This window comes from Oncorhynchus kisutch, linkage group LG18 (assembly GCF_002021735.2).
Source record: "Oncorhynchus kisutch isolate 150728-3 linkage group LG18, Okis_V2, whole genome shotgun sequence".
NCBI classification, from domain to species: Eukaryota; Metazoa; Chordata; class Actinopteri; order Salmoniformes; family Salmonidae; genus Oncorhynchus; species Oncorhynchus kisutch.
Window position 1 is genome coordinate 20,969,218 of NC_034191.2, and position 144,179 is coordinate 21,113,396.

Consider the following 144,179-nt stretch of genomic DNA (forward strand, 5'->3'; position numbering starts at 1 on the left):
GACAAATTTGTTTTGTGTGACTGTCATTTTGACGTGTAATACTATTAGTAAGAGTATATAATCACAACATGTAGGCTATGAAATATTGAACGATTTTTGGGGGGCGTATGCATAGATAGCATATAGGCTAGCCTACTGAATGTCCTTTTCAAAGCCCTTGCGATATATGAAGAGACGTAATGAGTTATTGGTTACATCCCATGTCTATCACTGTGCGTAAAAGAGGACGTCCTTGTTGAGAGGATAATGATTGGGTCGCGCTCCTCACGTAATCTCTATTAGCAACTGGAGCTCGTGTTCTCCATTCGGGTTCAACTGTTCCATTCATATTTCACTGCACCTACAAGTCTAGATCTCCACAATGGCGATAGTTTCTAGTGTCACAGGCTTTGACTTTTGTGGTAATTCCTCGGTTGCTATCTGGATTCAACTGATTGGCTGAACAACATAAAGAACGTCAGACTCTTCTTTTGATTGGACATCCTTCCATCACTGACTGGTCGGGGACTCTGGCTGTGCTTGCTTCTTCTTAGGTCCGGGCAGCACCATCCGGCTTAAGGGAGTCAAAACTGGCAGCTTGTTTTCTAAATACAAGGGACTTTTTGATATTTTTATTCATATTTTCCTTTAATGGATGTATGTGTGTGCTGCGTAAGGAGATAGTGTGCGGAACAAACTGAACACACTGGATCCAATGGGGAAAATAAGTTGACTGTGCTGTCGGAATAATTGTTTTTTCTCGTTCCAGGAAAAAAAGAGCTAATTTTACCAACGTGATTTAGATTTCTGGAGTCTGGGGTAACGGGAAATGTGACATCTGAGGGAGGACAACGGTCCATATCCCATTTCTACAAGACGGCGTAAACGGCAACATTGTATAACACCTCTCGTTCGCGTTCTCGCTTTGATTGGGTATATTTGTTCTCGCAGTCTACTGCTCCATAATATGGGAATTGTTGTTATATGCGGAACGTTTGAAGTATACCATACTGTTCTTGCAACGCCGAATACAAGTGGCTATCAAGCTAGCAACTGTAGCGTGACCTAAAAGCCGAATAACTTCTGCAAATTGCATGCAGCAAAGGCTGTGGAACATCAGCGGTGGTGGACCAGACAATATGGAAAACTTGAGTACATTTGAAAGATGAATGCTGTGCTATTTCCCATGTGATACATATCGGGTTCTCTTTTCATATCAATTAGGGGAAATTGACTTGAGTTTCGTCAGTGGAGAGGGTGCCGCCACTTCCAACATGAGGGAGATCTAGGGCCGCGGATAATTTATTTATTGTGGGGGGTGCGGGTTATTTTCTGTCGCATTTTTATTTGACATTTTTGACAAGGTGCACTGCATTTACATATTAATTATTGTTACAGTTTGGTAGCCTATCTGCTGTCAGTGCATGCGGAAATAAATTATATTACAATAAGTAGGTCAGATCCGTGTAATGATGAGGCTGTTAGGTAGAGTGAGGCTGCTCTCAGAATTATAGCTGACATGATTATTTAATTCAAACCGTTTCAAGAGTTTTTGATTTTATGCATCGGGTCACAACCAAATTATCAGTTAAACACCATCTGCCCAATCCCATAGCATATCTCCACCTGGGATATTTTCGCGTAAAATAAACGGCCAATTTTCACCCATATTTCCCTCCTTTTCCTTTCTTTTTGATTTGTTATTGAGTGAATGGCTCTGTGCGGAACAACGGCAGCCAATGCCGCAAAAATGATGGCTGCATACAACGGTGGCGCCTCGGCAGTTTCTGCCCATCACCCGCACCATCACCACCAACTACCACATCTCCCACCTCCCCATCTCCACCACCATCACCACCCGGGCCAGCATCACTTGCAACACCCTGGCTCTGCCGCCGCTGTTCACCCTGTACAACAGCACGCTTCTACAGCAGCAGCGGCTGCCGCGGTAATGTTGAACCCGAACCAGCAGCAACCATACTTTCCCTCGCCAGCTCCTGGACAAGCCCCCGGTCCGGCAGCGGCTGCCGCACCTGCCCAAGTTCAAGCTGCGGCTGTCAAAGCTCACCATCACCATCAACACTCACACCACTTACAGCCGCAGCTGGACATAGAGCCCGACAGACCCATCGGCTATGGAGCTTTTGGGGTGGTCTGGTAAGTGTTACAAATATGTTTACCTCCCTGCTGGATTAGTCTAAGAATGTGTGATGCCGTGTGCACGTGTACTGACCTTGTTTAGTAGGCTACAAAGTTAGATATGAATCAATATGTAGGCCTATGTTGTGATTATGTCAGTAACAGTTAGTTATTCAACATTTTGGTTTCCCATGAGGTGGAAGCACAGGCCAAACATCTTCAGAAGTGAGACCTAACTCACCTCCCCTATCTCTGGCAATCCTCAAAACTGAGTTATCTTCATTTACTGTTTAGGAGTTCATGAAGCCTATTTATTTTCTAAGGTTGAGGTGCAACATGTGAGTGTAAAGGGGGCAGGGGGGGGGGGGGTAAATGGATTTTGATACACTGCTCTCCAGGGATCTGTCCTGGGGGTAACATCCACAGATTTAACGGATCAACTGTTTTTAAGATTTGGGATTATGCTTTCATCTGTTTCTGGGCTCTCATCAAGGGGCCAGGGCTCTCAACCTGGCCATGTTCAAGGGCCTTAGTTTTGGAAATAGATTAGTTGGCCTATATTACCACATTGCACTCTTCACTTCTTTGAAGTACATAGCACGTGTGAATTCTGGTGAGCCTTGAAGTTGCTACCTGTGCAAAACATTGTTATTACTACTACAGTATTACAGTAGCACTGTTATCACTCAGCAAATGTCCTGTGTGTCTCCGAACATGTCAGTGGTCAGTCATCTCTCACCTCAGTCAAACTCTACCTGCCTTTTTCTTTTGTCCCCTCTAAAATCAACCCAAACACTTCCTTAAGCTACCCTTTCTGTATTTGCCCATCTCAAGGGGCCATATAGGGTGACTCCATGCCAGTGGGAGTGGAAAATCATTTTGGGATCCCAGATTGTTCTGGCAATTCTCACATAAAAATGTTTGACATGCTTTTAACGTTTGAATAATGATGAAAGTGTCCATTTTAGGCCCTTTTTTAAACCTATACGTGCCTCCTGTAAGACCTTATGACCTGTGAATCATACACGATACAGACAACGTCTAGTGTCATTATACTCCTTATAGTGTGCTTTAACATATGGATCATGTCTAGATTCTGAAATACACATTTTCACAAATGTATTAAACATTACAAATATTAATATAAATATCTCAAAACAGCCATTTTTGATTTGGTTCATTTTAAAACCTATTGTTTGGAACAGTATACTCTACAAGTACATCAAATTTCCAGAGTGGGCTCTGCTAATTCTGATCAATGAGTACCACCAACACAGTGAATGGTAAATGTATTTAAATGGCACTCTCTCTTCTGGTGATTTGCTGAATGTGCAATCCTAAGGGATGGTTGTGATTGGTTAATGATCTATAATATCAATTTATATCTATAAAATGGGTCATATAATTAAAAGTACCAGAGAACCCACTCTGGAAATTGTATGCGTTTTGAAGAGTATATTGTCCAAATAATATGTCTAAAAAATAAGCAAAATCAAAAAGGGGAGTTTTCAGATACTCATAAATAGTTTTAATGTTGAATAATTGAATGTAAATGTGTATTTCAGAATCTAGACATAATCCATATGTTAGAGCACACTATAATCATACCAAGATGTTGTCTGTATCATGTATGGTTCACACATCATAAGTTCTTACAGGAGGCATGTACACTGAGTGTACAAAACACCTTCCTAATATTTAATTGCACCCTGTTTTGCCCTCACAACAGCCTCGATTTGTTGGGTCACGGACTCTACAAGGTGTCAAGTGTTCCACAGGGATGCTGGCCCATGTTGACTCCATTGCTTCCCACAGTTGTGTCAAGTTGGCTGGATGTCCTTTGGGTGGTGGACCATTCTTGATACATTCTTGAAACTGTTGAGCTTGAAAAACCCAGAAGCATTGTAGTGCTTGAGACACTCAAACCGGTACACCTGGCTCCTACTACCATACCCTGTTCAAAGGCAGTTAAATATTTTAGCTTGCCCACTCACCCTCTGAATGGCACACATACTCAATCTCAAGGCTTTAAAATCCTTCTTTAACTTGTCTCATCTACACTGATTGAAGTGGATTTAACTAGAGACATCAGTAAGGGATCATAGCTTTTACCTGGTCAGTCTATGTCATGGAAAGAACAGGCGTTCCTCATTTTTTGTACACTCAGTGTATATGTCTAAAAAGGGCCACTCATCATGATTTTAAAAATAAAATGTGTTGTACAAATGTAAACAGCATTTCAAACATCCTTCCTCCCAATTAAGTTTCTATGTGAGAATTGCCTGAATAATTGGAGATTCCGAAAATATTTTCTTCTGGCATGGAATCGTTCTATAGGTATTTAAGCAATATGTTGTTGGCCACCTAGTCATCCAATGGACCTAGAGAACCTTTCACCCTATTGCTTACTCTCCTCTGATCTGAAAACAATCAAGTGACAAAGGGACTGGGCATATACAGGATCTCTGGCTGGGTTTATGTTTGGAGTCGCAGGGTGAGGAGGTCTGCTTGTTGTATTCTTTTTGCAGCGCACACCATTGGTCAGGGTCACCATCTTCCTCCTTCTTTTCCTGCTCCTCCTCTTCAGTGCATCCCCAGCAACACCAGACCCACCCCGCTACGACAGCCTCTGTAATCTTAGCCTGACCTTTCCTCAAAATCACTTCCTGTTGCTCGTTGTCTGATTTTTAATCTGCACCGCTGCTGCCCGCCTGGATATTTATAGCTCGGCACTCACTGAAGGCACAGAGGTTTTCAGGAGCTCGCCACTCCCTCCCAGAGACCCATCCAGCTGAGCTCTCTAGGCCTCTCATTTGAAAAACAAACTTCCACTCTGACTCAGTCCATTGTGGTTTCAGCACTAAATATGAATCTTGAAAATACAGCTTCAGAATGAGGAGGGTGTTTTCAAAGCTTGGTGTGAGGTTTAGTTTGAACTGGCAAACGTCAGCAATTTAATGGTTTTCTATTGGTTAAATTCCAATTATTAATGAATCATTGCACTATGTCAGTTTTCCAGCAAGGTGTTCAAGGAATGGTAGTGTTTATTTAAGTTATATTTGTCCTAAACATCTATAGAAACTGACTATATAGGCTGCATGTGAGCAGACCAACACCAGTGCTGGTCTGGCAGTCACATGATCAGGGATATCCCGAAGCAGTGGTGGCTCCCTTCAACACCATGTTAGAAGTCTGGTTAAAGGCATAAGTAACTGCATGGCTATCCATTCCAGACCAGTGCCAAAATACGGGTCAGGAAACCTGCAAAGGGGGGCTATTAGTTATCAGTGGACCATCTCTCTCGGAGTGCCCTCCAGTGCAGTAAGTGCTCAGCGATGCGTGCAGCTGTGAAACGTGGAGTAAATTGGCTTTGCCCTGGCATAGAGAGCTTGTGTCATGTGCTCAACTGCATATAGTCCAGATGGAATTTGGCTTCTCAGGTTAAATTTTAATTCCTTTGGCTATCTCTCATTAACTGTACGCTTAAGCCAAGGGCTCTAAAACTAACAGCACATGGCGGTGTTGCTAATCCCTTCCTACGGGCAAGGAGAGTATTTTGTCTTGCATTGAGTGTTTATCCATTAGTTAGGTTATTCATGTCATGACTCATGCATGTTGCAAACTTCATCAAGACTTTTGGCCAAACATGTTCATTACATTCATGAATTCTAAAGTCATGAAAGTACTTATAGATGGTTTATAAATGTCATGGAAACATCAGTAATGAAAAACAATGATTCATATGGGCAGATGCAGAAATTAATTTAGAAAAACAACAAAGGTCATCAGCAACACATGATTGAGAGTCAAATCTCTTTTCCAATAGTTGTCCTGTAGATTTGGAAGCAAAGAATCTTAGTTACATAATGGTTGGGAATTACTTTTTGTGGTGGGAGAGGTTGTTATTGTAAAGTGGGGCCGGGCTGACTTCACGAAGATGATCAGTAAAATCTTTATTAAGAAATTAATTTCAAACTCATTCACTGCCTGTGTTCTTTTAACTCTAGAAAAGGGAAACTATTTTATTTGAAGAAAAAAAACATGTATTCATCCCTTTGGAAATCAAAATCCCAGTAGTTATCAACCACCTTTCTTTCACCCATCCTGTGTTTTCAGATCAGTGTACAAAAGGAGATTAGGATAGCAGCCTATAAAACAACACCTGTTGAGAAGCTGGCTCCACTCTGATTCTGCCTGCTTGCTTGCTTCCTTGCTTGCTCCAGGAGTGTACTGGACCCAGCTGATCTCTCTCTACTTCTCAACCAAACTTTACTCTAAAGTCCTACGGGTATTTGTTGTTATCAAAGCAATTACAAAACCATACAATTTGCTTCTGTGAATAACACAGTTGTAAGTAGCATTAGATATTGGTAACCCGTAACATTTAGAATAAAATCATGTTTTTGTGACTGTCAACAAAGGACAGTAGAGCTTTTAGAACATGTCTGTCTTCATATTTTGTGCAGGAGGTGCTGTTTGTTAGGAATGTCCTTTGTCGTTTCATTACTTATTAATGCAAGAGACTGTTGCTCTCTAACCACTAGGCTACCTACCTCCTCTACACTCTAACCACTAGGCTACCTACCTCCTCTACACTCTAACCACTAGGCTACCTACCTCCTCTACACTCTAACCACTAGGCTACCTACCTCCTCTACACTCTAACCACTAGGCTACCTACCTCCTCTACACTCTAACTACCAGGCTACCTTCTGCCCCATGGGCCTTCCTGTGCTCTTTCAGAAAGTTGCAGGGAAATATCTAACCACTGATACATTGTGTTCATGTCTTATGATTAACTTGGGCAAATTTTATGAATTTTCGAGTAAGTTCAATACATTTAGTTGATTTCCTATTAAGTTTAATACCTTTTTGAATATTGTTGAATTCCATTTTATTGTCTGGATTCCGTGAATCAGTCCTCCACAATGCAGATTTCATAGGGCCCGATGTTTCCAAATGCATTTTGTGGCACACAACCTTATTTAGAATTGAGCATTTGTGGCACAAATCCCATTCAGGTTATGGGACCGATATTAGCATTTTTCGTGCATCATGTTCAAATCATGGGAGTTGTGCCTCAAATGCTAAAACTTTAGCATTTGGAACAGTGCCATGGAAATGAAACCAAAGCATGGATTGCTGTCATACCTTGTCCATAGACTGCTTAGAAGGTAAGGAAACCAACATGTAATTTGGGTGAACTATCCCTTTAAGTAGTATGGAAACTGTGGTTTGATCCTTGTGTGGGATGTGTTTGTGTGGTCACAGAGAGACGAGTGGGGTTTGAGGTGTCCGCCTAATAGCCCTCTCACACACATACATGCATACCAATAAACCAGAAGGATTATATATATATCTATCCTCCTGGTTTATTGGTTGAAAAGAGGCTGGTTGTTCTCGGTTGCCCTCTACATGTTTGTGACCTGATCTTATTTGTTCCAGTAGTTTTTTAAAGGGTCTAGAAGTGAGGAAAAGTTCAGGTGTGTGTTACTGTGTGTGTGTGCGTTACTGTGTGTGTGTTACTGTGTGTTTTTCTCTTGCCTTACCCCGTGTCAGACACATTGGCCTCTGTGACCTGCATTGAGATGTTGATCAAAAACTGGTCAGATCACTCTCCCAGAAGTCTTTGCAGGGCAGATGATATAGGTTTAACCTACCAACGCTGTTGAATGAGTTTAAGAGAAGCATTAGGAGGTGAATGACAATCAATGAAGGATTAAGGATGACATCAGTTAATTTAACTGTTTAATTGTTAACCTTCAGGTACAATACCTGGGTAAATAAGAGACTAAGTGTATCAAAATATTAGAACACTCAAACGAATACATTGTTGAAAAACTTCTATCAACCTTTAAGAGAAAGCTAGTCTTGCCTGCAGTTAGTTATTTCATAGTAAAGCTACCTTATTCAGGACACACTGTGTAGCTCGTCTCTGACTGGGCTTCTGGTAATCCACACGTTATCCAACGGCACTGATTCCAGGGCTGACATGAAGGGAGTGCTGCGTTTACAGTGACCTTTGACCTTCTGTTACTCACAATGACCCTTGCACAGCACACCACCATACCTGCAGCTCAATATCAACTTTAAAGTTCACCAACACAGCATCATCATTTTAAAGGTTGTGTGTATCGTGTTGTGTCCTTGTCAAAAACAAAACACCCCTTACCCCTTACAGATGACCTACGTTAGCCATTGACTTGCCAGCCTCATTCACTGTAATGTCTTTGTTTTTTGGCATAATTATGACGCCGTTAGACTGGCTGCCTGAGGCTTGTAGTACCTTGAGCATGAAACGCTCTCAGACAGCCTGTTCTCTCTACAGTAGCAGCAGCCGTGGCAGTCAGAAGCAGCTCTTATGAGGCCTGCGTTTGGCAGATGCACAGACTGAGAACAGCGGCGAGCGCAGGGCTTACCTTTTTGAAGTACTGCTGGGGTGGATGGAGGGAAATACTGTTATGGATGTATGCTTGTTTAACCTTAGTCACCTGCGACTGGCAGCTTATCCCAGGCTTCGTTGACCCTGTCCACAGCTCCACACTTCATAACAGCAATCAACATCTGTTTCAGAATGTACCTAGTAGGGCAGAGGGGGTCCAGATTGTGGTGGTCATGTAACTAGGGGGTTTGGCTTCTGTAAACAACATGCCGCTCAAATCAAATTTAAAAACAACTCTCCATGTTTGTTTGCTTAGTTTAGCCGATCTTGGCTGAGAAACGGACAAAGAGAAAGAAGCCTCACAACCAAGAGAACACACTGTCTGTTAGTTGTCGTGTGTGAATGTTTTGTAATTGGAGCAATTGGTCGGCCCTAGATTGTATTTAAAAAAAAATGTAATTGTTGAGGATGAAGCAGAACTCAAATGAATGTTAAAATACTAAATCAGAGAGTCTCTAGCTATGCTAAAGCAGGGATGACAAATACTTGACACAATGTCCCTCTCATCCTGGGAAAATTTACGTGTTAATTAAAAATGCACTGCCAAAGACGACATCTTGATTTAAAGGCCTGGCACTTAACACATTCCTCATGTTTATTTTTAGCTTCTCTAGTTGTCGCTGCATTTGGTTGTGAGCACATTTCCCATCGGCCTCCTCGGGACTCCTATGCTGAGAATAGGGATCTAGGGATTCATATTTACCTGCAAATCAACTGTTCTTACTGGTTTGTTACAGACAGAGGGTCCTCCGTGCCCCATATGTCCCTCTTGTGGTCACTCTAGACTCTTCCACACACAAACCTGTCTTCACATTAGAGGTCGACCGACTATGATTTTTCAACGCCGATACAGATTATTGAAAGTCCAAAAAAGCCAATTTTTATTTTAAAATTGTATTTATTTAAAAAATATATATATATTATTTAATTTATTTGTAATAATGACAATTACAACAATACTGAATTAACACTTTTATTTTAACTTAATATAATGCATCAATCAAATCAATTTAGCCTTAAATAAATAATGAAACATGTTCAATTTGGTTGAATAAATAATGCAAAAACACAGTGTTGGAGAAGAAAGTAAAAGTGCAATATGTGCCATGTATTAAAAAAAAAGCTAACGTTTAAGTTCCTTGCTCAGAACATGAGAACATATGAAAGCTGGTGGTTCCTTTTAACATGAGTCTTCAATATTCCCAGGTAAGAAGTTTTAGGTTGAGGTTATTATAGGAATTATAGGACTATTTCTCTCTATACCATTTGTATTTCATATAACTTTGACTATTGGATGTTCTTATAGGCACTTTAGTAACAGTATAGCTTCCGTCCATCTCCTCGCCCCTACCTGGACTCGAACCAGGAACACATCGACAACAACCACCCTCGAAGCATCGTTACCCATCGCTCCACAAAATCCATGTTACCCATCGCTCCTTGCAGAGCAAGGGGAACAGCTACTCCAAGTCTCAGAGCGGGTGACGTTTGAAACGCTATTAGCGCGCACCCCACTAATTAGCTAGCCATTTCACATCAGTTACACCAGCCTAATCTCGGGAGTTGATAGGCTTGAAGTCATAAACAGCGCAATGCTTGAAGTATTGCGAAGAGCTGCTGGCAAACGCACAAAAGTGCTGTTTGAATGAATGCTTACGAGCCTGCTGCTGCCTACCACCACTCAGTCAACTGTTGCATATACCCTGATTCTGCGTGCATTGAACGCAAGAGAAGTGACACAATTTCCCTAGTTTAATATTGTCTGCTAACATTAATTTCTTAACTAAATTTGCAGGTTTAAAAATATATGCTTCTGTGTATTGATTTTAAGAAAGGCATTGATGTTTATGGTTAGGTACATTCGTGCAACGATTATGCTTTTTTCGCACATGCGCTTTTGTTAAATCATCCCGTTTGGCGAAGTTGGCTGTCTTTGTTAGGAAGAAATAGTCTTCACAGTTTGCAACGAGCCAGGCGGCCCAAACTGCTGCATATACCCTGATTCTGTTGCACAGAACTCAAGAGAAGTGACACAATTTCCCTAAGTGGTTAGAGCGTTGGACTAGTAACCGGAAGGTTGCAAGTTCAAATCCCAGAGCTGACAAGGTACAAATCTGTCGTAACTGCCTGTTCGGCAGTTAAACCCATTGTTTCTAGGCCGTCATTAAAAATAAGAATTTGTTCTTAACTGACTTGCCTAGTAAAAAAAAAGCTAAAATAAATAGTTAAAAGAATTCATGTTAGCAGGCAATATGAACTAAATATGCAGGTTTAAAGATATATACTTTATGCAACGACAGTGCTTTTTTCGCGAATGCGCTTGTTAACTCACCCAGGCACCGCATCGATTATATGCAACACAGGACAAGCTAGATAACTACACATGGTTGTTGATATTACTAGTTTAACTAGTGATTATGTTAAGATTGTTTTTTATAAGATATGTTTAATGCTAGCTAGCACCTTACCTTGCTGCATTTGCATAACAGGTAGTCAGCCTGCCACTCAGTCTCCTCGTGGAGTGCAATGTAATCGGCCATGATCGGTGTCCAAAAATGCAGATTACCGATTGTTATGACAACTTGAAATTGGCCCTAATTAATCGGCCATTCCGATTAATCGGTCTACCTCTACTACACATACAGCAAGACGTACCGTACCACCTGTGGTCACCTCTGGTGACCAGCTGGCGTGACTCAGTGTTTGGTTGTCACTTGTGGAATTTCCATGGAGGAGGGCTGGGAATGCCCATGACTAACGTGCCAGCTTAGCCCAGTGTGCTCTGTGAATCCATGCATGCTAGAGCTAAAGTAATACTTATATCCCTGGACATTGGCCCACTGGACAGAGGGAGAGAGAGAGAGGGAGAGGTAGAGACTTTGCTGATTACATCATCCCGAGGAAATGTGGGAGATGGGCAGATAAGGCCATCAATTTAGAAGGCTATGAGGAACAGGAAGAGAGAAAAGGGGAGGGAGAGGGGAGCCGAGCGTCTAAGGGTGTTTTCACATATAGTCCTCTTTTAAAATAACTAATCTCAGTCCTCTTTAAAGTGAAAAAATTTGGGGTGAAATAAATGAGTTATCTTTGTATTCACACTGCCCTTGCCTTTGAATGAGGACTCCTCTCTTTTGCCAGATCACTATTCACATTACTATGTTTACATCATTCAGGACAAGTCATACCATTTAGTAGATTGATTCTAGTAGATTGCATTTAGTTAACACGATAATACATAATTATAATCCAAATATAATATTGACATGTAAATATTACTTGTAACAGGAGAAATAGCTGAAGAAAAACTGCAGATTGAATAATGCTATAATTGACAAGTACACTCAATGTAGGCTATTGCAGCTTTAAGAGCTTTCATTGATGTTGTACCCCTATGATGTGGTTCTCACCAAATATGTTGTCGTTTTTCTCACATTATTTAAACCACGCAATCAAATAAATAGCTGATGAAGCTCCTTCGTAGCTATAGATCACATGTCGCGAACAAATAATCTAAACATTGTGTCAGTACAAACCTTTTTTGGAATATCTGTGCATCCTTGATGGTCGCTACTCAATGTCTAAAAACAGCACGTTTTTATGCCAACCTGCCTGCACATCTTCTCTCGTTTGTGGCACCAATGCTAAGGGTTATGGCAAGGAAACAGTGTTGCAGTAGGCTAGTGTGTGGTGCTGGAATAATGGCAAGCAATCCTGGAGAGCTTTGTGTTCACGTAGCACTAAAAAACGTAATCGGACTGCGGACATCAAGCAAATCAAACTCAGACCACCTCATAGGGAGGGTTCGGTTCGCTTCAGGGGCTCTTTTGAGGGGTCTGACTGCCTTTTGGAGTGTTCACACTGCAATTAAGCGAACCTCACGAAGTTCACAGAAATTGTCTGAAAGCATCTTAAATTACCAAAACTTTCTAACCTCCTTTTCCATAAACACACACACTGCACATGTTTTTTCCCCCTGTCCTCTCAGAGCAGAGAGGGGAGGTGTCTATGAAGAAAAATATGTTTGCAGGCATTCTCAGTAGAACCTCCCCCTAGACTCCTGCGTGACAGCGTTTGATTGCCTCTCTGACATGTGTTGTCGTCCTCCCATTACTCTTCCCGCTTCTACCACTACAGTCCTTCCCGGGGTGGCACGGATACATTTTTTAAAGCATTATCTGGCTCCATAAGTGGCTCAATACAGGAAACGGTGCAAATAGTCATTCATTTTAAGTGTTTTTTTTTAAAAGAATAATTATTGAATCTGAATGAAGCTCTAAACAATTATGCTCAATTCTCTGTAGCAATAGGCCACATTAGCTAGTGTTTGTCAATTGAGACCAACTGGCAGTTAATAATGTCCACTGTGCTACTAGTAAAGTTATATTATACTTAAAATGCCAGTTGGGCAATACTTCTTGCATATGAGTTGTATGCTCATTGAACTTTGTTGCTTTTATGGATTTTGTCTTGTTGTTTTTTGTTCTATGTTGCTCTGTCTGTATGCTACGTCTTGCTTGTCCTATGTTGCTCTGTCTGTATGCTACGTCTTGCTTGTCCTATGTTGCTCTGTCTGTATGCTACGTCTTGCTTGTCCTATGTTGCTCTGTCTGTATGCTACGTTTTGCTTGTCCTATGTTGCTCTGTCTGTATGCTACGTCTTGCTTGTCCTATGTTGCTCTGTCTGTATGCTACGTCTTGCTTGTCCTATGTTGCTCTGTCTGTATGCTACGTCTTGCTTGTCCTATGTTGCTCTGTCTGTATGCTACGTCTTGCTTGTCCTATGTTGCTCTGTCTGTATGCTACGTCTTGCTTGTCCTATGTTGCTCTGTCTGTATGCTACGTCTTGCTTGTCCTATGTTGCTCTGTCTGTATGCTACGTCTTGCTTGTCCTATGTTGCTCTGTCTGTATGCTACGTCTTGCTTGTCCTATGTTGCTCTGTCTGTATGCTACGTCTTGCTTGTCCTATGTTGCTCTGTCTGTATGCTACGTCTTGCTTGTCCTATGTTGCTCTGTCTGTATGCTACGTCTTGCTTGTCCTATGTTGCTCTGTCTGTATGCTACGTCTTGCTTGTCCTATGTTGCTCTGTCTGTATGCTACGTCTTGCTTGTCCTATGTTGCTCTGTCTGTATGCTACGTTTTGCTTGTCCTATGTTGCTCTGTCTGTATGCTACGTTTTGCTTGTCCTATGTTGCTCTGTCTGTATGCTACGTCTTGCTTGTCCTATGTTGCTCTGTGTGTGCTCACTGCTCAATGATTGTCTATATTGTAATTGTTTTTAATAACCTGCCCAGGGACTGCGGTTGAAAATTAGCCGGCTGGCTAAAACCGGCACTTTTACCGAAACGTTGATTAATGTGCACTGTCCCTGTAAAAATAAAATAAACTCCAACTCAATAATAGCTTTTTAGTGACGCATTGAAAGAAGAATGGGTAACACTTGGGCTTGAAATTGTTATTATAACTATGCACTAACATTGTAGTATTAACATATTGTTATACAGTACTTTAGTAATTGCATTTGTTACAACAGGAACAGTGACTGCTGCTTATACCATTTGCATAACTAAAATTACGGTAGCTTATATTGCGATGAAAGTAAAAAAATCAGTAGCATAACCTTTGCTAATAATATGGTACTTTTAAAATGCATTTATTAACTGGTGTTTCCAATCATTTGCGTGACAAATTCTATCCTCTATGTTAAGTTGTCAAAGTAAATTAATTCAAATTGTATTGCTTTATGTGATTTAAAGTTGAATTCTCCTACTTTAAATTGCCTCTTGAAACTAATGGTGATGCAGTAAAGTGCATGTGGATATTTCAGAGGAAGGCCACACTTCCCACAAATCAAGGAGGGGGGAGTTTCACCTAGCCTGAATGGCCTAGACCAATCAGAACTGCGGATATCAGAGAATCAGGTGTCCTTTGAGAATCTATTCAACTGTTGAATGTGTTTTGGCAGGACGGTCCCAAAACCAGGGGACCATGTTCAAAACAAGTGAATTTGACTTTAACATGTTATCCCCAGCATAGTACTCAGTGCATCTTCTCCCCCCCCCCCCCCCCCCCCCCCCAGACTGTAATCCTGAACCCTTTCCTCTACTGTTGATAAACCATGACGAACCATACAATGGTTTGATGTAGTTTCTTTTTACCTAATCTGCAAGGTAGTGTCATCAACAGCCAGAGGTTTTGACACAGATGCAGCAGTTGGCTAGCATTTACTGTGACTTGTTTTCCGTAGAGTGGGAAAGCTTTTTTTCTGGGTGGCTAGCCTGAGATGTAACGGGTGGCTTGGCTTGTGGGTTGGTAAGGGGGACCTTGGGTGTGTCTGCTGCTGTAGGCCGTGCTATCTGTGTGTAACACCTTCCGCTTGGCACAGTCCAGGCTGCCACTCACCACTACCTGCTGACGTCAAGTAAAGGGCTGCCCTGGAGAGATCACACAGTGAACTGCATGGACCGGTATCTCGCTCAATTAGCCCGGCTAACTTTCAGTTAGAGTGTGTTCCCGCCACAGCTTCTTCACCCAGGTTGTTGCTGACTCGGGGTCTCTGCAACTAACACAATAATCAATCATGTCCTTCAGAGCAGCAGCTGCACTGGATGTAATTGTTCCTTTGCTGCCATTAATGTTGATTTTGTTTTCCTTGTAGTGGGAATAGTTTTTCTTGTGGCTGCTACCTAGTTTCCTTCAGCATTACTGACAAGACTATGTCCTTCCTAGCCAGCCAGCCAGCCAAGCACATCCCTCTCCCAATGATCCTCCTTTGTTAGGCGGCAACCATATGGTTGGCTCCCTGATCCTATTTGAAAGGGTTTACCATGGGGGGTAGTGTGTGTGTGTGTAGCTGGCTGAGAGGGCTTCTCTCTGCTAATGACCCAGGATTGCCCTTCTGCCCCTGGCTGTACTGAGCCTCTGCTACAGCAGCCTCTTCACCTTATAGAGCCTAGGCTGGTTGAGCCCCAGTGGCCCTTGCTAGCTAGAGAGCAGGACTGAAACCAGGGGCACATACATATTTTTTTACTCTGTAACCCCACCATAATACCATGCAATACAGTTAATGGGGCCTCTTATTCCTACATTACCAAGAGCTTCTTCTATGTCAGAGAGCAGGTAAAGAAGGCAGGAGAAGCCAGGCTGAATGTACTGTGCTGGGTGTGTAAGCAGTACACTAACAGAACAGAGGGAAGAGGCAGGTGCTCAAACCTCTGTGTCTACAGGGAACTTCACAAGTGTCTGCTGTGTTTTCTTCCTCTATTGTACTTTGAAGAGAGATGAAATAAAATATTTGATTTCTGTTGGAAGAGAAAAGAAGCGGTTATAGAGAATCATCCACTTTACAGACACACACTTTGCAGCATACAGGCAGGCTGGCACTCCACTGTGTGCCTGTGTTTTTGACTGTGAGCCAGGAGGGACACGAGTTGTGCTATAAACCATTATCTGCCATCTTTCCCCTGGGCCTCCATTGTCTATGGCAGATTGATCCTGACATAGCTGCTGCGGTGCACTGTGTGTGTGTTAAAATGTGTGTGCACTGGAATCCGCATTTATTATTCTGTGATTATTTGTGCGTCAGTGTGTGAATATATAAGAGTGTGTTGTTGTGTTCAATATTCTGTCTGTGTGGACGTGTGTGTGGATGTGTTTAACTATTCTTCTAGGGACCAGAAGTCCCCACAAGAATAGTGAACAAACAAACATTTGACCTACTGGGGACATTTTGTTAGTCCCCAGAAGGTCAAATTGTATTTTTAGGGGGTTTAGGGTTAGAATTAGGGTTAGGGGCTAGGGTTAAGTTAAGAGTACAGGTTAGGTTTAGAGGTTAGGGAAATTAGGATTTTGAATGGGACTGAATTGTGTGTTCCCACAAGGTTAGCTATACAAAACTGTGTGTGTATAGCTCCTGTTCTTTCGTGTTTCGTGCCTGGAGGGATTTGCTAATATTAGCCTGTACGATCATTAACATTTCTAATTAACACAATTCCATTATTTTTGGGATGATGTCACAGGCAGTTGATGTATTAGAAGATGAGTGAGGCAACTGTGGGAGAATGGCAACAAAAACATGAGAGAGTTTACCTCAGTCCTCTCACTTGAACATCTAATCCAATTACATAACAAAATGCCCTCAGTCCATTTCAAGCCTCTCAAATTCAAGTGGCTTCTTTGGGACTGTGATAGCATGAACACATCAATTTGTCAACGGAAATGAACTGACCTTGTTTAACACCCAGCAAATGGGAATCCAATGTGGCATAAGATGGCTGCCATACGCATTGTATGGCGCTTTAAATCAATCGTCATCTAATCAACCTGGATCCTATCATTGAAAAGAGCCAGGGACCCAATCAACTGGTCAAAAGATGAAACCGAGCTAACATTTAACCTTCCGCTTGTCCAAGGGAAAAGAAATACCTTGACTGGTGTACAAACATGTTTGATGGGTCACAGTTGAGGTGAGGGGAAGTCCAGTAACAAGCAGTGAGACACTGTAGATGTTGATCGAGCTATCCATCAGAACAACTGTCAGTATAGTTGTCCCAGCTTCGGGAAAACACGACATCCAGTCAGACATTTTCTGTTTTGAAACAGCAGTTGGTGTCACCCCTTAGCAATGTAAAGAAAGTGTCAAAGCAGATTTCAGGTCTTGTGAGTGGGTACTTTATTTTACGAGCATTCTGTGCGACTTTCAGCGCGCATTATTAACTGTGAATACTGAGGCTGTACTCCCTTTGTTACCGTTTCAGACAGTGGTCAATAGGCTATTGTGGCTATTTAAGCATAATGTATTTAAGCATAATGTAGGCCTATCAACAAAACCAATTAAACAAATTCCGTAACATTTCCACATGGATACAGTGCATTTGGAAAGTATTCAGACCCTTGACTTTATCCAAAAATTTTTAACGTTACAACGTTATTCTAAAATTGATTAAAATGTATTTTTTTTTTCTTTATCAATCTACACAAAATATCCCACATTACTCCTCATTACAATACCTTTTAACAGATGTCACAACACACTGTGTGCCCTCGGGCCCCTACTCCACTACCACATACAACAAAATCCATGTGTACGTGTGTGTATAGTGCATATGTTATCGTGTGTGTGCATGTGTCTGCGCCTATGTTTGTTGCTTCAGTCCTCGCTGTTCCATAAAGTGTATTTTTGTTTTTTAAATCTGATTCTACTGCTTGCATCAGTTACCTGATGTGGAATAGAGTTCCATGTAGTCATAGCTCTATGTAGGACTGTGCGCCTCCCATAGTCTGTTCTGGACTTGGGGACTGTGAAGAGATCTCTGGTGGCATGTCTTGTGGGGTATGCATGGGTGTCTGAGCTGTGTGCTAGTAGCTTAAAAAAAGATAAAATGTCAATACTTCTCACAAGTACAAGTAGTGATGAAGTCAATCTCTCCTCCACTTTGAGCCAGGAGAGATTGACATGCATGTTTTTAATGTTTGCTCTCTCTGTACATCCATGCTGTCCTGTTCTGAGCCAATTGCAATTTTCCTAAGTCCCTCTTTGTGGCACCTGGCCACATGACTGAACAGTAATCCAGGTGCGACAAAACCGAAGCCTGCAGGACCTGCCTTGTTGATAGTGTTGTTAAGAAGTTAGAGGAGCGCTTTATTATGGACAGACTTCTCCCTTTTTTAGCCACGGTTGTAACAATATGTTTTGACCATGACAGTTTGTTTTATTTTTTAAATATTTTTTTTACCTTTATTTAACTAGGCAAGTCAGTTAAGAACAGATTCTTATTTTCAATGACAGCCTAGGAACAGTGGGTTAACTGCCTGTTCAGGGGCAGAACAACAGATTTGTACCTTGTCAGCTCGAGGATTTGAACTTGCAACCTTTCAGTTACTAGTCCAACGCTCTAACCACTAGGCTACCCTACTCCAAGCAGTAAGCAGTTGTCACCTCAACTTGCTCAGTTTCCATATTATTTATTACGATATTTACTAGAGATTTAGGGTTTAGTGAATGATTTGTCCCAAATACAATGCTTTTAGTTTTTGAAATATTTAGGACTAAGTTATTCCTTCCCACCCATTCTGAAACTAACTGCAGCTCTTTAAGTGTTGCAGTCATTTCAGTCACTGTAGTAGCTGACGTGTATAGTGTTGAGTCATCCTCATACATAGACACATTAGCTTTACTCAAAGCCAGTGGCATGTCGTTAGTAAAGATTAAATAAAGTAAGGGGCCTAGACAGCTGCTCTGGGAATTCCTGATTCTACCTGGAGTATGTTGGAGAGGCTTCCATTAAACAACACCCTCTGTGTTCTGCTAGACAAGTAACTCTTTCTCCACAATATAGCAGGTGGTGTAAAGCCATAACACATACATTTTTCCAACAGCAGACTATGATCGATAATGTCAAAAGCTGCACTGAAGTCTAACGACAGCCTCCCCAATCTTTTTATCATCAATTTCTCTCAGCCAATCACGTGTAAGTGCTGTGCTTGTTGAATGTCCTTCCCAATACGCGTGCTGAAAGTCTGTGAATTTGTTTACTGTAAAATAGCATTGTATCCGGTTAAACGCCATTTTTTTCTACAAAACTTTACTACGGGTTGGTAACAGTCTGACTGGTCAGCTACTTGAAGGGGCTTTACTGTTTTTAGGTAGCGGAATGACTTGCTTCCCTCAACCTGAGGGCACACACTAGTAGGCTTAAATTATGGAAAATAGGAGTGGCAATATTGTCAACTGTTATCCTCTGCAATTTTCCATCGAAGTTGTCAGACTTGGGTGCTTGTCATTGTTGATAGACAACAATCATTTTTTCACCTCTTTCACACTAACTTTACGGAATTCAAAATTACAATTCTTGTCTTTCATAATTTAGTGAAATTTACTTGGATGTGTAGTGTCAGCGTTTGCAGGCATATCATGCCTAAATGTGCTAATCTTGCAAATGAAAAAAATCATTAAAGTAGTTGGCAATATCAGACTGTTTTGTAATGAATGAGCAATATGATTCAATGAATGATGGAGCTGAGTTTGCCTTTTTCCCCTAAATTTAATTGAAGGTGCTCCAAAGCTTTTTACTATCATTCTTTATATCATGTATCTTTGTTTCATAGTTTAGTTTCTTCTTTTTATTCAGTTTAGTCACATGATTTCTCAATTTGCAGTATGTTTGCCAATCGGTTGTACAGCCAGACTTATTTGCCATTTCTTTTGCCTCGTCACTCTCAACCATGCAATTGTTCAATTCCTTATCAATCCATGGGGATTTAACAGTTTTTACAGTCATTCTCTTAATGGGTGCTTGCTTATTAGTAACTGGAATAAGCAATTTCATAAATGTGTCAAGTGCAACATCTGTTTGCTCTTCATTACACACCAAGGACCAACACATTCTTTACATCAACAACATAGGAATCACTACAAGACGTATTGTATGACCTCTTATACACTATATTAGGCTCAGCCTTTGGAACTTTAGGTTTCCAAGATATGGCTACTATTTTGTGATCACTACATCCGATGGATCTGAATACTGCTTTCAAGCACATTTCTGCAGCATTAGTAAAGATGTGATCTATACATGTTGATGATTTTCATTCCTGTGCTGTTTGTAACTACCCTGGTAAGTTGACTGAACCTGTCATGACTTTCGCCAAAGTTGGTTCCTCTCCTTGTTCGGGCGGAGTTCGGCGGTCGTCGTCACCGGCTTTCTAGCTGCCACCGATCCACGTTTCCCCCCCCCCATTTGTTATGTCTTGATTGTACACACCTGGTTCCCATTATGTTATTATTATTTCCCTATTTAACCCTCTGGTTCTCATTATGTTTTGTGCGTGATTGTTCCTGGTTTTGTGTTAGTCTTTTGTGTTAGGGTTTGTTATCCCTGCATGGATTTATTGGCTGATTATTTTTCAGAGTAAAGTACGTTATTTTACTCAGTTCTGTGTCCTGCACCTGACTCCGTCCTCACCTCTGCACAACTGACACTTGACATAACAGTTGCAGGCACTGGTTACATATTTGAAGCTTTTTCTTGGGTGGGCAGCTTGATGAAAGCCAGACAATATTTAAAATCACCCAGGAAAATATACCTCTCTGTTGATATCACATACATTATCAAGCATTTCACACATTTTATCCAGATACTGACTGTTAGCACTTGGTATTTATACCAGTTCCCACAAGAATGTGCTTTAAGTGAGGCAGATGAACCTGTAGCCATATTATTTAAACATTAGATTGTCTCTAATCTTTACAAGCATGTGGTTCTGAGTATAAACAGCAACACCTACCACTGTATCATCGACGGTATTGTTGAAGTGAGTTTCAGAATATGAATGTCATCTGTTACTAGCAAGTTATTCATTTCATGTACCTTGTTTCATAAGCTACATATGTCAACGTGGGCTATTTTGAGCACTTTTCTGGGATGATTGCTTGTTTTCATTGTTTTGCTGGGAAGCTTAGCAGAAGTAGATCATCATGTTATTTATGTTAGTGCAGGGTGAGCTGCACACTGAACTTCCTACTAGGGCACACTGCCTCAGTGCTAACAGCATAAATCTGGTTCATAGGCACATGCTTGCTGCATACAGTAGCTCTAGGATCAGCAGAGGCATTCAGGGCAGTTAGAGGGACATAGATTAGGTTACTTACATTGTGTCTACCAATGCCCCTGGTATAATGTACATTTGCTAAAGCATTATGATGACTCAGTGACACAACGGTAGGGATTAACTGAGCTGGGCTTGGGTCATTGATAAGTAATTGTCTCATTGCAGCCTTATAATGCTGTGAAAGGACCGAGGATCCTATCCTTCTTATAAAATGTGTTTTGTTTCCAAAAGGTTGAGCTGCAATAATCACGTAGCCAGTTGTGAAGAGAGAGAATCCTGCTAAAGCATTCAATGCCATGATTCAGAGAGGGCACAGTGCCAGATATGATGGATATTTTATTAGTGTCTAGCAGAGAGTCAATTAGCTCTTTGACATCCAGTTTCAACTGTTCAGAGATGCCCTTCATAATGTCATTAAAACCCACATGGACTACGATAGAATCGATGTCCATGTCCTGGCGTTGTACATTCGGGAGCAGCTTAGTAATGTAATTTATTCGAGCTCCGGGATAGGACATTGTTTTTGCACCAGGAATAGTGACATTTCTTACCATTGAGCTGCCCAAAATCACTGCTGGCGAGGACGAGGAAATCCGTCCACTCCCATGCTTCACAGGATGGTGCAGGCCTCCGACAGATGGAGAAGCCCCGCTCAATCCAGAGCAGGGATGGAATGTTGCCGACATCGACTTCGAAATCGTAGGGGAAAGAGTAGGAATATGTACAGCGGCTGCAGACAAAGGTACCCCCAGTGACGAAGGTGCAGGAAGATCAGGCTTCAGGGCCCCAGAACTATTCGTTGTTTGTATCCGCTCCGGGCCTTTCGTTGGGAGTGTAGACTGCTTTACGGGAGGCCGCTGACTTCGGCTTCCACAGCTCGTGTTACGCAACCATCATTGATTGACATGCTCCTCTTGCTGTGCTCCTTCGACTCCGCTATCAGATGGGGAGGAGAGGCAGGAGATGGCTCCCCTGGCGAACGAACACCACGCAACACCGGTCATTCGGATAATGACAAATGACGAGACCTAGATGCATCCATCATGCGTGAATGCCGTCTAGCCACCGGCGTAGAAAAGGTCAAAAATATTCCACTCTACGTTTTCCCCAGTTTCTTACGTCGTCTGGCTACCTGCATGATCAAGGAAGCCACCTTAAGCCTATAATCCTCGGCAAGCAAACAATTGCCGCATTGGATCGGAGTAGATACAGGTACTACAGTCCTGGAACCGTTCATTTAGTTATCCAGACAGAGGGCTCCATTGGAAAACTCATCTGGGATCTTGATGGCTAACGTTAGCAGCTTAGCTAGGTTAGCGGCTCGTCCGTTCTAACAGTTAAGTGGGATTCCGGGACATGAAATAGTGGTCCTAGCTGTTAAAAGCTAACTGCGTCATGGAGTCCATGCAAAAACAAGTTCGGTATTTATGTTTAAACAAAAGATTGGTTATGTTTTAGTTAAAATAACAAACCGAGTGTATTCAGCTGCACACTCTGACGTCAGGACCAAAACAAGTATGCACGCCTTTCCTATGTACTTCTCAGTAGTTGGTATTCAGACTTACCTTATGGAGGTGTATAAGGATCTACTTGTTATGCCACACCCTGATCTCCCTTCTCCCCTCATTATCCCCTGTGTATTTATACCTGTGTTTTATTTTTGTCTGTTGCCAGTTAGTTTTGTCCGTCAAGCCTACCAGCGTTTTCCCCCTTGCTCCTGTCTATTTCTGTAGTTCCTGTTTTCCCGGTTTTTATCATTCTGCCTGCCCTGAGCCTGCTTGCCGTTCTGTACCTTGTCACACCAACCTGGATTTATTTACCTCTGCCTGCCCTGACCCTAAGACTGGCTGCCGTTTGGTACCTTTTGACTCTAATTTGGATTTACTGACCTCTGCCTGCCCTTGACCTATCGGTTTGCCTGCCCTGTTCTAGTAATAAACTTTTGTTACTTCGACACTGTCTGCATCTGGGTCTTCCCTAAAACATGATAGTACAAACTGGCCCTGACTGACCCAGCAGACTCAGACCAGTTCCATAATGGTGTTTCCCTGCAAGGAGCCACCGTTGAATGTCACAAGGAGTTACTGCAATGTCTTATGGAGGGACTCCATACCCTGGCTGAACGCCATGACCAGGCATTCGAGACTTTGCTGGAGCAATTACTCGGATTCCCCACTGGGCAGCGGGTCACACCCGACATCTCCCAGCCTACCCCATTGTCCTGCGAACCCCGCTTCCCCTTCCGGAGCGCTATGCTGGAGATTCCGGAACCTGACAGGCTTTTCTCTCCCAGTGCTCCCTCATTTTCGAGCTGCACCCTTCTTCGTTCCCCTCAGACACGCAAGGATAGCGTACGTCATAACGCTGATGTCCGGGAGGGCACTCGACTGGACTACGGCTGTGTGGTGACAATTGTCCGCCGTCTACCTCAGTCTAGAGGAGTTAGTTGCGGAAGTTTGGAAGGTGTTTGATTCACCGTTGTCCGGGAGAGAGGCTGCTTGTAAGCTGCTCCAACTATGTCAAAACTCACATAGTGTGGCAGACTACGCATTGGAGAGTACAGTCGTTCCCGGGACAGAGTGATGCCTAGGAGAAGGTCAATCCCGCAGTCATATGGTCGGCAAAGTGGCCTGGGCCTTACTGAACACCCCCGGAGGTCCTGGTACTCCGTGGGAATTAAAAGAGATCCGGGGCAACATCCGAGCCCACGGGAAGGCATTCCGGGCAGGATGTGCTGACTTCAGACAATGGGCGTGGCAGAACGGGTTCCAGCCCTTAATGGCACCAGCAGTCCAGTCAATGATGGGATTGTGTCGCTTGGAGCAAAGAGAATACCACGTGAACCTGAGGAGACTTAATCGGCATAAATTGGATTGCCTCGCTGTGGTTCCCTGACACTTGTAGGTTGATGGGAGTGGTATTGTGAGCGCCCGTCCAGAGCTCTAACGTCCATGGGAATGGAGATGGGTTGAGTGGAGATGCCCAGCTCGGACGCTGAAAAAATCTCTCATTGGCCCCAGAGTCAATGAGTAACCAGAGAGATTTTGACTGGTTCCCCCACAGCAGGATGGCATGGAAAGGCGTGCGAGTAAGGTGAGAGGAAAGGTTATCCATAAGGCCCACAAGAGTACTCACCCCTTCTTGATGAGCCTGGTATTTTAATGGGCAGGTAGCTTCGAAACTCCCGTAGCTCCACAATATAGACAGGTCTGGGTGTGGAGTCGGCGTAAGCGCCAGCCTGAGTCAATCTAGTCCTAGGTGCCTGGACTCTGAAGGAGGCGAGCCAGCAGCCCTCGTGATTCCCAAGAGAACTCGGGTGACGTCGGGTTCACTCGGACATGTAAACATCAGGAGTCTCCAGGAATCTTCGGAGTCGAGGTGGGAATCGAGGGCAACATTGCACAGATTACTTTCCCTCGTACGTTCTCGAAACCGCCCATCGATCCGGATGGTCAAGGCTATGAGGGAGTCAAGGTCCATGGGAAGCCCACAGGCTGCAAGCTCATCTTTGACCACCTCCAATAATCTGTGAAGGAAAATGTCGAACAATGCTTCCAGGTTCCAGACACTCTCAGCTGCCAATGTGGAAACTACGTCACAATGCTGTAGACACCTTGGGGAATACGTAGAAAGCGTAAGCTGGTTCATAGCACATTCACAACTCTGTAGGGACTCATTGGCACGCAGCGCTTTCAAAATATGGGGCACTTCCGGATTGGATTTTTCTCAGGCTTTCGCCTGCAACATCTGTTCTGTTATACTCAGACAATATTTTTACAGTTTTGGAAACGTTAGTGTTTTCTATCCAAATCTGTCAAATTTATGCATATTCTAGCATCTTGTCCTGACAAAATATCCTGTTTAAAACGGGAACGTTTTTTTTCTCCAAAAATGAAAATACTGCCCCTAGAGTCGCAACAGGTTAATGATCTTCTCCGCAACATGTTGAACCGGTTTGTCTTCGTCAACCTCAACAACATCAGCGTCTTCCCAGCTCCACCCAAGAACACGTGCTCCACGTCCAACACGTTCTCCAATACCTCCTGGAGAGCCAGTACTTTGTGAAAGCGGAGAAGTGTAAATTCCATCGCTCCACCATCCTCTTCCTGGGTTACATCATCGCTGCAGTGAGTGTACAGATGGATCCCGGGAAGATGAGAGCAGTGGTGGATTGGCCCCAGTCTATGTCCATGGTGCAGCTGCAACATTTCCTGGGATTCGACAACTTTTATTGCTGCTTTATCTGGGATTACAGCACCCTGGCTTTCCCCCTATCTGCACTCACCTTTCCTAACGTTTCGTTCACGTGGTCCCCAGCTGCTGACCGGGTTTCACGGGATCTCAAACACCGTTTCCCCACAGCTCCCATCTTGGTCCTTCCTGACCCGTCCCACCAGTTCATGGTGGAGGCCGACACTTCAGATGTCAGAGTGGGGGCTGTCCTGTCCCAGCGTTCTTCCCTGGACCTCAAGCTACATCCTTGTGCCACCTTCTCTCTTCCCCACGGAGAGGAACTACATGGGCGTACACATCACGGACAAACTGAATTGGTCCACCCACACAGACAGTGTGGTGAAGAAGGCGCAGAAGCGCCTCTTCAACCTCAGGAGGCTGAAGAAATTCGGCTTGTCACCAACAGCACTCACAAACTTTTACAGATGCACAATCGAGAGCATCCTGTCGGGCTGTATCACCGCCTGGTACAGCAACTGCTCCACAACGCATCACCGGGGGCAAACTACCTGCCCCCCAGGACACTTACACCACCCGATGTCACAGGAAGGCCATAAAGATCATCAAAGACAACAACCACCCGGGCTACTGCCTGTTCACCCCGCTATCATCCAGAAGGCGTGATCAAAGCAGGGACCGAAAGACTGAAAAACAGCTTCTATCTCAAGGCCATCAGACTGTTAAAACCTTTTTGGGATAGGGGGCAGCATTTTCACTTTTGGATGAATAGCGTGCCCAGAGTGAACTGGCTCCTACACTGTCCCAGATGCTGATATATGCATATTATTATTAGTATTGGATAGAAAACACTCTGACGTTTATAAAACTGTTTGAATGATGTTTGTGAGTATAACCGAACTCATATGGCAGGCGAAACCCAGAGAAAGATCCAACCAGGAAGTGGGACATCTGAGGTTTGTAGATAACCGGATGTCTGTGCCTGATGGTGTCCGCTCCTCGGTCCTGGAGTGGGCTCCTGTCGGACCCTGGCCTTTGTGCGACAACGCTTTTGGTGGCCTATCATGGTCCCGCGCAGAACAAGACTCCCCGGCAAGCACCGGCTGGTCTTCTTCAACCACTGCCTGTCCCTCACTGTCCCTGGTCTCACATATTCCTGGACTTTGTCACGGATCTTCCCCCGTCTGATGGCAACACCACCATCCTGACAGTAGTGGACTGGTTTTCCAAAGCCGTCCACTTCATTCCTCTCCCCAAGCTACCCTCTGCCAAAGAGATGGCCCAGTTCATGGTGCAGCACGTCTTCCGGATCCATGGACTCCCGGTGGACACGGTCTCCGACCAGGGTCCTCAGTCCTCAGCCCGGTTCTGGAAGGCGTTCTGCACGCTCATTGGGTTGTCGGCCAGCCTGTCTCCCGTGTTCCACCCCCAGTCCAACGACCAGCCGGAGCGAGCCAACAAGACTTGGAAACGACTCTTCGCTGCCTGGTGTCCGCCAACCACACCACCTGAAGCCAGCAACTAGTGTGGGTCAAATACACCCCACAGGTCTCTCGCCCTTTTGAGTGTTCTCTGGGCTATCAGCCCCCGCTCTTCCCTGAGCAAGAGGAAGAAATTGTCATACTGTCGGCCCAGATGTTTGTCCTCTGCTGTCATCATACCTGGAAGAGAGCCCAGTCAGCCCTTCTCAAGACCACCTCTAGGTATCGACGACAAGCGGACTGTCACAGGACCCAGGCTCCCCGGTATCAGCTCGGGCAGAAGGTATGGCTGTCCACCCGGGATTTGTGGAGTCCCACAAATTTCTCCCCGGTTTATCGGCCCGTTCCCTATCTCCGAAGTCATTAGCCCCTCTACTGTCTTCTGTTGCCCCGTACCCTCCATATACATCCCACTTTTCATGTGTCTAAAATCAAAACCATGTCTCACAGACCTTTGCCTCCTCTTTGTTAATTCAAATCACACCATTTTTTGTGTCTCAATCTTTCTGGTGAGATAAACTAAATGGACTACATGATGCAATTGGCATTGACACAAAAATAATCAAGACATGTCGTAGGCCACTCTTTCTCACCACAGACATTCAATCATCTTCCTATTCTCTTGCTGTCACCAACTCCTCCCAATCTGATTATCTGGCGAGATTAGACTGGAGAAAGTGACCCGGTGGTGCTGTGATCTGTGTCTCTCTCTCCCTAAAACAATTTCTTAAAACCTTCTTGTGTCTGTCACTTTTCATCCTCCATGTTCTTCTCTGCCCTGGGCATGTTAAAAATGCTTCCGTTGTGCATCTGTGACTGTAATTACAATTTTTAAGAATAACTATAATAACACTTTTTTTAAATATTTTTAAATAACTAGGTCATTGACACCTCGACAGAGCTTTGAAACAAGCAGAGGGAGCGCTATGCTAGCTGTCACCAGATCGTCTCAAAAGCCCTGTTTGAACAGCCATAGGTTGTTTGACACTAACACACGCATGGGTGTATGTGAGCACGACCACTACAGTAGGCTGTGCTTGAACCTCTTTAAAGACCTCACTATTACATCTGTTACTACTGTTTCTGCCAATTTAGCATTGATGTGTTCTTCTCCCATAGAGACTAATTCAAAAGTTTAAAAAAACAAAAAACGATTGTGATGTGAACCCAATGGGATATGTTGTTCTACTATAAATTAAACTACTACATTCTTTCTTCCAGAAATATAATTGAAACTGAAGCTAAACTATGAAAAAGCCATCTCATAGCTGTTAAGAACTTTGAAGTAGTGCTCCTCAATAAATATCTGTTTCCCACAGCCACTTTATGTTAGACGTGAATAAAAGTGTTAGAGCCCTACTTCTCCAGTGAGGCAAATGGGATTCAGTTAGCAGGCAATGAATGGCTGGCCATAATGTGGAGTCTCTCTCTCTCTGGTACCATCCCTGCAGCACTCTTCTGTGCAGCACTCTTCTTCATTTGTCAGCTAATTGTTGGAGAGGTTGCTAATGGCTACAGCAGATGCTGCTGTTTGCAGCACAATAAGTGTTTCTGGGTATTGTGATTGTAGGAGGTTCGTCTCTCGTAACAGTCGAGCTGGCCAGCGCTAGCCAGTTTTGGTTCTGGGTTCCCAGATTAGTAAGAGGTAGACGTGGAAGTGTGTCATGTAAACGAGAGGGGCCTCACATGCTGTCCCCATCACCCCTCACTGCTGCCATGCAAGCATATGCTAATTCTTCCCCATACTATTGTGTATTTCAATGTGTATATTGTATTTTGATATGTTTTATTCTGCAAAACAGGTCTTATCTGGAATAGAGATAAATAGATAAATAAAAATGTATTTAACCAGATTCCCGTGGTGAGGTTTGACCTTTTTTAACAGAAAGAATCAGTCCTTCTAATTAGGCTTGGGAGGTATCCAGATTGTCATACCTTCATACCAACCTTGTGCCATCTCGGGATATTCAGTAATACTGGCACTGAATACAAGGGGAGCTATTTTCAAACCCCACTGAGCCTCTGTAATCTGAAAGTTAGCAATGCTAACAAGTACATGTAAAATCCCATAGCAAATGTCAGCTAAATGCTAATGAGCACATTGCGAACATCTCTGACAAACTATTAGCAGGACAGACACCCCCAGCTCATAAAGTTATGCAAGTAACAAAAGAATGCTACTCAGTTTTGCTGCACTCACAAAACAAATATTAGGAAGGCTCTTAACCCAAAGTGGATTCTCTGCTGTTACCAAGAGAAGCTTGATTTTGCAAGAAGCTAACCACTTAGATAACTACCTACTAAATTAGCAAAACAAATGCACAACTGCAGAGCATTTTGAAAAATATAAATAGTTAATAGTTTCTTAGTTATAAGAAATCTTGCTGGCAAACATTTAGTTGTGAATTCCGTACTGTAACTCTATCACCTGGTGTGTGCTGCACAAGAGTGAATTGTTGTGTGCTCATAAACAAACACCACGTGACTGGGGACTACCGGTAAGCATCATAATAAAAAAGAATGTTGACCGCAGCTGTTTATTTAAAAAGTATCTACAAATATTCAAATGGATAACAAAAATATGTTCAAATAATAGTTTCATCAGTATTGACGGTATTGAAAAACCATCTCGTGGCTGTTCAAATCAAATCAAATTTATTTATATAGCCCTTCGTACATCAGCTGATATCTCAAAGTGCTGTACAGAAACCCAGCCTAAAACCCCAAACAGCAAGCAATGCAGGTGTAGAAGCACGGTGGCTAGGAAAAACTCCCTAGAAAGGCCAAAACCTAGGAAGAAACCTAGAGAGGAACCAGGCTATGAGGGGTGGCCAGTCCTCTTCTGGCTGTGCCGGGTGGAGATTATAACAGAACATGGCCAAGATGTTCAAATGTTCATAAATGACCAGCATGGTCGTATAATAATAAGGTAGAACAGTTGAAACTGGAGCAGCAGCACGGTCAGATGGACTGGGGACAGCAAGGAGTCATCATGTCAGGTAATCCTGGGGCACGGTCCTAGGGCTCAGGTCCTCCGAGAGAGAGAAAGAAAGAGAGGAGAGAATTAGAGAACGCACACTTAGATTCACACAGGACACCGAATAGGACAGGAGAAGTACTCCAGATATAACAAACTGACCCTAGCCCCCCGACACACAAACTACTGCAGCATAAATACTGGAGGCTGAGACGGGAAGGGTCAGGAGACACTGTGGACCCATCTGAGGACACCCCCGGACAGGGCCAAACAGGAAGGATATAACCCCACCCACTTTGCCAAAGCACAGCCCCCACACCACTAGAGGGATATCTTCAACCACCAACTTACCATCCTGAGACAGGGCCGAGTATAGCCCACAAAGATCTCCGCCATGGCACAACCCAAGGGGGGGCGCCAACCCAGACAGGATGACCACATCAGTGAATCAACCCACTCAGATCAAATCAAATTTTATTTGTCACATACACATGGTTAGCAGATGTTAATGCGAGTGTAGCGAAATGCTTGTGCTTCTAGTTCCGACAATGCAGTAATAACCAACAAGTAATCTAACTAACAATTCCAAAACTACTGTCTTATACACACAAGTGCAAGGGGATAAAGAATATGTACATAAGGATATATGAATGAGTGATGGTACAGAGCAGCATAGGCAAGATACAGTAGATGGTATCGAGTACAGTATATACATATGAGATGAGTATGTAAACAAAGTGGCATAGTTAAAGTGGCTAGTGATACATGTATTACATAAGGATGCAGTCGATAATATAGAGTACAGTATATACGTATGCATATGAGATGAATAATGTAGGGTAAGTAACATTATATAAGGTAGCATTGTTTAAAGTGGCTAGTGATATATTTACATTTCCCATCAATTCCCATTATTAAAGTGGCTGGAGTTGAGTCAGTGTCAGTGTCAGTGTGTTGGCAGCAGCCACTCAATGTTAGTGGTGGCTGTTTAACAGTCTGATGGCCTTGAGATAGAAGCTGTTTTTCAGTCTCTCGGTCCCAGCTTTGATGCACCTGTACTGACCTCGCCTTCTGGATGATAGCGGGGTGAACAGGCAGTGGCTCGGGTGGTTGATGTCCTTGATGATCTTTATGGCCTTCCTGTCACATCGGGTGGTGTAGGTGTCCTGGAGGGCAGGTAGTTTGCCCCCGGTGATGCGTTGTGCAGACCTCACTACCCTCTGGAGAGCCTTACGGTTGTGGGCGGAGCAGTTGCCGTACCAGGCGGTGATACAGCCCGCCAGGATGCTCTCGATTGTGCATCTGTAGAAGTTTGTGAGTGATTTTGGTGACAAGCCGAATTTCTTCAGCCTCCTGAGGTTGAAGAGGCGCTGCTGCGCCTTCTTCACGATGCTGTCTGTGTGAGTGGACCAATTCAGTTTGTCTGTGATGTGTATGCCGAGGAACTTAAAACTTGCTACCCTCTCCACTACTGTTCCATTGATGTGGATAGGGGGGTGTTCCCTCTGCTGTTTCCTGAAGTCCACAATCATCTCCTTAGTTTTGTTGACGTTGAGTGTGAGGTTATTTTCCTGACACCACTCTCCGAGGGCCCTCACCTCCTCCCTGTAGGCGTCTCGTCGTTGTTGGTAATCAAGCCTACCACTGTTGTGTCGTCCGCAAACTTGATGATTGAGTTGGAGGTGTGCGTGGCCACGCAGTCGTGGGTGAACAGGGAGTACAGGAGAGGGCTCAGAACGCACCCTTGTGGGGCCCCAGTGTTGAGGATCAGCGGGGTGGAGATGTTGTTGCCTACAGCATTCTCACATAGGTATTCGTCTTGTCCAGATGGGTTAGGGCAGTGTGCAGTGTGGTTGAGATTGCATCGTCTGTGGACCTATTTGGGCGGCAAAGCAAATTGGAGTGGGTCTAGGGTGTCAGGCAGGGTGGCGGTGATATGGTCCTCGACTAGTCTCTCAAAGCACTTCATGATGACGGAAGTGAAGTGCACTGTATTGTCCTCAAAGCGGGCAAAAAAGTTATTTCGTCTGCCTGGGAGCAAGACATCCTGGTCCGTGACTGGGCTGGATTTCTTCTTGTAGTCCATGATTGACTGTAGACCCTGCCACATGCCTCTTGTGTCTGAGCCGTTGAATTGAGATTCTACTTTGTCTCTGTACTGACGCTTAGCTTGTTTGATAGCCTTGCGGAGGAAATAGCTGCACTGTTTGTATTCGGTCATGTTACCAGTCACCTTGCCCTGATTTAAAAGCAGTAGTTCGCGCTTTCAGTTTCACGCGAATGCTGCCATGAATCCGCGGTTTCTGGTTAGGGAATGTTTTAATCGTTGCTATGGGAACGACATCTTCAACGCAGGTTCTAATGAACTCGCACACCGAATCAGCGTATTCGTCAATATTGTTATCTGACGCAAACGAAACATATCCCAGTCCACGTGATGGAAGCAGTCTTGGAGTGTGGAGTCAGCTTGGTCGGACCAGCGTTGGACAGACCTCAGCGTGGGAGCTTCTTGTTTTAGTGTCTGTCTGTAGGCAGGGATCAACAAAATGGAGTCGTGGTCAGCTTTTCCGAAAGGAGGGCAGGGCAGGGCCTTATATGCGTCGCGGAAGTTAGAGTAACAATGATCCAAGGTTTTCCACCCCTGGTTGCGCAATCGATATGCTGATAAAATTGAGGGAGTCTTGTTTTCAGATTAGCCTTGTTAAAATCCCCAGCTACAATGAATGCAGCCTCCGGATAAATGGATTCCAGTTTGCAAAGAGTCAAATAAAGTTCATTCAGAGCCATCGATGTGTCTGCTTGGGGGGGGGATATATACGGCTGTGATTATAATCGAAGAGAATTCTCTTGGTAGATAATGCGGTCTACATTTGATTGTGAGGAATTCTAAATCAGGTGAACAGAAGGATTTGAGTTCCTGTATGTTTCTTTCATCACACCATGTCTCGTTAGCCATAAGGCATACGGCCCCGCCCCTCTTCTTACCAGAAAGATGTTTGTTTCTGTCGGCGCGATGCTTGGAGAAACCCGCTGGCTGCACCGCCTCCGATAGCGTCTCTCCAGTGAGCCATGTTTTCGTGAAGCAAAGAATGTTACAGTCTCTGATGTCCCTCTGGAATGCTACCCTTGCTCGGATTTCATCAACCTTGTTGTCAAGAGACTGGACATTGGCGAGAAGAATGCTAGGGAGTGGTGCACGATGTGCCCGTCTCCGGAGTCTGACCAGAAGACCGCCTCGTTTCCCTCTTTTTCGGAGTCGTTTTTTTGGGTCGCTGCATGGGATCCATTCCGTTGTCCTGTTTGAGAGGCAGAACACAGGATCCGCGTCGCAAAAAACATATTCTTGGTCGTACTGATGGTGAGTTGACGCTGATCTTATATTCAGTAGTTCTTCTCGACTGTATGTAATGAAACCTAGGATGACCTGGGGTACTAATGTAAGAAATAACACGTAAAGAAAACATACTGCATAGTTTCCTAGGAACGCGAAGCGAGGCGGCCATCTCTGTGACGCACCCCTTCTAGTGACGGCATGAGAGAGCCCCAGTAAGCCAGTGACTCAGCCCCTGTAATAGGGTTAGAGGCAGAGAATCCCAGTGGAATCAGGGGAACCGGCCAGGCAGAGACAGCAAGGGCGGTTCGTTGCTCCAGAGCCTTTCCGTTCACCTTCCCACTCCTGGGCCAGACTACACTCAATCATATGACCCACTGAAGAGATGAGTCTTCAGTAAAGACTTAAAGGTTTGCGTCTCTGACATGGGTAGGCAGACCGTTCCATAAAAATTGAGCTCTATAGGAGAAAGCCCTGCCTCCAGCTGTTTGCTTAGAAATTCTAGGGACAATTAGGAGGCCTGCGTCTTGTGACCGTAGCGTACGTGTAGGTATGTACGGCAGGACCAAATCAGAGAGATAGGTAGGAGCAAGCCCATGTAATGCTTTGTAGGTTAGCAGTAAAACCTTGAAATCAGCCCTTGCTTTGACAGGAAGCCAGTGTAGAGAGGCTAGCACTGGAGTAATATGATCAAATTTTTTGGTTCTAGTCAGGATTCTAGCAGCCGTATTTAGCACCAACTGAAGTTTATTTAGTGCTTTATCCGGGTAGCCGGAAAGTAGAGCATTGCAGTAGTCTAACCTAGAAGTGACAAAAGCATGGATTAATTTTTCAGCATTATTTTTGGACAGAAAGTTTCTGATTTTTGTAATGTTACGTAGATGGAAAAAAGCTGTCCTTGAAATGGTCTTGATATGTTCTTCAAAAGAGAGATCAGGGTCCAGAGTAATGCCGAGGTCCTTCACAGTTTTATTTGAGACGACTGTACAACCATTAAGATTAATTGTCAGATTCAACAGAAGATCTCTTTGTTTCTTGGGACCAAGAACAAGCATCTCTGTTTTGTCCGAGTTTAAAAGTAGAAAGTTTGCAGCCATCCACTTCCTTATGTCTGAAACACATGCTTTTAGCAAGGGCAATTTTGGGGCTTCACCATGTTTCATTGAAATGTACAGCTGTGTGTCATCCGCATAGCAGTGAAAGTTAACATTATGTTTTCGAATGACATCCCCAAGAGGTAAAATATATAGTGAAAATAATAGTGGTCCTAAAACGGAACCTTGAGGAACACCGAAATTTACAGTTGATTTTTCAGAGGACAAACCATTCACAGAGACAAACTGATATCTTTCCGACAGATAAGATCTAAACCAGGCCAGAACTTGTCTGTGTAGACCAATTTGGGTTTCCAATCTCTCCAAAAGAATGTGGTGATCGATGGTGTCAAAAGCAGCACTAAGGTCTAGGAGCACGAGGACAGATGCAGAGCCTCGGTCCGATGCCATTAAAATGTAATTTACCACCTTCACAAGTGCCGTCTCAGTGCTATGATGGGGTCTAAAACCAGACTGAAGCATTTCGTATACATTGTTTGTCTTCAGGAAGGTAGTAAGTTGCTGCGCAACAGCCTTTTCTAAAAGTTTTGAGAGGAATGGAAGATTCGATATAGGCCGATAGTTTTTTATATTTTCTGGATCAAGGTTTGGCTTTTTCAAGAGAGGCTTTATTACTGCCACTTTTAGTGAGTTTGGTACACATCCGGTGGATAGAGAGCCGTTTATTATGTTCAGCATAGGAGGGCCAAGCACAGGAAGCAGCTCTTTCAGTAATTTAGTTGGAATAGGGTCCAGTATGCAGCTTGAAGGTTTAGAGGCCATGATTATTTTCATAATTGGGTCAAGAGATATTACTAAAACACTTGAGCGTCTCTCTTGAGCCTAGGTCCTGGGAGAGTTGTGCAGACTCAGGACAACTGAGCTTTGAAGGAATACGCAGATTTAAAGAGGAGTCCGTAATTTGCTTTCTAATAATCATAATCTTTTCCTCAAAGAAGTTCATGAATTTATCACTGCTAAAGTGAAAGTCATCCTCTCTTGGGGAATGCTGCTTTTTAGTTTTGTTCTTATTTTCCTCAATTAAGTTTGAAAAATAGGATGATCGAGCAGCAGTAAGAGCTCTTCGGTACTCTACGGTACTGTCTTTCCAAGCTAGTCGGAAGACTTCCAGTTTGGTGTGGCGCCATTTCCGTTCCAATTTTCTGGAAGCTTGCTTCAGAGCTCGGGTATTTTCTGTGTACCAGGGAGCTAGTTTCTTATGAGAAATGTTTTTAGTTTTTAGGGGCGCAACTGCATCTAGGGTATTGTGCAAGGTTAAATTGAGTTCCTCAGTTAGGTGGTTAACAGATTTTTGTCCTCTGGCGTCCTTGGGTAGGCAGAGGGAATCTGGAAGGACATCAAGGAATCTTTGTGTAGTCTGTGAATTTATAGCACGACTTTTGATGTTCCTTGGTTGGGGTCTGTGCAGATTATTTGTTGCAATTGCAAACGTAATAAAATGGTGGTCCGATAATGAGGATAAACATTAAGATCCACAACATTTATTCCATGGGACAAAACTAGGTCCAGCGTATGACTGTGACAGTGAGTGGGTCCAGAGACATGTTGGACAAAACCCACTGAGTCGATGATGGCTCCGAAAGCCTTTTGGAGTGGGTCTGTGGACTTTTCCATGTGAATATTAAAGTCACCAAAGATTAGAATATTATCTGCTATGACTACAAGGTCCGATAGGAATTCAGGGAACTCAGTGAGGAACGATGTATATGGCCCAGGAGGCCTGTAAACAGTAGCTATAAAAAGTGATTGAGTAGGCTGCATAGATTTCATGACTAGAAGCTCAAAAGACGAAAACGTCATTTTTTTTTGTAAATTGAAATTTGCTATCGTAAATGTTAGCAACACCTCCGCCTTTGCGGGACGCACGGGGGATATGGTCACTAGTGTAGCCAGGAGGTGAGGCCTCATTTATCACAGTAAATTCATCAGGCTTAAGCCATGTTTCAGTCAGGCCAATCACATCAAGAATATGATCAGTGATTAGTTCATTGACTATAATTGCCTTTGAAGTAAGGGATCTAACATTAAGTAGCCCTATTTTGAGATGTGAGGTATCATGATCTCTTTCAATACTGACAGGAATGGAGGTGGTCTTTATCCTAGTGAGATTGCTAAGGCGAACACCGCCATGTTTAGTTTTGCCCAACCCAGGTCGAGGCACAGACACGGTCTCAATGGTGATAGCTGAGCTGACTATGCTAGTGGCAGACTCCGCTATGCTGGCAGGCTGGCTAACAGCCTGCTGCCTGGCTTGCACCCTATTTCATTGTGGAGCTAGAGGAGTTAGAGCCCTGTCTATGTTGGTAGATAAGATGAGAGCACCCCTCCAGCTAGGATGGAGTCCGTCACTCCTCAGCAGGTCAGGCTTGGTCCTGTTTGTGGGTGAGTCCCAGAAAGCGGGCCAATTATCTACAAATTCTATCTTTTGGGAGGGGCAGAAAACAGTTTTCAACCAGCGACTGAGTTGTGAGACTCTGCTGTAGAGCTCATCACTCCCCCTAACTGGGTGCCGACACATTGCCAAATACACCAGTATAAGGTATATACGTTATACCGCCCAAGCCTACTTATGAGTGTGACTCAAACCGACCAAACTCACACGTCCATCCCGGCCGACATTTGGTAACACCTGGTGACCCCCTCTCCGAGACTCCCCAGGAGCCAGGCGGTACATGGAGCAGGCTGGACCCAACAGGCATGTGTCTACTGTTGTGAAGTTTCCTGAGGTGAGGGCCTTGGTCCCTGGGTTGAAGGGGGAGCATGGGTGAGGAGGACAGGCTTTGTTGCTTAATTAGGGAAATGAAAGAGGCCGGGAAAATGGCTAACTAGATGCCAGTGCCAGCACAGTACTGCCTCTGTGTCCTCCCAGGCTTCACTTTCAAAGGGGCTGCCTTTTGTGGTCCACCTCGCAGTACCAGGCCTGCAGCTACCAGACTCCAAGCCCTAGCCCTGTTTGGTTTATGTGTTGATTCATACCATTTGGGATATATTCTAGCACATACTTATTCTTACAAAAAGGGGTTGTTTTAAATAAGTAGGCATTGAAATGTTCCAGGCAAAGTTAGCAGTTGCTTAGTTCTGCTTGACTAGACAGTGTTTCCCCTACGATTCTTCTCAGCAGCAGTGGCAAAAGGGGGTGAGAACATTTTTAGTTTTAAAGCAATTTTCCTGCAACTCATTTTGCCATAGTTTATGCTGTGCTCTTATGCTATCTGAGTGACTCAAATAAAACTAAATCAATGCCTTGATATTTTTTGAATGATCTTTTCTAAATACTTTATATCTGGTTTTAGTCTAAGTTTACACTGAAAACGTTTTACCATCCTGAAAATAATTTTCAAAAAAGTTGTTAATTTGGAGTGGCGGTAACAATTTAGCAGCGGCAGCCCGCCGCTAAATTAATATAGGCGAAACACTGCTTGACGACTCTCAGCACTGAACGCAAACTTTATTCTAAATACGTCCGTAGTCTACAGTAATATAAACTAGAAGTTGACCGAATATGATTTTTCAACGCCGATACCGATTAATCAGACTATATATATATATATATATATATTACAAATATGCTGGTATTATATTACATATATACACATATATAATATAACAATTACAACAATACTGAATAAACAATGAACACTTATTTTAACTTAATATAATAGATAAATCAAAATTTTTGTCACAAATAAATAATGAAACATGGTTAATTTAGTTTAAATAATGCAAAAACACAGTGTTGGAGAAGAAAATAAAAGTGCAATATGTGCCATGTAAAAAAGCTAACGTTTAAGTTCCTTGCTCAGAACATGAGAACATATGAAAGCTGGTGGTTCAATGTTCCCAGTTCAGAAGTTTTAGGTTGTAGTTATTATAGGAATTATGACGCATCAACTATTTCTCTCTATACCATTTGTATTCCATATACCTTTGACTATTGGATGTTCCTATAGGCACTTTAGTATTGCCAGCCTAATCTCGGGAGTTGATAGGCTTGAAGTCATAAACAGCGCTGTGCCTCAAGCATTGCTAAGAGCTGCTGGCAAACACAGTATGAATTAATGCTTACGAGCCTTCTGCTACCTACCACTGCTCAGTCAGACTACTCTATCAAATATCAAATCATAGACTTAATTATAATATAATAAACACAGAAATACGAGCCTTTGGTCATTTTTAATATGGTAAAATCGGGAAACTATCATTTCAAAAACAAAACGTTTATTCTTTCAGTGAAATACGGAGCCGTTACGTATTTTATCGAACGGGTGGCAACCCTAAGTCTAAATATTGATGTTACATTGCACAACCTTCAATGTTATATCATAATTATGTAAAATTCTGGCAAATTAATTACGGTCTTTGTTAGGAAGAAATGCTCTTCACACAGTTGTGCCAAGCGAGCCAAGCGGCCCAAGCTGTTGCATATACTCTGACTCTGCTTGCACTGAATGCAAGAGAAGTGACACAATTTCCCTAGTTAATATTGCCTGCTAACATTAATATATTTTAACTAAATATGCAGGTTTACAAAAATTATCCTTCTGTGTATTGATTTTAAGAAAGGCATTGATGTTTATGGTTAGGTACATTTGTGCAACGATTGTGCCTTTTTTGCGAATGCGCTTTTGTTAAATCATCACCCGTTTGGCGGTGTTGAAGTAGGCTGTGATTTGATGATAAATTAACAGGCACTGCATTGATTACATACAACGCAGGACAAGCTAGTTAACTTAGTAATATCATCAACCATGTGTAGTTCACTGGTGATTGTGAAGAGGTTTTTTTTATAAGATAAGTTTAATGCTAGCTAGCAATTTACCTTGGCTTCTTGCAGCCACAAGGTCCTTTTGATGCAGCACTCGCATAACAGGTGGTCAGCCTGCCACGCAGTTTCCTTGTGGATTGCAAGGTAATCGGCCATAATCGGCACACAAAAGGTCCAATTACCGATTGTTATGAAAACTTGAAATCGGCCCTAGTTAAATCGGCCATGCCAATTTAATTGGTCGACCTCTAATCTAAACTACTGCTTTTGTCTGAGTAGCACATTACACATTAATAATTGTGTGTAACATTGTTTTGTGATTATTGTGGCTGTTGTGGGACTAAACTTGCTATTCTTCTCTTTAACAAAGGTTGGGACAAACTGATCCTGCCTGTAGAGGACGACTGGTACTGTGCTGGTCTCTGTGCTGGTATTATATAGTGTTTGTTGTTGTCACATGTTTGGGGCGGCAGGTAGCCTACTGGATAGAGCGTTGGGCCAGTAACCGAAAGGTTGCTAGACTGAATCCCTGAGCTGACAAGGTAAATATCTGTGGTACTGCCCCTGAACAAGGCAGTTAACCCACTGTTCCTAGGGCATCATTGTAAATATGAATTTGTTATTGACTGACTTGCCTAGTTGAATAAAGGTTCAATAACAAATAAAAGGTTTCATCACCCCCACAATTTTTCCATTAGCTGCTGTAGTCTATGGCCAAAATATCATATCATATATAAAAGGTCTACATTTGCTTCATGACTAGTGCGTGACCCTAGCGTGACAACACATATATTCTAAATTATTTCAATGGGTCTTTCTCCATTCTGATTGTTTTATACTGTTCAATTCAACTTCAACCTAAAATAGTTTCCTGCATTTCCATAAATTTCTGCATTTCCTGCTCTTATTCGAGATAATTTCCACACTGCTACGATATTTTTAACCAAATGTTGCAATTGTGATTTTAAATCAAAACACTTGGGTGAACTTTTGGAATCATGGAAATAGAATGTTTATTATAATTCTATAGTTAAAATATAAATAATAGTGGGCACTTTGAATACATTGTTTGACATGACGACAAATGAAAATGCAATGGATGGGGCGGCAGGGTAGCCTAGTGGTTAGAGTGTTGGACTAGTAACTGAAAGGTTGGAAGTTCAAATCCCGAGCTGACAAGGTACACATCTGTTGTTCTGCCCCATGAACAAGCAGTTAACCCACTCTTCCTAGGCTGTCATTGAAAATAAGAATTTGTTCTTAACTGACCTTAACTTGCCTAGTTAAATAAAGGTAAATTATAAAAATAAAAAAATGGATGAGTGTTACTTTGGCTACATTAAATCTTTATTCATATAGCCAACATATTCATGCTTCGCCTATTCCTCTTTGATTTAGAAAATACTGCTGTACAAACAACATGCTGATTTAGGCCTCCACCAGCACTGGTATCAGGCTGTATTAGGCTAGATACGATTGCTCTGACTCAGTACTTTTATTAGCTAACTAGCGAATAGCATTAGTGGCTAACACGATTTAGCTTAACTTGCTAAGAAAATACAAACTAGCTGTTTGCAGATGTAAGAAACACGAACTAATATTGTAATTATAGAACGCTTGTGGATGAATGTGAAGATCAAATAGGAAACAACATTGTTGTCATCAACATTGTTGCATGTGCTGCATTGACCATGCAAACTGAACGCAAGTGTCTCGTGGTCAAGTAACAGAAAATGCGCTCCTTGAGTGACAGGGGGTGTGGAGAGAGGGAGATGAGAGGGATGACTCAAGTAGCGGAGTAAACTATACAAATGGACGTTACACACGGCATATCACATTTAACAAACCAAACATTCAAATACCGTAATAGAAGGTAAAGTAAAAACCCAAACCTGTCCATGCATCAATACTGGTATATAGTCAAATATTCCTCCTGGCCAGGACACACACATCAACAATAATAAAAGCTTTAATGTGTTTGTGAAGCGAGAGAGTGACACTGGTCATGATGAGCATGTAGGCTGGGGGAGAGGCGGGCAGGCAGTTGCGGTCTGTGCTGCTCTATAGGGGAGACAGAGGGCCTAGAAACCACAGTGTTGCTGATGTGACTGCAGATCCTTCACTAGCTGCCTGAAACACATCATCTATTAATAATATTAATAATATTAATAATAATAAAAACAGATGAGATACCTTCCACCTCCCCTTTTTTGGATCTAAAATTACACCTTGTAAAAAATGCATTATGATGCATTAACCTTGCGGTGGAAAGAAGGCTTGTTTCTGTCAGTAAACTCACCACACCGCCGTGTGAGGCAAAATATAACATGATTATTGACATTTCAAACATACCTTTGTTTGAATCTTCTAAATATGACACTGTAATTTAGGGCTGACCCCATTTTGTCATGATCATAATTTGTCATGTACAATGTTTGTTTGGTTAACATAATTTCTGTTAATGCATTCAATATTTTACTATTACTGCCTTTTACAGTTCTCATTGTAAGAGTGGACATGTTGTTTGCGGAGCGCAAAACCTAGGCTACACTTGTGGTTAATTTCATTTACAAGTTGTCAATTTATTCATTGTGTTTTGTTTGAAGTGCTCTGTCAATGTTGCGTAAGTACGCGCAGCTGATTACACATAGAAGTAGGCCGAGGTTACCTAGCCTGCGCACAAATGTAGATGTATGAATGTGCCCATTTGGGGATCTGATGGTATTTCTGATTGGCTTAACTCACCACCACTAATGAGGGGTGAAGCTTCTCAAAAAAAAAAATGTCTTCACCTCCAAACAGCAAGTAAACAGTCTGTTTTTACATCCATTGATCACCAACAGTGACACCAGCAAAGCACCCAAAAACCATCACACCTCCACTATGCTTCACAGTGGGAACCACACATGTGGAGATCATCCGTTCACCTACTCTGTGTTTCACAAAGACGTGGTGGTTGGAACCAAAAATCTCAAATTTGGACTCATCAGACCAAAGGACAGATTTCCACAGGTCTAATGTCCATTGCTCGTGTTTCAGGGCCCAAGCAAGTCTTTTCTTCTTATTGGTGTCCTTTAGTAGGGATTTGACCATGAAGGCCTGATTCACGCAGTCTCCTCTGAACAGTTGATGTTGAGATATATCTGTTACTTGAACTCTGAAGCATGTTTTTGGGCTATAATCTGAGGTGCAGTTAACTCTAATGAATGTATCCTCTGCAGCAGAGGTAACTCTGGGTCTTCCTTTCCTGTGGCAGTCCTCATGAGAGCCAGTTTCATCATTGCACTTGATGGTTTTTGCGACTGCACTTGAAGAAACATTCAAAGTTCTTGAAATGATCCGTATTGACTGAATTTCATGTCTGAAAGTAATGATGGACTGTCATCTCTCTTTGCTTATTTGAGCTGTTCTTGCCATATTATTATCTTTTACAAAGTAGGGCTATCTTCTATATACCACCCCTACCTTGTCACAACACAACTGATTGGCTCAAAAGCATTACGATGGAAATACATTCACTGCTAACAAGGCACACCTGTTAATTGAAATGCATTCCAGGTGACTACTTCATGAAGCTACTTTGAAGAATGTCAAATATAACATATTTTGATTTAGCACTTTTTTTTGGGTTACTACATGATTCCATATGTGTTATTTCATAGTTTTGATGTCTTCACTATTGTTCCACAATGTAGAAAATAGTGGAAATAATGAAAAACCCTTGAATGAGTAGGTGTGTCCAAACCTTTGACTGGTACTGTATTGAGAGTGACAATAGTTCCTCAATGTAGCCTATTTGAAAAATCTTTCCAGCTCCCTTTCTATAACAACTCGTGTGAAAGGGAAAAACAATGTCATGATTTTATCAGGTGGAAAGGTCATAAAGTAGGCCTACCTGATTTACTTATTATACCTTGCGCAAATAGCCTACAGCTGTGTCTGTCTGGATCTCACTGGTGTGGGAAACTGAGGGTCCAGAGTATTTTATACAATGTTGCAAGTTTTTGTTAGAGCAAACTAGGGGCTGGACCAAGTTGAGATGAAGATCATAATTGGCACGAAGATAGGTAGAAATGGTAAGATAAATTAGGAACTTTAAATGGAAAAGGTTGCTGACCCCTAGTGTAGCCTATTACCAGCTACTTCGGGAGTGTAATGGCGATCTCTGGCTCCCTCTTGAGTCATTTGTGTGTCTTAATTATTTAATTCACAGTGTGCTTAAAGCATCAGACAATCTCAGTAGCTTACATGTAGTTGATTTTCTTAAAATACATAAGGTGTGTCTGTATATGGAAAAATACATGTTTTAAAATTTCAACCAGTCAATTGGTCGAACCAATATTTTATTTCAGTCGTGGATGGCCCTACTGTAGTTGTCATAATGTAGCTATGGAACAAGAGGAACTGTGGCACATTAGCTAGTACATTCCCCGTAAAGCTGACGCATGAGAGAGCCCAGGCTGGTGTTAAAACATATATCTACAAATATATTTTAAAACAGGAAACCGAGGAGGTGTGTAGGTTACTCTACGGAGGTGTGTAGGTTACTCTACGGAGGTGTGTAGGTTACTCTACGGAGGTGTGTAGGTTACTCTACGGAGGTGTGTAGGTTACTCTACGGAGGTGTGTAGGTTACTCTACGGAGGTGTGTAGGTTACTCTACGGAGGTGTGTAGGTTACTCTACGGAGGTGTGTAGGTTACTCTACGGAGGTGTGTAGGTTACTCTACGGAGGTGTGTAGGTTACTCTACGGAGGTGTGTAGGTTACTCTACGGAGGTGTGTAGGTTACTCTACGGAGGTGTGTAGGTTACTCTACGGAGGTGTGTAGGTTACTCTACGGAGGTGTGTAGGTTACTCTACGGAGGTGTGTAGGTTACTCTACGGAGGTGTGTAGGTTACTCTACGGAGGTGTGTAGGTTACTCTACGGAGGTGTGTAGGTTACTCTACGGAGGTGTGTAGGTTACTCCACGGAGGTGTGTAGGTTACTCCACGGAGGTGTGTAGGTTACTCCACGGAGGTGGGGATATTGCTTTAGCAAATTAATTCATATTCAATACCCCCGTGAAAGCAATATGGTACATTTCAAATATTCATATTGTCCTAAAAATGCCAACTATAAAAACATGTTACGCTCACTGACGTGCAGTATTGAATTTGATTCTTGCATGATTTGAGCAGTGGATAGCAGGCGGCACAGCACACAGGTCTCAACCACACAGATCAAGATTCTGCCAGAGATGCAGACTGTTTCAGCAGCAGTGTCTGCTGTATGTTGTATTTATGACAAGATCTGCTTGGTCAGACAGGCTTCAGCACTGAGTTCTAACTGGGGTTCCCTTTGCTCTCTTCTGAACTTGTCGGTGCGTAGACGGCCCCCCCCCCCCCCCCCACCTCCTTGTACTCTCCCAGTGATGCCCTGATCAGCAGGTACCCTGTCGACCCACATCAGAAGGCTTGCTGCTTGGTATCTGGCTGTAGGTTTGAATCAAACCACAATTGATGGATACATTTTTCCCTCCTGGCCATTCTGGAAGGAAATAATATGTGGAACCAGGCTTTTCTTCTTAGATTAAACTTATGGTTTTAGGGTTTATTTTTCCTGCTCTGTTTGAAGTGGGGGATAATATTATTTTGGAAAAGCGTTTCATCTCTAAAAGGCTTGCTGATTAAAAACTGTGAGGGTTTGAGAGATCCTCAAGGTGGTTAATGCTTCTCATTTCTCGGCCTGGAAGTGTGTGTGTGTCTGAGTGAGAGGATTCATGGGTATGTTGGTGAATGTGAGTTTGTGTGCGACTGTGCGGGGTGCTGTAGTGTACGTAAGTGTGTGTGTTTGTGACTACGTGCGTGTCTGTGTCCTTTAAGTGAGATGTGGGTTCCAAGGGTGGTCTGGCCTGTCTGACTCACATGGCTCTCTGCTCTGTCTGCTAATGATCCATCTGCGGCATCAATGCAGGCATGATAAATTAAACAAATAATTCATCCAGTTAACCATTTACCATATTCTCTCTATCAGATCACACTTTCTTCTTGTCTCCACAATTTGTTAATAACTTTTATTACCATTACCTTTGAAACATAATTTGAGTGATTATGTGGATTTATACAGTACCAGTCAAAAGTTTAAACATACCTACACATTGAAGGGGTTTCATTTATTTTTACTACATTTTAGAATAATAGTGAAGACATCAAAACTATGAAATAACACCTATGGAATCATATAGTAACAAAGTGTTAAACAAATCTAAATATATATTTTAGATTCTTCAAAATAGCCACCATTTGCCTTGATGACAGATTTGCACACGCTTGGCATTCTCTCAACCAGCTTCACCTGGAATGCTTTTCCAAAAGTTTTGAAGGAGTTCCCACATATGCTGAGCACTTGTTGTCTGCTTTTCCTTCACTCTGCGGTCTAACTCATCCCAAACCATCTCAATTGGAGGTGTGTTGTGTCATTGTCCTGTTGAAAAACAAATGATATTCCCACTAAGTGCAAACCAGATGGGATGGTGTATCACTGCAGAATGCTGTAGTAGCCATGCTGGTTAAGTTGCCTTGAATTCTAAATAAATCACTGACAGTGTCACAAGCAAAGCACCCCCACAACATAACACCTCCTCCTCCATGCTTTACGGTGGGAACCACACATGTTGAGATCATCCTTTCACCTACTCTGCATCTCACAAAGACACAACTGTTTGAACAAAAAATCTCAAATTTGGACTCATCAGACCAAAGGACAGATTTCCATAGGTCTAATATCCATTGCTCGTGTTTCTTTGCCCAAGCAAGTCACTTCTTATTATTGGTGTCCTTTACTGGTTTCTTTGCAGCAATTTGACCATGAAGGCTTGATTCATGCTGTCTCCTCTGAACAGTTGATGTTGATGTCTCTGTTACTTGAACTCTGAAGCATTTATTTGGGCTGCAATTTCTGAGGCTGGTAACTCTAATGAACTTATCCTTTGCAGCAGAGGTAACTCTAGGTCTTCCAGTTCTGTGGTGGTCCTCAGAGCTAGTTTCATCATAGCGCTTGATGGTTTTCCAGATTAACTGGCCTTCATGACTTAAAGTAATGATGGACTGTCGTTTCTTTTTGCCTATTTGAGCTATTCTTGCCATAATATGGACTTGGTATTTTACCAAATAGGGCTATCTTCTGTATACCCCCTACCATGTCACAATACAACTGATTGGCTCAAAAGCATTTTTACAAGGCACACATGTTAATTGAAATGCATTCCAGATGACTACCTCATGAAGCTGGTTGAGAGAATGCCAAGAGTGTGCAAAGGGTGGCTACTTTGAAGAAAATCAAATATAACATATTTTGGGTTGTTTAACACTTTTTTGGTTAATACATGATTTTGATGTCTTCACTATTATTACACAATGTAGAAAATAGTAAAAATAAAGAAAAACCCTTGAATGAGTAGTTGTGTCCAAACTTTAACTGGTACTGTACATACTTAATTGTGTGTGTGTGTGTGTGTCAAGGGTTCAGGATGTTCTGGTCCATGTTAGATTAGATGCATGTTGACAAACTACACAGTGTGCCTCAATGACCACCGTCTCAGTTAAAATAAATAACCTCTATTTCACAACCTTTCTGTTTTCTGCTAATGGGTATTGTAAAATGCTTTGGACTAATCTTCCTTTTAAGGCTGGGGTTAGGTGGTTGTTATGAAGACATTTCATTTGAAGGAAAATGTAAATAAATATTGTTATTTAATACAGGAACACCACTGAATGTGACCTTCCTGGTGTGAGATGTATTTGTATTTCTGGGTTTGCAGTTACTTCACCCCTGCTAAGATGATAGTACCTTAGTAGTGTAACCAAATCGCACCTCTGCTTAAATGATAGTACCTTCAGTAGCGTAACCAAAGCAGTGTTTAACCTGAACTGCACTTATTTCTCTCTTAGCACTGTTAATATTGATTATTTCTTAGACTGCTAGTTTTTTCATGGTATGTTTTTCATGTTTTTAATCATTTACTGTATTGCCACTCACTCTGAAAATATGGCTGGCCATCAAATACAAGGCTATGACAGGAGCTTGCTGTGTGATGTCTGTGAGGGTCTTGTCTCATTCTCTGATCCTCTCCCTCCACTCCAGGTCAGTGACAGACCCCCGGGATGGAAAGCGAGTCGCCCTCAAAAAGATGCCCAACGTCTTCCAGAACCTCGTCTCCTGTAAGAGGGTCTTCCGTGAGCTGAAGATGCTGTGCTTCTTCAAACATGATAATGTGAGTGGATGGCTAGCCTCCTTGCCCTCTCTTGGTTCCTCTTTTTCTCTTCCCCCTGTCACCTCCCACCCTCATCTCTTCCTCTCTGTCCTTTCCTACTCTCTATTCTCTTTACTCTCTCTCTGATCCTTCTCTCCATCCCCTCCCTCCGGATGTGCCTGACCTCTTCTCCTCTCCGCAGGTGCTCTCGGCTCTCGACATCCTACAGCCTCCACACATCGACTACTTTGAGGAAATGTATCCTTAGACTGGCCACTGTGTCATCGTTTATGTGGCCTGTATTCATCAAACCCCTTCCTTCCAGTCTCACAATCGTAGGAGTTTAAAACCACTTCTTACACATATTCCATGCAATTTTGTTTAAGCAGCTATGTTAGCTATCAGTGAATCTCCCTGGCTGCTGGCTCCTTCCACAGGTTAAAGTGGACAGACTTGTCTGCTGTATATTAAATCTGATCTGTTTGCGTTGTTTAGATGGGATGTGTTGTGTCATTGCTGCTAAGTGGGCTCTGCATGTATGGTGTCAGTCCAGATCCAGTTTTATGCTACCTGCTGGAAGGCCCCTATCAGATTTAGAAACTCTCTCTATCGCCTGTGCCCAGGGAAGTCTATGTCTGCTGGGGTTGTTAAAATGGTGAGGTTTTTACTGACCTGTCTCATTGACATTATTTTGCTTCCAGGAGTGATGATTGGGACGTGGGAGGAGACCGGAGGAAAGGAGCTGAGCTTGCTGATTCAGTGGGAGATAGATGGGTGGGTGATCTACTGGCAGGTGGCGTCTACCTCTTTCTCAGTCTTGTTTTCAGTCTTACAGGTGGTTTGGGTGGAGGGGGGTCATTTGGCTGTTTGTTTACCCACTGCTATCCCCCATATTGGTCCTCATCAGTCGACAGCACTATCAGTTGGTATCTAGTGACTGACCGAATACTGTAGCTTTGGAAAAATGAGTTGAGCCTGCTCCCATTCTGCATGTTCAGGGTGAAGGGAAAGGCACAAGCCTCTCACCGACACCTTTTAGTTATCTTTTCCTTGGTTTATTTTTGGGTGTAGGAGGATGAGGAGGGCGGTAAGGAGGGAGTGTAAAATGCTGAGATGTCCCATTTAGTTTTCATTCTTATTTCTAATATTTCCTTTATGGACTGGAATTGGAGGAATGAGGCTCGAGGTTTTCCGAGCTTTCTCTGTAATCTAGCATATAATTTAATCAAACAAATTACACATTGCTCCCCTGTATTGAACTGGCTCCCGGTCACTCCATATGCTCTTATAAACCCTTCACTACATTTCTTTATTTCTAGTTTACATCTCTCTAAACCAAGTGGACTTTCTTTAGTTCTGTCTTGGCAGTCTTTCTAGTGAATTATGAGAGAAATTGATCTCTCATTAATAAAGAAAGAAAAGAAGCAACAAAACCCACTTAGCTTATTTACCTCTGTATTTTTAGCTGTTACTCATTCGGCAGAGTGATTATTCCCTTTACTCTTAATTGTGTGACATTCTGCTGCTTTTGGACTTGCTTTAAAGCACACAATGGAAGGCCCTAATGAGTGTACTGTATAGCAGCATTTCTGTGTGCTTTTTGATACTAGAATAAACAACAACTGGAATATATGCTGTGCGCTCACGTGCATGACAATTTGTGCCTTTGAGAGTGTTGGGGGAGTGGTGGCATATTGAACTCAGGCAGCGGTCTATTTGAAGGCAGGGAAACCAGGAATAGGCCCTGGAAATAGGTATGTCAAATGTATTTTCTTCCTCTCCCTCTCTCTCTCTCATTCTCTCTCTCTCTCTCTCTCGCTCTCTCTCTCGCTCGCTCTCTCGCTCTCTCTCTCGCTCTCTGTGCCCCTTTTTCTCCACTTTCCCTTTGCTGATGTAGATTTTCCACTATGAATCCAATTCAATTGTATTTTTCTGTGTTTATATTTTTTGAGTGAGAAACAACATTCATGTTTTGTTTCGTAGCGTAACACTAAAGCTATGAATGAATCAGAGTGTCGTAGGGTTGGAGCTTGGGCCTCTGTGATATAACTATCCTGTTCTGTGTATATCCTGGGGGGCACACGCATATACACACACACACCAGTGGCGGTCGGTTCCGTTTCTGTTTAACCTCTCTGAACCACCCATACCGGATCTGGGATAATTGTCATCAGCAACGCTGAATAGCACAGCGCCACAGTCAAATAATATTACTAGAAACACACAGCTTAGCCTTTTGTTAATCCACCTGTCGTCTCAGATTTTGAAATTATGCTTTACAGCGAAAGCAATACAAGCGTTTGTGTAAGTTTATCGATCGCTCGACAAAACAATAAGTACACTTAGCATCAGGTCACAAATCAGAAAAGCAATCAAATTAATCGTTTGCCTTTGATCTTCAGATGTTTTCACTCACGAGATTCCCAGTTAGACAACAAATGTTCTTTTTGTTCCATAAAGATATTTTTTATATCCAAATACCTCCGTTAGTTTGGTGCGTTATGCCCAGTAATCCACCGGAAAGAGCGGTCACGACAACGCAGACAAAAATTCAAAATTATATCCATAATGTCCAAAGAAACATGTCAGATGTTTTTTATAATCAATCCTCAGGGTGTTTTTCAAATATCTATTCGATAATATATCAACCGGGACAGTTGGCTTTTCACTAGGACCGGGAGTAACAATGGCTGCCTTTCTCTTTTTGCGCACAACTCACTCTGAGAGCCCCTACCTATCGACTTATGTAATGTGGTCATTCTTAAAAATAAAAGCCTGAAACTATGTCTGAAGACTGTTGACACGTTGAGGAAGCGATAGGAAAAGGAATCTGGTTGATATCCCTTTAAATGGAGCAATGGGAGGCTATGGAACATGGAGTTTTCAAAATAGAAGCCACTTCCTGGTTTGATTTTTCTCAGGGTTTCGCTTGCAATATCAGTTCTGTTATACTCACAGATGATATTTTGACAGTTTTGGATCTAATCTGCCAATTATATGCATATTAGCATCTGGTCCTGAGAAATAGGCCGTTTACTTTGGGAACGTTATTTTTCCAAACATAAAAATAGTGTCCCCTGGCGTCAAGAGGTTAAGATGAGGGAGGACAATTCTTTTTTTTTCCATGATCATGGCCTTGTTTTTAATACAGCATATTGGATGACTGTCATTCATATTCCATTCACCCAGTTCAATGTAACAGTGATACCTGATGTTGCTAGAACCTAGCCTACAACCTAGATGCACACATGTCGAGAGAAAAATAATTTGAGGTGACAGACAGTAACACATGGACAGACAGTGACACATTCAATACCGTTTTGCACACTCTTGCCTGCATCTAGCTGATTTAGGGTGTAATCATTAGTCCAACAGTTGCAAACAAGAGTTTCTATTGGACAAATTCAGGTATGTTTATCCCCACTTCATTCCGTTTAAGAAATGCTTTTCAACTTAAATCGGCGGAATGAATACACCACTGATCATCTGTAAACACAGTTCACTTTCATAACAGCCACGTTGTATTCCTTCTCGCATCTATGCACTCTCCTCCTCTCACCTTTTCCCCTCGCTTGTGAACTTCAATGCACTTCACATCAGCTGTATGTGACCAGGCCAAAAAAAACTTTCCAAGCCAAACCATATCATAACCGCTACACACAGCCTACATCGTTGTCACCATATCTGCTAAAGTAATAGCATAGGCAACATAGCTAATAGAAATAACGTGTTACTAAACTCGCTACAATCATGCAGAAACGTTACAGTATACAGTCAGTAGGCGTTTTAGAACTAACACCGGCGGGCCCTGGTGGCAATACATTTGTAAAACCAAACACTTTAACTTGGAAGCTTTTTTTGTGTTGTGTTGGATAGTCACAGCCAGCTAGCTAACATAGCATCCCTCTTTTTGAACAGGGTGTTTGAGTAGGCTAAACTAGCTAGCTGCATTTGCTAGCTAAGTAAGTAAAACTGAAAGTGAAAAAAAAACAATGTATTTGTTTAAAACTGTTCAACTATTGTCTTTCTCTCTCTGAGTCAACTACTCATCACATTTTATGCACTGCAGTGCTAGCTAGCTATAACTTATGCTTTCAGTACTAGATTGTACCTTTGATTGGATACAAAACATGTCAGTTCATGCTGCAAGAGCTCTGAAAGGTTGGAGGACGTAATTACTGTGTAAGTCCATGGAAGGGGATGAGAACCATGAGCCTCCTATGTTTTGTATTGAAGTCGATGTACTCAGAGGAGGATGGAAGCTAGCTGTCCTCTGGCTCCACCATGGTGCTACCCTATGGAGTGCTGTTGAGGCTACTGTAGACCTTCATTGCAAACAGTATGTTTTAATCAATTGTTTGGTGACGTGAATATATTTAGTATAGTTTTATCTAAAAAGGTTTACTTTTTAAATGTTTTACAATTGACCTTTTTTATGAAATTCACTGAGGAGCATGGTTGTCCCCTTCCTCCTCTGAGGAGCCTTCATTGACAGAAACACACACACACTACTCTGCTGCTGCTTGCATCCTGCGAAGGAAGAAGGCTGCCATTACGGATGCATGAGTGTGTAGGGGTCAGGGCTCTAAATAAAAATTTAAAAAAATCATTGGTAGCACTGGTGCGCCCAACTTAAAAAAGTTAGGAGCACCACATTAAATTTAGGAGTATCAGAAAATACAATTTTTTTTATTGATTTAGATACAGCCTATATTGTTGTGCCCTAGAAACTAATATGTAATAACGTAAAGACATTAATTTATTAGAAAAACTAAAATGTTGATATGAATACCTGTCATTGAAATGACAAAGTAATTAGTAGAATATAAGTTTTGTACATTGTGTAAAAGCACAATTTTCTGTTGGAGAAGGCGTTAGCTGCATCCCAATTAAGCGACCTGAGTATGGGAAAGTGGTGTGTCGAAAAGGTAAGGAGTGGGCGTGTGGAAAGGAGTGGGCGTGTGGAAAGCGCTCTGCTATAGGTTGGACAGTGTTGATTAAGCTGTGTTCTTTTTCTTCGGTTTCATTATCACATTTTTGGGGGGACAAAAATAAACTTAATTTTACTGCTTTTTCTTTTGTTGTTACATGTACATTCTGGACACATTTTACTTTTTTACGGTAGTTACATTATATCTAGATAGATGGTACTTATGACTAAACACCAATGTATAACTATTATAGAACATGAGCTTTTAAACCCACCCCTCAGCTACTCTTAGTCCATCCCACCTATCTCCATAAACCCACCCCTCAGCTACTCTCAGTCCATCCCACCTATCTCCATAAACCCACCCCTCAGCTACTCTTAGTCCATCCCACCTATCTCCATAAACCCACCCCTCAGCTACTCTTAGTCCATCCCACCTATCTCCATAAACCCACCCCTCAGCTACTCTCAGTCCATCCCACCTATCTCCATAAACCCACCCCTCAGCTACTCTTAGTCCATCCCACCTATCTCCATAAACCCACCCCTCAGCTACTCTTAGTCCATCCCACCTATCTCCATAAACCCACCCCTCAGCTACTCTCAGTCCATCCCACCTATCTCCATAAACCCACCCCTCAGCTACTCTTAGTCCATCCCACCTATCTCCATAAACCCACCCCTCAGCTACTCTTAGTCCATCCCACCTATCTCCATAAACCCACCCCTCAGCTACTCTTAGTCCATCCCACCTATCTCCATAAACCCACCCCTCAGCTACTCTTAGTCCATCCCACCTATCTCCATAAACCCACCCCTCAGCTACTCTTAGTCCATCCCACCTATCTCCATAAACCCACCCCTCAGCTACTCTAGTCCATCCCACCTATCTCCATAAACCCACCCCTCAGCTACTCTTAGTCCATCCCACCTATCTCCATAAACCCACCCCTCAGCTACTCTTAGTCCATCCCACCTATCTCCATAAACCCACCCCTCAGCTACTCTTAGTCCATCCCACCTATCTCCATAAACCCACCCCTCAGCTACTCTTAGTCCATCCCACCTATCTCCATAAAGCCACCCCTCAGCTACTCTTAGTCCATCCCACCTATCTCCATAAACCCACCCCTCAGCTACTCTTAGTCCATCCCACCTATCTCCATAAACCCACCCCTCAGCTACTCTTAGTCCATCCCACCTATCTCCATAAACCCACCCCTCAGCTACTCTTAGTCCATCCCACCTATCTCCATAAACCCACCCCTCAGCTACTCTTAGTCCATCCCACCTATCTCCATAAACCCACCCCTCAGCTACTCTTAGTCCATCCCACCTATCTCCATAAACCCACCCCTCAGCTACTCTAGTCCATCCCACCTATCTCCATAAACCCACCCCTCAGCTACTCTAGTCCATCACACCTATCTCCATAAACCCACCCCTCAGCTACTCTTAGTCCATCCCACCTATCTCCATAAACCCACCCCTCAGCTACTCTTAGTCCATCCCACCTATCTCCATAAACCCACCCCTCAGCTACTCTTAGTCCATCCCACCTATCTCCATAAACCCACCCCTCAGCTACTCTTAGTCCATCCCACCTATCTCCATAAACCCACCCCTCAGCTACTCTTAGTCCATCCCACCTATCTCCATAAACCCACCCCTCAGCTACTCTAGTCCATCACACCTATCTCCATAAACCCACCCCTCAGCTACTCTTAGTCCATCCCACCTATCTCCATAAACCCACCCCTCAGCTACTCTTAGTCCATCCCACCTATCTCCATAAACCCACCCCTCAGCTACTCTTAGTCCATCCCACCTATCTCCATAAACCCACCCCTCAGCTACTCTTAGTCCATCCCACCTATCTCCATAAACCCACCCCTCAGCTACTCTTAGTCCATCCCACCTATCTCCATAAACCCACCCCTCAGCTACTCTAGTCCATCACACCTATCTCCATAAACCCACCCCTCAGCTACTCTTAGTCCATCCCACCTATCTCCATAAACCCACCCCTCAGCTACTCTTAGTCCATCCCACCTATCTCCATAAACCCACCCCTCAGCTACTCTTAGTCCATCCCACCTATCTCCATAAACCCACCCCTCAGCTACTCTTAGTCCATCCCACCTATCTCCATAAACCCACCCCTCAGCTACTCTTAGTCCATCCCACCTATCTCCATAAACCCACCCCTCAGCTACTCTTAGTCCATCCCACCTATCTCCATAAACCCACCCCTCAGCTACTCTTAGTCCATCCCACCTATCTCCATAAACCCACCCCTCAGCTACTCTTAGTCCATCCCACCTATCTCCATAAACCCACCCCTCAGCTACTCTTAGTCCATCCCACCTATCTCCATAAACCCACCCCTCAGCTACTCTTAGTCCATCCCACCTATCTCCATAAACCCACCCCTCAGCTACTCTTAGTCCATCCCACCTATCTCCATAAACCCACCCCTCAGCTACTCTTAGTCCATCCCACCTATCTCCATAAACCCACCCCTCAGCTACTCTTAGTCCATCCCACCTATCTCCATAAACCCACCCCTCAGCTACTCTTAGTCCATCCCACCTATCTCCATAAACCCACCCCTCAGCTACTCTAGTCCATCACACCTATATCTGTAAACTGCCCTCTTTATGATTTCCATGTGCCATATATTTTTTAACTGCTGTGATGTTTCACAGAAATTCCCAACCTGACTAATTTGATGTTTCACAGAAATTCCGAACCTGACAAATTACATAGTATCTACAGATTGTAAGTTAAAGATAAATATTTTTACTAAAAGTATTGTTATATTGTTGATTGATTGACTATGGTTTTCCAAATCTCTTGACAGTGGCTATTTGTAGGGTTAATTTTAGATAAATGTTGTGATTTATCAGCCATTCCTGAACCTGTGACCAGAAACAAGCTACATAGGGGCAATACCAAAATAAGGGATCTAATAATTCTTTCTCTTCGTAGCAAAATCTGCAGAGCTGAGATGGTTGAATGTCCCAAATACATAACATTCTGTTTGTGGCAAGAATTTTTTATAACAATTTAAATTGAAAAACTCGCAATCGTTGTTTTATGTGTCAGTTCATAAACCACGTGCCACAGAATTGGCACATAAAACATCTCTTGCCAACTATTTTGCTACTTGTATGGCCCTGCGGTCAACATTCTGGTCCTCAAGATTTAACTGGTTGCCAATTTTGGTCAATTAATTAAGGGCACATCTAGATGGCTGTCAATATGAATTATTTCTTATGTAGGCCACGTTAGCTACCGATCGTGATAACTAGTAGGAAGCACTTCAAGCCGACAGGCCTTCCGGTACAACACCAGGTAACATCACTGAATAAGTACAAGTCGTTTTAGAATGGCCCATGACATGGTTTATGAATGTAAAATGCAGTCCCGGCGATCCACTATAGGAAGACAAAAATGTTGCCCCGGTAATATGGGTCAGATTTGGACCTGGTTGGGCTTGAAGCAAACTGTTTTTGCTGCATTAATGGTGCATATCTTTTTGGTGCTTGGAAATAACCAGTGGTGTGAAGTATTTAAGTAAAAATACTTTAAAGTGCTACATAAGTTGTTTTTGGGGTATCTGTACTTTCACTTGAGTCATTTTCTGTTAAGGTATGTTTTACTTTTACTACATATTGACATTTGAGTACTTTTTCCACCACTGGAAATAACAGTACAGTGAAGCCTTATCATTACAACAATTATTATCAAATCAAATGTATTTGTCACATGCTTCATAAACAACAGGTGTAGACAAACAGGGAAATGCTTATTTACGGCCCTTCCCAACAATGCAGAAAGAAAAATACACATTACAATTTAGGCATTTAAAATCATTAACATAGACATAACTAGGTGAGGTGTTTTATTTGTTTTTTTTTTAATACAAATTATGCTGTTGCTTGAGTAATTTCAGGTGGAAGTGAGTTGATCAGGGCTCTATATAATACTGTGCGTTGCCTTGAATTCGTTCTGGATTTGGGGACTATGAAGAGACTCCTAGCGGCATGTCTGGTAGGGTAAGTATGTCTTTCAGAGCTGTATGTAAGTTGATTATACAGACAGTTTGGAAATGTCAATACAATAATATTTCTCACAAAAACAAGATTTGCTGCAGTTAGTCTCTCATCAACCCTCAGCCAGGAAAGACTGGCATGCATGTTGTTGATATTAGTTCTGTATGTGCAGTTAATGGCAAGGTGTGCTGCTTCTGTTTTGAACCAGCTGCAGCTTTGTTAGGTCTTTCTTTGCTGCACTTGACCATATTACCAGAGAGTAATCAAGATGGGACAAGACCAGAGCTTGAACGACTAGTACAGTTGAATTGTGTAAAGAATACCTAACATTTTTTTTTATAACAGACATACCCCTCCCCATCTTCACAACAACTTTGTCAATATGACTTGGCCATGATCATTGACCATCCAATGTTATACCTAGCAGTTTAGCTTACTCAACTTGCTCAATGGTCACACCATTTCTACACAATTCCAGTTGAGGTTTAGGTTTTAGAGAATGTTGTAAAACAAATACAATGCTTTTAGTTTTAGCTCTATTTATGACCAGTTTATTATTTATCCCCCATTTTTATACTGACTGCAACTCCTTATTTATAATTTGAGTGGCTTTGGGTGCTGACATGTTTAATCATCCGCATGCATAGTCATTCTACACCGAACAAAAATCGAAATTAAACATGCAACAATTGAAAAGACTTTAGGCTTTGTTCTTTGTCATTGTAGCAGCGTAGGCTAACACTGGTACTCAACGCAGTTCCAGCCAGCACAGCTCTCAGGGCCGACGGAAACGGCAACAAACAGCTGGGATGTAAACAGCCACAAGCCCAGAAATATCCGCAGTACCAGCCGCAAGGGCTAACCGTATCGAGGGCGGTGTTCAAACTGTCAAGGAAACCTGGCTAGCTTCATAACGAGCAGCTAAGCTAACCACTTTACCAAGCAGCAGGTTTTTAGGGTTTGGCAGTATCCCAGGACAGATAGTAGTGGTTCCAGAAACTGAGGATAACCACGTCACGGGATCTACATGAAAAAGGTAGGCTAGTAAATATTTGTTTTCTCAAGAAAAAACTTTTTCAGAAATTTTCAAAAACAACCGAGCTCTCTCTAGTACCACGTTCAGCATGCGTCAGCCTCTGACATTGTATGTATACTTAGTTATGTGGATATGAGGAACTTGAAGCTCTCGTCCGGCTCCACTACAGTCCTGTGGATGAGGGCGTGCTCAGCCTTCTGTTTTCTGTAGTCCACGATCAGCTCCTTTGTTTGCTGACGTTGTGGGAAAGGTCAGTGTCCTGGCACCAGACTGCCAGGTCACTGACCTCCTCTCTAAAGGCTGTCTCATCGTCATTGGTGATCAGGCCTACCACCGTTGTGTCGTCAGCAAACTTAATGATGGGGTTGGGTGAACAGAGACTACAGGAGGGGACTAACCACGCACCCGAGAGGCCCCATGTTGAGGGTCAGCGTGGCGGATGTGTTGTTTTCTACCCTCACCACCTGGGTGCGGCCTGTTAGGAAATCTAGGATCCAGTTGCAGAGGGAGGTTTTCAGTCCCAGGGTCCGGAGCTTAATGATGAGCTTGGTCGCGCAGAAAAAATAATCACAAATGTCACCAAATTGGTTGTAGTTTAGAGCCCTGGTAGGGGCTGAGGCCGGTAGCTCTGCTAACTTGTAAGCATTTCCTCTGTGGGTTTTGGTGTGCACGCTGTTTTTCTTGGGTGTACTTTTGTAGGGGGTTAGCGTCCCCTCATCTCATTTTCCAGCCTGATTTGAGAGGTTAACATTTTCCCACCTACCAACACCCCTACTAGTCCTGACTAACAACTACTTCACTGTCTTCCACTGAGTGTTATCTCCAGAGTTATCTGAGCCAACGTGTCTCAATATCTTTACCATGGCACTCCTATGTTCATTACCACACACACACACATCGAGGAAGGCTAGTGAATTACTGGCACAACAACAGGCTGTATATAGCCCTCAATGTAACATGGCATGGGGCTATCACAACCTACCAAGAGAAAGAAAGAGCACATTCAGGGAAACCACATGCCTGCCTGCTTTTGAGAAGTCTGTTATGGGGAGTTACACATTGTCAGGAAATGACTTGGATATTGAGTCTATCCACAATCACCGTGCTTAGGTTTGGTTGCCCACTGCTCTTTCTATTTCTTTGAATTCCTATAAATACCCCCTCTGAAAATTAAATTATCCTGCTGAAATACAGAGTCTGGAAATGGGTGGCTAATCTGAATAGGCTCTCTATCTCAGAGTAGTGTGGTGTGTTTGACTCAGGACTGACTGCATCCATGTGTCAGATATAGTGAGTCATTTGCTGTTCCGGAAGTGACTGTACCTATTTTAGTATTAAGGTCTCTGCTGAAGTTGCTTGCGTGCATTTATGAATGAGCGGGAGCGAGAGGTCTGACACGCCTTCTGTCTTTGTGTGTGTGTGTATCTGTTTGTGCATGCATATGTGTTTATTAAGCACCCACGGCAGAGTACTGTAGGCTGGTCTGTTCTCCGTCTTGGTCTGCTCTGTCAGAACAGGAATATGAATGTCATCTCCCCAGATCTACACGCTGGTTATTATGTAGAGGGGGTGTTTTTAATCAGGTAGCATATTAAACTGAATACACTCTTCTATACAAACACACACAGCCAGGCCTGTGCAGCCTGATAATGATTCAACTGCTCCTGACACAGGAAGACGTGATGATTACAGCCTGATAATGATTAAACTGCTCCTGACACAGTGTAACAGGTTTTTTCATCCTCCTCTGAGGAGGAGTAGGAGAGATCGGACCAATGTGCAGCGTGGTAAGTGTCCATTTTAGTTCATTAAACTGAATACAAAATAACAAAGTGAATGATACAAACGAAAACCGAAACAGTCCTGAAATGTGAAACAAACATTACAACAGGAAACAATCACCCACAACTCAAAAGTGAAATTAGGCTACCTAAGTATGGTTCTCAATCAGGGACAACGATTGACAGCTGCCTCAGAACCATACCAGGCCAAACACAGAAATCCCAAAACAAAGAAAAAGGAACATAGACAACCCACCCAACTCACGCCCTGACCATACTAAAACCAAGACATAACAACAGAACTAAGGTCAGAACGTGACACACAGGAAGATGTGATGATTACAGCCTGATGCACGGCAACAATAAGGGAAGGAGAGACACTCACAGGCAATTAGATTAAATGTACATTTGGATTCAGGAAGACGTTGCAGGTGCTTTATGAAATAAATGGATGTGCTTGACTTTTCATCATAAAACAAAATGACTCACCCCAATGCACTGAGCGATATAAACTCAACAAAAAAAGAAATGTCTTCTCACTGTCAACTGCGTTTATTTTCAGCAAACTTAACGTGTAAATATTTACATGAACATAAGATTCAACAACTGAGACAAACTGAACAAGTTCCACAGACGTGACTAACAAATGGAATAATGTGTCCCTGAACAAAGGGGGCAGTCCATATCAAAATTAACAGTCAGTATCTGGTGTGGCCATCAGCTGCATTAAGTACTGCAGTGCATCTCCTCCTCATGGACTGCACCAGATTTGCCAGTTCTTGCTGTGAGATGGCACCTTCCACCAAGGCACCTGCAAGTTCCTGGACATTTCTGGGGGGAATGTCCCTAGCCCTCACCCTCTGATCCAACAGGTCCCAGACGTACTCAATGGGATTGAGATCCAGGTTCTTTGCTGGCCATGGCAGAACACTGCCATTCCTGTCTTGCAGGAAATCATGCACAGAAGGAGCAGTATGGCTGGTAGCATTGTCATGCTGGAGGGTCATGTCAGGATGAGTCTGCAGGAAGGGTACCACATGAGTGAGGAATATGTCTTCCCTATAACGCAAAAAGTAGCAACAACAAGCTCAGTCCGATGATGCCGTGACACACCGCCCCAGACCATCACGGACCCTCCACCTCCAAATCGATCTCTCTCCAAAGTACAGGCCTCGGTGTAACGCTAATTTCTTTGACTATAAACGCGAATCCGACCATCACCTCTGGTGAGACAAAACCGAGACTCGTCAGTGAGAGACTCGTCAGTGAAGAGCACTTTTTTGCCAGTCCTGTCTGGTCCAGTGACGGTGGGTTTGTGCCCATAGGCGATGTTGTTGCTGGTGATGTCTTGTGAGGACCTGCCTTACAACAGGCCTACAAGCCATCAGTCCAGCCTCTCTCAGCCTATTGCGGACAGTCTGGGCACTGATGGAGGGATTGTGCGTTCCTGGTGTAGCTCGGGCAGTTGTTGTCATTCTGTACCTGTCCTGCAGGTGCGAAGTTCGGATGTACCGATCCTGTGCAGGTGTTACACGTGGTCTGCCACTGCGAGGACGATCAGCTGTCCATCCTGTCTCCCTGTAGCCCTGTCTTAGGCGTCTCACAGTACTGACATTGCAATTTATTGCCCTGGCCACATCTGCAGTCCTCATGCCTCCTTGCAGCATGTCTAAGGCACGTTCACGCAGATGAGCAGGGACCCTGGGCATCTTTCTTTTGAAGTTTTTCAGTCAGTAGAAAGGCCTCTTTAGTGTCCTAACTGTGACCTTAATTGCCTACTGTCATTTAAACAGGGAAAACCACAAGAGGTCTTAAAATGTCTCTTAGGTTTCCCCTTACCTCACCTTGCCAACGTGTGTTTACATTAGTACTTTGCCTCTTGCTCCACATCCTCTCTTCTGTGGGTTAGTCATGCAGGGAGGGGGAGGGTTGGCTCCCTGACATACAGCAGATCCCAGGTGCCTCTCTGCCACTTCCCACTTCTTGGATGTGTTGCTTGGTATAGTAACAGGTAACCAGAGCCCTCTGGGCGTGTGTTCAGCACCAGGTCACATGGTTAAAAGGGGAATGATTGCGCACAGGTGGGCAGGCCTGGGGTGCCATACCCTATACAGATTAACCCAACTAAAGTCCATACACACAATAATACTGGATATGCTGCACACTCCATTCTTATAACAGAAACTGATCCCCAGATTCCAAACCATTCCTCTCTTCACACGTTTCTCTGCTCCATCTCCATCACTCCTCTGAATGACGAGGTGTCCAGAGCCCCAGTGGCTGGTGTTCTCGCACTCGCTCGCTCGCTCACTCACCATCAGGGCATGCCTTTTTACCCGGAGAAAGAGAGAGCCTTGTTATTGTCACCACAGCAGAGAGAGAGAGTCAACCACCACCGAGCGAGCATGGGACTCAGAGGAAAGAGTGTAGTTTGAATTTCAGTGGAGGAATCAAGCATGCAGATTTGCGTGAGGATAATTATACAGTATTAGAGGCAGGACAAAAGTAATCTGTTCCCTGCCTTGTCACTGATACAATTAAGGGACTCCTGGGCTTTGCTGGGTTATTTCCTGACAATTTGGCAAATTTCAATTGGCAATGAGTTGTTTCATCCATGGATTGTCCCACCACTTGCGTGGGATTTTACAACTATTATGGAAAATATATGTTGTCGTTATTAGTCATTGTCTCTTTGAGATGACATGGATGCATAGCGAAATGCAATTTGCTCCCAATTTGGCTTGGCTCTAAATTTAGACCAATGTAACAAAACATGAATTATTAATAAATGTTTAAGGCTAAACCGTGCATGTCTCTTGTTGAAGTAGACATGCACACAGTGCTGTCGGTGAGACGCTGAGTGGTAATTAAGCGTTTTGTTTTATCAAGCAGAAAGGAAGCATCAGGAGCTGTGCCGAGGCCAGATAGATGGGTTGGCCCCTGGGCCTCATGTTCTCCACTGTGGTGTGTCCGGTTGGCTCTTATCTCCTCCATGTGTGAGAGACGCTAGCAGAGGGGATGGGATCGTAGTATGCAAGGGAGAGGCCTTGTGATAGAGGGAGGGAGTGTGTGTGTGTGTGTGTGTGTGTGTGTGTGTGTGTGTGTGTGAGGCGAGTGATAAGACAAGGAGGGGTGACGGGTTAAGGCACATGTATATGTAGTATAGTATATGTATGTACAATGCATTCAGAAAGTATTCAGTCCCTTGACTTTTCCCACATTTTGTTACGTTACAGCCTTATTCCAACATCGTATTATCTATCTACACACAATGCCCCAAAATGACAAAGCAAAAACAGGTTTTTAGAAATATCACAGTTATATAAGTATTTAGACCCTTTACTCAGTACTTTGTTGAAACAAGTTTGGCAGCATGCTTCAATGAGAGTTTCTCCCATTCCTCTCTGCGGATCCTCTCAAGCTATGTCAGGTTGGATGGGGAGCGTCGCTGCACATCTATATTCAGGTCTCTCCAGAGATGTTCGATCGGGTTCAAGTCCGGGCTCTGGCTGGGCCAGTCAAGAACATTCAGAGATTTTTCCCTGAAGCCACTCCTGCATTGTCTTGGCTGTGTGCTTAGGGTCGCTGTCCTGTTGGAATGTGAGCAATCTGGAGCAGGTTTTCATAAGGATCTCTCTGTACTTTGCTCCGTTCATCTTTCTCTCGATCCTGACAAGTCTCCCAGTCCCTGCCACTGAAAAACATCCCCACAGCATGATGCTGCCACCACTATGCTTCACCATAGGGATGGTGCCAGATTTCCTCCAGACGTGACTCTTGGCATTCAGGCCAAAGAGTTCAATCTTGGTTTCATCAGACCAGAGAATCTTGTTTCTCATAATATGAGAATCCTTTAGGTACCTTTTGGCAAACTCCAAGTAGGCTGTTGTGCCTTTTACCGAGGAGTGGCATACGTCTGGCACTCTACCATAAAGGCCTTATTGGTGGAGTGCTGCAGAAATGGTTGTCCTTCTCCCATCTCCACAGAGGAACTCTGGAGCTCTGTCAAAGTGACCATCAGGTTCATGGTCACTTCCCTGACCAAGGCCCTTCTCCCTTGATTGCTTAGTCTGGCCAGGCGGCCAGCTCTAGGAAGAGTCCTGGTGGTTCCAAACTTCCATTTAAGAATGATGGAGGCCACTGTGTTCTTGGGGACTTTCAATGCAGAAATCTTTTGGTACCCTTCCCCAGATCTGTGCCTCGACACAATCCTGTCTCGGAGCTCTACAGACAATTCCTTCTACCTCATGACTTGGTTTTTGTTCTGACATGCACTGTTAACTGTGGGACCTTTTATATAGACAGGTGTATGCCTTTCCAAATCCTGTCCAATCAATTGAATGTACCGCAGATGGACTCCAAGTTGTAGAAACATCAAGGATGATCAATGGAAACAGGATGCACCTGAGCTCAATTTTTGAGTCTCATAGCAAAGGGTTTGAATACTTATGTAAATACGGTATTTCAATTTTTTATTTTTAATACATTTTTTACATTTTCTAAAGAACAGTTTTTGCTTTCTTATTATGGGGCATTGTGTGAAGATTGCTGAGGAACATTTTATATTTATCCATTTTAGAAAAAGTATTTCATAACAATGTGGAAAAAGGGAAGGGCTCTGAATAGTTACCGAATGCACTGAAATTGTGTATGTCTGTAATGTCTGTTATTGTTTTAAAATGTATGTAAATTGTAAAGTGTTTCTGTAATGTATTTTTCGTTATGTGTCAGACCCCAGGAGGTCTAGCTGTCACCATTGGCGTCAGCTAACAAAAAATGGCTGTAAAAGAGTGGGAGTTGTTGAGCAGCTGACATGGGGGGGGGGTCTGCATGGAGGCGAGGACCCAACGGAGCACAAGGCACCCAATGTCTTCAGCCTTCTCCAACTGGCTGCGGCTGTGTGTGAGTGTGTTTCAGGTGTGTGCACGAGCGGGTATGTAGCCTCAACCTTCCTGGTGTGGTGTGTGTGTGCACGGCCTTTTCTGTTCCTCTTCTGATTTCATGCCACAAGTAGCTTAATCCCATCTTTATTGATGAAGTGTGTGTGTGTGTGTGTGCGCGCGCGCTTTTGTTAGAAGTACCTGCCTGAGCTGTGGAGGATCGATGAGGCAGTGTCGCACACTCTGCTCTAATCATTCTCACTCTCTCTCTCACACACACACACACACACGCGGCTGGGCTGGGATGCCTGTGTGCTCTGGGAGTTGGCCTGCCTGCTGACAGTGCTAGATGGCAGGATTAAGTTGTTTCTATCAGAGATGTTTCTATGTGCTGTGGTTCAGGTATGCCACGTGTAATGTATTACGTGTCTACCCTGCCAGAATGACTGAGGAGGGAGAGCAAAACAGGGCTGCCTGAATGTCTTTCCCAGGAGAGTGTGAAAGAGGCAGAAAGAAAGGAAATAGAGACCCCACCATAGAGGTCTATTAAAACTCACAGCAGGAGCCCATTGTGACAATGGATCGATACCGTACTGCTGCTACTTGCAGAGGAATTGGAACAACCTCTGTCAGTAACATCCATTTAGGTTGGCAACATTTTATGTAGGTTAGAATGTAACAGAACAGACACTGTGAATAGTCTTTCCTCTACCCATTCCCACTTACTTCCATTAACCCCTCTTCACTACCTAGCTAGCTCTTCTCTGCAGAATATTTGTGTAGTCTTTGTGGTGTTGTTTTCCTTGACCACTCCTCGTCCAGCTATGTGGTGACAGAACTGATGCAGAGTGACCTCCATAAGATCATCGTGTCACCTCAACCCCTCAGCTCAGACCACGTCAAAGTGTTTCTCTATCAGATCCTCCGAGGTAAGACCTCTCCGACACGCTCACACACTCCCAGATCACATTGCAAACATTAAAACGTGATATTCACACACATATCAGTTTGAATCGTCATGATAAAAAACAGGGTGGGACCTTCACACAAGGAACTGAATCCTTCCCGGCATGTGTTTTGTCTGTAGGACTGAAGTACCTGCACTCAGCTGGAATCTTACATCGAGACATCAAACCTGGCAACCTCCTGGTCAACAGCAACTGTGTGCTTAAGGTCGATCTACTGTCCTCTACTATCTAACATCTGAATCCTCCTGTGATGACATGTATTACTCAACTGAGATCTACACTATGATATTTATGAGGTCAACTTGGGGTTGGAATCTGTTCTGTGGAAGTACAGTATCTGAAATACGCACGCACGCACGCACACACACACACACACACATTCCTGACTCCTGCTCTCACTTGCTGTCTGGCGCCCAGAGTCTCTGTAGCCTGTGTTACTGAGGGTCTGACGCCCAAGTGGGATATCTACAATACATGATGCTGGGCTCCTGACACCTAAATCTTCATCCTGGGGTCTAGTAATGGAGGCCCTACCTGGGCTTATTCTACCCTTAGCTCCCCCTCCTCCCTCACAGACAACTGGGAGGGGTGCTAGTCCACAGGTGGGGGAGAGAGAGAGAGAAAGTGAGGAGAGGGTGGAGGACAGTGATTCTCTGGCTGACTCTGGAGAACAGATTGTCTCTAGCAGACATTTACTAATTTAGCTCCTAATTCTAATTTGCCAAAAACCTTCCCTACACATTCTAGGCAATTTTCAGAAAACCCCATCCCTGCCTGCCTCTGTGAGGCTCCCTGCATATGATTGGGTGCTGTCTGCCCATGATATCGCTGTGTTCCTTCTCTACCAAGTCTGCCATTATTTTAGAGAGGCGGTCATTTCATTTCTGATAAATATCCCCTTCCAAAAATCTCCCTCAGCAGCATCAGCTACTCAAGCAGTTTGATTTAGTTGTGTACAAGCTGGTGGGGAGCAATCGTCTGGAGTAATGTGACCTGTAGCAGTGCGACACTAATGTGGCACCCCAATCCTTCACTTCCTGTCATTCTGACCAGAATGTATACTTCGCTAACAGAGCAACAAAATGAAATTGAGAGGGCGGCGAAACAGAAGTGTGTTCCTGTAGGGACACCATAGAAGAGGTTGGTAAATCAACTTCAGTGAGTGTTTTCATTGGAAAATATAATTAGTGATGTGCCATGCATTTCTGAAAAAGCTGCTCATCCCTTGAAGAGTTTGGGGGGAAAAGAGATGAGGGAACAAAGAAATTCGGAGCAGCTCGTTAGTCCGTTTATGTCTTTAGACATATCAGACGATGTTCTCATTCAGTTATGTAACAATTGACTCAGAACAGTCACAGTAAGCTGCCAAATAATAAATAGTGTATCTTACAAGAAGCTGCATGCATCTGAACAGAAGTGTGTTCCTGTAGGGACACCATAGAAGAGGTTGGTAAATCAACTTCAGTGAGTGTTTTCATTGGAAAATATAATTAGTGATGTGCCATGCATTTCTGAAAAAGCTGCTCATCCCTTGAAGAGTTTGGGGGGAAAAGAGATGAGGGAACAAAGAAATTCGGAGCAGCTCGTTAGTCCGTTTATGTCTTTAGACATATCAGACGATGTTCTCATTCAGTTATGTAACAATTGACTCAGAACAGTCACAGTAAGCTGCCAAATAATAAATAGTGTATCTTACAAGAAGCTGCATGCATCTGAACCTTGAGTTAGGTTGGGTTGGGAGGACTAGTCTATTTGTATATTGGTATTGATGGATGTATTAATGTGAACATGTTCTCTGCCTTCATCCCTCTCCAGATCTGTGACTTTGGGCTGGCGCGGGTGGAGGAGCTTGACGAGTCTCGTCACATGACTCAGGAGGTGGTGACCCAGTATTACCGTGCGCCAGAGATCCTCATGGGCAGCCACCATTACTCCAACGCCATCGACATTTGGTCTATAGGATGCATCTTCGCCGAGCTACTGGGCCGACGCATCCTGTTCCAGGCACAAAGCCCCATCCAGCAGGTAACCAATACTGTAAACACTGGGGACATGTTGATCTGACATGGAATACTTGCTGATCTAGTATTCAGTGCAGAGCATTTCTGAGCTTATTTTATAAGAAAAAAAGGTATTCGCTATCCTTAGTTGTGATAGTGTGTAGACTTCACTGAGCACTTTCAGCTTGAGCAGAGCTTTCAGAGATCAAGTTTGTATTTGAAAACAGAACAGAGTTTCCTTGAATCTTTAGTGTCCGTGTCTCTCCAGACCTTGTGCTCTGGTCCTGCCTCATTTACATCCCTTTCAGAAATGACATGTTGCCTCCCGATTGGCACAGCGGTCTAAGGCACTGTTTTCGCATTGCTAGAGGCGTCACTACAGACCTGGGTTCAATCCCAGGCTGTGTCCCAGCCGACCTCATGGGTCTCCCGGTCGCGGAGGCGCAAAATTGGCCCAGTTCGGGTTAGGAGAGGGTTTGGCCAGGGGGGCATTGCGCTCTAGCGACTTCTTGTGGTGGGCCAGGCGGGGTAAAAAAACTAAAATACAGATGACATGTTGAGTTAGCTGGGGAGGGATGAATGCAGTTTTATGTCTCAGCACACACTACTCCCTTTCACTTCTGATATCGACACAAATGGCTCATGTCTAAAATGACATGTGTTCACAGATACTGTAGGTTCACAATACACTGCAAAATTGTATTCTGGAGCAATACGTCAGTACACAAAATACATACAGTACAGCTCCCTGGAGTCATTTACTTAGCCTGCCGCTCTCAACTACTTTGCCTTTACTGCATATGTGCCATAGCGTGTGTTTGTGTGAATGCGTTCATGCATGCATGTCTCAAGTACAGTAACATATGCTGCATGGTGTTCTTCTGTGTTGAAGCTGGATCTGATCACGGACCTGCTGGGAACTCCCTCTCTGGAGGCCATGAGGACGGCATGTGAGGGGGCCAGGGCCCACATCCTCAGAGGACCACACAAACAGGTAGGGACACATGAGCGGTGTATGTTTTCTGGAGCAGGACAGCAGATGAGTCTCCTGAGCAAGGTTTTCAAAGTCCTACAAATTACAGGAGTCCGTGATGAATGGTCCTCTTGGACAGAAAGATGGTGTTTTGTTCCACCTCTTTGTTTCATTGACTTTTGTATTGACTCTAGTTATTTAAAGAACATAGGTTTCACACCTTACTGAGAAAAGATCCAGCTGTTTGTGTGTGTTAGGGCTGACCCCAATTAGTTGACTGGTCGATTGTTTGGTTGATAGGCTGTTGTTCGACCAATATTTTGTTAGTCGAGCAGTAGCAACTGTATGTATGTATGCATGTACGTACAGTTGAAGTCGGAATTTTACATATACCTTAGCCAAATGCATTTAAACTCAGTTTTTCACAATTCCTGACATTTAATCCTAGTAAAAATTCCCTGTCTTAGGGCAGTTAGGATCACCACTTTATTTTAAGAATGTGAAATGTCAGAATAATAGTGATATAATTATTTATTTCAGCTTTTATTTCTTTCATCACATTCCAAGTGGGTCAGAAGTTTACAAAACACTAAATTATTATTTGGTAGCATTGCCTTTAAATTGTGTAACTTGGGTCAAACATTTTGGCTAGCTTCCCACAATAAGTTGGGAGAATTTTGGCCCATTCCTCCTGACAGAGCTGGTGTAACTGAGTCAGGTTTGTTGGCCTCCTTGCTCGCACACGCTTTGTCAGTTCTGCCCAGACATTTTCTATAGGATTGAGGTCAGGGCTTTGTGATGGCCACTCCAATACCTTGACTTTGTTGTCCTTAAGCCATTTTGTCACAACTTTGGAAGTATGCTTGGGGTCATTGTCCATTTGGAAGACCCATTTGCGACCAAGCTTTAACTTCCTGACTAATGTCTTGAGATGTTGCTTCAATATATCCACATCATTTTCCATCCTCTATTTTGTAGAGTGCACCAGTCCCTCTTGCAGCAAAGCACCCCCACAACATGATGCTGCCACCCCCGAGCTTCACGGTTGGGATAGTGTTTCCTCGGCTTGCAAGCCTCCCCCTTTTTTCCTCCAAACATAACTAGGATCATTACGGCCAAACAGCTCTTTTTGTTTCATCAGACCAGAGGACATTTCTCCAAAAAAGTACGATTGTTGTCCCCCTGTGCAGTTTCAAACCGTAGTCAGGCATTTTCATGGCGGATTTACAGCAGTGGCTTCTTCCTTGCTGAGCGGCCTTTCAGGTTATGTTGATATAGGACTTGTTTTACTGTGGATGTAGATACTTTGGTACCTGTTTCCTCCAGCATCTTGAAGGTCCTTTGCTGTTGTTCTGGGATTGATTTGCACTTTTCGCACCAAAGTACATTCATCTCTAGGAGACAGAACGCGTCTCCTTTCTGAGCGGTATGACGGCGTGGTCCCATGGTGTATATACTTGCGTACTTTTGTTTGTACAGATGAACGAGGTACCTTTAGGCGTTTGGAAATTGCTGCCAAGGATGAACCAGACTTGTGGAGGTCTACAATTTTTTTTCTGAGGTCTTGGCTGATTTCTTTTGATTTTCCCATGATGTCAAGCAAAGAGGCACTGAGTTTGAAGATAGGCCTTGAAATACATCCACAGGTACACCTCCAATTGACTCAAATTATGTCAATTAGCTTATCAGAAGCTTCTAAAGCTATGACAATTTTCTGAAATTTTCCAAGCTGTTTAAAGGCACAGTCAACTTCGTGTATGTAAACATCTGACCCACTGGAATTGTGATACAGTGAATTATAAGAGAAATAATCTGTCTGTAAACAATTGTGGAAAAATGAATTGTGTCATGCACAAAGTAGATGTCCTAACCGACTTGCCAAAACTATAGTTTGTTAACAAGAAATTTGTGCAGTGGTTGAAAAACGAGTTAATGACTCCAACCTAAGTATTTGTAAACTTCCATCTTCAACTATGTATGTGTGTGTATATATTTTTGTATGTGTGTATATATACAGTGGGCAAAAAAGTATTTGGTCAGCCGCCAATTGTGCAAGTTCTCCCACTTAAAAAGATGAGAGGCCTGTAATTTTCATCATAGGTACACCTCAACTATGACAGACAAAATGAGAGAAAATTGTAATTGTAAGATTTTTAATGAATTTATTTGGAAATTATAGTGGAAAATAAGTATTTGGTCACCTACAAACAAGCAAGATTTCTGGCTCTCACAGACCTGTAACTTCTTCTTTAAGAAGCTCCTCTGTCCTCTACTCGTTACCTGTATTAATGGCACCTGTTTGAACTTGTTATCAGTATAAAAGACACCTGTCCACAACCTCAAACAGTCACACTCCAAACTCCACTATGGCCACGACCAAAGAGCTGTCAAAGGACACCAGAAACAAAATTGTAGACCTGCACCAGGTGGGAAGACTGAATCTGCAATAGGTAAGCAGCTTGGTTTGAAGAAATCAACTGTGGGAGCAATTATTCGGAAATGGAAGACATACAAGGCCACTGATAATCTCCCTCGATCTGGGGCTCCACGCAAGATCTCACCCCGTGGGGTCAAAATCACAAGAACGGTGAGCAAAAATCCCAGAACCACATGGGGGGACCTAGTGAATGACCTGCAGAGAGCTGGGACCAAAGTAACAAAGCCTACCATCAGTAACTCACTACGCCGCCAGGGACTCAAATCCTGCAGTGCCAGACGTGTCCCCCCGATTATGATTTTTCAACACCGATACCAATTTTTTTACATTTATTTGTGATAATGACAATTACAACAATACTGAATGAACACTTATTTTAACTTAATATAATACATCAATAAAATCTATTTAGCCTCAAATAAATAATGAAACATGTTCAATTTGGTTTAAATAATGCAAAAACAAAGTGTTGGAGAAGAAAGTAAAAGTGCAATATGTGCCATGTAAGAAAGCTAATGTTTAAGTTCCTTGCTCAGAACATATGAAAGCTGGTGGTTCCTTTTAAAAAACTTTTTTTTTGTGGTATCCTATTTCGTGGTATCCTATCTTGTCTCATCGCTACAACTGCCGTACGGGCTCGGAAGAGACGAAGGTTGAAAGTCATGCGTCCTCCGATACACAACCCAACCAAGCCGCACTGCTTCTTACCACAGCGCGCATCCAACCCGGAAGCCAGCCGCACCTCATCGCGCACTAGCGACTTCATGTGACGGGCCGGGCACCTGCAGGCTGACTCTGGTTGTCAGTTGAACAGTGTTTCCTCAGTCACATTGGTGCGGCTGGCTTCCGGGTTAAGCAGGTTGGTTTTAAGAACCGCGGTTAGGCTGGACGCATGACTCGACCTTCACCTCGGCCGAGCCCGTTGGGGTGTTGCAGAAATGAGACAAGATCACAATTGGATATCACGAAATTGGGGAGATAAAGGGGGCAAAATACACAAAATATAATAATAACAATTAAAAGAGGAACACTAGCTCAAACAGTAGAACATTTGAGGTGTCTGTACTCAGCTCTGGTGAGCTCCGGCCCAAGTCAAGCACTGCTTCTTATCCCTTTTGCGAGTAGCCTACAGCTGTGTCTGTCCCAAGCTCACTGGTGCGGGAAACTCTGAGGGCCCTGAATATTTGATCCAATGCTACAAGTTCGCTAGCGCAAGCTTCTGACTGGACCCAAGTTAATAGTTGATACAATGATTCAAGTTCATTGTAGACAAGCCAAGCTTAGCCAATGTGATTTATAGGATATTTATTTTTATCAGGATATTTTCTACCTGCAGGCTGCAGTTTTTATTTGTTGGCTTTATATAGGCTATTTTTACATAGTTGACAATGGGAATAGAAGTTACTTTTTAGGTTTGTATCATTTTCATTTAGATAGTATTTTGATTAACCACATGACAATGATTTTGAGATATGAAGACATTATTATAAATAAATGAAACTGTTCCACGAAACTCTGCACATGAAAACCATAACGGGCACGCAGATCAGTAGAAATTGTGAAATAAATTGCCATTCCACATGAGAAAGGTTGCCGACTCCCCGTGTAGCCTATTACCGGCAACTTCAGAAGAGCAATGGCAGAATCTGTGAAAGCCAGCAGGAGCGGGAGGAGAATGGTTGGGTCATGTACATTTTTTCCCCCTCTGGTTATCTAGATATCTGGCTCTCTCTTGTGTCTTATTTCAACAGTCAGCTTAAAGTATCAGACAAGCTCAATGCGTATATAGTTGATTTTATTAAAACACATACGGTATATGGAAAAATACACGTTTAAACATTTCGACCAATCAATTGGTTGAAAGAACTGATTACTTTCGGTCACCAAGATTTGTCTTGTCGGGGACAGCCCTGGTGTGTGATCCTACAGTCCTCTGGAGCTAATGTCTTCATTACTAAGGCTTGACAGATTTGTGTAAGTGGGTCGGGTCTCTGTGAAAGGAATGACATAGCCAGTAACCAGCCAATGGTTGATTGGTATTGGGTGTGTGTTCTGTGCGTCTTCCATGTCTGATTTGGGCAGATGGTATCCTGCAGGGAACAGGAACTACAGAGCAAGCACTGTGGCTTTGCCCCCTGCCTCCCATCGACCCACACGCCAGGCCACTCTTATACCTCCTTGCCATCTCCCTAGTGTGTGTGTGTGTGTGTGTGTACAAGCACACGGCCACCACCCACCCCCACCATCACTGTAAGCAAACGCTGACATTTGGATGACCTTGTCACTCGACGCTCCCTCCCATGTGTGTGTCTCCTGCAGGCTAGGCAATGCGCAGAGCAGGATGTTTTAATCATTTCTATCGACTGACGTTTAGATTACAGACCTGGGGCCGGTAGGGATAGCATAGGGAGAGGAGGGAGGGGTAGGGGAGTGATGGGGGATGTGGGTTGGAGGATGGTGGTGGGGTCCGAGCCAAAAGGGATCATGTTTCCTGCCACCAGTGCCGTCCCAGGACACATTGTGCCATCTTGCGGTTGAAGTTGGGGGGAGAGTGGGGGGGGGGGGGGGGGGGGGGGGGGGGGGGCTTGACGGTAGTCTGAAAAAGTGTATGACGCTCACAGAAATGCAGTGGTAGGAAATATATTAACATCTAGGGTTAATCTTACACCCCCAACAACCATGCTGGTCCTCTACTTGCAGGGTGGCTGTTCATCTGAACCCCCTCTCCCTGATTCTCACAATTCTATATGTATTTCGATTCGATACTGTATATTTATTATGATTTGATGTTGCAAAAATATTGCTCACCATATGTCTGCTGCAGAGTGACGAGAGTCATGAAAACAAATTGGCTCTCTATTTAAAAGAATATGAGGAACAAGCTTTGAGTTTTGGTGGAGGTACAGCATCATAATATTGTGATATTGTCAAAACAATATGATACAGTATATCATCAAAAATAATATCCTGTAATGTAACTATGGATTTTTACTACCAACCATGCTCTACCTGCAGGGTGGCTGTTCAGTGGCTGATTTGCATCTTTCTGTGGATGATTATTCACAAGTTGACCTCATTCAGTACATAACATCTCTGTAAAAGCCCTGGTTTTAGCTGTTCCTTCAGGTGCAAGTTCAAAGCTTACAAGATGCAGCCAGAGGTCAACACACTCTTGGAGTTTTTGGAGAGAGTTTGGGGAGCTACGTATTCACGTAAGAGGATGGGCTCTTTGTGAAGATAAGAGAGGTGGAGAGAATGAAGCATCACAGAGAGCCCCTGCCCTCTTCTCATCCCCCCCATTCTTTTCCCTCTGGAGGAAGTGAAGGACCTGCGAGAGGAGGATGAGAGGGCAGAGGAGAGGGTGAGGGGTTGACCAAGGAGCTTTGAAGAGGGAAGAAGGGGTTCCTTTTTACGCAATGGGGGTCTGGGGTTTTGGAGCATGGGAGGGAAGGATGGGGGGGAAGAGAGAAGTGAAACATGCAGGAGGAGGAGCGAGTGCCATTTTTAAAGACAAGGTTTTCCGAGCTGCATCAGCAACGTCATTACATCTGTTTGTTCTCCCAGACAGCGAGAACGTCCACAGAGAAGTACAGTCACTCAGGCTGCTTCTCACTAACCTAATGTAGATTCCTCTCCTCTTCTTCTCACTAACCTAATGTAGATTCCTCTCCTCTTCTTCTCACTAACCTAATGTAGATTCCTCTCCTCTTATTCTCACTAACCTAATGTAGATTCCTCTCCTCTTCTTCTCACTAACCTAATGTTGTCAGCGATTGGGTGCAGAGATGTAGCGGAGTTTTGAGGTTTTGAGCAACACAACGGAGTTGTCAAGCAAAAATTCCAAATAGGAACAAACATACACACTAGCACATACAACAACCACTAAAGACACCAACAATCACGGACAGAACAGAAATGTATACCAGAGTGTTAAATAAAGAACATGATATTGGAATTGAAACCAGGTGTAACATGGATCGGTGGTGACTAGAAAGCCGGTGATGTCGACCGCCGAACACCACCCGAACAAGGAGAAGGGCCGACTTCGGCGGAAGTCGTGACAGTACCCCCCGCGTGCCGACACCGGCCTCGGGTACGACCCGGAGGACGGGACGCAGGGCGATCCGGGTGGAGACGGTGAAACTCCTGGAGCAATGAAGGATCTAGGATGTCCTCCACCGGTACCCAGCATCTCTCCTCCGGGCCGTACCCCTCCCACTCCACGAGGTACTGAAGGCCCCTCGCCCGACGCCTTGAGTCCATGATGGCTCGTACGGTATACACCGGGACCCCTCGATGTCCGGAGGGGGCTTAGGAACCTCCCGCGCCTCAGACAGCTGGAGCGGACCAGCCACCACCGGCCTGAGGAGAGACACATGGAACGAGGGGTTAATGTGATAATCAGGGGGGAGTTGTAACCTATAACAAACCTCGTTCAGTCTCCTCAGGACTTTAAATGGCCCCACAAACCGCGGACCCAGCTTCCGGCAGGGCAGGTGAAGGGGCAGGTTTCGGGTCGAGAGCCAGACACGATCCCCCGGTGCATACACCAGGGCCTCATTGCGGTGGCGGTCGGAACTCGCCTTTTGCCACCTGACAGCCCATTGTAGCCGCACATGGGCAGCGTTCCATGTCTCCTCTGAGTGCCGAAACCATTCATCCACCGCAGGAGCCTCAATCTGGCTCTGATACCATGGTGCCAGGACCGGCTGATAACCCAGTACACACTGAAACGGTGATAGGTTGGTAGAGGAGTGGTGGAGGGAGTTTTGGGCCATCTCCGCCCAGGGGATGTAAACCGCCCACTCCCCCGGCCGGTCCTGGCAATAGGACCGCAGAAACCTACCCACATCCTGGTTGACTCTTTCCACCTGCCCGTTACTCTCGGGATGGAAACCTGAGGTAAGGCTGACCGAGACCCCCAGGCATTCCATAAACGCCCTCCAGACTCTAGACGTAAATTGGGGACCCCGATCAGAAACTATATCCTCAGGCACCCTGTAGTGCCGGAATACGTGGGTGAACAGGGGCTCCGCAGTTTGTAGAGCCGTAGGGAGACCGGGCAAAGGAAGGAGACGGCAGGACTTAGAAAACGGATCCACCACGACCAGGATCGTGGTGTTACCCCGCGACGGCGGAAGATCCGTCACGAAATCCACCGATAGGTGTGACCACGGTCGTTGTGGAACGGGAAGGGGTTGTAATTTCCCTCTGGGCAGGTGTCTAGGTGCCTTGCACTGTGCGCATACCGAACAGGAGGAAACATAAACACTCACGTCCTTAGCTAAAGTCGGCCACCAGTACTACCCAGCAAGGCAGCGCACCGTCCGACCGATGCCAGGATGACCAGAGGAGGGTGACGTGTGAGCCCAACAGATCGAACGATCGCGGACATCAAACGGAACGTACAGACGCCCAGCTGGACACTCGGGGGGTGGGCTCTGCACGTGACGCCCGCTCGATGTCCGCGTCCACCTCCCATACCACCGGTGCCACCAGGCGAGAAGCTGGAATTATGGGAGTGGGATCCGTGGACCGCTCCTCTGTATCATACAGCCGGGACAGTGCGTCTGCCTTAATGTTTATGGGAACCTGGTTTGTAGGAAAGGGTGAAAAACATGGCCCACCTTGCCTGGCGAGGGTTCAGTCTCCTCGCTGCTTGAATGTACTCCAGATTGCGGTGGTCAGTCCAAATGAGAAAAGGGTGTCTAGCTCCCTCAAGCCAATGTCTCCACGCTTTCAGAGCCTTGACAACAGCCAACAACTCCGGTCCCCCACATCATAGTTTCCGCCGGGCTGAGCTTCTTCGAAAAGAATGCACAGGGGCGTAGCTTTAGTGGCGTACCCGAGCGCTGAGACAGCACAGCCCCTATCCCTGCCTCGGACGCGTCAACTATGAACGCTAAGGAGGGATCAGGATGAGCCAGCACGGGAGCTGAGGTAAACAGAGCCTTCAGGTGACCAAAAGCCCTGTTCACCCCAGCTGTCCACTGCAGTTGCACCGGTCCCCCCTTCAGCAGTGAGGTAATGGGAGCCACTACCTGACCAAAACCCCGGATAAATCTCTGATAGTAGTTGGCAAACCCCAAAAAACGCTGCACCTCCTTTACCGTGGTTGGAGTCTGCCAATTACGCACGGCTGATATGCGGTCATTCTCCATCTCTACACCGACGCTGAAAAGCGGTACCCTAGGAAGGAGACGGACTGTTGGAAGAACAGACATTTCTCAGCCTTGACGTACAGGTCATGTTCCAACAGTCGACCAAGCACCCTGAGTACCAGGGACACATGCTCGGCGCGTGTAGCGGAGTATGTTAGAATGTCATCTACAAAGGATTGGAAGACTGATGGAGCATTTAAATGGCCCCACGGACCCAGCGGTCCAGACGTCCACGGGAGGCCATCAGGTTATCCAGCCGGATAGACAAGTCCACCAGCTGGTCCAGGTTGAGAGTGGTGTCCCTGCAGGCTAGCTCCCTACGAACGTCCTCTCGTAAACTTCACCTGTAGTGGTCGATCAGGGCCCGCACGGCATGACGAGGTACTCATAATGTCTTCCACTCATCTCCCGCCCGGATACGCACCAGGTTGTAAGCGCTCCTGAGGTCCAAATTTGTGAAGAAGCGCGCCCCGTGTAATGACTCGGTCATACTGGCTATGAGCGGTAGCGGGTAACTGTATTTTACCATGATCTTATTTAAATCTCGATAATCAATACACGGGCGCAAACCTCCATCCTTCTTCTTCACAAAAAATAAACTTGAGGAGACAGGTGAGATGGAAGGCTGAATGTATCCCTATCCCAGCAATTCGGTGACATATGTCTCCATAGCCACCGTCTCCTCCTGTGACAGAGGATACACGTGACTCCTGGGAAGTGCAGCTTCTACCAAGAAATGATCGCACAATCCCCCTGTCGATGGGGTGGTAATTGAGTCGCCTTCTTTTTACAGAAGGCGAGTGCCAAATTGGCATATTCGGGGGGAATGTGCATGGTGGAAACCTGGTTTGGACTTTCCACCGTAGTGGCACCTAAGGAAACACCTACACACCTCCCTGAACACTGACAGGACCATCCCTTGAGAGCCCTCTGTTGCCACGAAATAATAGGATCATGAGAGGCCAACCAGGGAAGACCCAACACAACAGGAAACGCAGAAGAGTCGATCAGGAAGAGACTAATTATCTCCTCGTGACCCCCCTGCGTTCTCATAGCAATGGGCGCTGTGACCTCCCCAATTAGTCCCGACCCCAAAGGACTACTATCTAAGGCATGTACAGGGAAGGGCACATCAACAGGAACAATAGAGATCCCTAATCTAAGTGCTAAGGAACGGTCAATAAAGTTCCCAGCTGCGCCTGAATCTACTAGCGCCTTATGCTGGGAATGTGGGGAGAACTCAGGAAATTCTATAGGTAACCACATGTGTGCAACAGAGGGCTCTGGGTGAGTTGTGTGCCTACTCACCTGGGATGAGCCACCAGTGCTCCGCCTGCTACCTCGACCTCCTCGAGAACCACCCCAGCACTGACCAGCAGTGTGCCCTCTGCGGCCATAGCTGGTACAGGGAATGGTCCCCCCTCCAGTCCCCCTCATAGCAGCCCCTCCCAACTCCATCGGTGTGGGATCCAAGATGCTGCGAAATGGAACGGGCGGACCCGGATCCAGACGTCCGCGGGAGGCCAACAGGTTATCCAGCCGGATAGACAAGTCCACCAGCTGGTCCAGGTTGAGAGTGGTGTCCCTGCAGGCTAGCTCCCTACGAACGTCCTCTCGTAAACTACACCTGTAGTGGACGATCAGGGCCCGCTCACTCCATCCTGCACCAGCTGCCAGAGTTCTGAAGTCCAGTGCGAACTCTTGAGCGCTCCTCATCCCCCGTCTTAGATGAAACAGTTTCTCTCCCGCCGCTCTCCCTTCAGGTGGATGATCAAAAACTGCCCGGAAGCGGAGGGAGAAGTCCTCGTAGTCATCCAGTCGGTCCTTCCCTTCCCCAGATGGAAGCGCAGGGAGAAGTCCTCGTAGTCATCCAGAGTCGGTCCTTCCCTTCCCCAGATGGAAGCGGAGGGAGAAGTCCTCGTAGTCATCCAGAGTCGGGCCTTCCCTTCCCCAGATGGAAGCGGAGGGAGAAGTCCTCGTAGTCATCCAGAGTCGGGCCTTCCCTTCCCCAGATGGAAGCGGAGGGAGAAGTCCTCGTAGTCATCCAGAGTCGGGCCTTCCCTTCCCCAGATGGCGTTGGCCCACTCCAGGGCTTTTCCAGTCAGGCAGGAGATGGGGGCGCTCACTGTCTCGCGTCCTGAAGGGGCCGGCTGAACAGCTGCCAGGTAGAGCTCCAGCTGGAGTAGGAACCCCTGGCACCCGGCAGCTGTTCCGTCATACGCTCCCGGGAGCGAGAGCCGAATCCCACTGGGTCCTGACAACGGAGGGGTGGACATTGAGGTGCGGGCGGCGGTGATGAAGTAGGATTGACAGGAAAGCTTCCTCTCTCCCATCTGTCGATTGTTTGCAGCACGCGATCCATGGCTGTCCCTACACTTTGTAACATGGTCGCGTGCTGCTGGACGCGCTCCTCTACTGGGAGAGAAGGGCTGGCTGCACCTGCTGACTCCATTTGAACGGTCCGTGATTCTGTCAGTGATTGAGTGCAGAGATGTAGCGGAGTCAGGCGCAGGACACAGGTTTTTAGCAACACAGCGGAGTTTACTCAAAAAGTCAAGCAAAAATTCCAAATAGGAACATGCATACACACTAGCACATACAACAACCACTAAAGACACCAACAATCACGGACAGAACAGAAATGTATGCCAGAGGGTTAAATAAGGAACATGATATGGGAATTGAAACCAGGTGTGTGTAATACAGACAAAACTAAACTGAAACATGGATCGGTGGTGACTAGAAAGCCGGTGACATCGACCGCCGAACACCACCCGAACAAGGAGAGTGGCCGACTTCGGCGGATACCATGACAAATGTAGATTTCTCTCCTTCTCACTAACGTAATGTGGAACTAAACTAATGTAGATTTCTCTTCATCTCACTAGTGTAATGTAGAACTAACCTAATGTAGAATATCTCTCCTTCTCACTAACCTAATGTAGATTTCTCTCATTCTCACTAACGTAATGGAGAACTAAACTAATGTAGAACTAACCAAATGTAGATTTCTCTCCTTCTCACTAACCTAATGTATAACTAACCTAATGTAGATTTCTCTCCTCTCCTTCTCACTAACCTAATGTAGAACTAACCTAATGTAGATTCCTCTCCTTCTCACTAACCTAATGTAGATTTCTCTCCTTCTCACTAACCTAATGTAGAACTAACCTAATGTAGATTCCTCTCCTTCTCACTAACCTAATGTAGAACTAACCTAATGTAGATTTCTCTCCTTCTCACTAACCTAATGTAGAACTAACCTAATGTAGATTCCTCTCCTCTCCTTCCCACTAACCTAATGTAGATTCCTCTCCTTCTCACTAGCCTAATGTAGAACTAACCTAATAGATTCCTCTCCTCTCCTTCCCACTAACCTAATGTAGAACTAACCTAATGTAGATTCCTCTCCTCTTCTTCTCACTAACCTAATGGAGCTCCCTCTCCTCTCGTGTCCTAGCTGCTTCGCACTACTGTAATGGCGCTTCCTCTCCTTCTCACTACTCTAATGAAACTTCCTCTCCTTCTCACTACTCTAATGGAGCTTCCTCTCCTTCTCACTACTCTAATGGAGCTTCCTCTCCTTCTCACTACTCTAATGGAGCTTCCTCTCCTCATTACTCTAATGGAGCTTCCTCTCCTCATTACTCTAATGAAGCTTCCTCTCCTCATTACTCTAATGAAGCTTCCTCTCCTTCTCACTACTCTAATGGAGCTTCCTCTCATCACTACTCTAATGGAGCTTCCTCTCATCATTTACTCTAATGAAGCTTCCTCTCCTTCTCACTAATCTAATGGAGCTTCCTGTCCTCACCTGCTCTCTTTCATCTGTACTGGTGTGAGAGAACAGGACGGGCAAGCGCAAATTCCAGGTAATCATCCACCATATCACTTCACCCCTACTCTGTTTTCAGAGCAAGCTGTAGATGAGGGAGAGAGGAGACGAGAAGAGGACACCACTTTAGAGTCTTGGGATGCACCCTGAGTCATCCAGAAAAGGACTGCAATAACTGGTCCAGTCATATGAGATGTATAGAGAACTTGAAGGAATGCAGCCCTTAGATTCTTTAGTAGTGATTTGTTCTCGTATAGTCTAATGAAATAACCATGTTTTGAGGGGAAAATAGAACACACCAGGTTGCTAGCCCTCACCCACCCTGATATGGAGGCTCAGACAGATCAATACCCCATGCCAAATGAGTTTAGAAATCAGAGAAGGGCTTGAAAGCTGCTAAGCACACCCTCGCCACACTCACGCACACTGTGTATGTGTCACTCCCTCTCTTTCGCTCTCTCTCATGCAAACACGCACACACGCACCCCCCCCCCCCCCCCCCCCCCCCCCCAACCACTCTGCTCTACCCTCAAACCACGGCAAAGCACAGTGAAGGGTTTTCTGCTGAAACAGGAAGCCTCACTGCCAGTCTGCTGTTACCTGAGCTGTCCATCTGGGTAGAGAAGTTACCAGAGGCTGCTACTCACACACTTCACTCTGCTGCTGGAGCACACACAACACACACACAATCCAAATAAACCCGCCATCCCATTTCTCCAAATCTTTGTACAGAACAGTCTAATATGGCGTTGACATGCTGGTTGGACCCTAGTCTCTGGCGGTTTGTTCAAGTAATTACCTACATCTTTATCGGCCCATCCCATTTTTCACCAGTCTCATCTCTTAGCTCCAGGAGGCTAGCTAGCTAGCGTTAGCAGCAGGTTTGCATGAGTAAACAGTGGAATCCCATTCACTTGTCCACACCACCATACATCCCCAGGTGCAACTCTTCCTTTCACAGTGCCCTGCTGTAGCCTGGGAAGGCTTTGTTGTTGAATGGCAGAGTGATGTACAACTTGTTTGTTGTGCTCTGGGCTGATTGATGGGGGCAGAGAGAGAGGGCAATGTTTGAGGGGAGGGTGTGGGAGAGGCAGGCAGCTTGCCCTGGCTGCCCCTGGTGTAAAATGGCACAGGTGGATGTGACAGCCTGGAGGTGTATTGGGTTATTGTCCTGTTGAATAACAAATGATAGTCCCACGAAGCCCAAACCAGATGGGATGGTGTATCGCTGCAGAATCCTGTGGTAGCCATGCTGGTTAAGTGTGCCTTGAATTCTAAATAAATCATAGACAGTGTCACCAGCAAAGCACCCCCACAACATAACACCTCCTCCTCCATGCTTTACGGTGGGAAATACATGCAGAGATCATCCGTTCACCCACACCGTATCTCACAAAGACACGGCGGTTGGAATCAAAAATCTCTAGAGACCAAAGGACAGATTTCCACCAGTCTAATGTCCATTGCTCGTGTTTCTTGGCCCAAGAAAGTCTCTTCTTATTGGTGTCCTTTAGTAGTGGTTTCTTTGCAGCAATTTGACCATGAAGGCCTGATTCACACAGTTTCCTCTGAACAGTTGATGTTGAGATGTCTGTTACTTGAACTCTGTGAAGCATTTATTTGGGCTGCAATATCGGAGGCTGGTAACTCTAATGAACTTATCCTCTGCAGCAGAGGTAACTCTGGGTCTTCCATTCCTGTGGCGGTCCTCATGAGCCAGTTTCATCATAGCGCTTGATGGTTTTTGTGACTGCACTTAAAATAAACTTTCAAAGTTCTTGAAATGTTCCTTATTGACTGACCTTCATGCCCCACATCAACATTTTTCAAACAGCACAGGCTTCATAAAATCACAAATAGCGATTTAAATAAATCACTTACTTTTGAAAATCTTCCTCTGTTTGCAATCCCAAGGGTCCCAGCTACAACATGAATGGTTGTTTTGTTAGATAAAATCCTTCTTTATATCCCAAAATGTCAGTTTAGTTGGCACCATCGATTTCAGTAATCCACTCGTTCAACATCCAGACAAAGGAATCCAAGAAGCTGCAGCTAAACTTTGTTCAAACAAGGCAAACTATGTTTCTATTCAATCCTCAGGTACCCTAAAATGTAAATAAACTATCATATTTCATATGGAAAGAAGTATGTTAAATAGAAATGTAAAATTAGCATGCGCACATCCTCTTTGTCGCGTGCGAACAAAATGATTTTCCCCTGAGACTCTTTGTATAAAAACTCAAAATTCTTACTCGATTTGGAAGAAACCAGCCTGAAACCTTGAACAAAGACTGTTGACATCTAGTGGAAGCCATAGGAATTGCAATCTGGGAGATAGAATTGCATAGGGCCCATAGCTTTCCATTATAAGAGCCTGGGACCTTAAAAAAACTGGTTTGTTTTTCTTTGGATTTTCGCCTACCATATCAATTGTGCTATAGTCTCATACATTATTTGAACATTTCTACAAACTTCAGAGTTTTCTATCCAACGCTATCAATTATATGCTTATCCTGGCTTCTGGGCCTGAGTAACAGGCAGTTTACTTTGGGCACGTCAGTCATCCGAACTTCCGAATACTGCCCCCTAGCCTTAAGAAGATTTATAAAGAAGCTCAAATATAAAATATATATAAAACACTTTTTTGATTACTACATGATTCCATATGTGTTATTTCATAGTTTTTATGTCTTTCATTTTATACTACAATGTAAAAAATAGTAAAAGTAAAGAAAAACCCTTGAGTAAGTAGGCGTTCTAAAACTTTTGACCGGTAGTGTGTCTTCATACTGTACTGTCTTTGGGCATAGTGTGTGTTGTTTGTGTGTTGGGGGGATTGAGGAGAAGATAGAATGCAGGGGGGGTAGGGGTCACATGGGTTTCACCACACAGGAAGCTCATCTGTGTCGCGCTGAGTAAAGTCCCTAGTGCTAAGGCTAGAAAAGAGAGCAGAGCTAAACCAACCTGGAGCCTCTTTCTCTCTCTTCTCATAAATCAGAAAGGGAACGCTGGCTTACTGTTCGATGTGCAGTTGTCCACATACTTTTGGTCATGTAGTGTATCATGGAAGTAGATAGACAGATGCATCTATATCTCTATGTTGTCTTTGAAAAGAGCCTTCATTTCCTCTCAGACAGTCTCTTCCTCACAGTGTGAGTTTCTGAGTGATGTCTAGTCTGAAACAACGCCATGGCCATTACATCACCAATCAGTGTCTTTTCCTGAGTCATTGTTTGTTTAATTTTGTGGTGCGGCATCATGGGGCCAGGACAGGGAGTGGGATAGGGGTCCAGTCCAGCCTCACCTCCGTCTCTCTCCTGCCCTCCTCCCCCTCTGCTCCCCCTCTGCTCTTCTCCCCCTCGCCTCTGCTCTGCTCCCCCTCTCCTTTGCTCTGCTCCCCCTCTCCTCTGCTCTGCTCCCCCTCTCCTCTGCTCTGCTCCCCCTCGCCTCTGCTCTCCTCTGTTCCCCCTCTCCTCTGCTCTCCACTGTTCCCCCTCTCCTCTGCTCTCCTCCCCTTCTCTTTCTCCTCTGCTCCCCCTCTGCTCTGCTCCCCCTCTCCTCTGCTCTGCTCCCCCTCGCCTCTGCTCTCCTCTGTTCCCCCTCTCCTCTGCTCTCCACTGTTCCCCCTCTCCTCTGCTCTCCTCCCCTTCTCTTTCTCCTCTGCTGCTCCTCACCTTATCTTCTCCTTCACCTCTCCTCCTCCCCCTCTCCTCTGCTCTCCCTCTCCCCACCTTATCTTCACCTCTCTTCCTCCCCCTCTCCTGTCCTCCCCCACTCATCACCTTATCTTCTCCTTCACCTCTCCTCCTCCCCCTATCCTCTCCTTTGCTCCCCCTCTCCTCACCTTATCTTCTCCTTTACCTCTCCTCCTCCTCTTCTCCTCTGCTCCCCCTCTCCTCACCTTATCTTCTCCTTCACCTCTCCTCCTCCCCCTCTCTTCTGCTCCCCCTATCTTCTCCTTCACCTCTCCCTCTCATCTCCTCCCCCTCTCCTGAAACACATCGGAGAGAGAAGTGTGTGCTGTAACAGAAAGTAATCTCCTGGAGAGTGTGAATCACCAGTTGGGGCTTGCACTTGCAAAACCTAAACAGGTGATTACCAGTGGACTTTTTCAATCAACTTTGTTGAGTTTGAGAGAGAGAGAGATGGGGCAGGAAAGATAATTAGAGTGTAAAAATAACTTTTGGTCCCACCTACTCTTAGAGATAAGCACACAGCGGGGCAATCATTTGAAGGATCCCTTTTGCGGCAGCGTGGAAGACCATTGGAGGTGAAGGAGAGATATGTAAAATCGTTGGCTGTGGCTGGCTTTGATGCCACAGATAAGATCTACTGTAGGACTCAATTAAATTGAATCTACATTGCAATATGTATGCAGTAGCCCTTGACTGCTGTACAAAAACTGTACTACCATCGACACTGCCTTCACAGGTAGATGCTTCTTCTGAATGTCAAAAATGTCATGTTGAATGTGCAGTTAATGATATCATCATCCAAGCTGTTTTCACAATTTTTTTTATCCTCATGTAATAAAAACAAGGCCAGCATTGAAATAGCTTTATTTGGTTAAATTGACTGTGCGTGTAACTATTTGACTGACTGTATGTAATTTCCTGTCTCTGCAGCCATCCCTTCCTGTCCTGTACACCCTGTCCAGCCAGGCTACCCACGAAGCTGTTCACCTCCTGTGCAGGATGCTTGTATTCGATCCGGTGAGTAGTGTTTGTGTATGTTTTTGTGTTTTCATGTTTAGCTGTACTTGTGAGGACCAGAAGCCTCCACAAGAATAGTAAACAAACAGAAATGTGACCTACTTGGGGACATTTTGTTAGTCCCCACAAGGAAAAAGGCTATTTCTAGGGGGGGTAGTAGTTAGGTTTAGGGTTAAGGTTAGGTTTTGGGGTTAGGGAAAATTGGATTTTGAATGGGAATCAATTGTGTGTCCCGACAAGCTTTAGTAAACGAGAGAGAGAGAGAGAGAGTGTGTGTGCCTGCCTGCCTGTCTGCCTGCCTGCCTGTTGGGAAATAGATCATTATACTCCACAGTAATAGGATGCCATTTCTGCCTGTCTGCCTGCCTGTCTGCCTGCCTGTCTGCCTGCCTGTTGGGAAATGGATCATTATACTCTAACCAAAGAAAAGAAACAAAAATAATATCCTCATTACAAGTAATGGTTCAAAGGCTAAATGGCCTGCAGATTGGACACCATATCTAGTGATGTAAAAAAGACTACTCAAGAGTTTTGGCTCCTGCTAACAGACGGAAGCAGCTTTTTGGCTTTCTGTCTAAATAACATATCTTATTTTCCTAAAACGTGCAAGTATACCTTATGGTACGAAGACAGTTTTTGCATCATTTCTGTACAGTCAACTACACTACACATTGGAAAGATATGAATTCAACATCCTGAACAAATGGAACGTGTGGAAGGTGGTGGTAACCCTAAACACCACTGTCACTGACTAATCAACAATCCAGCTTTCCATTGAATGACGTTGGCTTCAATGGCAGGCTTTCACCTCTGGCCAGTGGCCAATCCAGAAAGATGAACAGCTAGAGTGTAAGACTGTTCCCCCAGTGCATATGTCTCCAAGTCCAACCCCTAAAGTGCACTGCCTTGACCCTACTGCCCTGCAACAATATCCTCCTATCATGAGTTAGGTTGACGAGTTGACGGTTATTCACTGTCTTATTCAACAAAGGGAGGTTGATTAACTATGCCATCTTCTCCCCCCGACCCACACGTTTACTTATTCATACACTTAGGAGATGATTAAAACCAAACAATGTTGCATGCTTGTCCTACATCCGGTGTGTGTGTGTGTGTGTGTGCAGAAACCCTACTAGCATCTAGCGTTAACAGAACACAGGCGGTTGTGTTTATTGGCATCTCCTGACTGACTGGGGAAATAAGATGTGTGCTGTAATGATTCTGAGGCTCTGTCACTAACAGATTAGGAGGAATCTGACATATGGTAATGATGGTGGAGGCCTACTGTATACAGGGTTGTCTCATTGAGATCTGTAATGTGGAAATAAGCCAACCTTTCTTTTCGGGTGTCTTCTTCCAGACCAGAGGGCAGTATTTCTCCCTCCTCGTTTCAATCTGGCACATCTAAGTGGGATATTGCTGACTAGTCAGATGGTTATTCAGTTGAGGCTGATTTGGTTTGATTCCAAGGTCTAGTTTTAATGTGGGGTGTCCTCGAAAGAGAGACAATGTGCAGTAGACTGCTGTTTGAGAGCCAGCAAATGCTTTATCAAACAGACCATTTGATTTGGAGGGATTTCATAGTCCTGTATGTATACATCAGTGTGTGTGTAGTCTGTATACATCAGTGTGTGTGTGTAGTCTGTATACATCAGTGTGTGTGTGTAGTCTGTATACATCAGTGTGTGTGTGTGTGTAGTCTGTATACATCAGTGTGTGTGTGTGTGTGTGTAGTCTGTATACATCAGTGTGTGTGTAGTCTGTATACATCAGTGTGTGTGTGTAGTCTGTATACATCAGTGTGTGTGTGTAGTCTGTAATACATCAGTGTGTGTGTGTAGTCTGTAATACATCTGTGTGTGTGTGTAGTATGTGTACATATGTGTGTGTGTGTGTGTGTAGTCTGTACGTGTGTGTGTAGTCTGTACATGTGTGTGTGTGTAGTCTGTATACATCAGTGTGTGTGTGGTCTGTATACATCAGTGTGTGTGTAGTCTGTATACATCAGTGTGTGTGTGTGTAGTCTGTATACATCAGTGTGTGTGTGTGTAGTCTGTATACATCAGTGTGTGTGTGTAGTCTGTATACATCAGTGTGTGTGTGTAGTATGTGTACATATGTGTGTGTGTAGTATGTGTACGTGTGTGTGTGTGTAGTCTGTATACATATGTGTGTGTGTAGTCTGTATACATCAGTGTGTGTGTGTAGTCTGTATACATCAGTGTGTGTGTGTAGTCTGTATACATCAGTGTGTGTGTGTAGTATGTATACATCTGTGTGTGTGTAGTATGTGTACATCTGTGTGTGTGTAGTATGTGTACATCTGTGTGTGTGTAGTCTGTATACATATGTGCGTGTAGTCTGTATACATCAGTGTATGTGTGTGTGTAGTCTGTATACATCAGTGTGTGTGTGTGTGTGTGTAGTCTGTATACATCAGTGTGTGTGTGTGTGTGTAGTCTGTATACATCAGTGTGTGTGTGTAGTCTGTATACATCAGTGTGTGTGTGGTCTGTATACATCAGTGTGTGTGTGTGTGTGTGTGTGTGTGTGTGTGTGTGTGTGTGTGTGTGTGTGTGTGTGTGTGTGTGTGTGTGTGTGTGTGTGTAGTCTGTATACATCAGTGTGTGTGTGTAGTCTGTGTACATCAGTGTGTGTGTGTGTAGTCTGTATACATCAGTGTGTGTGTAGTCTGTATACATCAGTGTGTGTGTGTAGTCTGTATACATCAGCGTGTGTGTAGTCTGTATACATCAGCGTGTGTGTAGTCTGTATACATCAGTGTGTGTGCAGTCTATACATCAGTGTGTGTTTGGCCCTCCCCCAGTCTAAACGGATCTCAGCGAAGGATGCCCTGGCCCATCCTTACCTGGACGAGGGCAGACTGAGGTACCACACCTGTATGTGTAAGTGCTGCTACACCACCTCCTCTGGTCGTGTCTACACCAGCGAATTCGAGCCCGTCACCAACCCCAAGTTCGACGATGGCTTCGAGAAGAATCTGACCTCCGTCAGACAGGTCAAAGGTGAGTCTGTCGACCAACCAGCTTTCAAGTTTTGTTGTTTTGATTATTTTATCCTCTGTTTTAGGCCTATCTCATCTGTTTTTATCCCCTTCATGTTACTGGCTTCTGTTTTTCCACTGGGTTTGCAAAGAGAGGCAGCTTTAGCTAATTAGTTTCAATAGGTGATAGACATCCATCCATTGCATACATGGTGAAAGTCTTAACCTGGTATTGTGATTATTGTGAAACCGGCAGCTTTACAGACGCCTGAGGTCCTAATTGAATCCAATCAACCCTGAGACCATGTGTAGATCATGCCTCTGTGTGTTAAGGCGTTTGCGTGCTTCCCAGACGAAACCGTTCGGAAGGGTTTGTGCATATATTATGATGACATTTTGTGATTTTTGTTTGTTAGTTTAGACTTCGTGAAGGATTTTTTCAGCTGTTCAGGCACCACATTGTTTTTCTCGAAAGTAGCCGAAGTCTACGCCCCTTCGTTGGTGATTGGTCAATAGTAGGGATTCTTCAATGAGACGACTCGTTTTCATGCACATTTTTTTCTTTGAGAAATACTGCACCAAACATTTAGTTACTATTTAGTTAGATGTAAAATTACACAACTAAGTTCTCCTCTGCAAAAAGTCAACATTTATGACAGATTTCTTGAGTTATCTTGTACTGAACAAAACTATAAACGCAACATGTAAAGTGTTGGTCTCATGTTTCATGAGCTGATCCCAGAAATCTTCTATACGCACAAAAAGCTTATTTCTCTCAAATGTTGTGCACAAATTTGTTTACATCCCTGTTAGTGAACATTTCTCCTTTGCCAAGATAATCCATCCACCTGACAGGTGTGGCATATCAAGAAGCTGTTTAAATACCATGATCATTACATAGGGGGAGACCCAGATCAGTGGTGGCCTGTTCTGTCAGCAGGTATTAATGAGGTTGTCTTCTAAAAGCAGGCTTACTCTGGTCGAGGGTCGAAATAAACCTGCCCTTCCTCCCTCTTCCTTCTCTCTCCTTCATTTTCTCTTCCTCCTCCTTCTCCCCACCCCCTTCTCTTCCCTCCCTCCTACTCCTCTTCCTTCCCAACCCCATTCTTCTCCACCCCCTCACCCCCCATCCCTCAATCCACTTGCCCCTTATTTCCACTGAGAGATTAGCCATTCTGCCTGATGGTAGGCTAACTGCTGGCTAGCTCCAAGCTGTAGACAAACTGCTGCACTGGACTCTAGTGCACCACTTTAGTTGCTAGCCTTTAGAGGCCTTTGATGTGTGCACATGTACTGTACACACATGTGCATGCTCATACTGGTAAAAATCATCGTCAATTGTGTAATGCAATCACAGTTTCCTCCTCTGCAGTAAATGACAGATGGCTGGAGTTTGCAGGAATGTGATGAATGACAAAACATAGCTCAATACATCTGAAACCTTAGTGCAGGTGCCAGATATCCTGGAGTAGGCCTGTGACAAAAACAAAGAAAAATGAATAGCATTTTACTTTTACTTCAGATATTGTACTCTCTGGTACTTATTTAAACTATTTACTTCGTACTAAGTGGCATCTACACAACAAAGCTTGTTTTAATGAACCTCAATGAAGCAAAATAATCAGATCATTATAATGCAACTACCATTTCGCCACTTGATTTCTAAATACAGTTGTATTTAGAAATCGCCCTGGCACCGTGCTACAGTCAGAAGTTTACATACACTTAGGTTGGTGTCATTAAAACTCGTTTTTCAACCACTCCACAAATTTCTTGTTAACAAAATATAGTTTTGTTAAGTCGGTTAGGACATCTACTATGTGCATGACACAAGTAATTTTTCCAACAATTGTTTACAGACAAGTTAAATAATCTATCATTCACTGTATCACAATTCAAGTGGGTCAGAAGTTTACATACACTAAGTTGACTGTGCCTTTAAACAGCTTGGAAAATTCCAGAAAATTATGTAATGGCTTTAGAAGCTTCTGATAGGCTAATTGACATCATTTGAGTCAATTGGAGGTGTACCTGTTGATGTATTTCAAGGCCTCCCTTCAAACTCAGTGCCTCTTTGCTTGACATCATGGGAAAATCAGAAGAAATCAGCCAAGACCTCAGAAAAAAATTGTATACCTCCACAAGTCTGGTTCATCCTTGAGAGCAATTTTCAAACGCCTAAAGGTACCTCGTTCATCTGTACACACCATGGGACCACGCAGCCGTCATACTGCTCAGGAAGGTGACGTGTTCTGTCTCCTAGAGATGAACGTACTTTGGTGCGAAAGTGCAAATCAATCCCAGAACAACAGAAAAGGACCTTGTGAAGAAGCTGTAGGAAACAGGTAGAAAAGTATCTATATCCACAGTAAAACAAGTCCTATATCGACAACCTGAAAGGCCGCTCAGCAAGGAAGAAGCCACTGCTCCAAAAATGCCAGACTACGGTTTGCAACTGCACATGGGGACAAAGATTGTACTTTTTGGAGAAATGTCCTCTGGTCTGATGAAACAGACATTGAACTGTTTGGCCATAATGACCATCGTTATGTTTGGAAGAAAAAGAGGGAGGCTTGCAAGCCGAAGAACACCATCCCAACCATGAAGCACTGGGGTGGCAGCATCATGTTGTGGGGGTGCTTTGCTGCAGGAGGGAATGGTACACTTCACATCATTGAAAGAAATTTATGTGGATATATTGAAGCAACATCTGAAGACATCAGTCAGGAAGTAAAGCTTGGTCGCAAAGGGGTCTTCCAAATGGACAATGACCCCAAGCATATTTCCAAAGTTGTGGCAAAATGGCTTAAGGACAACAGAGTCAAGGTATTGGAGTGGCCATCACAAAGCCCTGACCTCAATCCTACAGAAGATTTGTGGGCAGAACTGACAAAGCGTGTGCGAGCAAGGAGGCCTACAAACCTGACTCAGTTACACCAGCTCTGTCAGGAGGAATGGGCTAAAATTCACCTAACTTATTGTGGGAAGCTTGTGGAAGGCTACCCGAAACGCTTGACCCAAGTTAAACAATTTAAAGGCAATGCTACCAAATACTAATTGAGTGTATGTAAACTTCTGACCCACTGGGAATGTGGTGAAAGAAAGAAAAACACTGAAATCATTCTCTCTACTATTCTGACATTTCACATTCTTAAAATAAAGTGGTGATCCTAACTGACCTAAGACAGGGAATTTTTACAAGGATTAAATGTCAGGAATTGTGAAAAGCTGAGTTTAAATGTATCTGGCTAAGGTGTATGTAAACTTCTGACTTTAACTGTACATACCATGTGTTTATAAGTGAAAATCCACACTTCAAAATAGCTCTTTACCAAATTAAAACAAGCCCTAAATACTGTATAACACTGTAAATTAGCCCCGGTTAAAAGGCTTACTTTGAAACTCTGTGTAACTGTAAAGAATGTGTTCGGTCCATCTCCCTGAGTCTGACTCGGTCTCTGTCTTTCACAGAGATCATTCACCAGTTCATCCTGGAACAGCAGAAGGGGAACAGAGTGCCGCTCTGCATCAACCCCCAGTCGGCCGCTTTCAAAAGCTTTATCAGGTAAGACTAGAGGCCTCTGCCGGTGGATACCACCAGATTCTTCATTGTTTGGATTTTTGTACTTAAGCTACAGTAGTTTGAAAGCTAGCCACTTCTTAGAAACTTGATAGCTTGTTAGATGACATTGACCCTACTTGACCTGTGAGCATGTCCGCTTATCTTCCCTTACCATAATCTACCTGCCATACCTTGATACCTGTGTCCTTCTGTGTCACAATGAGAACAGTAACAGTCCATTGCATTGGCAAGCTTTCCTCACTGTCAACCAATAAAAGTCTCTTTCTCCTTGTTTGTTATTACCGGCCTAAAACATCTGATTTGTGAGTTTTCCTCCTACCTCCAGCCTGCCAGCCAACATGCTGAGAGTTATTGTGAAGGATTTGGTGCAATAGTTAATAGCTTTTTCTGCAGGTCCTCTGCAGTAGATGCATGCTGCTCATTAAACAGAAAGTGGTGGTGTGGCAGTGCCAGTGACTGACCATATCTTTCCATATCTCCTATCCCCTCATCTATTTCTGTCTCCTCTTTTGTTCTTTCTTTCACTCGTCTCCCTCTGTTTCTCTCTCTCCCCCTTCTCTCCCTGACAGTTCCACTGTGGCCCAGCCCTCTGAGATGCCCCCGTCCCCCCTGGTGTGGGAATAGCTGCTGTCTGTGCCACGATCCGGCCCCGCGCTGGATACTGAGGACAACAAGAAGAAACCCCAACCTGTGTAGCATTTCACTGGAGTCTAGGACTAGCAATGTCCACTGTGTATGTACTGTAATACTAACTATGAAGTTTTAAAATGAACCCAAACAACCACTGCTGACTGGGTTATGGAGGGACTTTTACAGTGTGCTATGTATGCAAGTGTCTGCCCACACTGCTCTGTAGATGCAAAGCCACAAATGGATGCACACACACACACATGTGCATACAAACATTGTGCAGAGCTGGTATAAGGGCCAACCTCGTGGGCTTGAAAGTGTGTGTAAAGCCAGGGATGAGACAGTATGCTGCAGAGAGTCCTCGTAGTCTCTGCCTGCAGTCCCAGAGGGCAACATACAGCTCCCGTCCACTTCCATACATACATAGTCATTACTTATTTATTAAAGGAGGGAGACGCGTTCCGGAAAGGGTGTTCTTTTTATATATAGCACAGGATTTAAGACACTCCCTGCACACGCTAGTTAACCCCCCCTCTCTCAGAAATCATAACGTTCAATTAGAGATGATGCTTTTTATTTATTTGTGGTGTACTGTTAAACAGTTTAGTCAGAGGGTTTCATTGTTTGTTTTGTCCCCCCCAAAATCCTGCTCTATTGCTGTTTGTTCTATGCCTGCTGTCCCCTGAGAACTCCTCACCCGGCACACATACTCGCATGACTAACCCAAATATGGGCATGTGGAAGTATGGTGCTGTGTCAGTATTAGCTGGGTAAAATGTGGTAACCCTGGAATGTGGTTGCATCAAAGAATAGGCTATTAGTGGGATAGAAGCACCACTGAGAGCTGAAGAGATCCTCCGCTCTGGGTACAGTAACATGACGGGGGACAGAGCAAAAGTAGTTTAGGGTACATATTGACATTGTGGTATTCAGCACAGATTTTGTGCTACAGGAACAAGAAGGCCATGTTGGGGTGCTACTTGGTCGTTGCGTTTTTTCTCTGGAGACTCTGAGAGACCGGAATTAATCTGCTGTTGAACGTCCTGTACCATATGAACAGGCATGTTAAATCAAATCAAATCAAATTTATTTATATAGCCCTTCGTACATCAGCTGATATCTCAAAGTGCTGTACAGAAACCCAGCCTAAAACCCCAAACAGCAAGCAATGCAGGTGGAGAAGCACGGTGGCTAGGAAAAACTCCCTAGAAAGAGTTAAGATGTTAAGAGTCTAAGGGATATAGATATTCACTGGTTCCCCTGCCATGTCTTCTGAATCTATAGTCCTACCATACACTGCATGTCCATGTTCTGTCAATACATACCTAGTTAAAGACAGACAAGCGAAATAATACGAAGATCAGCCAAACCAAAATCATTTAATTATTCTGAAGAGAAAGTGAAACCAAGATTTTTTTAAATCTAGATGTTTGATGATACGGGAATGCTGCCATTTCTGGAAGATGCTGATTTATTCCATAGGGTCCCAACAAGTGGGGTGTGTGCGTGTTGCTTATACGTGTGTCCTGTCACGCGCAAATTAATATGTTTGACTAACTACAGTGACTTTCTTTGGTGAGGGGGTGTCACCTTATCAAGGCAATGGTGTCAAAGAGAGAGATCTTCCCATCAATTAATAAGGTGAATGAATAATTTAGCCAGTAATATCAGGTCTACTTTAAGCCTCACTCCCCATAGCGATGTTTCATGTCACCTACACAATAAAATAAACTCGCAGAAGAAAACTATTTCATATATTTTTAGATTATTATTTTCTATTTATTTCAGTCAATGGAATATGATATGTCAATAGATGAAAAACAAATGGATTTAAAACAATCTACAATGGAGGAAAAATAATAATTAATAAACTCAGAACAATACTGCTGTATAGGTGTATTAGCCTGCACATTTTTAGGGCTGTGCATTTGATTTGATTTTTGAGACTTGCATATAAATGTATATATTTTATTTGTTCTTTTCTTATGTTTTCCCCTGTACACGAGCGTGTAGAAGACAAATAATCCCCCCAAAAATGATTCAGAAAACAAATGAAAAAACACAACCAATTATGTTAATTGTGTCTTGTGTGTACTGCAGAGCTGTGGATATACTGAAGTAGAAGGCTTTCTTCTTCTTATTATTATTATTATTATTTCTACCTTAGAGAAACACTTTACTATTGTGTGTATATGTATATAAAGAATTACAATGTTGCTCTCTACCTCTTGAGCTCTATTACTTGGTTTGTTTACCTCCACAAATGTATCATTTCATGTGGAGAATTAAAAATAAAACTTGAATGTCCCTTACAGCTTTTATATATATATATATCAAAAAACAGCAAGTTTTTTTTTCACTCATTTGAAAAACTATTTAAAATTTGCCAGAGGTAGGATTCATCATGCCATTGTATTAAAATACCCTATCAATAGCCAAGCAATTCCAGACTGTTAGTTGACGTTGAGTCATATATTTGATAGGCTATGACCCTCCCCGTCTCCCTGTGTAATATCTGTGTGTGAAGAGATTTTGTGTTGAAATGAAGTACAAAAACCCACTGATACACATTTTTAGATATACACAAATAATAACAAAGCAGACAGAAATATGATGGTGGTGCTGTGAGAGAGACGAACTTGAACTCTGCAACTGATATTTGGGCAAAATTTGGATAGGTACTACTTGTGCTGTCACACATTTTTATAAGACATTTGAAGTTTATACTCAGAGGTAATGTAATTTGAATACAATTTATGATAAATATATCAATAAAGCTCTGCTTACAAGGACCTTAAAAGCCAATGTGAAGTTGAGACCGGAAATGACTCCTCGGATGTGCTCAAGTGTGTGTTGGGAAAAATGTCCGGTCTCTAACAGTGTAGATTTGAAGTACAGTGGTGAAACTCATTAAATGTAACATTTGAAAGAACTTCAGTGCTGTGGCTCTTGTTATTCTTCTTCCAACTTCAGTATAGACCTAGACTTATGTACATAATGTCCGATTTCATTCTGGTTGATTGTGTTGCTCAGTTGGTAAGCATTGATCTTGCAAGGCCAATGTTGTAGGTTCGACTTACTTCTTACTCTTATCCAAAGCAACTTACAGTATCTGCTAAATGACCAAAATGTAAAATTGTGTGATTATTTCATGAGTTTTACTGCCACCCACTGGAGTACATTAGCTTTAACAGTCTAAGCAATTCCAAAACTTGTGAGCACACTGATATACAATCAAATCGCTTTCTCATTGGATTTGACCCTTTTATGTTCCATTGAGGGCAAGTGTATATCAATATAGACAGAATCTCAATTATTGTCCATATGATAGGTGCTCTGTGCAAGTCCAACCACAACACACCTTATTGTCTATGATACTGTATGTCTGAAGCAGTAAATGAAGACAATTTCTTGAGAAAAATAAAGAATTGTTTGAAGATATAGTTGCTTATTCATTGAATAGGTCTGGAGGATACTAGAGCATAATAGAATTATTATAGATCAAATGTTGAACCCTCCTTACAGGGACAAATAAATCCACGTGTAGGAGATTTTTTAATTCTAGGCTATAATATGGTATTGAGGATGGTCAAACTGGTCACCAGCTTCAGTTGGTCAAATTGTGTTTTCCAGCAGGGTTGGAGAGAGAGAGGTTATGGAATGTAAGACTTGTAGGTACAAGGTTTGTGTTAGGACGTAGACAAACACCGTCCAGGATATACTTCCACACTCCATTCCCCTAGGGGGCAGCAGCAACCTTATCCAGGTGTTGAACATGGTGGATAAACAAATCAGGTGCTGCCAATTAGGGTGATATTCAACCAGTTGGCAAGCCGTGAGGCTGTTGGGTTTGTTTGGTGGCCATAAGGACTTTCGTTTGGCTTTTGAATCTTTAGTTTGGGCATGTCTTTTTGTATTTTTCCTTTTTGTACATGTTTAGTCACCATCTGAACCAACAATAATCTGATTGGACTGGCTGACCATGAGGTCAAGAGAGACAGAGCTGGCCCTGGAAGGTTGCTGTCTCCCTAGGCACAAACTGTATGCTGACATAAAATGCACACATTTATTCAGGTTACAGACCATGTAATTAGGCCAAGGACCATTAGACAAAGAGAGTCCAACAATATCTGTAGTCTGGTTATTGGATTCATAACAGTGAGACCTTGATGGATTAGAGTATTAACAGGTCTAATGTTGTGAGATAAGATAAGTGCATGAGGGGTGGGGATTGGCATAGTTTGTTTTGGGAAAAAATTAATACGAAGACAAATTCAGTTGTCAGGCATGTATTATAATAATGTATCGTCCGATTATCTTATCAGAAGTTTACCAAAAGTCTTAACCCATTCACGACCCCCAAGGACAAAGCTGGTTGAAATGAAGTTTTGTGTTGGATAAATAAATGACAAAAACCGACTGATGGATTTTGGGTAGGTATCAAAACATCTGCCAGGCTGATCCTCAACACTGGAGCTCCCCAGAGGTGCATGCTCAGTCCCCTACTGTACTTCCTGTTCACCCACGACTGCATGGCCAGGCACGACTCCAACACCATTAAGTTTGCAGACAACACAACAGTGGTAGGCATGATCACCGACAACGACGAGATAGCCTATAGTGAGGAGATCAGAGACGGCACTTCAGAGGGTAGTGCGTATGGCCAGTACATCACTGCGGCAAAGCTGCCTGCCATCCAGGACCTCTACACCAGGCAGTGTCAGAGGAAGGCTCTAAAAATTGTCAAAGACCCCAGCCACCCCAGTCATAGACTGTTCTCTCTACTGCCGCATGGCAAGCGGTACCGGAGTGCCAAGTTTAGGACAAAAAGGCTTCTCAACAGTTTTTACCCCCAAGCCATAAGACTCCTGAACAGGTAACCAAGTGGTTACCTAGACTATTTGCATTGTGTGACTCTCCCAACCCCTCTTTTACGCTGCTGCTACTCTATGTTTATCATATATGCATAGTCACTTTAACAATACATTCATGTACATACTACCTCTATTGGCCCGACCAACCAGTGCTCCTGCACATTGGCTAACGGGCTATCTGCATTGTGTCCCACCACCTGCCAACCCCTCTTTTTACGCTACTGCTACTCTCTGTTCATCATATATGCATTGTCACTTTAACGATACCTACATGTACATACTAACTCAATAAGCCTGACTAACCAGTGTCTGTATACAACCTTTCTACTGTTATTTTCAAATGTCTTTTTACTGTTTTATTTCTTTACTTACCTACAGACACACACACGTTTTTTTCACACTATTGGTTAGAGCCTGTAAGTTAGCATTTCACTGTAAGGTCTACCTGTTGTATTCGGCGCACGTGACAAATAAACTTTGATTTGATGGTGACTGTCATGTCATGGTTAGCATCTACATCAATTCAATTATTTATGTCCTTTCTGGAGTACACTTCATCCGGGTTAAGGTAGGGTTTTGCTGAGCTAGGCAGTCATTGTAAATAAGAATTTGTTCTTAACTGACTTGCCTAGTTAAATAAAGGTTAAATGAATCTAAATAAATGAAAAATGTTTACCTGTATCCTGTAAAAAGTTATGATGGTTTAAACACAGTGTTGCTCTGTAAGCACGACTTGACAAGTGTTCCCCTTTTTATTCCCACAGCAAATGGCGTCTCCAGTATGGACATTATAAACATGACCCTTTTTATATGATAATAATTGGACAATTTAAAAGTTTTAATCTGTAAAAAAAAAGAGTTGTTAAAGGATTTAATTCATGTAAATATGTTTTTTTATATATATATATATATAAGAAAGTATCTGTTCTAAAAACTTGAACATTTCTTAAAAAAAGCATATTAGCAAGTAGTTCAATATGCAAAGAAATATATATTTAATGGACACTCAGCATCCGTGACCTTTTCTTTTACCTCTGTTAATGATAACAGAGTTAAATGTTCTCAACATAAGAATGTGAGCAGTTTTAATCTTAAAGAATTTCTGCAAATGCCTTTACATCCGGCAGGTCTAAACAAGCTGAACTCAACACAAAATAATTAAGCTTGTGTTAAGATCAAGCTTGCAGGGAACATTGCTAAGCCCAGAAGCCGCATTCCCCTCTGGACCTCCTCGTCATGTCTCCCCCACAGATATCTCCTCGCTCTCTGGTCACCTTTCAATTAGACAGGTAGAGCATTTCCCCTTGGTGATTGACATAACTTCAAACCAATGACACTGGGAAAAGCCATGTGCTAATGGAGTCACACTCCCACTATAAAAAAGGGCATATATTTTTTAATAATCAGTGCCAAATCGTAATGCTATATATATTTAGGTATTTGTTAGTCCTTTCATTCAATACTAACAACTAATATTTCAAATAGATCTCCAATGCTAATTTTAGATGTGTAAAATTATAACAAAGCAGACAGAAATATGAATGGTGGTGCTGTGAGAGAGGGGGACTAACTTGTACTCTACAACTGATATTGGGCAGGTACTTTGGATAGGTACTCTGCTACTACTTTAAATCTAATTTTACTGCTTGCATTAGTTAGTTGATATGGAATAGAGTTCCATGTAGTCATGGCTCTATGTAGTACTGTGTGCCTCCCATAGTCTGTTCTGGACTTGGGGACTGTGAAGAGACCTCTTGTGGCATGTCTTGTGGGGTATGCATGGGTGTCCGAGCTGTGTGCCAGTAGTTTAGACAGACAGCTCGGTGCATTCAACATGTCAATACCTCTCATAAATAAAAGTGGTGATGAAGTCAATCTCTCCTCAACTTTCAGCCAGGAGAGATTGACATGCATATTATACATATTAGCTGTCTGTGTACATCTAAGGGCCAGCTGTGCTGTCCTGTTCTGAGCCAATTGCAATTTTCCTAAGTCCTTTTTTGTGGCACCTGACCACACGACTGAACAGTAGTCTAGGTGCGACAAAACTAGTGCCAATAGGACCTGCCTTGTTGATAGTGTTGTTAAGAAGGCAGAGCATCGCTATATTATAGACAGACTTCTCCCCATCTTATTAGCTACTACTGCACCAATATGTTTTGACCATGACAGTTTACAATCTAACTCTAAGCAGTTAGTCATCTCAACATGCTGAATTTCCACATTTTATTACAAAGTTTAGATGATGTTTAGGGTTTAGTGAGTGCTTTGTTCCAAATACAATGCTTTTAGTTTTAGAAATATTTAGGGCTAACATATTCCTTTCCACCCACTCTGAAACTAACTGCAGCTCAAAGTCAGTGGCATGTCGTTAGTAAAAAGTGAAAAGGCAAGGGGCCTAAACAGCTACCCTAGGAAATTCCTGATTCTAACTGGATTACATTTGATAAGCTCCATTAAAGAACACCCTCTGTGATTAATGTTAGACAAGTAACTCTTTCTCCACATTATAGCAGGGGGTGTAAAGCCATAACGCAAATGTTTTTCAGCAGCAGACTATGATCGATAATGTCAAAAGCCCCAAAGCTTTTAACTATCATTCATTATATAATGTATCTTTGTTGAATAGTGTAGTATCTTTTTATTTAGTAACATGATTTCTTCATTAGCAGTATGTTTGCCAATCAGTTGGGCTGTCAGACTTAATTGCCATACCTTTTGCCTCATCCCTTTCAACCATACAATTTTTCAATTCCTCATCAATCCAAGGGGATTTAACAGCTTTTACAGTCATTTTCTTAAAGGGTGCGTGCTCATTAGTAACTGGAATAAATAGTTTCATAAATGCGTCAAGTGCAGTGTCTGGTTGCTCCTCATTACACACCACAGACCAGCAAATATTATTTACATCATCAACATATGAATCACTCCAAAACTTCTTGTATGACCTCTTATACACTATATTAGGCCCAGCCTTTGGAACTTTGGTTTTCCTAGATATGGCTATTATATTGTGATCATTACATCCTATGGATTTGGATACTGCTTTAAAGCAAATATCTGCAGCGTGAGTAAAAATGGGATCAATACATGTCAATTATTTAATTCCTGTGCTGTTTGTAACTACCCTGGTAGGTTGACTGACAACCTGATCCAGTTTTGCAGCCACTGGTTACAGTTTGGAGTTTTCCTGAGTGGGCAGCTTGATGTTACCCAGTCAATATTTAAATCACCCTGAAAATATACTTCTCTGTTTATATCACGTACATTATCAAGCATTTCACACATATTATCCAGATACTGACTGTTAGCACTTGGTGGTCTATAGCAGCTTCCCGCAAGAATGGGCTTTAAGGTGAGGCAGATGAACCTGTAGCCATATTACTTCAACAGTATTTAACATTAGATCGTCTCTAAGCTTTACAGGAATGTAGATCTGAATATAGACTCCTCGGATGTGCTTGTGTGCGTTAGAAAAAAGGTCAGTTCTTTAGAAAAGTATAGAATTGAAGTACAGTGGTGAAACTCATTAAATGTGATTTTTAAAGAACGTCAGTGCCAGTCACAGTGTGTAGATAAAATCACTGTGGAACCAAGCCAGAAACAAAATGGCCAAATTACAACTTGTGCTGTGATAATTGTGTTGTTTACTCTATAACCTGTTAGTTCATACGCCTTGTGACCATGATGTACAGGTATATAGGCCTAAGGCCGAGACAATATGACAGTGGCAGAATAAATTCAACTGCACCTTTCTTTCATAACGAAACTGGAGAGTAACCTCTGTCAGGTGAAGTCCACAAAGTATATTTCATGTAACAAACAGGTACATGGTCAGGCAGCAGGTAGCCTAGTGGTTAGAGTGTTGGGCTGGTAACTGGAAGGTTGCTGGATCGAATCCCTGAGCTGACAAGGTAACAATTGGTTGTTCTGCCCCTGAGCAGAGCAGCTATCCCACCGTTACCTGGGTGCTGAAGCTGTGGATGTTGTATAAGGCAGCCCCCCGCACCTCTCTAATTCAGAGAGGTTGGATTGAATGCAGAAGATACATTCAGTTGGACCACTTACTAGGTATCCTTACTGTTTCTAACATTTGTGTCCTACGAAACAACTACCGATTTAGAACCATGGAGAGTTACCGCAAGTCACAAAGAAATCAGGAGCTGCCTCCACTATTCCAGCACCATTATAACATCATCAAATCACCTATGCTTAGTATACTAGTGACAACTAAAATATACCAAAAACAATTTAGTCCCATCAACAGAAGCTAAATATTATGTGGCTGTCAATGGTTCTGATTTGTGTATGTGTGTGTGGTCATGTTTAACTATACTTTTGGGGACTTCTGGATCAGAAGTCCCTACAAGAATAGTAAACAAACAAAAATTGGACCAACTGGGGACATTTTGTTAGTCCCCAAAAGGTAAAATGCTATTTGTAGGGGTTTAGGTTTAGAATTAGGGGTATTGTTAGGAGCTAGGGTTAGGGGTTAGGAAAATAGGTTTTGAATGGGAATAAATTGTATATCCACAAGGTTAGTTATACAAGACTGAGTGTGTGTGTGTGTGTGTGCGTTCATGCAAATAGAAAAAAAAAACATGTTTGCTCACTCTACGTTTATGAGAAATGCCAATGCCTTCCTCCTTTCTCTCATGTTGACGTACCGGCCTATGACTCTGTCATACAGTACATGTTTTATTTTTTGTTGTACTAGACTTCCTGGCTAAAATGCTTGCTTGCTCGCCTAACTTCCTTTCATGGGCGACATTAGCTAATTAACATTAGCCTTCTACATCTAGCTACACATTGAACTCCTTTCCTCTCAGTCTGGGGACACAATGTATCAATTTACGGTTGGATCAGAATCACTGTTATAATCATTGGCCAGTATTCAAGTCCAAATCCCTATCTCCATCCATGGCTAATTTAGGAAAGGGTCCACTTTAGCTAGCCTGCCAGTCACCGGAGGACAACACAACGAGATTAAACAATTCAAGTTGTTTCTTTTAATGACATATTTCTCTTGATGCGAAGAGATCGGAGTGAAGCCAAATCCAATCTGGCTTCCCTTGACACTTTTCTTTTTTTTCTTCTAGTGCACAGGAGCATTCACAGGTGAGCTCACTCAGTTTAGCTCAGTGCTGATTGGCTATGATTTTACACTTTTTTTATCAAGGGAGGCCAAATGCTTGCTGGCTTCCCTTGCATTCAATGCTAAGGTGGCAAGAATGTCATAATCTTCATGACCAGAAAGTATCAGATAGATGGCCTACACATAGAGACAGAGGGGCACTGTTGTGCTCACTCAGATGCTTTTGTCCAGTGAGATAAATGTATTTGTTTGTGAATGGAAGGAAAATTATGAAAACGTACCTAGAATGTTGAATACAATATGTAATGAATGTATTATAGATCATGGGGTGTAACGAAAGTGCAAGGGTGTGGAGGTAGAGGTGACGGTCTAGCAGTGGCCGTGCAGTTTGTATAGGCAACTGTGAGTGTGAGCGAGTGACATGGAACAGGGAGGGAGAGAGGAGAGACCCCAACCAACCAAGCTGACTCGCACTATAGTAGACTAATAGCTGCCATAGGTATTAATAGCAGCCTAACTGTTGGCTTTTGGTTGTTGTAGCCTCTCCTTCTCCTTTAACTTTTATATTCCATTTGAATTCCATCTTCCATTGATTTAGATATCTGCTAACTTTTTTCCCACATGAAGGCTCTGACTGTAGTCCATTGCCACTTATGGTTGACCAACAACAAGCTACACACGCCCCTTTTGTGAAAAGCAAAGAGCAGCAGCATAAATGATCAAGTTCTTTCTCTCTGCTGCAGCAGTCCTGTTCAAATTCATATCAGTCTTTCTGGACAAGTCAGTTAAAATTAAACATACCCGTGACAATCAGATCAGATTCGACCCAGACCCATGACGTTATTTAGAATTTTGGATCCGGACCCAATCAGGTCCCGGAGTGGGTGTCGGGTATTCGGGTACAAGTGGATCGGTGAAGACCTCTAGGGTAAAGTGACTAGGCATCAGGATAGATAGTAATATGAGTCAAATAAAGTAGCAGCAGCATGTGATGAGTATGAAGTATGTGTGGGGGTGCTTGTGTTGTTGGTGTGTGTGGAGGAAGGGGGGGGGCGGCTGTGGGTGTGGTATATAGTGTGTGGGTGCGTCAAGTGAAGCATCTGGTTGCTCCTCATTTTACACCACAGACACGCAAATATTCTTTACATCATCAACATATGAATCACTCCAAAACTTCTTGTATGACCTCTTATACACTATATTAGGCCCAGCCTTTGGAACTTTGGTTTTCCTTGATATGGCTATTATATTGTGATCATTACATCCTATGGATTTGGATACTGCTTTAAAGCAAATATCTGCAGCGTGAGTAAAAATGGGATCAATACATGTAAATTATTTAATTCCTGTGCTGTTTGTAACTACCCTGGTAGGTTGACTGACAACCTGATCCAGTTTTGCAGCCACTGGTTACAGTTTGGAGTTTTCCTGAGTGGGCAGCTTGATGTTACCCAGTCAATATTTAAATCACCCTGAAAATATACTTCTCTGTTTATATCACGTACATTATCAAGCATTTCACACATATTATCCAGATACTGACTGTTAGCACTTGGTGGTCTATAGCAGCTTCCCGCAAGAATGGGCTTTAAGGTGAGGCAGATGAACCTGTAGCCATATTACTTCAACAGTATTTAACATTAGATCGTCTCTAAGCTTTACAGGAATGTAGATCTGAATATAGACTCCTCGGATGTGCTTGTGTGCGTTAGAAAAAAGGTCAGTTCTTTAGAAAAGTATAGAATTGAAGTACAGTGGTGAAACTCATTAAATGTGATTTTTAAAGAACGTCAGTGCCAGTCACAGTGTGTAGATAAAATCACTGTGGAACCAAGCCAGAAACAAAATGGCCAAATTACAACTTGTGCTGTGATAATTGTGTTGTTTACTCTATAACCTGTTAGTTCATACGCCTTGTGACCATGATGTACAGGTATATAGGCCTAAGGCCGAGACAATATGACAGTGGCAGAATAAATTCAACTGCACCTTTCTTTCATAACGAAACTGGAGAGTAACCTCTGTCAGGTGAAGTCCACAAAGTATATTTCATGTAACAAACAGGTACATGGTCAGGCAGCAGGTAGCCTAGTGGTTAGAGTGTTGGGCTGGTAACTGGAAGGTTGCTGGATCGAATCCCTGAGCTGACAAGGTAACAATTGGTTGTTCTGCCCCTGAGCAGAGCAGCTATCCCACCGTTACCTGGGTGCTGAAGCTGTGGATGTTGTATAAGGCAGCCCCCCGCACCTCTCTAATTCAGAGAGGTTGGATTGAATGCAGAAGATACATTCAGTTGGACCACTTACTAGGTATCCTTACTGTTTCTAACATTTGTGTCCTACGAAACAACTACTGATTTAGAACCACGGAGAGTTACCGCAAGTCACAAAGAAATCAGGAGCTGCCTCCACTATTCCAGCACCATTATAACATCATCAAATCACCTATGCTTAGTATACTAGTGACAACTAAAATATACCAAAAACAATTTAGTCCCATCAACAGAAGCTAAATATTATGTGGCTGTCAATGGTTCTGATTTGTGTATGTGTGTGTGGTCATGTTTAACTATACTTTTGGGGACTTCTGGACCAGAAGTCCCTACAAGAATAGTAAACAAACAAAAATTGGACCAACTGGGGACATTTTGTTAGTCCCCAAAAGGTAAAATGCTATTTGTAGGGGTTTAGGTTTAGAATTAGGGGTATTGTTAGGAGCTAGGGTTAGGGGTTAGGAAAATAGGTTTTGAATGGGAATAAATTGTATATCCACAAGGTTAGTTATACAAGACTGAGTGTGTGTGTGTGTGTGTGTGTGCGTTCATGCAAATAGAAAAAAAAAACATGTTTGCTCACTCTACGTTTATGAGAAATGCCAATGCCTTCCTCCTTTCTCTCATGTTGACGTACCGGCCTATGACTCTGTCATACAGTACATGTTTTATTTTTTGTTGTACTAGACTTCCTGGCTAAAATGCTTGCTTGCTCGCCTAACTTCCTTTCATGGGCGACATTAGCTAATTAACATTAGCCTTCTACATCTAGCTACACATTGAACTCCTTTCCTCTCAGTCTGGGGACACAATGTATCAATTTACGGTTGGATCAGAATCACTGTTATAATCATTGGCCAGTATTCAAGTCCAAATCCCTATCTCCATCCATGGCTAATTTAGGAAAGGGTCCACTTTAGCTAGCCTGCCAGTCACCGGAGGACAACACAACGAGATTAAACAATTCAAGTTGTTTCTTTTAATGACATATTTCTCTTGATGCGAAGAGATCGGAGTGAAGCCAAATCCAATCTGGCTTCCCTTGACACTTTTCTTTTTTTTCTTCTAGTGCACAGGAGCATTCACAGGTGAGCTCACTCAGTTTAGCTCAGTGCTGATTGGCTATGATTTTACACTTTTTTTATCAAGGGAGGCCAAATGCTTGCTGGCTTCCCTTGCATTCAATGCTAAGGTGGCAAGAATGTCATAATCTTCATGACCAGAAAGCATCAGATAGATGGCCTACACATAGAGACAGAGGGGCACTGTTGTGCTCACTCAGATGCTTTTGTCCAGTGAGATAAATGTATTTGTTTGTGAATGGAAGGAAAATTATGAAAACGTACCTAGAATGTTGAATACAATATGTAATGAATGTATTATAGATCATGGGGTGTAACGAAAGTGCAAGGGTGTGGAGGTAGAGGTGACGGTCTAGCAGTGGCCGTGCAGTTTGTATAGGCAACTGTGAGTGTGAGCGAGTGACATGGAACAGGGAGGGAGAGAGGAGAGACCCCAACCAACCAAGCTGACTCGCACTATAGTAGACTAATAGCTGCCATAGGTATTAATAGCAGCCTAACTGTTGGCTTTTGGTTGTTGTAGCCTCTCCTTCTCCTTTAACTTTTATATTCCATTTGAATTCCATCTTCCATTGATTTAGATATCTGCTAACTTTTTTCCCACATGAAGGCTCTGACTGTAGTCCATTGCCACTTATGGTTGACCAACAACAAGCTACACACGCCCCTTTTGTGAAAAGCAAAGAGCAGCAGCATAAATGATCAAGTTCTTTCTCTCTGCTGCAGCAGTCCTGTTCAAATTCATATCAGTCTTTCTGGACAAGTCAGTTAAAATTAAACATACCTGTGACAATCAGATCAGATTCGACCCAGACCCATGACGTTATTTAGAATTTTGGATCCGGACCCAATCAGGTCCCGGAGTGGGTGTCGGGTATTCGGGTACAAGTGGATCCGTGAAGACCTCTAGGGTAAAGTGACTAGGCATCAGGATAGATAGTAATATGAGTCAAATAAAGTAGCAGCAGCATGTGATGAGTATGAAGTATGTGTGGGGGTGCTTGTGTTGTTGGTGTGTGTGGAGGAAGGGGGGGGGCGGCTGTGGGTGTGGTATATAGTGTGTGGGTGCGTCAAGTGAAGCATCTGGTTGCTCCTCATTTTACACCACAGACACGCAAATATTCTTTACATCATCAACATATGAATCACTCCAAAACTTCTTGTATGACCTCTTATACACTATATTAGGCCCAGCCTTTGGAACTTTGGTTTTCCTTGATATGGCTATTATATTGTGATCATTACATCCTATGGATTTGGATACTGCTTTAAAGCAAATATCTGCAGCGTGAGTAAAAATGGGATCAATACATGTAAATTATTTAATTCCTGTGCTGTTTGTAACTACCCTGGTAGGTTGACTGACAACCTGATCCAGTTTTGCAGCCACTGGTTACAGTTTGGAGTTTTCCTGAGTGGGCAGCTTGATGTTACCCAGTCAATATTTAAATCACCCTGAAAATATACTTCTCTGTTTATATCACGTACATTATCAAGCATTTCACACATATTATCCAGATACTGACTGTTAGCACTTGGTGGTCTATAGCAGCTTCCCGCAAGAATGGGCTTTAAGGTGAGGCAGATGAACCTGTAGCCATATTACTTCAACAGTATTTAACATTAGATCGTCTCTAAGCTTTACAGGAATGTAGATCTGAATATAGACTCCTCGGATGTGCTTGTGTGCGTTAGAAAAAAGGTCAGTTCTTTAGAAAAGTATAGAATTGAAGTACAGTGGTGAAACTCATTAAATGTGATTTTTAAAGAACGTCAGTGCCAGTCACAGTGTGTAGATAAAATCACTGTGGAACCAAGCCAGAAACAAAATGGCCAAATTACAACTTGTGCTGTGATAATTGTGTTGTTTACTCTATAACCTGTTAGTTCATACGCCTTGTGACCATGATGTACAGGTATATAGGCCTAAGGCCGAGACAATATGACAGTGGCAGAATAAATTCAACTGCACCTTTCTTTCATAACGAAACTGGAGAGTAACCTCTGTCAGGTGAAGTCCACAAAGTATATTTCATGTAACAAACAGGTACATGGTCAGGCAGCAGGTAGCCTAGTGGTTAGAGTGTTGGGCTGGTAACTGGAAGGTTGCTGGATCGAATCCCTGAGCTGACAAGGTAACAATTGGTTGTTCTGCCCCTGAGCAGAGCAGCTATCCCACCGTTACCTGGGTGCTGAAGCTGTGGATGTTGTATAAGGCAGCCCCCCGCACCTCTCTAATTCAGAGAGGTTGGATTGAATGCAGAAGATACATTCAGTTGGACCACTTACTAGGTATCCTTACTGTTTCTAACATTTGTGTCCTACGAAACAACTACCGATTTAGAACCATGGAGAGTTACCGCAAGTCACAAAGAAATCAGGAGCTGCCTCCACTATTCCAGCACCATTATAACATCATCAAATCACCTATGCTTAGTATACTAGTGACAACTAAAATATACCAAAAACAATTTAGTCCCATCAACAGAAGCTAAATATTATGTGGCTGTCAATGGTTCTGATTTGTGTATGTGTGTGTGGTCATGTTTAACTATACTTTTGGGGACTTCTGGACCAGAAGTCCCTACAAGAATAGTAAACAAACAAAAATTGGACCAACTGGGGACATTTTGTTAGTCCCCAAAAGGTAAAATGCTATTTGTAGGGGTTTAGGTTTAGAATTAGGGGTATTGTTAGGAGCTAGGGTTAGGGGTTAGGAAAATAGGTTTTGAATGGGAATAAATTGTATATCCACAAGGTTAGTTATACAAGACTGAGTGTGTGTGTGTGTGTGTGTGTGCGTTCATGCAAATAGAAAAAAAAAACATGTTTGCTCACTCTACGTTTATGAGAAATGCCAATGCCTTCCTCCTTTCTCTCATGTTGACGTACCGGCCTATGACTCTGTCATACAGTACATGTTTTATTTTTTGTTGTACTAGACTTCCTGGCTAAAATGCTTGCTTGCTCGCCTAACTTCCTTTCATGGGCGACATTAGCTAATTAACATTAGCCTTCTACATCTAGCTACACATTGAACTCCTTTCCTCTCAGTCTGGGGACACAATGTATCAATTTACGGTTGGATCAGAATCACTGTTATAATCATTGGCCAGTATTCAAGTCCAAATCCCTATCTCCATCCATGGCTAATTTAGGAAAGGGTCCACTTTAGCTAGCCTGCCAGTCACCGGAGGACAACACAACGAGATTAAACAATTCAAGTTGTTTCTTTTAATGACATATTTCTCTTGATGCGAAGAGATCGGAGTGAAGCCAAATCCAATCTGGCTTCCCTTGACACTTTTCTTTTTTTTCTTCTAGTGCACAGGAGCATTCACAGGTGAGCTCACTCAGTTTAGCTCAGTGCTGATTGGCTATGATTTTACACTTTTTTTATCAAGGGAGGCCAAATGCTTGCTGGCTTCCCTTGCATTCAATGCTAAGGTGGCAAGAATGTCATAATCTTCATGACCAGAAAGCATCAGATAGATGGCCTACACATAGAGACAGAGGGGCACTGTTGTGCTCACTCAGATGCTTTTGTCCAGTGAGATAAATGTATTTGTTTGTGAATGGAAGGAAAATTATGAAAACGTACCTAGAATGTTGAATACAATATGTAATGAATGTATTATAGATCATGGGGTGTAACGAAAGTGCAAGGGTGTGGAGGTAGAGGTGACGGTCTAGCAGTGGCCGTGCAGTTTGTATAGGCAACTGTGAGTGTGAGCGAGTGACATGGAACAGGGAGGGAGAGAGGAGAGACCCCAACCAACCAAGCTGACTCGCACTATAGTAGACTAATAGCTGCCATAGGTATTAATAGCAGCCTAACTGTTGGCTTTTGGTTGTTGTAGCCTCTCCTTCTCCTTTAACTTTTATATTCCATTTGAATTCCATCTTCCATTGATTTAGATATCTGCTAACTTTTTTCCCACATGAAGGCTCTGACTGTAGTCCATTGCCACTTATGGTTGACCAACAACAAGCTACACACGCCCCTTTTGTGAAAAGCAAAGAGCAGCAGCATAAATGATCAAGTTCTTTCTCTCTGCTGCAGCAGTCCTGTTCAAATTCATATCAGTCTTTCTGGACAAGTCAGTTAAAATTAAACATACCCGTGACAATCAGATCAGATTCGACCCAGACCCATGACGTTATTTAGAATTTTGGATCCGGACCCAATCAGGTCCCGGAGTGGGTGTCGGGTATTCGGGTACAAGTGGATCCGTGAAGACCTCTAGGGTAAAGTGACTAGGCATCAGGATAGATAGTAATATGAGTCAAATAAAGTAGCAGCAGCATGTGATGAGTATGAAGTATGTGTGGGGGTGCTTGTGTTGTTGGTGTGTGTGGAGGAAGGGGGGGGGCGGCTGTGGGTGTGGTATATAGTGTGTGGGTGCGTCAAGTGAAGCATCTGGTTGCTCCTCATTTTACACCACAGACACGCAAATATTCTTTACATCATCAACATATGAATCACTCCAAAACTTCTTGTATGACCTCTTATACACTATATTAGGCCCAGCCTTTGGAACTTTGGTTTTCCTTGATATGGCTATTATATTGTGATCATTACATCCTATGGATTTGGATACTGCTTTAAAGCAAATATCTGCAGCGTGAGTAAAAATGGGATCAATACATGTAAATTATTTAATTCCTGTGCTGTTTGTAACTACCCTGGTAGGTTGACTGACAACCTGATCCAGTTTTGCAGCCACTGGTTACAGTTTGGAGTTTTCCTGAGTGGGCAGCTTGATGTTACCCAGTCAATATTTAAATCACCCTGAAAATATACTTCTCTGTTTATATCACGTACATTATCAAGCATTTCACACATATTATCCAGATACTGACTGTTAGCACTTGGTGGTCTATAGCAGCTTCCCGCAAGAATGGGCTTTAAGGTGAGGCAGATGAACCTGTAGCCATATTACTTCAACAGTATTTAACATTAGATCGTCTCTAAGCTTTACAGGAATGTAGATCTGAATATAGACTCCTCGGATGTGCTTGTGTGCGTTAGAAAAAAGGTCAGTTCTTTAGAAAAGTATAGAATTGAAGTACAGTGGTGAAACTCATTAAATGTGATTTTTAAAGAACGTCAGTGCCAGTCACAGTGTGTAGATAAAATCACTGTGGAACCAAGCCAGAAACAAAATGGCCAAATTACAACTTGTGCTGTGATAATTGTGTTGTTTACTCTATAACCTGTTAGTTCATACGCCTTGTGACCATGATGTACAGGTATATAGGCCTAAGGCCGAGACAATATGACAGTGGCAGAATAAATTCAACTGCACCTTTCTTTCATAACGAAACTGGAGAGTAACCTCTGTCAGGTGAAGTCCACAAAGTATATTTCATGTAACAAACAGGTACATGGTCAGGCAGCAGGTAGCCTAGTGGTTAGAGTGTTGGGCTGGTAACTGGAAGGTTGCTGGATCGAATCCCTGAGCTGACAAGGTAACAATTGGTCGTTCTGCCCCTGAGCAGAGCAGCTATCCCACCGTTACCTGGGTGCTGAAGCTGTGGATGTTGTATAAGGCAGCCCCCCGCACCTCTCTAATTCAGAGAGGTTGGATTGAATGCAGAAGATACATTCAGTTGGACCACTTACTAGGTATCCTTACTGTTGCTAACATTTGTGTCCTACGAAACAACTACCGATTTAGAACCACAGAGAGTTACCGCAAGTCACAAAGAAATCAGGAGCTGCCTCCACTATTCCAGCACCATTATAACATCATCAAATCACCTATGCTTAGTATACTAGTGACAACTAAAATATACCAAAAACAATTTAGTCCCATCAACAGAAGCTAAATATTATGTGGCTGCCAATGGTTCTGATTTGTGTATGTGTGTGTGGTCATGTTTAACTATACTTTTGGGGACTTCTGGACCAGAAGTCCCTACAAGAATAGTAAACAAACAAAAATTGGACCAACTGGGGACATTTTGTTAGTCCCCAAAAGGTAAAATGCTATTTGTAGGGGTTTAGGTTTAGAATTAGGGGTATTGTTAGGAGCTAGGGTTAGGGGTTAGGAAAATAGGTTTTGAATGGGAATAAATTGTATATCCACAAGGTTAGTTATACAAGACTGAGTGTGTGTGTGTGTGTGTGCGTTCATGCAAATAGAGAAAAAAAACATGTTTGCTCACTCTACGTTTATGAGAAATGCCAATGCCTTCCTCCTTTCTCTCATGTTGACGTACCGGCCTATGACTCTGTCATACAGTACATGTTTTATTTTTTGTTGTACTAGACTTCCTGGCTAAAATGCTTGCTTGCTCGCCTAACTTCCTTTCATGGGCGACATTAGCTAGTTAACATTAGCCTTCTACATCTAGCTACACATTGAACTCCTTTCCTCTCAGTCTGGGGACACAATGTATCAATTTACGGTTGGATCAGAATCACTGTTATAATCATTGGCCAGTATTCAAGTCCAAATCCCTATCTCCATCCATGGTTAATTTAGGAAAGGGTCCACTTTAGCTAGCCATCCAGCCACCGGAGGACAACACAATGAGATTAACAATTCAAGTTGTTTCTGTTAATGACATATTTCTCTTGATGCGAAGAGATCGGAGTGAAGCCAAATCCAATCTGGCTTCCCTTGACACTTTTCTTTTTTTTCTTCTAGTGCACAGGAGCATTCACAGGTGAGCTCACTCAGTTTAGCTCAGTGCTGATTGGCTATTATTTTATACCTTTTTTATCAAGGGAGGCCAAATGCTTGCTGGCTTCCCTTGCATTCAATGCTAAGGTGGCAACAATGTCATAATCTTCATGACCAGAAAGCATCAGATAGATGGCCTACACATAGAGACAGAGGGGCACTGTTGTGCTCACTCAGATGCTTTCTCCAGTGAGATAAATATATTTGTTTGTGAATGGAAGGAAAATTATGAAAACGTACCTAGAATGTTGAATACAGTATGTAATGAATATATGGTATTCGGGTACAAGTGGATCCGTGAAGACCTCTAGGGTAAAGTGACTAGGCATCAGGATAGATAGTAATATGAGTCAAATAAAGTAGCAGCAGCATGTGATGAGTATGAAGTATGTGTGGGGGTGCTTGTGTTGTTGGTGTGTGTGGAGGAAGGGGGGGGGCGGCTGTGGGTGTGGTATATAGTGACTACACACACACACACACACTGCCTTCAGGAAAGTAGTCAGACTCCTTGATTTTTTCCCACATTTTATGTTTTTCTACAATTGATGAAATGTTTTTTTCCTCTCAATCTACACACAATACCCCACAATGCCAAAGCAAAAACGTTTTTTTAGTAATAAAAAAATCTGAAATATCACATTTACATAAGTATTCAGACCCTATACTCAGTACTTTGTTGTAGCCCCTTAGACAGTGATTATAGCATTGAGTCTTACGTATAATGCTATAAGCTTGGCGCACCTGTATTTGGTGAGTTTCTCCTATTCTTCTCTGCAGATCCTCTCAAGCTCTGTCAGGTTGGATGGGCAGTGGGCTGCACAACTATTTTAAGGTCTCACTAGAGACGTTTGTTCGGGCTTAAGTCAGTCCAGACTCTGAACACTGACCCCGCCAGGGGAGTGGGGAAAGAGACCACGGGGGGGTCTTTGACTCCCCACTGCATATGGTGGTCTAGTCAGTACAGACAACAGGTATTTCCTAGTCACTATTAGCATCTGCGTTGTTCCCAAAGCAAAACATGGAGATGTTTAGATTAGACCACATACTTTTCATTTTGTTCATTACAGTGTACCCTTGTATTCAAAGGTCATTTCATAGCTTAGAGAATGTCAATTATCAGGGTTGTTGTCAAGAATCCTTTTATTTTGGCTGGCAGGTGGTCAAAAGGGACAGCAACATGAGTGTTCACCTGAGGTAAAGGGGAATCCTGTGGGAGTGACTGTGTTGATGGAGTGGATGGGTCAGGTGTAAGCAGCGCTGCAGAGGGCACAGACAGCCAGGCGGGGGTGATTCTTGTTTCCCTGCAGTGGCCAGTCTCTATCATTCCATTGCTGTTTTTCTCTCCCCTTCACAATGAGGCCATTCATCAGCACACACAGCGGAACTGTGAAAACCTTTGCCTAGGTGCCCTGAAACAAGGGGCTTGTGGCAAACCAGCTGGACGCCTGTGACTCATTCAACAGGACTGGGTTGCGGACAGTCAAGTTGACTCACAATCACCACCTCACAATGCACAAAACAGCTATTAAACTAGGATTGTATTTTATGATACAGAGTAGGATTTTCTCTGTTGATGGCACAGTGCCATCTGAAACCTGAGGATGAAAGCTTCAGTTGAAGAACAAGATGATTTATGCTGTTATTCAGTGGGGGTGTTGTGGTTTGCGTTGTTACGTATGTGGAAAGCACCTGTGTTAACATGTTGTGGGTGTTGGGTTATTCCAAGGTTTAGATTCCTGAAGAGATTATTGCTAAATTAAGAATAGGTTTATAGCCTGTTGCATTATGTTTTCTTCAAGACATGTTATTTCCATAGTCCAATATTATGGTGCACTATGTTTTCTGATTTATGAATGGAACATTTATCTGGAATATTTTAGAATGAGCAAAAAAATGTATTCAGAATGAATTTCCTACATTGAAAATATCATTGACAGAATATCCATATCCATTCAGGAACTGTTTATATGTTCTAAGTTTCCGTCAGTGTTGGTTTAAAGAGTACACAAATATTTTATAACTCGACCTCGACTTTTATGCTTGCCTATTACAGTTTTACCGCATGCCTATTCATTTACAAGGCTTTATTTACTAACTAATATTGTTTTAAAAATGACAGTGGACATAACGCTACTTTACTTTGAACAGTAGGCTAATTCAAAGAAAAACGGAAGTTGCCTGTCTGCCACCAGTGTCGTGGAGAAGTACAGTAACCGCAAGCTACCTGTAAGTCTACTGTCACAATTTAACATACATTCTGAATCAGATCGTTAACTTATACGATAGTATCAATTGATATTGATCACATAAAATTAATTGATATACGCTTCCAAAGAGGCAAGCACATCTCATTTATTAACGTCTTGTAGGGCAAGAGCGTTGCATATCGTATTTTTTTGCAGTCGGGCTGCGTTTCTCAGCAGATTGCTCGATCGATCATCATGTTAATGCTATTCTTGGAACATTAAACATTTCTTTAGGCGTTGTGAGCGCTGACAATATCAATGTGCGACTGCAATTAAGAATACTTGAATTGTGCCCAGTTAATTGTCCTGATATTCACAGGAGCATATTGAGGAGGAAGTCATTCTGCACGGGCAGTATGCCCCCATTACCAGGCGCTGAGTTGGTTCGTACACCGGTTCATCTGTACCGTTACCTTCTTAGATGTTGCAAGCAATTGCCAACCCGTGCAATGCAGCAACATTATCAACATGCTATAAGACAGGTACAGTCTGATTGTAGCCCATTACAGTTGTTACAGCATAGGCTACGTAGTGTATAACTTAGACATATCTAATGTTATTGAATGTTACAAAGAGCTAGGTTATAATGGCCAAACTTGGTCAACAATTCGCTTTTTTTGTATCAAACTAGGGTTACAATAGTCACACAGATGAAGACGATCCTGAGAGGATTCAACTGATCATACAAAGAGCTATATCAGATGCAGATTGGATTCTCGATAAAGTGAGCATTGCCTTTGCTGTTTTCAAACTCATTTTAATTGACAAATCAGACAACAGTATGTGGAAAGACTAACTTTGATAAGTTCTCAATCTGTTGTGTTTTCCAGTATAATAAGAAATGAGATGTGTGAAATAAGAGGACAAGACTGCTGACTCTATTGGACTTCCATGTGGAACAAGCCTTGATCAAAACAGGATTTTGCTTGTTCTGCCATGCAAGAAACATCCCAGGGACAGATACATCAATCAATGTAGCAATAAGAGAAGTGATGTTTACCAACATTTTTACTGAGGGACCAATGAACAGTCCTCATTTGTGTTTTAGTGCTGCACTACACACCTGATTCACCTAGTCAAGTGGTTTGATTTGTTTATTCAGATATGTTAGTGCAGGGCTTGAACCTAAATGTGGTCTGTATGGTAGTCCCGAAGTAGAGGATTGGGAAACACAGACAAAAGTGTAGTCCTCACTTCTAGTCCTCAAAGCAAGATTTGCACATGCTGTCCACTTACGTTGATCTAATGTGTATTTATTGTTACGACAAAAATATGTTTGTATATCCGGCAATGTTACAATAGAGTAGCAGGATGAGAGTTATGTTGAGTCTGTATTTATCGTATGTAAACCATAACGCTATCTACGTTTCGATCAAATTGGCGTAAGATTTTCATGCGAATATTCTAAAATCTGCATTTATTTTCCATTTTTCCACCAAATTTACTTGTTGAGGATACAAATCAATGTACTTTTTTGCTTAGGTTTTCATGTACCAAATAAAAATATACATTTTTATGTGTTTCCAATCAAATTTGAGTCCCTCCCTCTTGTAAAGTTTGTGTCATCATCCCTTCATTACCTGTACCATATTTGAGGAAATACCAAAAATATATTTGTACCATAGACTGATTCATTTGAAACTTAACTTGCAGTAAAGCTTTCATGACTTAATATTAGCTTACAAGTATTTGATCATAGGAGTTGACGGGAAAGGGACTTGTGCATTGATAAGCACACCAAAGAAACGATATGTGTAAGAAAGACTACACTTGTAATGGCCCACGTTACACCATAGCCTGATGAATTTGATGGTTAACTTTTCCCTTTTTGATTTAAGCAAAAATGAGGCACAGACAACATGGATTGTTTCAGCATTGTCTCAAGCAAGAGTTTGGCGCTCGAGCAAGCGGCGGGTGCACGATCAATATCTACCTGGATGAAGCCTGAGGTGAAATGTGAAGCTAGCTAATGTCTAAAAAGCCTGAGTGCATTTAGCTAGCTTTATAGTGTACTCCTAAGGGTTTTCTGAAGTTAGCTAACTTCAGGTAACTTCACATTCCAGCTCAGGCTTCATCCATGTTATGAAGGTGGATATTGATCGTTACAAATGCTGTTTATTCGAGGCAGCTTGTAACTGCAAGTTTATAGCGAACGCCAAACTTCATTATAAAACTGGGTGGATCAAACCCTGAATGCTTGGCTGACAGCTATGGTATATCAGACAGAATAACATGGGTATGACAAAACTAATTACGTTGGTAACCAGTTTCTAATGGCAATACTGCACCTCGGGGGTTTGTGTTATATGGCCAATATGCCACAGCTAAGGGCTGTATCCAGGCACTCCGCATTGCGTCACAGCCCTTAGCTGTGGTATATTGGCCATATATCACACTTGCAGTTACAAGCCACCTTGCTTAATTTGACCAGGTTTCCATCCAACCTTTTTATGCAAGTAAAGCACAAGGTGCTAAGTCAAGTAAAACACCTGTAAATTGTTCTGTGGAACGTGATACAGTACATTCCCACTGTAAGTAGGCAATCAATAGAAGAGGCAATGGGGCTGTTGTTCATCAATGGGTTCATCAATTCACTGAGGGGGCACAAAGTATGTGGGGATGGCTGGGGGTGGTCCGTAGGGGGGGCTATGCCCCCCTTCTGTATGTTGGCGAATTTAGCATTTTCAAACACCTGAAACAGCTTCTTCCTGCAATCTAGAGCCATAGTCATTATGCATAATTCTATGTTAAAAAATATATATATATATTACTGCATATCTAACAATACTGGAGCCGTCTGTATCCTCCCGACTGTTGTTTCTTTTTTTTAAAGAAACTAAATATGCTTCTCTGCATCTCTGCTAAAATGTGTAAAAGATTGATAGGAATTTCTTATTCAGTACATTTAGTTATTGCTTACTTTTCTAAAGTCTACCAACCTTGCCAGCAGGCATGACACCTAAGATAGTTAGACAAGCTAGCTACTCTAACTTGATTGATGGCCTGAAATGGCATCTTGGTAATGAGGTTGGGAGATTGGGAACCTACCTGGGCTAGATCATTATTTATATATTTTTGACAGGACAAATCTGAGGGGGCACATGCCCCTGTGCCAGTGGCAGTCGGTGACGTTAAAAAAAATGTTATGCGCATGGCCTTATTTCTATTCCAGCATATTGGATGACAGTCATTCCATTCATCCAACTCAAATGTTCCCTATACCCATCATGAGGTTGCTACAACATAACCTATGAATAAAAGTTTACAACGTAGGTGCACAGGTCAAGCAAAATTGGAGTAATCAAGGTGACCAACATGTTCTCATCCCTCGGCATCTAAACCTGACGAATGGACATCATCCAATGGTAAGGGCACTAAACAAAGACGTGGGGACATGTTTTTGCACACACACGCACATCCGGATCTGGTGTCGATCAAACCAGTAGCTTGCTAACAGGTTGATATATAGCTATACTAGCATATTAGCATATGACTTACTTGACATTTGATTAAATGTTTAGAGAAACATTTTCGGTTTCAACTGTGAGTTGGAAGAAGAGGGACAGCAAAGGCAATCCAGCAACCCAGATCAGCAAGAAGGCATGCAAAGGGGTATTTACCAGGTCAGTTTTTAGATATCACCATTAAATCTAACCATTGCCCTCAAGTACTTGGATGAGGATTTTCTACTTAGACAAGTTTTCTACCAGGATGTAAAGATTTATGTATGTCACTGATTGGCCCGAGTTCACACATCTGGTGTCCCATTTACCTGATTAGAAGGAAGGAATGCGAGCCAGAAGTATTTTGGTCCTCAAGTGTAAATTTGAATAGACTCCCTTTCAGACAATTCTGACACAATCTGGATGCACTCTGTAGTATTTTTTTAAATTTTAAATCTGACTTTATGAATATGGTTCAATTCTGACACATCTATTAACTTATTTGTCGTGTTTTATTTACAGATATTTTCAATACCACCACTGACTGGACCAGTGTTCCCAAGACATTTGGTATGTACTGTATAACATTTACTGTCTTTACAAATTTTCTTGACAAACTTAGATTATAATAAATGGTTAGGGTGCTCATACACACTGATTTGTGCGATCAGCAGCAGTCAGGAACAACTCACGATCATACTGTAGATGTAATAAACTTGAGTGCTATAATATCATCAGTCACTTTAAGTAGTTCTTCCCCAGTGCTGTGTATAGCCATTATGCCATGCTTATGGGCCTACTGTTGTTATTTACTGATGATGTAATAATGCTACCTCACACTTCAACATTTAGTTTTTTTGTAATGTCTCCCCACTATCAACAGTTGTCTGATGCTGCTTCTTGAAAGAACTCAAGGTAAATGGCGCCCGAAGAGAATGGCTGACGTTTTACATGCTCCTGACCAATTGTGCTATTGTTAGCTTTTTGTGTTGTTTGTAACTTATTTTTTTTCATAATGTTGCTGCGGCCGTCTCTTATGACTGACAATAACTTCTGGACATCAGAACAGCAATTATTCACCACGAACTGGAAGAAGCTTTTTCCTTTAATGAGTCCGACAAGAAGGATATACTGCTCTCCTGAGAACAGGCCCAGATCCCCGTCATTTGCGTAAAGAAAAGACGGCGGAAAAGAGGACGCAGATCGGGCTGCCTTCTAAGAATCCGTAGGCAAGCGAGTAAACTCCCACTGCCATCAATTCTACTTGCTAACATGCAATCATTGGAAAATGAAATTGATGACCTACGATTGTCCTACCAACGGGACATTAAGAAATGTAATATCCTGTGTTTCATGAAGTCGTGGCTGAATGATGACACGGACAATATAGAGCTGCAGGGATGTTCACTCGCAAAACAGAGAAGCTACGTCTGGGAAGACGAGGGGTGGGTGTGTGTCTTTTTGTCAATAACAGCTGATGCACAATGTCCAATATTAAAGAAGTCTTGAGGTATAGCTCGCCTGAGGTAGAATACCTTATGATAAGCTGTAGACCATGCGATCTACCAAGAGAGTTCTCATCTATATTATTCGTAGCCGTTTATTTACCACCACAGACTGATGACTCAGCACTAAGAGCGCACTCAACCAACTCTATGGCCATAAGCAAACAAGAAAATGCTCAACCAAGTGGCGCTCCTAGTGGCCCGGGGACTTTAATGCAGGCAAACTTAAATCAGTTTTACCACATTTTTACCAGCATGTCACATGTGCAACCACATGTGCAAATGGAAAAAAAACTCTAGACCACATTAACTCCACACAGAGATGCATAGAAAGCTCTCCCAAGCCCTCCATTTGGCAAATCCGACCATAATTCTATCCTCCTGATTCCTGCTAACAAGCCAAAACTAAAGCAGGAAGTACCAGTGACTCGCTTAATACGGACGTGCTCAGATCACACGGATGCTACACTACAAAACTGTTTTGCTAGCACAGACTGAAATATGTTCCGGTATTCAACCAATGGCATTGAGGAGTATACCACCTCAGTCATCGGCTTCATCAATAAGTGCATCGATGACGACTTCCCCACAGTGACCGTACGTACATATCCCAACCAGAAGTCATGGATTACAGGCAACATCCACATCGAGCTAAAGGCTTGAGCTGCCACTTTCAAGAAGCGGGACACTAATCCGGACGCCTATAAGAGATCCCGCTATGCCCTCAGACGAACCATCAAACAAGCAAAGCATCAATACAGGATTAAGAATGAATCCTACTACACCGGCTCTGAAGCTTGTCGGATGTGGCAGGGCTTGAAAACTATTACGGACTACAACGGGAAGCCTAAACGCAAGCTGCCCAGTGACGCGAGCCTATCAGATGAGCTAAATGCCTTTTATGCTCACTTCGAGGCAAGCAACACTGACGCATGCAGAAGAGCACCAGCTGTATGTGATAACGCTCTCGGTAGCCGATGTGAACAAGACTTTTAAACAGGTCAACATTCACAAAGCCGCGGGGCCAGATGTATTACCAGGACGTGTACTCAAAGCATGCGTGGACCAACTGGCAAGTGTCTTCACTGACATTTTCAACTCCCTGACTGAGTCTGTAATGCCTACATGTTTCAAGCAGACCACTATAGTCCCTGTGTCCAAGAAAGCAAAGGAAACCTGCCTAAATTAAAAACGCCCCGTAGAACTCACGTCGGTAGCCATGAAGTGCTTTGAAAGGCTGGTCATGGCTTACATCAACAGCATCCCCCCAGATACCCTAGACCCACTCCAATTCGCATACTGCCCCAACAGATCCACAGATGACGCAATCTCAATCGCACTCCACACTGCCCTTTCCCACCTGGACAAAAGGAACACCTATGTGAGAATGCTGTTCATTGACTACAGCTCAGCGTTCAAAACTATAGTGCCCACAAAGCTCACAAAGACCATGGGACTAAACACTTCCCTCTGCAACTGGATCCTGGACTTCCTGATGGGCTGCCCCCAGGTGGTAAGGGTAGGCAACAATATGTCTGCCACGCTGATCCTCAACACTCTTGCCCCTCAGGGGTGTGTACTTAGTCCCCTCCTATACTCCCTGTTGACCCACGACTGTGTGGCCAAACACGACTCCGACATCCTCATTAAGTTTGCTGACGACACAACAGTGGTAGGCCTGATCACTGACAACGATAAGACAGCCTATAGGGAGGAGGTCAGAGAACAGGTAGTGTGGTGCCAGGACAACAACCTCTCCCTCAATGTGATCAAGACAAAGGAGCTGATTTTGGACGACAAACCCTAATTAATATCAACGGGGCTGTAGTAGAGCAGGTTGAGAGCTTCAAGTTCCTTGGCGTCCACATCACCAACGATCTATCATGGTCCAAACATACCAAGACAGTCGTGAAGAGGGTACGACAAAACCTTTTCCCCCTCAGGAAACTGAAAAGATTTGGCATGGGTCCCCAGGTCCTCAAAAAGTTATACAGCTGCACCATCGAGAGCATCCTAACCGGTTGCACCACCGCCTGGTATGGCAACTGCTCGGCATCTGACAGTAAGGTGCTACAGAGGGTAGTGCGTACGGCCCAGTACATCACTGGGGCCAAGCTTCCTGCAATCCAGACCCTATATAATAGGCAGTGTCAGAGGAAAGCCCATAAAATTGTCAGACTCCAGTCACCCTAGTCATAGACTGTTTTCAATGCTACCGCACGGCAAACTGTACCAGAGCGCCAAGTCTAGGACAAAAAGGCTTCTCAACAGTTTTTATCCCCAAGCCAAAAGACTCCTGAACAGGTAACCAAATGGTTACCTGGACTATTTGAATTGTGTGCCACCCCCCAAACCTTCTTTTTTCTTTTACTCTCTGTTTCTCATATATGCATAGTCACTTTAACTATAGATTCACGTACATTCTACCTCAATTGGCCCGACCAACCAGTGCTCCTGCACATTGGCTAACCGGCTATCTGTATTGTGTCCCACCACCTGCAAACCCTCTTTTTACGCTACTGCTACTCTCTGTTCATCATATATGCATAGTCACTTTAACCATACCTACATGTACATACTACCTCAATAAGCCTGACTAACCCGTGTCTGTATATAGCCTTGCTACTGTTATTGTCACGTTCTGACCTTAGTTCCTTTATTATGTCTTTGTGTTAGTTTGGTCAGGGCGTGAGTTGGGGTGGGTAGTCTATGTTCTTTTTTCTATGTTGTATTTCTGTGTTTGGCCTGGTATGGTTCTCAATCAGAGGCAGCTGTCGATCGTTGTCTCTGATTGAGAATCATACTTAGGTAGCCTGTTTTCCCCATTTTGGTTGTGGGTGATTGTTTTCTGTGTCTGTGTTTTCCACACAGAACTGTTTCGTTTTCAGTTTGTGTAGTGTTCAGTTTTGATTAAAAATATGACGAACACTTACGACGCTGCGTATTGGTCCGATCCTTCCTACTCCTCCTCAGAAGAGGAAGACGAAAACCCTTAAGAGTTATTTTCAAATGTATTTTTACTGTTGTTTTATTTCTTTACTTACCTACAGACACACACACATTCTTTTCACACTATTGGTTAGAGCCTGTAAGTTAGCATTTCACTGTAAGGTCTACCTGTTGTATTCGGCGCACGTGACAAATAAACTTTGATTTGATGGTGACCAAAAGGCTCCTTAACAGTTTCTACCCTCAAGCCATACGACTGCTGAACAATTAATCAAATGGCCACCGGACTATTACATTGATCCCCTCCTTCCATTTGTTTTGTACACTGCTGCTACTAGCTGTTTATTATCTATGCACCCCTACCTACATGTACAAATTACCTCAACTAACCTGTACCCCCGCACACTAACTCGGGACCGGTACCCCCTGTAAATAGCCTCATTATTGTGTTGTTTTTATTATTTTTTACTTTAGTTTATTTGGTAAATATTTTCTTAACTCTTCTTGAACTGCACTGTTGGTTCAGGGCTTATAAGTAAGCATTTCACGGTAAGGTCTACACTTGTTGTATTCAGTGCATGTGACAAATAAAGTTTGATTTGTTTCAATGCTGTTCTAGATTCTGCACAGATTATTATAGAAATTGTGAATATCTCCACAGACCTGCAACATTTGCATGCTATCTTGAACATGCACGTGTTCTATGATCACATAAGAAGACATTTGTAGTTACAGTAACCCCAAAAATGTGGCCATGGATGTTTGGAAGATTACATTCACTTTAGGCTATTTATTTATTTACTGTATTGCAAAAGTAATATTGAATTGTTTGTTTCAACATTTGAGGGAGATGTATACAGCTTGGATAGCCAGTGGCTTAGTCTATTTTTGGTTGGGATGGGGACATTAATCCCACAAACATTCATCAACTTGTCAACAAACTGTAATGCAATTTGAAATCTTTAAACCCTGGCCTATACCTCTTGTCTATTTTAGTTGAATTCTGGGTTACGTTGAAACAATAGCTTTTGATAGCTTTTTGCAAATGCTTTAGCCTAATAGTATCATATCACAATTATGTCATTTATCTTGCTCTGTTAAACCTACATTTTTGCAAATTCAATGTATTTACAAGTTGATTCCATATCACAATATGTTGACAAATTATGTTAATGGTGTAAATAAAACAATGCATTCAACACTAACAAGTGTCTGTGTTTCAACTGATAAAATATTTTGTTTTGCCCATTCACCCTCTGAATGGCACACATACCCAATCCATGTCTCAATTGTCTCAGGGCTTAAAAAATCCTATTTAACCTGTTTCCTGCATGTACACCGATTGAAGTGGAATTAACAAGTGACATCAATAATGAATCATAGCTTTCACCTGGTCAGTCTGTCATAGAAGATGTTCTTAATGTTTTGTACATTCAATGAAGAGGCACATTGAAAGAGTGATTCCGAAAAATCAGTGGACCTGCGTGAGGAGTGTCGGGTGAACGTTTTGAACGCGCTGTTGCAAAGGCGGGAGCTTGAGGCTCCTTTTACTTTACCCAGAATACATTTTATGGTTATGGCAGACAGACAAGAAGTCAGAGAAAGATGCAGTAAGTAGCCTAAGCAACGTGGGAAAAAAGGATGACGACTTCATCGGCTTGACATCATGCAGCTGCACAACAGCAAACCACTGTCTACTTAACATTTTATTACTTCTAGAAACAGCCTACTTTAGGTGTTTAATTGATTGATTTGTTGCAAGAAACTACAGTCGATTGCGCAATATAGGCCTATGCGATAATAAGCGCGTATTCATATGGAAGTTTATTAAATGCATAATAGGCTAGGAGTACCTATAGATAAAATTATAGGTCTACATATATATCGACAAAACATATAGGCCTATGTATACCATGCTATTACGTTTATTACCTTAACTGCATATTTTTCTGTAGGCTACCCCGGCATCATTGACTTGCGATCTGTTTTGCGCATTGAGACAACAGGTGCGTTTTTCTGCGTGGGTTCTGTTGGCTACTTGCGGCATAATACTGTATTTTCTGAAGGTGAAAGCCAAATCATGGCACAGCTGCTCAATTTGGATAGGCGGTGAGAAATTCTGTGCATCCCTGTCAGAAATATGCTGTGCAGAAGTCCATTGCAAGGCAGGTGCGGTTATGGCCATTGTGCGGGTAATGGGTATAGGTGTTGAATTGTCACATAAAAGGTGTATAATGTTTAAACATAGTATTTATGAGATTATAGATGCTCCAATATCAATATAACAATTTTTATAATCATTTACATACTTACACTTGTTTTCACACCGTGAAGCAATAGCAAAACTTCGTGCATGCTAGAGTTTCTTCTAGCCCGAAGTCCAACGCGCTATCGACGTTGCCTTTTAAAGCATGATCGAAAGTTGCTCGAAGAAACTCTACCAGAAACTCTATTGTAACAAGCCATGTTTGGTCATGGAATCCCCCCCAATATATATATCCCCCCCCTGATTTGCCTAGTTAAATGAAGGTAAAATATTTAAAAAATAATAATAAAAATGTTTGCAGTTCAGACTTGTGGCTTGGCACAAAACATCGTTGGGATTATTAATCAGACATATTTGTGCAATACCGCTGGTGGCCATGGTGTGTTGAGCCACCCCTCCAAACATGGCTTTGTAACTCAAGAACAGATTAACATATCCAAACTCCATATGACATGAAGGCTCCCTATTAAATCATGTTGGAACCACATTCCAAGCTTGATGACTGCAAAACCCATTTCAAAAAGCACTAATTCAAACGTTGAATTGGCATGTGGTGATGCAGTCCAGCTTAATTTAGGTATTAATATCATTTTTCACCACAATAGAATGAAATTGGTGAAGATATAATTGATATTCCTAACACTTACTCATTCCAAGGGTTTTCTTTGTTTACTATTTTCTACATTGTAGAATAATAGTGAAGACATCAAAATGATTAAATAACATATGGAATCATGTAGTAACCAAAAAAGTGCTTAACAAATCTAAATATATTTTATATTTGAGATTCTTCAAAGTAGCCACCCTTGACCTTGATGAGAGCTTTGCACACTCTTGGCATTCTCTCAACCAGATTCATGGAGGTAGTCACCTGGAATGCATTTCAATTAACAGTTGTTAAAAGATAATTTGTGGAATTTCTTTAAGTATTAATGCGTTTGAGCCAATCAGTTGTGTTGTGACAAGGTAGGGTTGGTATACAGACGATAGCCCTATTTGGTAAAACACCAAGTCCATATTATGGCAAGAACAGCTCAAATAAGTATCATTACTTTAAGACATGAAGGTCAGTCAATACGGAACTTTGAACGTTTCTTCAAGTACAGTGGCAAAACCATCAAGTGCTATGATGAAACTGGCTCACATGAGGACCCAAAGTTACGTCTGCTGCAGAGGATAAGTTCATTAAGTTATCGAATTGCTTGTACCAAAAAACACGACCAATGGACATTAGACCGGTGGAAATCTCTCCTTTGGTTTGATGAGTCCAAATTAGAAATCTTTGGGTTCCAACCTCCGTGTCTTTGTGAGACGCAGAGTTGATGAACGGATGATCTCTGCATGTGTGGTTACCACCATGAAGCATGGAGAAGATGGTGTTGGGGTGCTTTGCTGATGACAATGTTGGTAATTCATTTAGAATGCAAGGCATACTTAACCAGCATGGCTACCACAGCATTCTTCAGCTATACGCAATCCCATCTGGTTTGCGCTTAGTGGGATTATCATTTGTTTTTCAACAGGACAATGACCCAAAACACACCTCCAGGCTGTGTAAGGGCTATTTGACCAATAAGGAGAGTGATAGAGTGCTGCATCAGATGACCTGGCCTCCACAATCAACCGACCTCAACCCAATTGGGATGAGTTGGGCCGCAGAGTGAAGGAAAAGCTGCCAACAAGTGCTCAGCATATGTGGGAACTCCTTCATGACTGTTGGAAAAGCATTCCAGGTGACTACCTCGTGAAGCTGGTTGAGAGAATGCCAAGAGTGTGCTAAGCTTCATCAAGGCAAAAGGTGGATACTTGAAGAATCAAAATTCTAAAATATATTTTTGATTTAACACTTTTTTGGTTACTACATGATTCCATATGTTATTTCATAGTTTTGATGTCTTCACTATTATTCTACAATGTTGTAGATTGTGTTGAGGCACAGACCTGGAGAAGGGTACCAAAACATTTCTGCTGCATTGAAGATCCCCAAGAACACAGTGGCCTCCATCGTTCTTAAATGGAAGAAGTTTAGAACCACCAAGACTTTTCCTAGAGCTGGCTGCCTGGCCAAACTGAGCAATCGGGGGAGAAGGGCCTTGGTCAGGGAGATGACCAAGAACCCAATGGTCACTTTGATAGAGCTCCAGAGTTCCTTTGTGGAGATGGGAGAACCTTCCAGAAGGACAACCATCTCTGCAGCACTCCACCATTCAGGCCAGATGGAAGCCATTCCTCAGTAAAAGGCACACAACAGCTAGCTTGGAGTTTGCCAAATGGCACCTAAAGGACTCAGACCATGAAAAACAAAATTCTCTGGTCTGATGAAACCAAAATCGAACTCTTTGGCCTGTATGGCAAGCATCACATCTGGAGGAAACCTGGCAGATGAACAGAGCAAAGAACATAGAGATCCTTGATGAAAACCTGCTCCAGAGCGCTCAAGACCTCAGACTGGGGAAAAGATTCACCTTCCAATAATACAATGACCCTAAGCACACAGCCAAGGCAACACAGGACTGGCTTCGGGACAAGTCTCTGAATGTTCTTGAGTGGCCCAGCCAGAGCCTGGACTTGAACCTGATCGGACATCTTTGGAGATACCTGAAAACAGCTGTGCAGCAACGCTTCCCATCCAACCTGACAGAGCTTGAGAGGATCTGCAGAGAGGAATGGGAGAAACTCCCCAAAAACAGGTGTGCCAAGCTTGTAGCGTCATACCCAAGAAGACTCGAGGCTAAAATAGCTGTCAAATGGAGAAAAAACAAAGTACTGAGTAAAGGGACTGAATACTTATGTAAATGTGATATTTCAGTTGAATTTTTTTAACAAGTTGAAAAAAACAATTTAATATATTTTAAAATAAGGCTGTAACATAACAAAATGTGGAAGAAGTCAAGGGGTCTGAATATTTTCCAAATGCCCCGTATGTAGGGGTGTAATACTGTTATGCTGTATGATATACTGTTTCATCTTTTGTTTCATTTGGGATGTAAGTGCCTGAATGTGTTTGGACCCCCGGAAGAAGCTAATGGGGGATCTCTAATAAATTCAAATACAAATGACATAATAACATCAGTCATAACTGTTCTTCCCCTCCCTGTTCCTTCCCTCCCTATTCCTATTCCTTCCCCTCCCTGTTGCTGTTCCTTCCCCTCCCTGTTCCTTCCCTCCCTGTTCCTATTCCTTCCCCTCCCTGTTGCTGTTCCTTCCCCTCCCTGTTCCTTCCCTCCCTGTTCCTATTCCTTCCCCTCCCTGTTGCTGTTCCTTCCCCTCCCTGTTCCTTCCCTCCCTGTTCCTATTCCTTCCCCTCCCTGTTGCTATTCCTTCCCCTCCCTGTTCCTTCCCTCCCTGTTCCTATTCCTTCCCCTCCCTGTTGCTGTTCCTTCCCCTCCCTGTTTCTTCCTCTCCCTGTTGTTCCCTTAGATTCCGTTTCGATTAACATCCCTAACTCTGGACTTCACTACGTCTCCACTGTTCTTATGGAGTTCCTAGCCTTCAATTCCTAAATATGAAAAAAGGTAATATATTTCAGTCATCATTCATTTTATTCTTATAGCTGATAGAATGGTCATTTATTTTAGTCCTTACCTCAAACATAGCAACACATGCTGTTAATTAGCTCACTTTCACCTTCATTGCATTGCTGGTACAAAAACATACAGCTAAGATAAAGCTCTGTACTATAGAGATTACAGCCCACATTAGCATTGATGGATAGGGGAGACAAAGAAAATAGTCTGTGACAAATTTAAGAGAAGTCCATGTATCTTTGTACTTCTTTGGTTTCGCACTGCTCTCCTGGGCTCTTCTTTCCATGCTTCTCTGCATAGTAATACTTTTTAGTGTCAAACTGCCAGAGTTTTTTTGTCACACTTTTTTACTGTGCATTAACATCTCATGAGAGGAAACACTAGGGGCGTGGCACTGCTGCCAGACCCTGATCTTACCTGCATGATTTGTTTGTTTATAGTTATATCACTCAAGTTTGTTTTGTTTTGTCTAAATCCAAGTGGATTGTATGTGGCATGTGTGACTCTCTTAATCCTAACTGCTGTAATATGCAACAAAAAATGTACAATCACAACCGGAGGTTATATGGAGTCAGTGAGTAAATGAACCACCATCACGTACTGCCGTGAGTATCTCTCTTTCTGAGATAAAGCTCACACTCTCCAAAACAGCATTGCCTTGCCTGAGGGTTGTTCTACAAAGTCAAAAAGGGAAACTAAGCAGAAACAAGGCTTGAGGTGGTGTTATGAACAGACTACAGAGGTGGAGGCGGGGAAGCTGTCCCCCGCACCTGATGATCACCCTGTCAAATGTGCGGTCATGTAATAATAAACTGGATGAGTTACCGGCAAAGGCTACATTTGAAGAGGAGGAGATCCAATCTAATCTGCTTTACAGAAATGTGGCTCAAGCAGGACAATATTGATGTGAACATTGATAGATACACCGTTATTAGAGCAGATCGAGAAAAAACAACATCACATAAATCAATAGGTGGGGGTCTATGTACACTTAACAGAAATATAAGCTGAAATAGCTGAAATAAAAGATCCCAGAAATGTTCCATAAACACAGATTTGTTTATATTCCTGTTAGTGAGCATTTCTCCTTTTCCAAGATCCACGGGACAGGTGTGGCATATCAAGAAGCCGATTAAACAGTATGATCATTACACAGGTGCACCTTGTGCTGGGGACACTAAAAGTGCACTCTAAAATGTGGCGTTTTGTCACACAATGCCACAGATGTCTACATTTTTGATGGAGTTTACAATAGGCATGCTGACTGCAGGAATGTCCACCAGAGCTGTTGCCAGAGAATAGAATGTTAATTTCTCTACCTTAAGCCGCCTTTGTCATTTGGCAGTACGGCCAACCGGTCTCACAACCGCAGACCACATGTATGGCGTTGTGTGGGCAAGCGGTTTGCTGATGTCAATGTAAACAGAGTGCCCCATGTTGGCAGTGGGGTTATGGTATGAGCAGGCATAAGCTACGGACAACGAACACAATTCCATTTTATCTATGGCAATTTGAATGCACCGAGATACCATGATGCGATCCTGAGGCCCATTGTCATGCCATTCATCCGCCGCCATCACCTAATTTCAGCATTATCATGGTGGCGGATAATGCACAGCCCTATCTCGCAAGGATATTTACACAATTACTGGAAGCTGAATATGTCCCAGTTCTTCCATGGCCTGCATACTCACCGGACATGTCACCCATTGACCATGTTTGGGATGCTCTGGATTGACATGTATGTGTTCCAGTTCCCCCCACTATCCAGCAACTTCACACAGCCATTGAAGGGAGTGGGACAACATTCCTCAGGCCACAATTAACAGTCTGATCACCTCTATGCGAAGGAGATGTGTAGCTCTGCATGAGGCCGCGCTGCACATCTACCATGCGAGTTTGTACAGATTACCATTATTCTGGTCTATGTGCCTGAACCTAACATTAACCTGTTAAGGAAGCTGCTGACAGGATTACAGACGATTTCAATGATTGTATGACCAGCCAGTATTTGTGCTTGGGGATTTGAATATGCTCTCCCTCCCCGTGCACCTCTACACTCTGCAACAGTACGTTACCTGTCCGACTTTCTCAATTCGCATCCTGAACCAGTGTTATGGCAATGTAGACGATGCATACAAGGAAGTGTGCAGAGCACCCATCGGGAAATCAGACTATAACGTTATCCATCTCCTACCGAGATACAGGCAGAAGGTGAAACGCGAAAAACCTGAAGAGAAATCCATTCAGGTATGGACAAAAAGCAGGGAGGAGCTCAAGGTCTGCTTTGATGTGACACACTCTGAGGTTTTCTTTTACTCATGCAGGGATCCCCACAAGTTGACAGACAGCTTCACATCATACATCCAGTTCTATGAGTATACTGTTATTAACACAAAAACTGTCAGTGTATTTCGCAATAAAAAGCCCTGGGTGTTTAAGGACTTGAAAATGTGCTTCAATTAAAGAAAGTTAGATTTTTCCTGAAAGGAGATGCTGTAAAGGAGAAATAAAATTAATTCAGGTCAAAAGTTTGGAAAGCTAAAAAGAACTTCAAGGATAAAGTGGATGTCATGTCTTCCGCCGAAGTCGGTTCCTCTCCTTGTTAGGGCGACGTTCGGGGGTTGATGTCACCGGTTTTCTAGCCATCGCCGTTCCACCTTTCATTTTCTATTTGTTTTGTCTTGTTTTCACACACACCTGGTTTACATTCCCTCATTATTTGACGTGTATATAACCCTCTGTTACCCCCATGTCCATGTGTGGAATTGTTTGTTGTAAAGGGTTGTGCATTTCTAACTAGGTTTCGACTGGTTATTTAAACCCTTATTTTGTTGTTTCTGGGTGCAGTTTGTTTTGCCTAAATTAAACTGCTCCGGTTGTTACCCATTTCTGCTCTCCTGCGCCTGACTTCCCTGCAGCCATTCACGCACCTCTTACAGTGGAACAGAGGTTCTGTACAGGCAATCCAAGATGAGCATGGGAAGGGCTTAATGCAATGATGGGAAGAGAAAGGAAAAGAGACAACACTAAAATGACAGACTGTTCATCCTTTGTAAATTACCTTAACTGATTTATGAAAGATTTGACACCTTCAATTTAAAGACGAATGTGAACAAATCTGTGACAGCATCCCCAAATCCTCTCCTGTCCAGATAACAGAGAATGAGGGGGCCACATAATGTTTGTGAAATTTCAAGCCACACAAAGCCCCGGGTCCAGATGGACTACTGAGAAAAGTACTGAAGATCTGCCCCGACTAGCTCAAGGTAGTCTGTTTCAACAAGTTTTAACTCCGACGTAACCGTAACTGTAGTGGTTATTACCCACATTGCAGTATGAAGCCGAAAGAACAGTGACCAAGCGTTAGATATCCACCTAATTTTCAAATGCTTTTAAAACACGGAGCCCAAACACAGAAACTATGGATGCAACTTTCTCCAACCTCTGAATTATTTTTTTTAGACCTCCACAAGTCTGGTTCATCCTTGGGACCAATTTCCAAATGCCTGAAGGTACCTCGTTCATCTGTACAAACAATAATACGCAAGTATTAACACCATGGGACCACGCAGCCTTCATACCGCTCAGGAAGGAGTCGCCTAGAGATGAACGTACTTTGGTGCAAAAAGTGCAAATCAATCCCAGAACAGCCTGCAAAGGTAGAGTTATTTAAAGCTTTGAATGGGTCAGAGTGACCATCGGGTTCTTGGTCACCTCCCTGACTAAGTCCCTACTCCTCCGATTGCTCAGTTTGGCCGGGTGGCTAGCTCTTGGAAGAGTCTTGGTGGTTCCAAACTTCTTCCGTTTAAGAATGATGGAAGCCACTGTGTTCTTGGGGATCTTCAATGCTGCTGACATTTTTGGTACCATTTCCCAGATCTGTGCCTCGACACTATCCTGTCTCGGAGATCTACAGACAATTGGTTCTTGCTCTGACATGCACTATCAACTGTGGTACCTTATATGGACAGGTGTGTGCCTTTCCAAATCATGTCCAATAAATTGAATTTACCACATGTGGACTCCAATCAAGTTGTAGAATCATCTCAAGGATGATCAATGGAAACAGGATGCACCTGAGCTCAATTTCGAGTCTCATAGCAAAGCATCTGAATAAATAAGGTATTTCTGTTTAGAATTTTTTTATACATTTTTCAAAAATGCCTAAAAACCTGTTTTCACTTTGTCATTATGGGGTATTGTGTGTAGATTTTGCAGATATTTTTTGGGGGAATAAGGCTGTAACAAAACAAAATGTAGAAAAAGTCAAGTCGTCTGAATACTTTCCGAATGCACTGTATATAAACATTTATGGCAATTTAGCTAGCTTGCTATTGCTAGCTAATTTGTCCTGGGATAAAAACATTGAGTTGCTATTTTACCTGAAATGCACAAGGTCCTCTACTTCAACAATTAATCCACAGATAAAACGGTAAACCAAATTTGTTACTCGTCATCCCTCCTCCTTCCTCGTCATCCCTCCACTTTATTTTGTGATTGGCAACCAACTTTACAGAATTACTACAACCGACCAGTGTGGACCTAAGTTCATCTTTCAATCACCCCTTGACTTTTTCCTCATTTTGTTGTGTTACAGCCTGAATTAAAAATGTATTAAATTGAGATTTGTCACTGGCCTACACACAATACCCCATAATGTCAAAGTGGATTTATGATTTTCAAAACTTTTACAAATTAATTAAAAATGAGAAGCTGGAATGTCTTGACTCAATAAGTATTCAACCCCTTTGTTATGGCAAGCCTAAATACATTCAGGAGTAAAAAGGTGCTTAACAAGTCACATAAGTTGCATGGTCTCTGTGTTTAATAATAATGTTGAACATTATTTTTGAAGGACTACCTCATCCTTGTAAACACACACACACACACACACACACACAATTATCTGTAAGATCCCTCAGTTGAGCAGTGAATTTCAAACACAGATTCAACCACAAAGACCAGAAATGTTTTCCAATGCATCACAAAGAAGAGCACCTATTGGTAGATGAGTACAAAATGAAAAGAAAAACAGACATTGAATATCACTTTGAGCATGATGAAGTTATTAATTACACGTTGGATGATGTTTCAATACACCCAGTCACTAGAAAGATACAGGGATTCACCATGAGGCCAATGTTGACTTTAAAACAGTTACAGAATTTAATGGCTATGATAGGAGGAAAAACTGATGATGGATCAACAACATGGTAGTCACTCCACAATACTAAAATAATTGACAGAGTGAAAAGAAGGAAGCCTGTACAGAATAAAAAATATTCCAAAACATGCATCCTGTTTGCAAAAAGGCACTAAAGTAATACTGCAAAAAGTGTGGCAAAGCAATTACATTTTTGTCCCGAATATAAAGTGTTATGTTTGGGGAAAATCCAATACAACACATTACTGAGCACTGCAATCCATATTTTCAAGCATAGTGGTGGTTGCATCATGTTATGGGTATGCTTGTAATCGTTAAGGACTGGGGAGTTTTTCAGTATAAAAAAGAAACGGATTGGAGCTAAGCACAGGCAAAATCCTAGAGGAAAACTTGGTTACCTGCTTTCCAACAGGCACTGGGATATGAATTCACCTTTCAGCAGGACAATAACCCAAAGCACAAGGCCAAATCTATACGTGAGTTGCTTACCAAGAAGACTGTCAATGTTTCTGAGTGGCCTAGTTACAGTTTTGACTTAAATCTATGGCAAGACCTGCAAATGGTTGTCTAGCAATGACCAACCTCCAATTAGATAGAGTTTAAAGAATTTAGAAAATAATAATGGGCAAATGTTGTACAATCCAGGTGTGGAAAGCTTAGAGACTTACCCAGAAAGACTCACAGCTGTAATCACTGCCAAAAGTGAATCTGACATGTATTGACTCTGGGGTTGAATACTTATCTAAGATAGTGATTTATGTTTCATGATATTTTTTTTTACAAATGTTAGTATTTAGTGTAGATCGCTTACAAAAAAAAGACAATTAAATCCATTTTAATCCAGCTTTGTAACACAGCAAAATGTTTAAAAAGTCAATGGGTCTGAATACTTTCTGAAGGCACCGTACATTCGGAGGGGTGTGTAATGAAGGTACCAGACCGGTGAGACAATGGCCCTGAATGTTCAGAGGCATTGAACTTTTGACGGGCTGATTGGCGTTGAGGAATAACAAAATGTCACCTGTACGTTGTTCTGTGGAGCATGACTGTACAGTATGTTTCAATAGGGCTATTATTCATCAATGGGGCTGTTGTTCATGTGTCTGCCATATCGCCTAGGTCAGGGTTTCCCAACCTTCTCCTTTGTCCCCCCCCAGACATTTCAAATGTTTGTTTTAACCCTAAACTGGCACACCTGATTCAATTAGTCAAAAACTTGATGATTAGTTGACTAATTGAATCAAGTGTGCCAGTTTAGGGTTAAAACAAAAATGTGAAATGTCTGAATGGACAAGAGAAAAGGGTTCGGAAAACCTGACCTAGGTGCTTTTTGACAGTTCTTGGCTATGTCACGGAGTGAATAGTGCAGTATTTTAAATTTTTATTTAATATTGCATGTGCTTTATATATTTATTCTATATTTAAAATTGCGTGTGCTATTTTCTATGGGCTTGATTATTATATTTCTATTGTACTGCATGATCACGTGTGATGACTATTTTTGTGGACTTTTGTTCAACATTGAATCAAACTTTCCTGATGACACCTCCCACTGCATTAACTACCTGCAAAGCCATTTGCTAACGCCATTCCTACAGCCCTATAAAAAGAGACTATCAGACGCACCCGAGGGCTCTTGGATTTGGGGGTGGAAACCCTGTCGACCGCCTCCTTCCTGGTGGGCAGCCAGCTCCTGCAGCAGCGCATCCTCGTCTCCTGTCATCCCAGCAGGTCCAGACAACCAATGACTCCAGAAGTCCGACTCTTCACTGAAGGACGGATCCTTCGAAGAGCACCTGAACAATCAAGTGACATTCAAAACACTCAGCCTATGTATCCCAATTTTTATTTTAGAAAAGTGATTTAGTGGACAGAATTCCAAGAAATGTCATTCACTGGAGGTTTCCTCCGCTTATTTGATTTCAGTATCTCCTCCACCAACTTCTTCCAAGGTGGCATAGCAGTTCAGACGTCTTTTGTCCTCGTCTTGTCGTGTCCTGTGTATATATATATTTACAACTTTTTTCACATACATTTTATTTTTATTTTCCATCAACTCATCTTCAAAACACTCTCCTGCAACCCGCCTCACCAATTTATATTTATAAAAAAGTATTATTTATCTCAAATCTGTAATCCTCCAAGAAGCTAGCCAGAAAGTCCAAGAAGCTAATCCAGAAGCTAGTTCAGAAGCAAGTTCGCTTCTTTACTGGCAAATTGTTAGTATTCAGCTAACCACGGTTTGTGGTCATCAGCTATCCTTTAGCTCGAAAATCTATCGCCAGTTCTGTACGGCGCAGCGCGGCTCGGAACGGATCATACCGGACCAATTTTTCTCTCCATGTCCCTGGATTTCGACTGCTCTCTGGACATTCATACCCGGATCTCACAGCTAGCTAGCTGCTATCCGTGTGACTATCGGCCTTCGTCGATTCCGGAGCAAACATCAATTATTCCGGAGCTAGCCAGCTCCGTCAATCACTCCTGAGTTCCATCAATCACTCCTGGTCTGCAGTCACCTATCCGGACCCGTTTTACTGCCTATGCGGAGCCCCACCGGGCCTTCACAACTGGACTGCCGATGTTATCTACCCGAAGGAGATCCGGCTGGCTCCTCCGTCGCGACGTTACCTGAACGCCCATCTGCGGCCTGCTAACCATTAGCTGTCTTACCGGCTGCTATCTGCATAGACAATCGGACAATTTATTTATTTTTATTATTATTATTATGTTTTCTTCTTGGGCCTCTATAACTATATCTATTGTTTTTATTTTTGTTGTTGTTGTGTGATTTGGATTAATCCCCTCTACCACACGGAACCCCACTAATCTACTGACGGAACGCAAGAGGTGGCTAACAACAGACCTCCATCCTATGCTAGCTTGCTACCAATGGCCTGGCTAGCTGTCTAAATCGCCGTGACCCCCAACCAACCTCTCCACTCACTGGACCCTTTTGATCACTCGACTAAGCATGCCTCTCCTTAATGTCAATATGTCTTGTCCATTGCTGTTCTGGTTAGTGTTTATGGGCTTATTTCACTGTAGAGCCTCTAGTCCTGCTCACTATACCTTATCCAACCTATTAGTTCCACCACCCACACATGCAATGACATCTCCTGGTTTCAATGATGTTTCTAGAGACAATATCTCTCTCTTCATTACTCAATACCTAGGTTTACCTCCACTGTATTCACATACTACCATACCTTTGTCTGTACATTATACCTTGATGCTATTTTATCGCCCCCAGAAACCTCCTTTTACTCTATGCTCCAGACGTTCTAGACGACCAATTCTCATAGCTTTTAGCCGTACCCTTATTCTACTCCTCCTATGTTCCTCTGGCGATGTAGAGGTGAATCCAGGCCCTGCAGAGCCTAGCTCCACTCCTATTCCCCAGGCGCTCTCTTTTGACGACTTCTGTAACCGTAATAGCCTTGGTTTCATGCATGTTAACATTAGAAGCCTCCTCCCTAAGTTTGTTCTATTCACTGCTTTAGCACACTCTGCCAACCCGGATGTTCTAGCTGTGTCTGAATCCTGGCTTAGGAAGACCACCAAAAATTCAGACATTTTAATTCCAAACTACAACATTTTCAGACAAGATAGAACTGCCAAAGGGGGCGGTGTTGCAATCTACTGCAAAGATAGCCTGCAGAGTTCTGTCCTACTATCCAGGTCTGTACCCAAACAATTTGAACTTCTACTTTAAAAAATCCACCTCTCTAAAAACAAGTCTCTCACCGTTGCCGCCTGCTATAGACCACCCTCTGCCCCCAGCTGTGCTCTGGACACCATATGTGAACTGATTGCCCCCCATCTATCTTCAGAGTTCGTGCTGCTAGGCGACCTAAACTGGAACATGCTTAACACCCCAGCCATCCTACAATCTAAACTTGATGCCCTCAATCTCACACAAATTATCAATGAACCTACCAGGTACCTCCCCAAAGCTTTAAACACGGGCACCCTCATAGATATCATCCTAACCAACTTCCCCTCTAAATACACCTCTGCTGTCTTCAACCAAGATCTCAGCGATCACTGCCTCATTGCCTGCATCCGTAATGGGTCAGCGGTCAAACGACCTCCACTCATCACTGTAAAACGCTCCCTGAAACACTTCTGCGAGCAGGCCTTTCTAATCGACCTGGCCGGGGTATCCTGGAAGGATATTGATCTCATCCCGTCAGTAGAGGATGCCTGGATGTTTTTTTAAATGCCTTCCTAACCATCTTAAATAAACATGCCCCATTCAAGAAATTTTGAACCAGGAACAGATATAGCCCTTGGTTCTCCCCAGACCTGACTGCCCTTAACCAACACAAAAACATCCTATGGCGTTCTGCATTAGCATCGAACAGCCCCCGTGATATGCAGCTGTTCAGGGAAGCTAGAAACCATTATACACAGGCAGTTAGAAAAGCCAAGGCTAGCTTTTTCAAGCAGAATTTGCTTCCTGCAACACTAACTCACTGGGACACTGGGACACTGTAAAGTCCATGGAGAATAAGAACACCTCCTCCCAGCTGCCCACTGCACTGAAGATAGGAAACCCTGTCACCACTGATAAATCCACCATAATTGAGAATTTCAATAAGCATTTTTCTATGGCTGGCCATGCTTTCCACCTGGCTACTCCTACCCCGGTCAACAGCACTGCACCCCCAACAGCAACTCGCCCAAGCCTTCCCCATTTCTCCTTCTCCAAAATCCATTCAGCTGATGTTCTGAAAGAGCTGCAAAATCTGGACCCCTACAAATCAGCCGGGCTAGACAATCTGGACCCTTTCTTTCTAAAATTATCTGCCGAAATTGTTGCCACCCCTATTACTAGCCTGTTCAACCTCTCTTTCGTGTCGTCTGAGATTCCCAAAGATTGGAAAGCAGCTGCGGTCATCCCCCTCTTCAAAGGGGGGGACACTCTTGACCCAAACTGCTACAGACCTATATCTATTCTACCGTGCCTTTCTAAGGTCTTCGAAAGCCAAGTCAACAAACAGATTACCGACCATTTCGAATCTCACCATACCTTCTCTGCTATGCAATCTGGTTTCAGAGCTGGTCATGGGTGCACCTCAGCCACGCTCAAGGTCCTAAACGATATCTTAACCGCCATCGATAAGAAACATTACTGTGCAGCCGTATTCATTGATCTGGCCAAGGCTTTCGACTCTGTCAATCACCACATCCTCATCGGCAGACTCGACAGCCTTGGTTTCTCAAATGATTGCCTCGCCTGGTTCACCAACTACTTCTCTGATAGAGTTCAGTGTGTCAAATCGGAGGGTCTGCTGTCCGGACCTCTGGCAGTCTCTATGGGGGTGCCACAGGGTTCAATTCTTGGACCGACTCTCTTCTCTGTATACATCAATGAGGTCGCTCTTGCTGCTGGTGATTCTCTGATCCACCTCTACGCAGACGACACCATTCTGTATACTTCCGGCCCTTCTTTGGACACTGTGTTAACAACCCTCCAGGCAAGCTTCAATGCCATACAACTCTCCTTCTGTGGCCTCCAATTGCTCTTAAATACAAGTAAAACTAAATGCATGCTCTTCAACCGATCGCTACCTGCACCTACCCGCCTGTCCAACATCACTACTCTGGACGGCTCTGACTTAGAATACGTGGACAACTACAAATACTTAGGTGTCTGGTTAGACTGTAAACTCTCCTTCCAGACCCATATCAAACATCTCCAATCCAAAGTTAAATCTAGAATTGGCTTCCTATTTCGCAACAAAGCATCCTTCACTCATGCTGCCAAACATACCCTTGTAAATCTGACCATCCTATCAATCCTCGACTTTGGCGATGTCATTTACAAAATAGCCTCCAATACCCTACTCAACAAATTGGATGCAGTCTATCACAGTGCAATCCGTTTTGTCACCAAAGCCCCATATACTACCCACCATTGCGACCTGTACGCTCTTGTTGGCTGGCCCTCGCTTCATACTCGTCGCCAAACCCACTGGCTCCATGTCATCTACAAGACCCTGCTAGGTAAAGTCCCTCGCTGGTCACCATAGCATCTCCCACCTGTAGCACACGCTCCAGCAGGTATATCTCTCTAGTCACCCCCAAAACCAATTCTTTCTTTGGCCGCCTCTCCTTCCAGTTCTCTGCTGCCAATGACTGGAACGAACTACAAAAATCTCTGAAACTGGAAACACTTATCTCCCTCACTAGCTTTAAGCACCAACTGTCAGAGCAGCTCACAGATTACTGCACCTGTACATAGCCCACCTATAATTTAGCCCAAACAACTACCTCTTTCCCAACTGTATTTAATTTTTATTTATTTATTTATTTTGCTCCTTTGCACCCCATTATTTCTATTTCTACTTGCACATTCTTCCATTACAAAACTACCATTCCAGTGTTTTACTTGCTATATTGTATTTACTTTGCCACCATGGCCTTTTTTGCCTTTACCTCCCTTCTCACCTCATTTGCTCACATTGTATATAGACTTGTTTATACTGTATTATTGACTGTATGTGTGTTTTACTCCATGTGTAACTCTGTGTCGTTGTATCTGTCGAACTGCTTTGCTTTATCTTGGCCAGGTCGCAATTGTAAATGAGAACTTGTTCTCAACTTGCCTACCTGGTTAAATAAAGGTAAAATACATTTTTTTAAATTAAAAAGGCTTGAGGAAGCTTGTGGCTTGAGTAAAACCCGGACTGGTCTGCGCCATCTGAACTATTCTCTCTCCACTCCCAACGAACTGGACTGCGAGATTCTACCCACTCCCACACTCTGGCCGATACAGTCGCAAACCCCGGGACAGTGCACAACGGACTAGATTGAGTTGTACCCACTCCCGCTCCCGATTTGGTCGCAAATACCTGGATGAAGTACTCTGGATTGGGCTACTTGCACAGCACTTGAGTACTAATGTTAAAAGGAGATTTTATAATAATTTGTTTTTAACATAAACATTGTAATTTTGTACTTACCTCTGACCCTCTGATGTCTGTGTTGGTGTGGCCCAGGATCCTAGAACCTGTAAGGGAAGAAATGGGTTTAGTAATTCGTAGTCGGCGGGATCCCCTACCACACTACCCAGCACAAGTTGTCAGATTAACCGAACCCTGGTAGAGCTGACATTTTCCGTCCTTCTGTTGTTAACCCAATGCCTTGGTACATGAGTTTACCATGGTTTCCAAAATATGCAGGAAAAGATGGCTACATTAAGTTTGGGCAATGGTTAGATCAAATGGAAGCAATGCTGCAGGCTCAAGATCTCAGTACAATACAACACCTAGACACAGGTGTTGTGTCTTTACTATCATTAACTGAAGACTGATAGTTTTTTATCAAAGATTCACTGTAATTCGTTAATACACGATCAACTGATTAATCACGTAACTAATTAACTAGGAAGTCGTGGCACCAAGGAAAAATATTCTGATTAATGTCTTCACTATGACTTCACCCAGTCAGTCCTCACCCAGTCTTCACTTTGAGTTATCCATACATCAATTGTCTTAAATCATTTATTTATTACTAAGTAATTCACAGAAATGCATAAACGAACAAACAAGGTAAATGTAATGATAGGAAAATGCGCCCTAGTGGGCTAAACTGGCATGGCGGCTTGTTAGACAAAAAGGGGAAGTGGGGGTCGACTAAGAAGTCACTACAAAGTGATAACTATAAAAATTGAAATGCTAATCCTTTACACGAACGCTCACTCATTCGGGAACAATTGCAATCAATATATATATTTACGCTCAGTGTGTCTTGATCGATGGTGAAAACTTTGTGTCTTTCGTAGAATTTTCCGTCTCTCTCTCTCTCTCTGTCTTGGTTAGAGGGGATAGTTCAAAGTGACATTCGTTATAGAATGGAAGTTTCGGCAATTGTCGTTCTTCTCATTCAATGATACCGAATTCCTAGCTGCAGACGAGTAATTAATATCAAAGACTTGTTCTCATTCTGTCGGTATCGATAGTCTAAGAGTTTACCCACGTGGTATGGTTAAAATATTCGGCAATGGTCTACAACCTTTGTACTCCCGTGATTGAGAGAAACATGGTCTGGTGATAATTTCTCAAAGTTGGGTTTTATTTGGAATGGCAGAAATGGGCTGTGCCAGGATGTCTGACCCTAACTGGGCTCAGAGGCGGTCCTCTGATTTAGTTCAAATCCAATTCCCTTTTTGAGTTTTCCTTCATTATAAACAGTCCAAAATCACATTGTAAAATTGTGTAAACAGTATCATACTCACTCATTCATGTTGTGACAAACGGACCAGTTCGTAGCTGGATTCTTCACGATCTTTTATACTTTCTCCGGAACATGAATTTTGTTCGTACCTCAAATTCTGTGAGGTGGAAGGATTTCCTTTGTCCTCCATGAAAAACTACTCTCTATAACTGTGTCCATGAGGTCTTCTCAGGAATTTACAACCTCTGAACACAGCAGCCTAGTTGAAGGAGGCAAGGGGGAGGCAGGGAGAGGGGGATGGGCTTGCTATACCCAAAGAGGCCAACGTCATGACATACCCCCCCTGGTGGTTTGGATCTTGTTTGTCCTGCAAGTTACAAATCAACAAAAAATCATGAACACGTGATGTCCTGTTTGTAGATCATCGTTGCAGTCCCCTCTGGTGATTGAACTTGGTAGGCTTCTCTGAAAGCGGAGCAGTCCACCACAAGGATGGCAGTTGATGTCCGGTTGGTGATCGCCGTTGCGGTCCCTTCTAGTGATGTACCTTGGTAGGTTCCCTGGAAGCTGCAAAGTACCCCAGGGAGGGCCAGGGGATGTCCTGGTTGGTGATCGCCGTTGCGACCCCCCCCCCCCCCTCCTTCTGGTAGTTTACCTTGGTAGGCTCCCTGACAGCGGGGCATGCCGCCACAAGGATGGGCCGTGAGTGTCCGGATTTGGGGCCGTTCCGGACCCGTCATCTGGTCTGGATGGACTGGACAGGATGATCTGGGGAGTAACTTAGGCAGAAGTTAACAACATACACACACTCATGAAATATATATAATTACATTCATCCCCCAATGAGCGGTGTTGTGGCACTAAGTGATTGTTGTATGGGGACTTTGTTTATGGCTCTATCAGTCTATCCTAAGTGTCAAAGGAACTGAACCGAAAAGGAATGGGAGCATAAACAAAATATATACAAAATAGGTAATATTCAGGTCAATGCCTGGAGGTCAGCCAGAATTGGTGTCGAGGGAGTCTGTAGTCGTTTTTACTACAAGTCACTGTGTCTTCCACTATTGTAGTGGCGATAGGTATGAAGTCTCTTTCATAGCTATGTTCTCCACGGAGGAGCTAACCTCACGACGGAAGTACTCTTTAAGTATTGGACCAGTCGTACGTGGTGTGATCGTGGTTAATGATTCTAATAATTTTCCTCCTGAATGGAGGATTCTATTTATTATTAACATGTGTGTTAACCATTGGAAGAGTGCACTGGAGATACCCTTCCACGTGTTGGAGTCACTCGTGTTGAGTGACTCCAATGTCGCTATTGTCAAGGGTAATTTGATTGGTTAGGTCTCTAACCTTCTTACTGATTGTAGCTAGACTGACTGTCTGGTATTGGTACTGGTGCTCAAAGGGACCAGTTATCCTACCGATTTATTCTGAAATATTATACTACCAGAACACATGATTGGAGCATTTTACTAGTTGTATTGTAGTTGAACCTACACATGGCAAGGAATGATTATTGTTGCCATTTGTTTTGGAGGTGGACAACTCCACTGGACTTCCTTTACGACCAGTGTGGTACACCTCAGTACTATCTTAGATGTGTTCTAAGATAATCCCCGTCTAGGGGCCTGTCTGCTCCTCACTGTTCTCATAGGGGAGTTTACAACTAGATTTGATTTATGCTCTGGCGGCCTCGTACGGTGTTGTCCGTAGTCTCAACCCCCTCACCGGCCTCGATGAGGCTCATCATGGGTCTGGGCTACTATTCACCCCCTTTGTGTCTCCGGACCCCCCCACCAGCCGGTGGTGTTGGTGTCTGAGGCGCAAACGAAAAGGTCGGACCCTATGTACGAGTTGTCAACGGCCGCGTTGTTATGAGAATGGCTGTAACCTTTCAACCAAATCTCCTGGTGTTTGTGCTTCAAAACGCTCAGTGGCTGTAGAAGCATTTCGATCACCACCGCGTCCGCGTGTGGCAACCTCTTCAGTACCTGCGAACTGAGACGAGGATATCGGTCTGTGATATCGCAAAGTGTTTCACCAGTGGGAGTCATCGGGTCAGTTGCTGGACTGACGCCATTAGTGTCATTGTAAGGGGTGACAGTCCCCAACAAAGAGGAAGGTGTATCATTGGAAGCAGAGTATACTCTGCGCATCAATGTTTTTCTTGTTGATACGGCAGCAGTGCTTGCGGAAGTGTCCGAGAGGAGTTAATCTCAACTACCGTATTGCACGACTGCAAGGAGGAGGGAAGTTGCTATTCACAGAGACAGCTGGCTCGAAATCATGAATATAATGATCAATCAAGTTGGCTGATGGAATGTGTCGAGATATCGTAATCTCCTTGGATTGGATTCTGCCCCAAGAGGTTTCTAAACGTCTTTTTCCCAAGGGCTGCTTTCGACAGATACCCCTCGTGAATGACTGCGTTGCAGCTAGCGTTAGGGGAAGACAGTGTGGTCAGTGGAGAAGGCACGGTGGCCTGTGACCATACCTGGTTGGTTTTCCAATCCATCAATGGGAGTAACTGATTCATCAAGTCTGCTCCAAGTAGCAGGGTTACAGTTTTGAGGCTGGTAACATACACAGGGTGAACGAGCGATACGTCCTTGAAGTGTAGTTTCA

At 43.1% G+C, this 144,179-nt stretch overlaps 2 protein-coding genes across 2 annotated transcripts; both read left to right on the forward strand.

Annotated features, from left to right (window-relative positions):
- The first annotated feature begins 277 nt into the window (after nucleotides 1-277).
- Nucleotides 278-95,181, forward strand: LOC109909236 (serine/threonine-protein kinase NLK). Its single transcript, XM_020508295.2, has 11 exons — nucleotides 278-2,136; nucleotides 47,153-47,282; nucleotides 47,464-47,519; nucleotides 64,769-64,875; nucleotides 65,034-65,119; nucleotides 66,730-66,939; nucleotides 67,807-67,908; nucleotides 84,946-85,032; nucleotides 87,860-88,058; nucleotides 91,508-91,601; nucleotides 92,189-95,181. Exons 1-11 carry the CDS (start codon nucleotides 1,691-1,693, stop codon nucleotides 92,241-92,243), a joined length of 1,572 nt encoding a protein of 523 aa, XP_020363884.1. The 5' UTR covers nucleotides 278-1,690; the 3' UTR covers nucleotides 92,244-95,181.
- Nucleotides 95,182-114,258: 19,077 nt separating this feature from the next.
- Nucleotides 114,259-116,026, forward strand: lyrm9 (LYR motif containing 9). Its single transcript, XM_020508561.2, has 4 exons — nucleotides 114,259-114,490; nucleotides 114,830-114,992; nucleotides 115,142-115,234; nucleotides 115,341-116,026. The coding sequence occupies exons 2-4, from the start codon at nucleotides 114,867-114,869 to the stop codon at nucleotides 115,353-115,355; spliced, it is 234 nt and encodes a 77-aa protein (XP_020364150.1). The 5' UTR covers nucleotides 114,259-114,490; nucleotides 114,830-114,866; the 3' UTR covers nucleotides 115,356-116,026.
- The last annotated feature ends 28,153 nt before the right edge of the window (nucleotides 116,027-144,179 follow it).

What these genes read in the sequence shown, in the direction of transcription:
- LOC109909236 (XM_020508295.2), top strand. Translation starts at nt 1,691, where the DNA reads ATGGCTCTGTGCGGAACAACGGCAGCCAATGCCGCAAAAATGATGGCT. An exon ending in GGAGCTTTTGGGGTGGTCTG is followed by an intron (nt 2,137 to 47,152) that starts GTAAGTGTTACA and finishes CCTCCACTCCAG; the next exon opens with GTCAGTGACAGACCCCCGGG. An exon ending in GCTTTCAAAAGCTTTATCAG is followed by an intron (nt 91,602 to 92,188) that starts GTAAGACTAGAG and finishes TCTCCCTGACAG; the next exon opens with TTCCACTGTGGCCCAGCCCT.
- lyrm9 (XM_020508561.2), top strand. Translation starts at nt 114,867, where the DNA reads ATGCCCCCATTACCAGGCGCTGAGTTGGTTCGTACACCGGTTCATCTG. An exon ending in ATCAACATGCTATAAGACAG is followed by an intron (nt 114,993 to 115,141) that starts GTACAGTCTGAT and finishes GTATCAAACTAG; the next exon opens with GGTTACAATAGTCACACAGA.